General features: G+C 41.2%; 2 protein-coding genes and 1 long non-coding RNA gene across 6 annotated transcripts; 2 read left to right on the forward strand and 1 right to left on the reverse strand.

Annotated features, from left to right (window-relative positions):
• Positions 1–223: 223 nt before the first annotated feature.
• KAT2B (lysine acetyltransferase 2B) lies at positions 224–88,327 on the forward strand. Of its 3 annotated transcripts, none has more exons than XM_036431590.2 (18): positions 224–848; positions 26,995–27,121; positions 44,005–44,150; positions 47,882–47,974; positions 49,342–49,523; positions 55,744–55,935; positions 61,007–61,113; positions 65,898–66,023; positions 68,426–68,562; positions 69,123–69,331; positions 70,557–70,683; positions 75,758–75,868; positions 78,379–78,522; positions 81,644–81,758; positions 83,475–83,511; positions 83,772–83,835; positions 83,934–84,018; positions 88,007–88,327. In XM_036431590.2, the coding sequence occupies exons 1-18, from the start codon at positions 555–557 to the stop codon at positions 88,198–88,200; spliced, it is 2,490 nt and encodes an 829-aa protein (XP_036287483.1). In that variant the 5' UTR covers positions 224–554; the 3' UTR covers positions 88,201–88,327. The 3 variants fall into 3 exon arrangements, with proteins under 3 accessions (XP_036287483.1, XP_045435276.1, XP_045435275.1); XM_045579319.1 differs by lacking the exon at positions 224–848 and adding an exon at positions 23,048–23,200; XM_045579320.1 differs by lacking the exon at positions 55,744–55,935 and having other exon boundaries at positions 459–848.
• On the forward strand, positions 55,947–58,439 carry LOC118715394. Its single transcript, XR_004986877.1, has 2 exons — positions 55,947–57,068; positions 57,315–58,439. It is a non-coding gene; the product is annotated as an uncharacterized LOC118715394 (long non-coding RNA).
• A 6,507-nt stretch (positions 88,328–94,834) lies between the features above and the next one.
• Positions 94,835–110,887, reverse strand: SGO1 (shugoshin 1). 2 transcript variants are annotated; one of them, XM_036431592.2, is made up of 8 exons: positions 110,721–110,887; positions 107,843–107,991; positions 107,567–107,763; positions 104,072–104,145; positions 100,624–100,682; positions 98,373–99,188; positions 96,092–96,281; positions 94,835–95,887 (listed from the first exon to the last, which is right to left on the reverse strand). In XM_036431592.2, exons 2-8 carry the CDS (start codon positions 107,982–107,984, stop codon positions 95,782–95,784), a joined length of 1,584 nt encoding a protein of 527 aa, XP_036287485.1. In that variant the 5' UTR covers positions 107,985–107,991; positions 110,721–110,887; the 3' UTR covers positions 94,835–95,781. The 2 variants fall into 2 exon arrangements, with proteins under 2 accessions (XP_036287485.1, XP_045435277.1); XM_045579321.1 differs by lacking the exon at positions 110,721–110,887 and having other exon boundaries at positions 107,843–107,993.
• Between the last annotated feature and the right edge of the window lie 33,292 nt (positions 110,888–144,179).

Below are 144,179 nucleotides of genomic sequence, written 5' to 3' on the forward strand. Positions count from 1 at the left end.
GCTGCAGGGGGGCGGCCCTGGGGGGCCCGCAGCCAGAGGCCGGCAGCAGGTGCCTGGGCTCCAGCCCCCGATCCCCGCCCCCCACCCCTCCACCCCACCCGGGCTTGGCCTCGCCCCCTGGCGGGGGAGCGCTAGGTGCAGAGGTGCGGGGGGCGGGGGCGCCAAGCGAGAGGCCGACGGGGTGCTCTCGGCCCCAGCGATCCCGGCGAGGTCCGTCCGAGCCTCCGGGGCCATGCCCGCAGCCGGCGCCCCGGGGAGCGGAGCCCGGGGAGGGCGTGTGCAGCGGCGGCGGCGGCGGCCGCGGAGCCGCTAGTCCCCTCCCTCCGGGGGGAGCAGCCGCCGCCGCCACCAGCGCGGGCCGCGGCCGGAGCGAGCGCGGGGCGAGCGGCGCGCGGGCGGCGGGGGCGGGGAGGGGGGTGGGCGCAGGGCGGGAGGGCGCGGGGGGAGGGTCTCGCTCTCCCTGAGCCCGGAGCCCGGGAGGGAGACCCTGGCGGCGGCGGCGGCGGCGGCGGCGCCTGACACTCGGCGGCACCTCCTGCGGGGCTGCGGGCGGCATGTCCGAGGCTGGCGGAGCGGGAGCCGGGGCGGGGGCCGGGGCCGGGGCGCCGCCGCCCCCGCAGCCCCCCGCGCCGCCGCCGCTGCCGCCGCAGGGCTCCCCGGGCGCCGCTGCCGCCGCCGGCGCGGGGGGCTCGGGCGCCTGCGGACCCGCCACGGCGGTGGCGGCGGCGGGCACGGCCGAAGGACCCGGAGGCGGCGGCTCGGCCCGGATCGCCTTGAAGAAGGCGCAGCTGCGCTCCGCCCCGCGGGCCAAGAAACTGGAGAAACTCGGCGTGTACTCCGCCTGCAAGGTACGCGCCCGCCGCGCCCGGCCCCCCGCGCCCAGCGCCCCGCGCGCCCGGGGGGCTCGGGCCCGGCCCGGGGACCCCCGCCCCCTCCCCCCTCCCTCCCGCCCCGCGCGCCCCGCCCCCGCCGCCCGCCCGCCCGGGGCCGCCGCACCGCGGAAGTGCTGTTGTCCTCCGCGCCCAACGAGCTGCTCCCCGGACGCGGGTGCTGGCTGCTCAGTTGCAAGAAGAGGCGCGGGGGGTGGCGGGTGGGAGAGGGGGTCGGGGGGTCCCCTTGCATTCCTTCCCCTTGGAAGGAGCCGCCTCTGTGCCCGCGCTCCGGGGTGCCCTGGGGCTTTGTTGCTCTGTAGGAGCTCGCCGGGGGCGCCCGAGAGTGGCACAGGGCTCTCTCCAGGGCCCAGGGCACATCTTTGGGGAAAACGGGGGAAGGGGAGGGGGGTCATCGGAGCGTCCCTTCTTCGCTCGTCCTCTTCCCGGTGTCCCATTGGGAGGCTCTGCGGGGAGGGAGTGAGGGTGGCAGAGGCTATGGGGCGTTTTGGGGAGATGGAAGGGGCGGGACGCGCCCGGAGGGAGGGTGGGGACAGCCGGAGGCGAGGGTCCCGGAGGAGCCCGAGGCGCTCTCCGGGGAGGCCGGAGGCGGGGCGGCCTCGTTATTATTGTGTTGTTAGTTGTTTAGTTCTCGGGGGTGTCAGCAGGCTTTGGCCAGGTGACGGCCCCGCGTGGCGGGCGCTGCTGCTGCTTGGTTTGGGGGCACAGGTTTCTCTCCCCGGCCCGGCCCCTGGCGCCCCGCGGCCCCAGACGCGGCGCCCCGCTCCCGGCGGGAGGAGGGCGGCCGGGCCGCGGGGCCGGGCGCTGTCAGCGGCGGCGGCTTTGTTTTGACAGGGTGACAGCTGAGCGGGGCGGGGACTGGGCCTGGCCGCTCCCGGGCCTGTGGCTGAGTCCGGGAGGGAAGACACCCTCCTCGCACACCTCCCACGGACTCTCTCTCTCGCTCGCTGCACACACGGGGTCAAGTTCCCAGATCCCAGATTCCCGCAGCCGCTGCTGGCGTTGGGTGTGAAGAGAATGAACCCTGCTAGCACCTCTCTCTCTCCCCCCCAGGTCCTGCTGTTTTCAGGTTTAGACAGGAGCTCTGAACCATGGTGGAATGTCTGTTTTACCTTTTTCCAACCCCACACCTTTCACATCCTCAGGTATGGGCTGGCCACTGACTGTGTGCCCTGCACTGGGTCCATAAATGTTTGTCGAGTGAATGTAAGCCCAGTGCTTCTCAAACTTTCATGTGCCTAGGTGTCACCTGAGGAGCTGGTGAGAAGGTTGATTCTAAATCAGTATGTCTGGCCCTAACCGGTTTGGCTCAGTGGACTCAAGGGTCCCAGGTTCCATGCTGGTCAAGGCACATATCTCGGTTGCGGGCACATCCCCAGTAGGAAGTGTGCAGGAGGCAGCTGGTTGATGTTTCTCTCTCATCGATGTTTCTAACTCTCTCTCTCTCTCTCTTCCTCTCTGTAAAAAGTCATAAATCAGTAGGTCTGGGGGATGAGGGGCAGAGATTTCTGACCAACTCTCAGTTGATGTGATGCTAGTTCATTGGCCACACTCCAAGAAGCAAGACCCTAGTTCAGGCCTGGGTAATATATTAGTCATTCTTTTTTAAATTTATCCAAGGAAACTGAAACTGCGAAATAATCATGCCTCATGGTTGGCATTTCTGAAGAAGGAAGGGGAAAATATATATATATAAGGTGGGGGGTGTGCTTCTAAGAAAGGTGAAGGGCCAGGAGTTGATTATGAAGGGCATTCGTCTAACCAAGAGCAAAGTCAAGAGCAAGGTCAGTGACTTGGTGAACTTGCTGTTTAGCGGCCAGAGTGGGCTCATGTAGGAACTTGGTCAGCTCATTGTTTCTGTCCTGGCTTTTTATTGGCTTCTCATCATGAGCACCTTCTCTCCCTGCTGCCTGCTACTGCCTTGATATCTGAAAACTTCCCCGACGTTTTGGTGTTTTCTGAAGCTATGTATGAGCATATATGTGCCCTTCAGATTTCCAAGAGTGAGATGTAGCACCTTTTCTAAGATTTGTGATTTGAGTGTTTCATGTTCACGTCTATAAGCGCATTTATAGGAAGGGAAAAGCCTCTCTTGATAAAGGCTCTCGGGAGACTCAGAAAGCGTCCGTGTGTGTGTGTGTGTGTGTGTGTGTGTGTGTGTGTGCTCATTCATTCAATAAGCACTTGACAGGGGTCTCACCTGGGTGGCCAGGCATTGTGCGAGATGCCTGGCTGTGACACCCAGACCCTGCAGGTCTGTGAATGTGCCCATGTGTCTGGGGCCTGGGGAAGTGGGCAGGGAACTAATCACAATGACATCACAAAACAAAACTGCTTTCTTAAGGTGATGCTGGAAGTCAGAGCGGGGCAGTTCACGAGCTGGAGCATGCGTATGGCTTCCTGGAGGAAGTGTCAGTGGGGTGACGTGAGGCTTCTCATAGTGGAGAAACTGAAAGCAGTTGTCGCTTGGAACCCTGCCTGCAGGAGCTGGCACTCCATTGCCTGGGGCCTCCAGGGTGCAGGGTGTGTGTGTGTGTGAGTGTGGCCAAGAGGGCATAGGAGGAATCCAGGAATCTTAACACCTCGGGAGTGACATGGTCTCAGATTTGCTTTTATTTATTACTTTATTTAAACTGCTTAATTGAAAAAAAAAACCCACAAAAAAACTGCTTCACTGGGTGTGAGAGGATGCAAAGTGAGCTCTTTGGCTCTTTCTCAGCTTGTCTCTACATTTCACAAAAAGCCCCACAGGACAGATTTTTACCCTACCTCTTGTTATTGATTAGCCCCTTGGAAGGTCCGAGAGGGTACAGAGGTTAGGGAGTGAGGAGGGGCCTGGAAAGAGATGAGGAACTTGACTGAGGGCTATTGAAAGAGAAACAGGTCCCAGACCTCATAAAAGATCTGGCCTTTAAACTCCACAAGTGAAACAGAAAAAGAAGTGAGCCAGTTCACAGCCAGGGCGGTGTGCCACACCCCGGGGAGGGTGGGGCGGGGGGGAGAAACAGAAAAAAAAGAAAAAGAAAAAGAAAAAGAAACTTGTTTTTCAGGATCCAGGGGAGAGTATTTTGAACTGTCTTCTGGCAAAGGCTGCTTCAGAGCCACTGGGCTGGCCTAGGTAGGACACTGCCAGAGTGATCGTTAATAATGTAGATCTGTCCCTTTAATTTCTCTTTATTGGAGTCCACCGTGCCTTGCGGGGCCTGGCTGTTGCTGTCTCTGGTCCCTTGTTAGGGTCATTCGAGTGTGGTTTCCCTTCTTGCTCAGGGCCTTTGCACATATTATTCGCCGGGGCCGAAGGTCTTCCCCATCACTTAAATGAAATCCCAACGTTTCTGGCAAATCTCAGATTCCATTTCCTTTATCTCCTTGTCCTGCCTTCTCCTTGTACACATTTTCTGACCCCGCTTTTCCTTCCTGGTGCTTTTATCGTGAATTTTAATTGGATTAAATGGTTTGATATGTTTGAATAGATTTTAAGTGAGGTCCTTATTGAATGAATGAATGAATGAATGAACTGGAGAAGGAAAAACTGGAGACATGATCAGCTGTTAGGGTAGCAGTAGTGATGTTTTTAGCTTGACTGCTTCTTGACAGTTGGGTGGAGGGACTTTTTCACACAGGGCAGTTCTAGGAAGCTCACAGGTGTCCCCGGGACGAGGTGTAGGGTGTTATAAAAGAAACCCTACGTGAAGGTATGGGCCCAGCTACAAAGCTCCTTGAATTAAAGTGCAATTTATTTATAAAAGTGGATTGACTGATTCTTTTTTTTTTTTTTTAATATATATTTTATTGATTTTTTACAGAGAGGAAGAGAGAGAGATAGAGGTATGGGCCCAGCTACAAAGCTCCTTGAATTAAAGTGCAATTTATTTATAAAAGTGGATTGACTGATTCTTTTTTTTTTTAATATATATTTTATTGATTTTGTACAGAGAGGAAGAGAGAGAGATAGAGAGTTAGAAACATCAATGAGAGAGAGTCATCGATCAGCATGCCTCTTGTACAACCCCTACTGGGGATATGCCCGCAACCAAGGTACATGCCCTTGACTGGAATCGAACCGAACCCGGGACCCTTCAGTTCCTAAGCCGACCCTCTATCCATTGAGCCAAACCGGTTTCGGCGGATTGACTGATTCTTAAGGAAATGGGCCATTTGTGCTTGAGGAGAGGCAGTAGGGTGTAGCGGCTGGACGACACAGAGTTCAAAGTAATTGGAATTCCCATTTCGGGCTATCCGGCTGTGTGACCTCCGTCAGGACCTCACCTCAGCCTCCGTTTCTTTGTAAAGTAGGAGTAATAAATGCCCCCTCATGGCTCAACAGTGAGGATTTAAAATGGGCTAACAGTGGTCGGCAAACTCATTAGTCAACAGAGCCAAATATTAACAGTACAACGATTGAAATTTCTTTTGAGAGCCAACATTAAAAAAAAAATTTTTTTTATTGATTTTTTTTTTTTTTTTTTTTTTTTTTTACACAGAGAGTAAGGGAAAGGGATAGAGAGCTAGAAACATCAATGAGAGAGAAACATTGATCAGCTGCTTGACCGGAATGGAACCTGGGACCCTTGAGTCCGCAGGCTGACGGAGAGCCACATTTTTTAAACTTAAACTTCTTCTAACGCCATTTCTTCAAAATAGACTCGCCCAGGCCGTGGTATTTTGTGGAAGAGCCACACTCAAGGGGCCAAAGAGCCGTATGTGGCTCACGAGCCGCAGTTTGCTGACAACAGGGCTATTATGTATGAGGCAACCAGCCATCAGGGTGTCTGGCCCAAGCTGAGCCCTTAAAGCTCGGAGTAGGGGATAGGACATTTTTAACTCGGAAGTCAACAAAAATTTCAACTCTGCCACTTGTGTGATCTTGGGCACAACTCACTCAGTTTTTCTCCGAGCCTTGAATAGCTCATCTATAAAATGGGAACGTCCCTCTTGAAATGAAAAGAGAGAAGGTTCCCCAAGTTCCTGGGACCTGAAGCTGCTGGGTTAATGGCGGCTAAATGGAATTGTCTGGTGCTTTACTCATTGTCTCAGAACCAGTGGCCACAAAGCATTTATGGAAAACCCAGTGACTTTGTTTCTTGGCTGAGTGCCCTACCTCGAGAGTCACCCGGGCAGGCGCAGGGCTATACAATTAGCCTTAATTTAAAAAGTAATGCTGTATAGTCTAGATATAACGCTGACTGTATAATTTGCGGAGTGGGGGCAGCAGCGCCACGAGGAGAGAAGAAGTGTCTTATGTTGTCCGGGGGCGGGTGAATGGGGCACCTGAACAAGCTTTGTAGCTGGGCGGGGGAGGGGGAGGGACCGGCCAACACTTTGTATTTATTTGTCAGCCACTCCTTCAGAGAGCAGACTTCTTCAGCTTGTCAACATCTAGAGCAGTGAGTCTCCCCCAGGAGCTGTTCTGTCTCCCCCTCCCCCCCAGGGATATTGGGAGACATTTTTGGCCATTGTAATTGGGGTGGGGGGGGGGGCAGGTGTGCTTCTGTCAACTAGTGATTCTAAACATCCCATGATGCTTGGGGCAGCCCTCCACAACAAAGAGTTGTCTGGCCCGGATGCCAGCAGCCCCGGAGTGGAGAGAGATGCTCTGGAGCAGGGGTCTTCAAACTACGGCCCGCGGGCCACATGCGGCCCTCAGAGGAGTCTGATCCCGCCCGCCAGGTTTTTTGGGCAGTGAGCGCAGCCGAGGTGTTACAGTAGGAATTAGTAGTTCATATAGTCCGGCCCTCCAGCTCTCTGAGGGACCGTGATCTGGCCCCCACTTTAAAAAGTTTGAGGACGCCTGCTCTGGAGGAACGCTGTGCTGTCCCATAGTGCCACAAACGCATTGGCAGCCTGGGAAAATCAATGCTTCCAACGCTCGCTTGAATCACAGTCAAACTCTGAAACCTCTCACTTTGTGAAGCAGCATGGGCATACTTTCCAACAGCTTTACTGCCGTGTATGTTATAGGCCATAAAGCTCACGCCCTCAAGTGTGCGGTCAGTTGCTTTTGAGTAAAAAGCATACAGTTGTGCATCCCTCACTGCAGTCCAGTAATAACTCTTCCATCTCATGTCGTGGTTTTTTTTTTTTTTTTTTTAAGGAGATATTTTATATCTGTTGATTGTGGGTTTGCAAATACAAACAATTAAAAATACCTCTTTGGCTCAGTGATGGAGCATTGGCCTGCGGACTGAAGGGTCCCAGGTTCAAGGGCACATGACCGAGTTGCGGGCTTGATCCCTGGTGTGGGGCGTGCAGGAGGCAGCTGATCCATGATTTTCTTTCATCATTGATGTTTCTCTCTCCTTCTCTCTCTCCCTTCCTCTCTGAAATCAATAAAACAATTTTTTTAAAAAATCACCTTTTTGGATCAGAGAACTTGTATACATATAAGCATAACCCATGGACACAGACTAGCAGGGGTCCTCAAACTTTTTAAAGTGGGGGCCAGATCACGGTCCCTCAGAGAGCTGGAGGGCCGGACTATATGAACTACTAATTCCTACTGTAACACCTCGGCTGCGCTCACTGCCCAAAAACCCTGGCGGGCCGGATCAGACTCCTCTGCGGGGCGCATGTGGCCCGCGGGCCGCAGTTTGAAGACGCCTGGACTATAGGGTGGTGAAGGGCTGGGTCCGGCAGTGGGGAGGCGGGCTAGAAGAGGTCAGTGGAGGGAAGAGGGGGGGGGGGTGTAGTAATACTTTCAACGGTAAAGACTTAATAAAAAAAATAAATAACTCTGGAGATTCTTTAGATAAGTAGTATTGCTACAGCAAAGCACAAACCACGGAGGGGGTAAAGAAAATGGCTTTTTTAAAAGTCGGTCTTCAGCCACATGAACCCCACAGCACTCAGTTATTTCGTGTGCGGCGGCTCCTCTAAAAGGCGGGACCACGGAGCCAGCACACAGAGGGAAAATGTTTCCTTTGGCAGGCGCAGCACAGAAAGCCTGAGAGAAAGAGGACCAAATTTAATTCTGTTTGCTCATAAACTTTCAGGGAAGATGGAAATCCAGGCCTGCAAAGCCCTCAGATGGCAATTTGCAGTTTTATGTAACCGAGAAAGTAGTTTATAGGGCAAAACAGCCCCCAAACTGCGGAGGGCTGTTTTGTTTTAGGAAGCATATGCTCCCAAATAACGTTTTGTGATGCAGCGCTGGTGGGGTTTTTTGGGTGGTGGTTAGTTTCTTGTTTTGTTTTTTTTTTGTTTTTGTTTTTTTCTACTAAGAAATCTAGTTACCTGTCTGCCAGGCCAGAATTTCCTTCTGTGTCAATCAGGTAGATCCACAGCGTTAGAGCCATCCTAGGGAGTCTTGAGGGTAAGATGTAGTTTCATGGGAGGTACCTTGAAACAGAACATCTGCTTCTCAGATGAAAGTTCTGGATCCTCCGTACAGTGCCAATGAAGCACGCGTTTCCAAGGCTCAGCGGCTTCCGACTTGGTTCATTTGTCTCTAAATGAGAGAAAGCTTGCTATTTAGGAACAGTTGTCTGTGGTCTCTTATTCTTAACCGTTTCCTACTCTTTTTTTTTTTTCTTCTAACATTGAGAGGTATGTTTTTCTTTTCTTTTTAATGTATTTTATTGATTTTTTTACAGAGAGGAAGGGAGAAGGATAGAGAGTCAGAAACATCAATGAGAGAGAGAGAGAGACATCGATCAGCTGCCTCTTGCACACCCCCTACTGGGTACTTGCCCGCAACCAAGGTACATGCGCTTGACCGGAATCGAACCTGGAACCTTCCAGTTCGCAGGCTGACGCTCTATCCACTGAGCCAAACTGGTTTCGGCTTTCCTACTCTTGAGAGCTTGTTTGGAGGTTCTAGCAGGGAAGCGCAGCTACTCGTATACCCTTGACCGAAGACCGGTCCTCTCCTCTTGGGGGAAAGTCGTCCTCTTTGGGAGGGAGGAGGGGGACACCCGCCTAGCCAGCCAGATCAGCCGAATCAACCCTGGCGATCAATGGGGTGACAGATGTCGCAGCCAGATCGCCCTCACATCCTCTGCTTTACTATCACACTCTTCATGGGTTTCAAACCCGGAGGCACCTGTGGCACGGAAGCGCAGGCCCGCCGCCCACCTGCTGCTGGGTGAAAACCCAGGGGACCTGCCCCCCTCTCTCCCTCCGCACGGGGAGCGCCCTGGGGCACCCACCGAGCTGCCTGTGCCTCAGCTTCCTCTTGGGTGAAGCGGGAGTCAAGGTGCCATCCCCTCGACTTGTTGTGAGGGTGGAGTCGTTCAGCAGATGTGAAAGTGCTCATGGATCAGAGAGAGGCATTTCACAGGCCGTCTCTTTTATTTCAGCCTTAAAAACTTTTTCCGTCGGTCTCAGCTGTTTGCATTTTGCCAAAGGGTAGGTAGGCCTCATGTCAGTTGATTCTTCTCCCTGGGATTAGGAGCGATGTAAGGAAGGTCATCTTACTAGCAGAGAACGGAGACCTAGGGAGGCTTACTACAGTAGCAACTTTCTCAAGCTGGCCCATGGGGGGAGGGGGGATGGAGGGGGGGACGGGGTGGTGGTGGTCTCTTCCCAGTGCACCATTCTGCATTCTCTTCCCAAACTTCCTCCTTGAGTTTGGATCAAAGAACTTGTACGCGTGTATGCACAGCCCACTGGAGGGGCTGCCGTCCCTCCAAATGGTTCACAGAGAGGAGTTCACGTGTTTTCCGCATTCTCCTGCCCTCGCTTGATGTTTATTGTCCCCCTGTGGAGAGGGACGTTCAAAGGCTTTGCCAGTTCGTGGAAGCCTTAAAGCAAAATAAGCTTCTTTATGACTGGCCCAGGGCAGACGGACACACTCATGCCCTTGATTGTTTTAAAGCTGGCCATCGGGAAGGGCCCAGGAGAATTTCCTGCAGGAAGGAAGGAAGGAAGGAAGATGAAAGAGATTCCCCCACTCAGGTTGTAGAAGGTGCCAGAAATGCCAGAGAGGTAAGGAAACGCCTGTCAGGATGTGTTTGAAGTCCCCAGACAACTCTTCATAAGACTGCGCTTAAGAAAAAAAAAAAAAAAAAAGTGTGTGTGTGTGTGTGTGTGTATATATATATATATATATATATATATATATATATATATAATTGATCTTTTTACAGAGAGGAGGGGGAGGGATAGAGAGTTAGAAACATCGATGAGAGAGAATCATCAATCAGCCGCCTCTTGCACACCCTTTACTGGGGATGTACCTGCAACCAAGATACATGTCCTTGACCGGAATCCAACCTGGGACCTTTCAGTCCGCAGGCCGACGACGCTCTATCCACTGAGCCAAACCGGTTTTGGCAGCTTTTTCACTTTTAATGTTACTATCACACAGTAAAGTGCTGAAATGGTAAGTACTGTACGTTTTTACAGGTGCATGCATCCATGGCACTGCCACCGGGGAAAAGCTACAGAGCACTGCTAGCACCGCAGAGGGCTTTCTTGCTGCCCTCTCCCCATCCCTGGGCACCCCTATTCTGATGTCATTACCAAGGAGTAGCTAGCCTTTCTTAAACGTCCTATACATGGAATCACACGGCATGAATTCTTTTGTATCTGGCTTCTGTCAGTCCACGCGATCATGTCTGTGAACTGCATCTGTGTCGTGGCGTCCAGCAGTTCTGTGTAAAGACACATTTTAAAGACGGAAAAACAAGTTCAAGCCTTCCCCTGCCCCAGGATGGAAAGCATTGGATAGGGACAACTTGATAAGATGAATTTTAATGAGGCTTTTGAAAGAAAAGATGGGAATCGGAGATTCAGGTGCACTGGGAAGAACCCACGAGGCCAGGACAAGAAATCAGGGAGGTGTGTCTGCTCAAGCAGGGGGAGAGGCAGAAGGTGGTGGGTGCAGGGGCCTGTGATGTCACAGCCGGGGGCATGCTCAGACTGCAGAGTTCTTGTCCCCTGATGTCTGTAACCGTGAGTCCTTTGCCGGTAAATATCCATGTGCAGTTCCGCTGTCACCATCCTGATTCTGGAAGGTGACGGCAGTTATCCACGGTGTCCTGCTGGGCCGGCAGAACCGCACGTGTGGGGACGTAGGGCAAGGCTTCTGGAAGACCGGGCAGAACCTAGTACATAAAACCCCAGTGGACACGAACACCTCTGTGATAGTGACGGTTTATCCGAGAAAACTTGTATAAAAAATATGAGATAAACTTACTAGTTAGTGGAATCACAGGGACCATCCACTTATCAATGTTTCCATAATCGATAGATTTAACACAGTTGAATTTTCATCTTTTTTTTTTTTTTTACTTGAGCGTGCACGTACACAGGGGCATTATACCTATTGCCATTCATTTGTTCATTTGGTATTTATTCCCACCGGCTGCTTCAGAAGATTTCTGCTCAGGTAGCTCCTGCCCAAGCTCCTTACGACAGTTCATCCCCTGGTGATAATTGAAATGGAATAGAATCCTGTGTGACATTGAATGGCGTTCATCTCTGGCATGTAATTGTGCATGCCGGTACCCCCTGTGCCGCACACTCTTCTTCTCCAGGTATTTGCGCGGCTTGTCACATTTCAGTCTGTTCCCAAGGGCCAGTGTCTCAGAGAAGCCTTCCTGACTAGCCTACCCCCTGCCCTGGATCCAAAATAGCATCTCATCTCTATGATCTCACCTTGCTTTGTTTTTCCTTTACTGCGCTTATCAATTCTTGGAAATCACACATATGTTTTATTTTCCCATTTTAGTATATGTGCTGCTAAAGCAAGCACTCACATGTACATTTTAAATCATTTCTTGTCTGTTTCTCTTATGGCAACAGAAGCTCCATGAGACAGGGACTTTGGTTCGTTCCATATCCCAGGTCCTCAATACTTATTTATTCGTTGAATGTGTCGCTTCACACTCACAGCGAATTTCATATTTGCCCATGAGATTGGAGGGAGGAAAATCTTCTTTTTTAAAAAAATATATTTTATTGATTTTTTACAGAGAGGAAGGGAGAGGGATAGAAAGTTAGAAACATCGATGAGAGAGAAACATCCATCATCAGCTGCTTCCTGGACACCTCCTACTGGAGATGTGCCCGCAGCCAAAGGTACATGCCCTTGACCGGAATCAAACCTGGGATCTTTCAGTCTGCAGGCCGACGCTCTATCCACTGAGCCAAACCGGTTAGGGCATGGAAAATCTTGTCTTAAAGAGGATTTTCAGAGAGGTTGAGTAACTTGCCCAAGGCCATGTGGTCAGAAGCAGGGTAGCACTGAGTAGCTGAGTGGGATTCCCGTGAACTGTGGACTGGATGACCTGTAGTGCTTGTCTGAAGGCTTGGACTTCTGCTGTAAGATGGAACACAGAGACGTCCCACCCACTTTGTTCCTTTGGATCCTCCTCTGAGAAAATGAGGCCACCTTCTCTGACCACCGCTTCCTTTTCCTCAAATGAGAAATTCTCACAAGGAGATCAGGAGTATTGTGAGACCAGCGAGTTAAAACCTGTGAGGTTAAATGTATGCCATATTCTAAAAGTCCACATTATAGTAGTGAACCAGAAAGAAAAAAAAAATCAATTGCCTACAAAGTCTTGTTTTCTAACTGCATTTCTTGTTGCTTTGCTTCCTGCTTTAACAAAAGGTTTGCATAGGCTTTCTTTAATTGGTTCTTCTGTTTGCATTCAGAGGCCCAGACACAGGGCTTACTATGTTGTCAATCAGGAGATGAATGCGTTTACTTTGGGGGGGAAAAAGTGTGAATACTATCTCTAAGGATCGACTTGGAATAAGAACACCACCTAACCTTAGGAGAAAGCTTTGAGTAATCCCTTAAGTGACCTCAGGGGAAGACGTGAGGATGCGTCCATTAATCCCACCCCATCCTCCTCAGTCCCCAGGCATTGAGCGCTCGGCTTTCTGCGAGAGGCCTCTGCATAGGTATGCAGGAGAGTCCAGAAGCACAGCCGGGAGACCTGAGTAATATCATCGCGCCTGATGGTGGCAGCTCTAATTTGCATCAGCCTTAACAAGCTGGTGTTGAAACGGAATGGCCGGATGCCAAGGAAGCTAAGGTCAGCGTACTTTGAAATAGCAGAGTGAGTCATGTAACCCAGGATTTGCACATACCCACAGGGCTCCCTGACTCACCCCACATCTCCAAGGGATCACGTTCATGAGGATTGGTGAGGTGCCTGTGCCCCAGCTCTGTCCTAGGTGTGTGGTGGGTGACCAAAGGAAGGGAAAGTCACTAGGAGCCCCCCCTCATCTTGCTGGGGAGACAGACACAGGAGGAAAGAAAAATAGGAAGAGGATAATCAAGCATGAAGTTCGTGGAGAGAGAAGCCATCCTGAGCTTGGCTTCTCCAGGCAGGTGGAAGTGTAGGGGTGAGGCCCAGCCCAGGGTGAGCGAGCAGTACCCAACGAAGAAGCAGAAACGGAAGACCTCAGCATGGCAGAGGTGTGGGCCCGCAGGACAGATGGCCTGGGTGTGAATCCCGGTGTGGTGAGACCCCGGAGGAGGGATTACTTACCCTTTGCAAGCCTCAGATTCCAAGGCTGTCACATGGAGGTTGTGACAGTTGTCAACTTTTTCCCCATTCATGCAACAAACTGTTATGTAACGTGCCAGGCGTTGGCTTGGATGTGGGGGATACAGTGACAGATGGGCCCTCACTCTTGCAGAGCTTGCTTTCTGGGAGCAGCAGCAGCAGCAGACAGTAAATAAGAAAATAACAGAGAGTGGTAAGTGCCACCCACAGGATGAAAACAGAGGAGTAAATGAGAGCTCCTGGGGAGGGCCTTCAGATGAGTGCCAGAGAGGCCCCTCTGCGAAGGGGGCAGGGTCTGGGGGCCCGAAGGAAGCTCGCAGGGAGGATGCCAGGTGAGGCATGCGAAGACTCAGGGCCAGAAAGGGCTTGGTATGTTCTGGAGCTGCCAGGCAGCCATTGTGGCTAGATGGGTCGGGAAGGGGGTGGGAGGGCAAGTGTAGGAGAAGAATGGGCAGAGGCCGGTGGGGGCCAGGTTGCCCAAGTGTAACTTTCACACCGTGAAGTCATCCTATCTTTACTTCTGACCCATTCTGACACATGCGTAGCGAGACAAAAAAAAATACGTTCATTGCCCTAGGCCAGTGGTCGGCAAACTGCGGCTCGCGAGCCACATGTGGCTCTCTGGCCCCTTGAGTGTGGCTCTTCCATAGAACACCACGTGCGGGCACGCACGTACAGTGCGATTGAAACCTTGTGGCCCATGCGCAGAAGTCGGTTTTCAGCTCTCAAAGGAAATTTCAGTCGTTGTACTGATGAGTTTGCCAACCATTGCCCTAGAAAGTTCCTTCCTGCTCCTTTTTATTCAAATTCCTCTCTCCCAGAGGCAACCGCCGAGCTAATTTGTGTCATCCTACGATAGTTTTGATATTCTATAATTGCGTATAAATGATATCACATGGTACATTATTCTTCACTCAGCATAGTGCTTTTGAGATTCATCCATGCTGTTGCATGTACTTAATTTTTTAGATTTTTGTTGCTGAGGAGCATTTCAGTTAGTTTACCCGTTCACCTGTGAGGGACATCCAGGCTGTTTTCAGTGGATTCAGATTAAATCTGCATTTTTAAAGCATCCCCGTTGGCCGCGTTGGGAAGAATAAAGCCTACAAGAGGAAGAGGAGAAGCAGGGCCAGTCGGCGTCACTGCGGTCGAGGTGTACATGGATAGCGGTGCTTGGCTGAGGGTGGCAGGCGTGGAGGGGTGAGAAGCACACAGTTTGGAGCTCTGTTGTAAGTGTAGTGGTGACAGGGTTCGATTTGCAGTTAGAGGGTGACGTGTGAATACAAGACAGACATGAACTGATGTCTAGGTTGCTGGCCTGAGCAACAGAAAGAGGATGATAGTTCCTTTTACCAAGATGAGCAAGACCATGGGGGAAGCGAGTTTAGTGTGGATGGGGGTCAAGAGTTCTATTTGGGATGTGTTAAATTAGGTAGGTCTCTTAGTAGTCAACTGTTGTTTTGATGATAAAATGAGATTACTTAGCAGATTGGTCCAGTATCTAGAACATTCTAAATGCTCAAGACATGGTAGCTATTACTAGAGTTAAAAGCAGTGCCATATATATATATATATATATATATATATATATATATATATATATATATATATATATATATATGCAGTGCCAAATCATAATTATTGAGCTTACAAAAGAGACTAACCAAGTTAAAGAAAAATGGGGGGGGGGGGGAAATGAGCAAATAGGAATAGTGAGAAACGGGATCCACAATAGTGAGAAATAGGTAAGGAAGAAATAAATCAGTTGATAGAAGGTTTTGAATCTCAGGCAGAAAACTTTGAGCCGAATCCACTTGAGAATAATGTGCCTTTGCCCTTTAAGAAGGAGGAGATACGAGATATTTAGAGTGCCACTGAGGAGTTCTAGGTTTTGGCTCCTTGCTCCTTTGCCAGCTGGGTGAACTCAGGCAAGCCACACCCCTTCTCCAGGCGTTGAATTACTTGTCCTATGGGCTTGCAGGGAGGAGAAAATAAGATGATGCAGGCCAAAATTTTCTTGGAAAATATCAAACAGAAGTGCGCAATATTCCCCCTCCACAGCCCCCCCCCCCCACCCAGTTGAGTGATGTGTTAGACAGCGGGTGCTAGAAAGAGGGCTGGGCGTGGCAATGCATTGCAAGTGGGGAGGAAGCTGTGTCTTTGAAGGGGCTGTTAGGGCCTAACCTGGGTCCCTGTGAGAATGGGAGACACCCTGAAAGAAGAATCAGGATGAGGGTCCTGAATGCAGATGGATGGAGGCTCAGGAGCTGGGAGAACAGTGATGCCAGTGAAGAGAACAAGATGGTTGCGAAGGAGGTGTTGGAGTTGAGGGCAAGCAAGCGTCAATGTAAAACGTCCTGGGCAGACATGCCTGAGGCAGGCAGTTGGGAATGTGGATGGGAGGTTCTGTTTTTCAGGTTGGACTGGTTATGTGTAGTTGCGAGTCATCAGCCCAGATAAATGACTGATACCATGAGATGGTGAGCTGCCCCAGGAAGTGGCCTAAATGGTGTTTATTTTGCTCATCCCGGTTGGTGCCAGGCTGAAGAGTGAAAAATCCTGTCCGTCAGCTGGTTGTCTGGGCTGCTCAGTGTCAGCCAAATAGTTTGACAAATCTTTCCAGTGTGTCAGGCTGAGCTGAATGCTTTGGCAAGTTCACCGATAACATCTTGAGTTTAGATGTGTGTGTGTTTAAAGAGATTCCAGGGCCCTAGCTGGTTTGGCTCAGTGGATAGAGCATCGGCCTGTGGACTCAAGGGTCCCGGGTTCGATTTCGGTCAAGGACATGTACATTGGTTGCAGGCACATCCTCAGTGGAGGGTGTACAGGAGGCAGCTGATCGATGTTTCTCTCTCATCGATGTTGCCAACTCTCTATCCCTCTCCCTTTCTCTCTGTAAAAAAATCAATAAAACATTAAAAAAAAAAAAAAGAGATTCCAGGAATTCTTTTTTTTATTGTTTATAATTTTCACCCAAGGACACTTTTTTTCCATTGACTTTTAGAGAGAGTGGAAGGAAGGGAGGGAGAAAGAGAGAAACTTGATGTGAGAGACACATCGATTGGTTGCCTTCCACTTGTGCCCCAACCAGGGCTGGGGATTGAACCTGCAACCCAGCTACATGCCCTTGACTGGGAATCGAACCCGCAATCCTTGGGTGCGAGGGCCGATGCTCTAACCCACATGTGTCAAACACAAGGCCCACGGGGCAAATCCGTCCTGCCAGGCCTTGCAATGTGGCCCGAACCGCGCTGTCATCACTGCACTCCGCTGCGTTTCCATCACAATGACAGTTTATGACTGTTCAGTAAACCATTCGGCCCGCGATTTAGGCTGGATTTTAGATTTTGGCCCCTTCTCTGATTGAGTTCGACACCCCTACTCTAACCAGTGAGAAATCCTGCCAGGGCCCAGGAAATTATCTTGGACTTAGAGTTCTGGGTCGCGGGTGTCTTGGCCCTGCTGTCACTCAGGACCTCCTCAGACCCTTTTGGGGGTAGTGCATGTTTGGGTTTGATCCTAGAGAGGCAACTCAGATATAATGAAGGATCTGGCCTCCCCTAAGATATTGAGTAGCACTGGAGTCATTCTAGCACCTTCTCAGATAATGCCTGAGGGTCCTGGGTCATTGATTCAGTCTGACCTGATTTTCCTACATAATAAAAGGCTAACATGCAATTCGACAGAAAGGTGGAACAACCAGTCGCTATGGTGCGCACTGGCCACCAGGGGGCAGATGCTCATCACAAGAGCAACCTCCTGGTGGTCAGTGCACTCCCACAGAGGGAGTGCTGGTGAGTGCAGCGGTGGTGGCGGGAGCCTCTCCTGTCCCCACAGCAGCGCTAAGGATGTCCAACTGCTGGTGTAGGCCTGCTTCCCTCAAGGCTCCCAGACTACAAGAGGATACAGGCCAGGCTGAGGGATCCCCCACCCCCCAGTGCACAAGTTTTGTGCACCGGGCTTCTAGTTTAGCATAAAAAGGACAGCTCCTTATTCACCTCCAGTCCAGGCACTAGGACTTTGTCTAGGCAGGGCTGTCCCCAGAGTGTTCTGTTGCTTTGCTGTTGGACCTCTCAAGTGGGGTGTTTGGTTTGCCCCAGGTCATTTCTTCAAAACTCCATTCTCTTTCTGTATCCTTGACCACTCTCTTCAATTATTTTTGTCTCTTGTGGCTTTCCAGACCCAAATGGCACTCATAATTAAGGTGTTCAGAAATAAATCTGCTACCAAGTTAGAAAAGGGTGATCTTTTCTTCCCTTGGAGTCTGTTTTCACTTTCAGTACTGGGCATATCTAATCTCCTGAGGTCAGACCTCCTCCCCCACTCCCACTTCCTTCTTTCCACTTGTGCCAAAAGTCCCCGGATTTCTTTTTTTTTTTTTCTTCCCCCTCATTTTTTAATTAATGTATTATATGTGTACATATCTTACAATTGCCCCCACCTCCCACCCCACTCCCATGCATGCCAGTCCCTGGATTTCTAAAATCCCAGTTTCAAATCATAGTTGGATGGTGTCTGCTGGCCTTCCGTGTACATCTGGGTGACTGGAAGGATTGTCACCCAGGGGAGAAAGAAATGGGGTGATGTCTCGGAAAGGATGACTTCTCCTTTTCAGCTGAAGGATGTGGAAGGATAACATGGGGGAGAGGGGAGCAGTAGTGATACTTGCATCCTCCAGACCCTTTTCTTCCCCTTCACATCTTGGCTCCTCAGTGTTTCCTCATTTGGGAACGCGTTAGAAATGCAGAACCTCAGGCCCCACCCGAACCTGCTGAACCTGAGTCTGCATTCCACACGGTTTCCTAGGGCATTTCCTGAGTGGGTTCCAGTTCGAGCAGCAGGGTTGCACATCGCAAGAGCCTTACTCACACGGCTTCCAAAGCAGTTCACTCGCAAAGAGAACATTCATTGCCATCACAGCCGCATAGGACAGACTGCTGGTGGTGGTGTGCTTTTAACATAGGATTAAAAGATTTTTATCTGAGATATAATATATGCACTCCACTAAGAGGGAAATTCAGGCAGCTCACGCACGGTGGTAGCGAATGAAAACGTAAACCCTCTTTCCCCCAGCCCTCCCCATCCCAGTCTCACTCCTCACCCCCTCTTAGTCATTCCCAGAAATTATTAGTCTCCCCTCCCTCACCCTGAGCTGTAGCATGAGGGTAAAGAATTTCTATTAGAAGTTTCTTGTTTTTTCTTTTCTTTCTCCCCCCCTCCCCCCCATTTCTTTAATTGATTTTTCACAGAGAGGAAAGGAGAGGGATAGAGAGCTAGATGCATCGATGAGAGAGAAACATCGACCAGCTGCCTCTTGTACACCCCCCACCGGGGATGTGCTCGCAACCAACGTATGTGCCCTTGACCGGAATCGAACCTGGGACCTTTCAGTCTGCAGACCCACGCTTTATTCGTTGAGCCGAACCGGTTTCGGCTGTAGCTTATATTTTATACTGCAATTCAAGGAGGGGAATTGGATTCACTGTAATTCACTGTAATCCACGTTAGATTTCAACTGAGCGCGAGTGAATTTTCGAACATGCCAGAAAGTTGGATGTCAGCAAGTCAAAGGTGTTGAGGGAGGGAGCCCAAAAGCAACACCAGCCACTTGGTCTTATTCTTAGCAAGTTTTGGTTGTTTCAGACTCTCCACTAATTGTCAAAACAGGGCAACCTATTATACTTTATGACTCCCTTATTCCTCTTATTTGCTGTTGCTCTCTGGCCCGGGCAAATGTTGACAGCAGAGGTATGGCCACCTAGACACTGGAACTTATGCTAGTTTTTTTGTTTGTTTGTTTGTTTGTTTGTTTGTTTTTAAAATATATTTTTATTGATTTTTTACAGAGAGGAAGGTAGAGGGATAGAGAGTTAGAAACATCGATGAGAGAGAGAGACATCAATCGCAGGCCAACGCTCTATCCACTGAGCCAAACCAGTTTCGGCTGATAGTTTTTTTTAGATCAGAAAAGGACCACATTGGGACCACATTGGGACCACTTTGGGACCACATTGCAGAAGATCCGTATTTGAAGTGCTGATTCAGTTGCTTGTAATTCTTACATTTTTATAATTTTTTAAATTGATTTTTACAGGGGAACGGAGAGGGATAGAGAGTTAGAAACATCAATGAGAGAGAAACATTGATCAGGTGCCTCCTGCACACCCCCTACTGGGGATTGAGCCCCCAACCAAGGTACATGTCCTTGACTGGAATCGAACCTGGGACCCTTCAGTCCACAGGCTGACACTCTATCCACTGGTTAGGGCAATTCTTGCCTTTTTATTTATTTTTATTTCTTTAAAAAATATACTTTTATTGATTTCAGAAAGGAAGGGAGAGAGTTAGAAACATCAATGGTGAGAGAGAATCATTGATCAGCTGCCTCCTGCACATCCCTCTCTGGGGATTGAGTCTGTAACCTGGGCATGTGCCCTGACCAGAAACTGGACCATGATCAGTGGATGCTCAACCACTGAGCCATGCCTGGCCGGGCAGTTCTTGCCTTTTTGAAAGACAGTTTCACTAAGGTGTAATTTATATGCCGTAAAATTCTCCGATTTTAAGTGTCCAGTTCAGTGGTTTTAAGGAAATTGACCGAGTTGTATAATTATCATAATCCAGCTTTAGAAAGTTTCTATCACCCCCAAAATACCTTTGCATTCATTCGTGGTCAACCCCATTTGTGGCCTAGCTCCAGCCTGCTAATCTACTTTCTTATCTCTATAAATTAACCTCTTCTGGACATTCATATGAATGCAGTTATACAGTATGTGGTCTTTTGTGATTGGCTTCTTACACTTAGCATGATGTTTTTTGAGATTCACCCATGTTGCAGCATGTATCAGCATGTCATTCTTTTTTTTAGTGCCAAGTGATATTCTAGTGTGTGGATGTGCCACATTTTGTGTATGCACTCACCCGTTGATGGACAGTCAGGTTCTTTCCATTAGCTCTCTGCTCCGGGTTGGACACGATGTGTATCTTACAACTAAAATGAAATGTTTTTAAATGTGAAACATTAACTTTACCACGTGACCCGGCAAACCCACTCCTACCCGTTTCTAACCCAAGAGAAATGAAAACATGCATCCACACCATGATTACACACGAGATGTGCACAGCAGCATCGTTCATCAGTGTGAAGTTGGGCCTCACTGTTGATCTGGTCCTTGACTTGAAGGGTTCTGTCATTGTGTAGCCTGGATCAGAGAGAGAGCAAAATAGAGTGAGGACCCTACACCACCCCAGGCCCAGTTATCTGCCTGCACTCAGTTCTCCTGCAGGGTGCACTGAATAAAGCTCAGGCAAGCCTCTTAGATCCTCAGAACCTTAGGTCTTCCGAATAATGGGAATAATTAATACCTTCCTCACACAAACACTCAAGCACATGTCTTATTTTAGGTGCTTGCTACATGTTGAGCTCACAGTTCTACTGCATAAAGTTTCCTGCCGGCGAATTCTTGCTGTGGGACATCCCTGTCACTTAAGTATTCCAGTAAATAATGACTTCCCAGTGTGTGAAGCATGGCAGAATCTTACTAGACAGCTTGGCTGTCTTTCTTTTGTTCTGGATGTTACCCAAATAGCTTCACACCCATCTTACTCATTCACACCGAGTGAACTGTGGGCGCCCTGCTCCCCAGTCTGTCATCTGGGTCACGATCACTCGTTTATCCGGTTTGGCTGCCTTCTCGCCATCTGTCCTGGCTTCTGCCTTGTCCCATGACAAAGCCTTGACCCCTAACCCTGGATCCTGTGGTGGCACAAACATTTTAATCCTAGCCCCACCGAAAGCAGTGCGGTGGCCTTTTCTTGTGTGGCTCTGTCCTGTCTACAGGGAGGGGCTTGCTCTGGGGGTAGTAGGTGGAGTCATCCGGGCAGCCTTCCCCTCCTCGAGCCTGGGTTGCTCGCTGCTGCAGTAATTGGCTTGGCAGCACACTCCCTGAAAGGCTGTCCTGCAGCTGGTACTCTGTTAAAGCAGCAAGGCCGTTCCCCTTGGGAGTTCTCTGAGACGGCAGCTGTCTTGCCTCATTAAGCAGAGATCCGGGCGAGGTGTTTGGAGGGGAGACCTCTTATCTCAAAGAACGGAGGCTGGGCCTGAACATACGGACGGGAGATAGGGAGGCCAAGGCCAAGGGCTTGGTGGCAGCGATGTGGAACATCTGGCGGGCAATGCTTCGCTGGCAGTTAAAGGATAACGCTTGAATGCTTCCTGAGGGACTAAGTGTGTCCTCTTTAGTAAATTGGGCAATAAGTCCCACATGCATTAAGAATGTCAGGCACTTGGGCTTCAAAGTGTTGCACTTGTAGGAAGTGCTTTTCACATCCTACCTCAAAAACATTCTTAAAACAAGTGAGCCAAGCTATCTCAATGGGGAAGATCTTGAACCACTTAGAACCACTTAGGAACTGTGGGACTGTTTTGTATCTAAGTTCTGTTGGGGTCTGTAGTGAAGACTTGGGTTTGGGGCGTGGATTCCTCTTAAACTCTAGTAGAGTGGCGTCCAATAGGAATATAATAACAAGCCACGTGTAACTGAACATTTTCAAGTCGCCAGATAATATTAGTTTTCTGGGGCCACCATGACGAATGATCACAAACAGGGTGGGTGAAGCAACAGAAAGTTCCTTAATTCACAGATTTGGAGGCCAGCGGTCTGAGTCAGGGTGCCTGCTGCCCCTGAAGGCTCTGGGGAGAATCCTTCCTTGCGTTATCGTAGTATCTGGTGGCTCCAGGATAATGTCATCTCAAGAACCCTAAGTAGCCTTCATCAGTTTGGCTCAGCTCAGCGGATAGTGCGCTGGTGTGCAGACTGATTCTGGTTAAGGGCACATGGCCAGGTTGTGACTCGACCCCCCCAGTGGGGAGTGTGCAGGAGGCAGCCGATCAATGATTCTCTCTCATCATTGATGTTTCCATTTCTCGCTCCTTTTCCCTTCCTCTCTGAAGTCATTAAAAATATATTTAAAAAGAAAAAGAACCCTAAATCTGTTTCCAAATCAAGTCCCCTCCTAAGGTTCCAGATGGACATGAACTTTGGGGGACACTGTTGAACCCATTACACATTAAAAAAAAAATGAGAAAAACCAACAGTTAAATTTAATTAATTTCATCCTTTATTTAACCCAATACCAAAATAGCAGTATAACATGTAATGGCTGTAAAAGAATTTTTAATGAGATATTTTAGTATTTTTTGGGGGGAGGGGAGGGGGAGTACTAACTCTTTGAAATCCAATATTTTATACTTACAAGTGCAGCTGACCTTGGGCCTACCACCCTTCAAAGACTTGGTATCCATGTGTGGCTGGCTGCCATGTATTGGCCTGTCTGGAGTGCTGTGTGTTTGACAAAGCTTCTGTACGCCTCAGTATTTGCCCTGTGTTTGCTCCCTCCCTCTTTTCCTCTCTTGCTCCCTTCATCCTCCTCCTTTTTTTTTTTTTTTTTTTTTTTTTTAGGGGAATTTTCTATTCATTTGGGAAAAAGTCTCCATTGTACTGAACTGAACAAAAGAAATAAAAATCTACTTGGTAAAAGCTACTGGGGTCCCAAGACTCAGTGGAGGAAGCAAAGTGAGCCAGCTTTGAAAGAAAGCATTCAGTTACATTTTTAAGCCTAAGTGCTTATTGTTTGCAAAATTCATCAAACACATCAATAAGTATGGCTGATGTTCGGGATGTAGCATTTCTATGTTGAACAGGGGAGATGCGAGGTTTTATTATGACAAGTCTCCCTGCCAGGAGATGCGTGACCCACCATTTATCTGCCCCCACGAAGGCTGCCATTGTTCTCTGCCAAGTTAAGACAAAAAAATGGCATAAATTTCTTTCTGGGCTGATTGCTGTAAGCCTGTTGCAATAATGAAATTAAAATTTATAAATCTTTTAAAAATCTGTGTTGTCTCTCCAAGAATTGCAAGCTTGTTATTTTTTTGGCTTGGATCTCAGTGAGAGAATAGAGGCTTTATAAGCAACTCCACAGGGAGAAATGTTTTGGATCCTTGAATTCTTAAATGTGGTTTGTGATAAGGATGTGGTTTCTACCATCCCTCGTACCAACTGGTTTATGCTGAGCTGTTAGTGTCATCGGAATTTTTTTCCTCAGATGGATCAATGTTAAAGAAAATTAGCAAGCAGCCTGTGAATATGAATATCGTAGAGAAGAATACATAGTACAATGTGAATGTCCCTTCCCCTACCCCACTATTGCCCCCTACATAAGTATGTATCTATCTATAGTTCCTCTATATATTCACATACATATATATTTAAATTGTTTACTCACGTATATTTTAAAAAATATATTTTATTGATTTTTTACAGAGAGGAAGGGAAAAAGATAGAGAGCTAGGAACATCGATGAGAGAGAGACATTGACTAGCTGCCTCCTGCACACCCTCTACTGGGGATGTGCCCACAACCGATGTACATGCCCTTGACCGGAATTGAACCTGGGACCCCTCAATCCATAGACCAACGCTCCACCACTGTGCCAAACCGGTTTCGGCTACTTACGTATTTTTAAAAAATATGTTTTTATTTCAGAGAGGAAGGGAGAAGGAGAGAGAGATAGAAACATCAGTGATGAAAGAGAATCATTGATAAGCTGCCTCCTGCATGCCCCCTACTGGGGATCTAGGCCACAACCTGGGCATGTTCCCTTGGCTGGAATCGAACCCAGGATCTTTCAGTCTGCAGGCCAATACTCTATCCCCTGAGCCAAACCAGCTAGGGAAACTCATGTATTTTTAAAAAACATAATTACTTTATGCTATGTATTGTTCTATAGCTTGTTTTTTTTTTGTTGTTTTTTTTTTCCATACACAAGAACTTAAGACATTTTCCATGTCAGTACAAACAGCCTTCTTCTCCATAAAGGTGGCATAATAGTCTGTGGTACTAATCTATGTAATTTCTTAAAAGAATATATTTTTATTGATTTCAGAGAGGAAGGGACAGAGAGGGGGAGAGAGAAACATCAATGGTGAGAGAGAATCACAGATCGGCTGCCTCCTGCATGCCCCCTACTTGGGATTGAGCCCGCCCGCAATCTGGGCATGTGCCCTGACCTGAAATTGAACCATGACTTCCTGGTTCATAGGTCAAAGCTCAACCACTGAGCCACACTAGCTGGGCTAGGTTGAATTTTTAAGATAAATATCATAAATAAAAAAGGAAGGGTAATTTTATTTATAATATATTTGTTTAAAACGACAATTTAGGAATTTTAAACTACATATGTTCTGTCCTCTTTACAAAAATCCTAGAAAATGCTAACACAAAGGAGTTATCTCTCCCCCCCCCCCCCCCCCCCCCCCCCCCGCCCCCTTCCCCTCGGTCACACTGCTTCTGGTGAGCCTCACTGGTCTCCTATCTCATAACGCAGCAGGCACAGTAGTTCCCAGGCTTAGACTGCTGTTCTCCACACTCCAAGTCTCTGGCTATTACAGTTTTTTTTTTTTTTTTTCCTTTGAGGTTTGACCTGCTGTACTTAATTGATTTGCTGGGACTGTTTTGTCATCATTTTTCTTTCTCTAACCAGCGGCCTTTTGGGAAAGGGCACTCAGATCAAACCAGCAGCTCTGAAACGCTGGAGACTTTGGGAGGCCCCGGACGTAGTTATTCCACTCTTACGGAAGGCGTGGTCCCCAGCGGGGCTGGTCCCCTCTACTTCTGCAAACACTGTGGGGCTTCTCTCTTGGGTGCAAGTTCTCACCAGAGTCTTCCTTGAGAACACAGCCTCTGAGATCCTTCCAATCGCAGGAGAGGTGGGGGGCTCTTGGCAGAGAATTTCAAAAGCAATGGGGGGAACAGCCAGGTCCTGCTCGATGCCTGGTCACACAGAAGAGGGTGAGTTGCGCATCAGAGGTGGTGCTGCTGTGGCTGCTGATGGAGGTCCTCCTTTCGGTCCAGCCTCTCCTTGTTCGCGGTGATGAACTGTGAAAAGCAATCAGGTTAGGCTGCCTAGATTCCCAGGGCCCGCTGGGAAGGGTTTTCCTTCTTCCACCTTGACCCTTCTTGCCTTGCCAATTATTTATTCTTGTTGCGCTTCACACACTTACACACGTCAGAAACTGTCCCTGTTTTGGGAGAACTTTCTGTAGGAGGTCAAGGCAGCAGCCGTTCTGTAATTTTCTACAAGTCAGACTTCCGCTAACTTCAGCAGTCTGGAGCATGGCAGGGCGTGGGGTGGGGAACCATTGCAGGGAGAAAAGACCTCGGAGGGTACAATGATCTAACACAAAGCCCAAGCACAAGAATCTATGCAATTTGTTTTACAGGCCAGTGCTGTCCAGTAGAAGCAGAATGCGAACCATATGCATCATTTTCAATGTTCCGGTAGCCACATTAAAAAAGCAAAAACAAACGGGTCAAATGAACTTTTAATGTCGTTGTGTAACGCCATGTATCTAAAATACCGATGTTTCAACATACAATTAATGTGAAGATTACTAATGAGGCATTTTATTTCATTTTTGCACTAGTCTCCTGAGCCTGGTTTGTATTTTACATCTACAGTACAATTTCAGTTTGGGCTAGCCACATTTTTCAAGTACTCAGTGGCCATCTGCGGGGCTAGTGGCTACCATGTTGGACAGTGTGCCTAGAAGGCTCTCACCCAGAATGAATCAGCACCTGTTACATGTTTATTCTAACGTTTCCTGGTTTCCCAACCACAGCAGAGTTGAAGTAGTAAGTAAATGGGAGACCCGTGGAGTGGTAATGCGTAAAAGAATCATAATTGGCTAGAATCATTCAGTGCAAGCACACTAGCCTGTCAATCCTTATGACCCCGGTCTACCAGTGTCTTGGCTAATTTACCAACGTGGCAGCTTGGTAGAGCAATTGAAGATAACTGCTCTCTTCCCATGCTTGTCCTCCACTTCCTAACCCAAGTCACCACATAAAGGCTCAATCCCATTCACTGTTCTCCAAGAAGGTAGGGGCGCGTGTGAAGGCGTTTGTGGAAAAGGTGAAGGAATGTTTCCACCAGGTGTTGCTAAAATAAGAGGGTTGTATACGGGAGACCTAGAAAATGGACACAGGTAGAAACCCCAGACTGCATAACGAGGCCCTCTCCATTCCTAAAGCGAGGCGCCCACAAAGGACTTGGAAGAGCCTGCAAGTGTGGCTTCTGCTGAGTGTGTCCCTCTTCATGTCCCTTGGCTCCCTAATTTCATTTCCACGGGGTTCTCTTCTTGTTCATGGGACAGACCTGCCGCTGGAGCCTTGGAGTCAGCAAGGCTACCCCCTGGCCTGCCTGTGTTCAGGGACCTCAGGAATCTGGCTAGTCGCTTTCGGAAGCTTTTCGGATGGATGCCCTGGGAACGGACCACTCCATGGGTATTTGCTTGGGGCATTGGTGCCAATGTGTCCGGGTTTGCTGTCTGAGCTGTGGTACTCAGATTCCAGCCAGCAGAAAACCCACAAGATGACAACAAATCCCAAAATGCTCGACTTGGACACCCTTCTTTGTGTTTGCTCTCTATTTGTTGCTTGTGCTTGTTTAGAAAATTATAAAGTCAGGTGTGGAGAGGGTAGGTGTCATAGAGCCAGTGTGTATCGTTCTCGCGTAAAACGTCCAGTGTGTTCCTGCCTGTAGCATAATATGGTCTCTCTCTTTTACTCTTTTCTTAGGCCGAGGAGTCATGTAAATGCAATGGCTGGAAAAACCCCAACCCTTCTCCCACTCCCCCCAGAGCCGATCTGCAGCAGATGATTGTCAGCCTCACAGAATCCTGCCGGAGTTGTAGCCATGCCCTAGGTGAGTTCCTCCAGCTTCCAGGACACTCGACCGATGTCACTGAGACCAGAAAGTCCTAACTTCCTTGAGTTCCGTGGGTTAGCCAAACTTACTCTGTGTGAGGCAACGACAAAAGAGTCTCTTGAGTCCCATGGATTCGCCGGGGAGGGAGGGCTTCGTGTGAGAGACAAGCCCTGCACCGTTTGCCTGCCTCTTCCCGCCCCCTCCAGAGCTGCACTGGGCTTGGGGATTATCGCCAGATAAGATGAACGATGGGAGACCGAGGTAGAGTGATGTGTCAGGCGTCCTGATTCATTCCGATGGGGACCTGAGAGTTTTTGACCCCTTAGGTTGAAACCTCAACCAACTGGTTTGTTGACTTCTTATTGTTCCTATTTTTCTGATTCCCTGGACTTTTCTGGAAATGCTTCACTTTATCTCCATATTCTGTAGTTTCCTGCTTCTGGTAGCTCTTTCTTCATAGGGCTTGTGTTCTGTAAATGTTTACTCGTGTTTTCCCTTTCAACTCTGTCTGTCCCTGCGAGATAGTCATTGTCCCCGTGGCAAGAGAGTCTCTGCCAGGGTTACTCAACTGGACTGTGCTAATATGTTCTTGTCCTGTAAATAGTTTTAAGATAAATATTTTTTAAGAAACTGTATTTTGTTTGAGTAGAACAAAGTTAATGGATAGTTTTCCCTATGAGATATTAAAATTACGGTTCATAAAGGATCTTGGAAGATTATACTTGTGCTTTTGCCTCTGTTATCCAGTGCCCCAAAGAATGTCTTTATGTTCAGTTTACTGTCCACTCTTGCAAGGACATACCGGGCAGAGTGTTCTCACTAAAGGGGCATTTTCCGCCTGACCATTTATAAGCAGGAGGCTTCTTTATGACATCATCTTTCCCACAAGCTTCCAGCTGATATCAAATGGTACAGCATCGGCCCTCAAGGTCAGCGTGGTCTGAGGTTTTATTTTGTTCTCAGCTGGAGCGTATCTCAGTACTCAACAGAGCAAAACAGTAGGTAGCGTGATCTTCCCAGGAACTTACTGTACTGGAGAAATCTGAAAAAGGAAGCTGAGAAGGTGGATCTCACAAAAGAAGTGAACACACACATAATTACATCATTGTGTTGATTTAATTGGTGTCTGACATAATGCAAGTTCTGATTTTTTTTTTCAAGTTCTGATTTTTTATGCAGCCCAGTGCAAAGGAAAGATTTCAGAAATTACAGAAACAACTTTGCTTATCGCTAACTTTTTTTCACAATTGATCCCTGAGTGAGTGCCCTTTAGACTTGCCTCAGAAAATATGATGCAACTAGTGGCCTGGTGCATGAAATTCATGCACATTAAAAGGGAATTAATTAGAGATAATATTTTAATGCTGCTGTTTGCCCTTTCTCTATAATAGAAGTGCCAGAGATTAAAGAAAATTAGTAAAATATATATGAAAATCTCCCTCCTGTCAGAGTCTGGGGCATGCTGTGGGACCTAGAGTCAAGTCCCTGCCACCACCCGCAGGCACTTTGAAAACACAGACCTGGCTGGCCCCACCCTCATTGGGTGAGACCCAGACCAGCCCGGCCCCACCCCCATCAAGCCCTGCCAAGTGGTGGGTGCAGCCTGAGGTTCCTTGCCCCAGCCTGGCACCATGCAGCCTCAGGTCCCTGCTGTTCTGTCATGACTTTACAGTGTCTTGGCTAATTTGCATATCTTCTATTATTTAGATAGATATATCTAAATATATCTAAATAAGCTGGGCTCAGGAGCTCCTTAAGCACTGGGTTTGAACTGTATTTGGTGTGATTGGGAAAATTCAATTGTCCTATACCAGTTAACATTGAAAAACAGTCTTTTTCCTTTCTTTTTTGGTCTTTTAGAGACTCTTGGCTGAACAGATTGTCTCCATTCTGAGCATGTAAAGACACATGAACACTCAAAGGCAGAAATAGTCTTTTACAAAGAAAAGCCAACTTTGTCCCTTTCATATATATATATATATATATATTTATTGATTTCAGAGAGGGAGCGAGAGATGGAAACATCAATGATGAGAGAGACTCATTGGTTGGCTGCCTCCTGCATGTCCCCCACTGGGGATTGAGCCGTGCAACACAGTCATGTGCCCTGACCGAGGATCAAACTGTGACCTCCTGGTTCATAGGTGGACGCTCAAACACTGAGCCATGCCGTCTGGGCCTCCTTTCGTGTTTCTTATCAGGCTTTGACAATATATAATAGAATGGGGGGGAGGGGAAAGGTATAGATCCTTTTACCTTGAAAATCCATGCCAAAAATTTAACCTACTTGTAAGTTAAGATGTACCTTCAAATTTAACCAAGGGGACAATTATTATGTACTTATTTGTGATATTAAAAACCTGGAAACAACTTAAACTTCCCAATGTCGGAGGTAATTGGTTAAATTAGGAAAATCTATGTTATGAAATTTAATATGGCCTTTAGAAAAAGATGTATTTGTCTACATAGAAAGATATTCTTATTATAACATATTCTTCACCAAAAAAAGCAGGTCATAAGCCAGCTTAATTGGAGGCTTTATAATTTAGGAATTAGAGGGTCAGCCAGCCCGAATTCAGTACCTGGCTGTACAACCAATAGCTGTGAGTTGGAGCATTTTAATCTGTCTGGACCTCAGTTTTCTCTGTTCAAAAATGGAGTATCTACTGCATAAGTTTGTTTTGAGGATTAAATGAGATAACACAATGCAAAGATTTTAGAACAGTGCCTGGCAAATTAATGTATTATTATGAGCTCTTCTTCCACTTAAAGCAACCGATACGAATTCTGTGCAGTTTAAATAAGAAAAGTGTTTGTAAGATGGGTACTGGGAGCTCTCAGAAGCTGAAAACAAAAGGAAATGGGGTTTCAGTAGAGGATCTCAGTGGCAGAGATTTATGGGCTTTCTGTCCTGCTGGATGATTTTCTTCTGGCTGCTTCCATCCCTATGGCTATTGGTTCAGGACTCAAATCCCCAAAGAAGGGGATCTGACTGTTGTGGTGCCTGCCACATGCCTGCTTCTCAGGGTGGCATTCCGAAATGCATGGATATTGACTCAAGAACAGCATCATGAGTATAATCTTATTTTATTAGCCTAGGAAAATACAAAATATTATAATATATATATAAACAGGAAAAGATCTGGAAGGATGTATATTGAGTTGCTGACAGTGATTTACTCGGGGTTTTGGGGTTATTATAGAATAGAGGCCTGGTGCACGAATTCGTTCACGAGTGGGATCTGGCTGGCCTGCCCTGGTGGGAGCTGATTGGGGCCAGGCCAGTGGGGGAAGGGAATGTAGGAAGTTGGCTGGCTGGCCCCACCCTCGATCGGGGTGGGGCAATCAGGGGCAGGAGTGGTGGCCACTGTAGTGCATAGCAACTGGTTGTTTGGGTTGCTTGGCTTTTATATATATAGATGCTTTCAAAATAATTTCCCTTCTTCCTTTCTTCTCTTTCCCCCACTTCAGTCTGATTTCTTAGGATTAAAATATCTTTATCTTTTCAAGTACTTTTGGAATTACTTCCAAAATGCTATTGTATCTTAGTATCAAGGCTGTAGAAAACCTTTTTCTGAGATTATGCTTCCTTCAACCCACCTCTTCCCTTTTAAAAACTTTTTATTATGGGAAGTTTCAAACATATATAAAAAGGTAGAAAGAATAGTATCAAGACTATATAAAAACCTTTTTCCTGAGATGAAAAAGCTTAAAAAGCTTTTTATTATGGAAAGTTTCAATATGTAAAGTAGAAAGAACAGTTTAATAAACTACTTTCTACCTATCACTTCATTTACTTTTGCCATTTACCTACCTCTTTTATTGTCAGGGTATTTTAAGCAAGTTCTAGACATCTTTTATTATTCATTCAAATTACTTCTTTTTTAAAGATGGATATTTTATTTATACATTTATTTATTTTTATATACTTTGCAAAGTGTTCACACACCCCCCCCCCCCCCCGCAATTTCCAGTACCCATCAGGCACCATACATATTATTGGCTATGTTATCTTTGCTATACTTTACATCTGTGACTATTTTGTAACTACAAATTTGGCCTTCTCAATCAATCCCTTTACCTTTTTTGCACCCAGTCCTCAAACTCCCTTCCTTCTTCCAATCATCAGTCTGTCCTGTGTATTAATAAATGTGTATCTGTTGTGTTTGTTTGTTTATACTGTTCTTTAGATGCTACATATAAGTGAAATCATGTGGTATTTGCCTTCCTATGACTGACTTGTTTTACTTACATGCAGATTACTTCTCAGGGATTACCTACAGAGTACAAGTTGGGATCTAGGGAATTCTGTTAAGCATCATGCAAGCTTTGATTCTCAAATACCTTTCTGTTTGTGTATGCTGTTCTGTTTTCACTGGCACTATTCTGAGCGTGGTTAATTTAGTCCCCAGTAATACACACGTGTCAGTGTGTAATGCTGCTGGACTTGTCAAAACAAAACATTCAGGCTCATCGATTGAGATGATGTCTAGTCTATTGATTTGCTGTCGGGCATCTCTTGGCTCAGCTGTACATGTTCTTTTGACAGTGAGATCTGGTTTCATGTGGTCTCCCGACAGTCACTTCCATCCCAGGCATCCTTGGCCTGCTGTAATGTGATGCTCGCCATTGTCTCCTGGGTATGAAACACAGGACTGACAACAGTCCGATCACGTGGAAAGAACATTCAACTGGGAGTTAGGAAGTAAGGATTCTAGGCCTGGCTCAGCAGTTTACCAAGTCCCTTAACCTCTTTGTAATTCTATATCTTTTATCCACATATTGAAAGGGTTAGTCTAGACCTACCTACTGTCTGATATTGTAGCCTCTTGATAAATGGGGCTAATGATCACAGGAAATGTAGCTACTCCAATTTGAAATGTGCTATAAGTGTAGCATACGTGCAAGATTTTTTCCCTTTCTCACCCAAGGATATGCTTTTTTAACTGTTTAAAAAAGATGTTTATTGAGCCCTAACCGGTTTGACTCAGTGGATAGAGCGTCGGCCTGTGGACTGCAGGGTCCCAAGTTTGATTCTGGTCAAGGGCATTTACCTTGATTGTGGGCACATCCCCAGTAGGATGTGTGCAGGAGGCAGCTGAATCAGTGTTTCTCTCTCATTGATGTTTCTAACTCTTTATCCCTCTCCTTCTCCCTTCCTCACTGTTAAAAAATAAAATATATTAAGAAAAAGATTTTTATTGATCAAGAGAGAGAGAGAGACAGACAGAAACATCCATCAGCTGCTTCTTTTTTTTTTTTTTTTTTTTTTAACATTTTTTTTTATTTTATTTATTTATTTATTTATTTATTTTTACATATTTTAATGATTTTTTTTTTGCCCCCTCCCTCCCTCCCCCATATCCCCTCCCTCCCCATAGTTTTATGTCCATTGGTTGTACTTATATGCATGTATACAAGTCCTTCGGTTGATCTGTTATCTCCCCCAGATCCTCCTCCCCTCCCCGCTGTAATTTGACAATCTGCTTGTTGCTTTACTGTCTCTATATCTATCTTTTGGTTCATCAGTTTATAATGCTCTTTATTATCCACAAATGAGTGAGGTCATATGGTGTTTCTCTTTCATTGATTGGCTTATTTCACTCAGCATGATGTTCTCCAATTCCATCCAGGTTGCTGCAAATGATGAGAATTCCTTCTTCTTTATGGCAGCATAGTATTCCATTGTGTAGATGTACCATAGTTTTTGGATCCAATCATCTGCTGACGGGCACCTAGGCTGTTTCCAAATTCTGGCTATTGTAGATTGTGCTGCTATGAACATAGGGGTGCATATATCCTTTCTGATTGGTGTTTCTAGTTTCTTGGGATATATTCCTAGGAGTGGGATTACTGGATCAAATGGGAGTTCCATTTTCAGTTTTTTGAGGAAACTCCACACTGTTCTCCACAGTGGTTGCACCAGTCTGCATTCCCACCAGCAGTGCACGAGGGTTCCTTTTTCTCCGCAACCTCGCCAACACTTGTCGTTTGTCGATTTGTTGATGTTGGCCATTCTGACAGGTCATCAGCTGCTTCTTGCACTCCTCCTGCCAAGGATGGAGCCTGTAACCCGGGCTGTGCCCTGATCTGGAATCAAACTGGTAACCTCTTGGTGCATGGGAAAATGCTCAACCAACTGAGCAACACTGGCCAGGGTCCAAAGATATGCTTTTACTGACCTTAGAGAGAGAGGAAGGGAAGTAGAAAGAGAAAAACATCTATGTGAGAATGAAACTTCGATTGGCTGCTTCTTGCATGTGCCCAGGGGATTGAACCTGCAACATACGTATGTGCCCTGACTGGGTTATGTGCCAAAAACCTTTTGGTATACAAGATGATGCTCCAACCCCCCATGTAGCCAAGGCTACATGGGGGATTTTGAAAGGTTATTATGAAAAAAAAAAAGTGAGCTATTTGATTAATATCAATGACATACTAAAACGATATTTTGGAGATATGCTAATAACATTTATTATTATAATTAATTTCACTTGTTTTTTTTAACTTAAAAATATGTGTATAGCTCACATTATATTTCTATTGCATAGTGCTGGCTTAGAATATTCTAGTCCATTTTTTGAAATTTTGATTTTTGGCATTAGGACAATCAAAAGCATTTATAAAAACTTGACAAAGGGTCCTAACAAAGCACTTCAGTTGGCCCAAACATGTCTCCTTGTATTATCAATAGTAGCAATAAAAATTCCTGATTTTGAGCCTCCTTGTTTCAATAGCAACCTGCTTCTCTGACCAGGAGAAGAGGAAACACTGTTGTAATCAAAACATGATGGGAATGTTTGTTGACATTTTGGGGTCTATTGTTCTGAACGGTGCCAGAACAAGCTGATTATGAAATTTGACTAGTCATGATTTTTTTGGTAGTTTTATGTAGAGGGTTTTGATTATTTTTCAATGCCATCAGTCCCCCCCCCCCCCCTGATTTATATTTAACATATATTCTAGGTATATATGACACGCGCACACAATATCTAGTCAAACATTCCAGCAGGGGAAAGTGGCCATTGTGTATTACTATAGTTACCTCTGCTTACCTGCTTATTCACAATAGAAACTTTCCAAGAAAAAGTCAAGAGCGAGCATCAGTGATTACACTAGAACTTGCTTCTTGAGTAGTATGATGTCTGAAGGGACTGCCGGTTTTCTTTTCACAGACTATTTCAGACATTTAGAACATAGGCAAGTCATTTGACCCAGCCCATTTTCTTTGGCCTTACCACATTCGCATGGACCCCGGCCACTTGATCACCCCCCTCGCTCCCATTTACACGTTGTAACCATGCAGATGCCAAATGGCACGGTGCTCAGCCAGCACACTTGACACGGCCACCTGAGTCAGCGTATTTCTCTTGGCTGAGTCAGCGTATTTCACAGGTCCTCTGCGTTCCTAATGCCGCCTCTCACACACAGGCTTCAGCGTTGTCGGGACCTGTGAGTCCGGAACAGCAGGAGTGAAGGACGCACACTGATAATATTTGTCCTGCCTGATAGAAGTTACTTTTCTCTACTTTCCTCTGGTCATGAAGTCATGTTGAGCTTCTCTCCCTGCACCCTCCCCTCCCCCGCCCCCACCCTGCACTGCCCGAATTCAGGCTTGTTCTCTGTATTCTTTGGTTGTTCCTGCACTGACGCTGGGAGTACTTACCTCCATTCTTGGGCACCATCTTCCCAAGGAGGTCTTGATCTTCTCTGGTCACATCCCCCAGCTTAGCCCCTTTGAGCTTCCCATGATCCTCAGGAGGATGTCTCACTTTAGCTGAGCCTGGCCAGATTGTTCAGGCTTCTACTCTCTGGCCCTCCCCCGACCACCTGGGTTGCATTTTGGCCATCAGGCTGTTCTCTGAAGGTTTTTTTTTTTTTTTTTTTTTTTTTTTAATATATTTTATTGATTTTACACAGAGAGGAATTGAGAGGGATAGAGAGTTAGAAACTTCGATGAGAGAGAAACATCGACCAGTTGCCTCTTGCACATCCCCTACTGGGGATGTGCCCGCAACCAAGGTATGTGCCCTTGACCGGAATAGAACCCGGGACCTTTCAGTCTGAAGTCTGACGCTCTATTATCCACTGAGCCAAACCAGTTTCGGCCTCTGAAGGTTCTTCTCACTTTTTCCCACTTCGGCCTTAGATGTAGAGGCCGCACCACTGCAATGCCTTTCCTTCATTTTCTGCCAGGGGATCCCTACTCGCCTTCAAGGTTTCACTACTAGAGAAGTTGCTATAGCACATAAAGACCTTCTTGAAGCTCAATGGCAATGTACCTTCGTGGGTAACTGTGATTATCTATCTCCTTGTTGGTTTTCTAGACCAGACAGATGAAGGGCTGACTTTGGCTCTAGTTCCTAATATATTTAGTTCCTTGGGCATAATTGGGTTTATTCCTTCATTAATAAATATTCATTAAGTTCAGCAATAGTAAGTAACAAGGTGACTGGTTGTTTTTATTTGCAGAGGTTTTTATAGTTTGTCATCTGTACCTGCACAGGCCAACACCAAAGCCACTAGACATGTGTGGCCACTGAGCGCTGGAAATGAGGCAAGACTAGAATTGAAATGTATTGCAAATGTTAAATGCACACAGATTTAAAAAAAATATATATATATATTGTATTGATTTTTTACAGAGAGGAAGGGAGAAGGAGAGAGAGTGAGAAACATCAATCAGCTGCCTCCTGCTCACCCCCTACTGGGGATGTGACCGCAACCAAGGTTCCTTGACTGGAATCGAACCTGGGACCCTTGAGTCCGCAGGCCAATGCTCTATCCACTGAGCCAAACCGGTTAGGGCAAATGCACACAGATTCTAAAGGCTTTGTGTGACGAAAGAATGTGAAAAGTTAATAATTTTTTTAATATTGACTACTTGTCGAAATGAATAATCTGGCATGCATTAGGTTAAATGTGACATACTATTAAAATTAATTTCAACAAGTTAATTATTTTAAAAAGTGGCTACTAGAATATTTGAATGGACATATGTGGTTTGCACTATATTTTTACTGGACTGAACTCACCGAAAGGGCTCTTAGTCGTAAACACCTCTTGTTCTCCATTTCAGAGCTGAGATTACAATAGATGAAACCACTTTTAAAAGGTGGCCATTCAGAAGGTTTCATTGAGGGAATTTGTTTGACCTCTTTTCGCCATGACCTCCAATGGCCACGAACCAAAAAATGTACTTGAGCAGCTTGCAGATCCTACGGTGGCCACGCGTTTGCTGTGGCTCCAGTGAAAAGAGCCAGAGACATGTTAGCTGCCTGCGCAGCTGCCGCCCGCTCACCCCACCGGGCCTGTGGGAACTGGCAGGCTGTCCTCCAGCGACACGCAGGCCAGGGGTACATGGAACCAGAGCTCAGTGAGGTCACAGCACACGGTGACAGCGTGCTTCCTGTTCCCGGCCAGGCAACAGCTGCGCCCGATTCCTAGCAGCAGGCGTTTGGCGGCTCACTCGGTGGCACCCTGGGTATTGGCAAGTCGGGCACAGCACTGAGCAGGGGCCACCTTACACCCCCCTGCAGAGGTGGCAGGACAGCAGAGCCTCCCCCAGTCCTCAGACCCCACCTCCCCTCCCCGCTGCCCTCCACACACGCCTGGGAGGGAGCTTTCCCCAAGAGTCTTGGGAAATGGTGTTGATGCTTTGTAGCGGCCTCTCGAAAGACTGAAATGAAAGCGAGATTGTTTCCAATGGATGGTCCAATTCCAGGCGGAGGAAAGATTTTTTTTTCAAAAAGGTTTTTATTTGGGAAGAATGTCAGATTTCAGAAAAGCCGTGAGAATAAGGAAGGAAGAACATCCTCTGTATCTTTTGCCCATGCTAACCTGCTGTTGTCGGACGTGGATTGGGACCAAGGCAGGTCGCCAGACCCGTCTGGAAATAGGCTTCCTGCAGAGCCTTAGAAAAGGGTTCCAGGAGTGCGTGCAGAGGAGGAATTGAGGTATGGTGGTAAGACTTACCGGAAGTGGAAGGGTGTTCAGGGCACAGATGCCCCCGACGAGGCTGCCACACGGCCTCAGCCATGACCAGGTGGCTTAGCTCCTCTCACTGTGGAAGAAGTCCAGCCTCTGGGGCCACGCCAGGCCCAGGAGGAGGGCCAGGGGCCCCGAGATGCTGTGCCATCCCCCGCATTGGCACCCACAGCTTCAGCAGTCTAGCTTAGTCCCTGTTCTCCTCTAGCCCGCTTTCCATGCTGTGCTTCATCCCGTGCAGCTGCCACGGTGCACCTCAGGCCTTTGCTAAACGTTGGTTAGAACGCCTTGGTTTTGGGAAGGGGTAAGCTTTCTTTCAAACTATCCAATGTCTTTCCTGGTTCTTCCTGGGGCTGTGTTGGTGCCTCCCCCTAGCCAGCCCTTTCCCTGAATCTTTTGCGTTTTGTGCTCTTAACCTATCCGATCCTTTTCACAGATTTTCCCGCGAGTTTTACCAACCCTTTCAGTTAGAGTGTTAATGGAGGCCTCATTATGCAGGCATGATTGATGAAACCATTGGCTGTTTCAGTGATGGACTCAACCTCCAGACCCTCTTCCCTCCTGGAGGTGGAGGGCATGGCCTGAAAATTCCAACTCCCTCATCACTCTTTTGGTTCCCCTGGCAACAAAGCCCCCTCTCCCCTAATCCTTAGGGGTTTCCCAAAAGTCATTTTAATGAACATAAACTCTGGTTTGATTGAAAGGGATTTGTTGTGAATAACAGAAAACACTCATTTCACCTTTATTGCTCCCATTACTTAAGAAGTTGCAGTGGTTTTAGAAGCACCGGGCCATGAAGAAAGACCAAATATATATATTATAGCAGGTCTCTTTAGTCTCCTATAACCTGAAACAGTTCCTCGGCCTTTTTCTTTTATGACTTTGACAGTTTATCATACATGGAGGGATGTTTTACATTAAACAAACCTGTTAAAGAGCTGGGAGAAAATACATGTTGTTACCTTTTGTTTATGTAAGAAAGACTTTTGCAAAAGAGATCTTAAAGAAATTCCAGCCATAGATTTGACTTTCTAAAAAATTTAAAATTCTTATATGATCAAAACAACCAACCAACCAACCAACCAAATGAATCCCAACCAAATCCAGGAACATTTGTCATGAATAGGACAGACATAAAGCTTTTTCCAGGCAAGCAAACAACAAAAAAACCAACATTTTATCAAAGCAGGCATAGGGCACAAATAGGCATTACACAAAAGAACAAATACAAATAGCCCATAACATGAAAAACAAACAACTCTAAGGCCATTTGAATGAATGCAGATCAAGACAGTGGGGGACCTGCATTCACTTTTTTTTTTTTAATTGATTAAATTATTGGGAATGATTCTCCACTGTCTGCAAGGGTGGGGAAAAGGGTATTCTCTCACACTGAAGATTTAGTGTTACGAGTTCAGTGGCAGATTAACTGCTCTAGATTTGTGCATTGTAGTTTACCAGTTTTTATTTCACTTTATTTTATTTTAATAATGACCCCAAACTTGTGTAGAAGAGGAAGAAACTTTAGCCTCCTAGGTTCTTTTGGCTGGTCTAATACTTAAATTGATGTGAGACAAATTAACAAGAGAAGATAACCAAATTTAATTACATACATACACATGGGAATCCCACATACATGAGAGGTTCCAAGACAGAGTTGAAATGAGGTACTAGTTTATGTGATGTTTTGGGCTAAGGATGAGGTAAGGCACTTTGGGGCTTCAGAGGGGAGGAAAGTCACTGCGGTTGTTAACAGATGTTCAGTAATAAGTAGTTTGTCCTGCCATATAGATTGGTCAACACAGTTATTTCTGGTGATAATTCTTATTATGGGCAAGGCCCCTAATTGAAATTCTTTCAGGGAGAGGTAACATTTTCTCATGAGTCTCAGGTTCTTGACTCCCTTCAGTTCAAAATAATTAACATGCCAGAGGAACATTTTGAGGAGGCATTTTCTAAACATGCTTTTAGATCATTGAAGGGAACCTATTTGCATCCAAAAGGATTCTTTAGAAAAGATTAAGAGAAGGATTTCTTTCACTAATGAGTGACTTGTTTGTTTGTTTGTTTGTTAAATATGAGTTGATTTTTCAGGAAAATAAATAGTAGTTTACAGGTAGAGTGAAGTGCACCTGGGTGTTGGCATGGGTTGAGGTTGGTTGTGGGCTCCTGAGTAAGTCCTATCTTAATTCTGGTCAGCACCCTCAAAGAGTCAGGGGCAGTCTTCAGCTTTGGGAAAGATGGGGTTGTTTTGAGGGATATGATAGCAGAGAGGACAGTCTGGAGACTATTTTGCTTCTGTGAACTTGAGGTCCCAATGACCACAGAGGTAGGAGTGGGGAAAAGTGATGACTCTGAGAGAACGAGGAAGCTCAGCTGAATCTGGTGACTGGTAGATCATATGTGGGAGGTGAAGGACCATGAAGGAAGGAATGAATGACAGGCTCCTTGGCAGAAACATGGCTGGCAAGAGGGAGTCCCCATTTAGAGGAGGGCCATGAAGCTTTTACTCCTCGGGCCAGGTTTGCCACGATGGCGGTCCACTCATTATGTTAGGATGAGAAGACTATGAGGTGAGGCGTGTTGAAGATCTGAGCTTGAGGAGAAGTTAACTGGTGATGCGACTTTCCTCGGGGAGAGGAAAACGCTGAGAGTTAGATGCTCAGAGACTGAGAAGGAGTCTTGGTCAAAGGAATCCAAGAACGAGAATCTGGGAGTGTGACAGCCAGAAGACTTAAGTGTTTACAGTGTGGTCATAACTGGCCTTATCTGGCTTTCTTAGCAGAGGGAAGCTTCTCTTTCAGAGGGAACTTGTCCACCTTATTTTTTTTCCTTCTCAAGCAGATGGTTTGCTCCCTCTACTTTCCTCTGATCTGACCCCATCATTCATCCTAGGAAGCTTAACCCTTTCCATACAGTGTTATCCTTCTGCCTCAGGACATCCCCTGCCAGCCCAGCCTACCTTTCCTTCATTCTCAGAGGAAGAGATACCATTAAAGTTGCCCTCATTTGTCCAATCGAGCCTTCCTCCTGGGAAACTTGCTGTTTCCTTTTCACTTCCTCCCCCTCAGAGATGTGAGGAGCGGTCCTGGAGTTCCTCCTCAGCAGAGTCAGAGGGGAACGAACCTCCGCAGGTCTCACTTCAGCATTTTAACTTTTCTCTCCTCTCCTCTTCAAAATATGTAAGAAGGTGGTTCTGAACTGGTTTTTCAAACCATAGAATCCAACAAGGAATGGGGATGCTCTTCCTCTCCACATCCCCAGCCTTCTGAAAATAGGAGTGTCTAGCTCTTTAAAATTCTAAGAATTCATTTGGAAAAGTGTTCTGTGAGCCACTGGTTTTAACAAAGAGTCATGGCACATTCTTCCATGAGTTAAACCCACTATGTGTTAGCACCTTCGAGTGTCTTATAACACGGAGAACCTGAAGGAATTTATGTTACATTGCAGACTGTTTGCTTTTATAGCTTATCACTGGAAAGAGATGAAAACATTGCAAGGTAAAAAATTAGTTTCCAATAAAGTTATTTCTGTAAATAACTGACATAGAAATCTTGACCTACTTGTCTTCAGAATGAGGCCTGTGTCCCAGAAGCTTCAGGCTGACCTCAAGGGAAATTTTGCAGTCTTCAGAAAAGAATGACCTGGCAAATGCACTACTTAAAAATGAAGTCTAGCCGAAACCGGTTTGGCTCAGTGGTAGAGCATCGGTCTGCGGACTGAAAGGTCCCAGGTTCGATTCCGGTCAAGGGCATGTACCTGGGTTGCGGGCACATCCCCAGTAGGGGGTGTGCAAGAGGCAGCTGATCCATGTTTCTCTCTCATCGATGTTTCTAGCTCTCTATCCCTCTCCCTTCCTCTCTGTAAAAAATCAATAAGATATATTAAAAAAAAAAAAAAATGAAGTCTAATTTTGGGCCTCCCTTAGAAAGCGAGGAAGCCACATATTGCATAGCCAAGTGTAAACAAATAGATTTTAATAGTAGTTTTTGTGTTTGCATACATATGTACTTGTAATTTTTCCATGATGTAAATTATTTATGTTTTTAGAAACTCGTCAGTTTGTTATTCCTGTTCTGTTTGATGATGTATTGATACGTTGTTGGGATTTTCAGGTTTAGATGTATTATTAGAGTTTCTCTGCAATATCCTAGGCAGACAGATCACCAACATTTCCCTCCTCCCTCTTCCCTTCAAAAAATGCTCTATGCAGATGCATATCCATGTATACGAAGGTGTGTGCGCATGCACACTCATTAGCAATGGCTGTGACCTTGGGCCCATCACTCTGCCTTCCCATTACCTTTCCCCATTAGGAAGGAATTTAAGTTGGGTGGCCTCGGCCCGTGTCATTTTAACTTCATTAATTTTCACGGACCTTTGAAAAGCCCCACTCTCTTGGTTATTTAATCCTCCTCACTCTCTAAAGTTGCTTTTGATCAGATATCTTAGTTTGAGTTCTTGCAGAAGTAGACTGCAAGACAAGAGTTTGAGTGCAAATAGTTTATTTGGGATGAAGTTAGGGAGTGGAAAAGTGAGGCGGGGGAAAGGAGGGGATGAGGTGGCCACAAAAGGGTGAGTTATTAAGCCAGCGCTCACTGTGGGCTCAGAGTGCTTAAATCTGGGGGGAAATGTGGAAGCCAGTGTAGAATGGTTACCTCACAGTGATTCCATCTGAGGGGTGAGGGAGGGCAGTTTATACTCTTAACTTTTCTAGTCTTGGTTGAACGCTGCTCTCGAGGGGCAAGGGGGTGGCAGAGCTGATTACTAGTACAGGGACAGGAAGGCAGGAGGTGTGCTCTGGAGTAGTAGGGAAGGGATTATGGGTAGGGCACTCCAGGCATTTTTCTGTCCCAGGCTCCTGATTGAGATTGTGGTTTAATGAAAGGTTTCTGGAGTAGACTGACCTTGAAATATTCCTCAATAACCTTCAGTTCCATCTTCCTTTAAAAAGTCAAGGAAAAGCCTATCACTCTTGTCCATATTTAGATTTTTTAGATCATCTCAAGCACTTCTATGTCTAAGCTTTTTTTTTGTTGTTGTTAATCCTCACCTGAGGACGTTTTCTCCCATTGAGTTTTAGAGTGAGAGGAAAGGGAAGGGAAATGAGTGGGGGGGGGGAGGAGGAGGGGAGAGAGAAAAAGAGAGAGAGAGAGAGAGAGAGAGAGAGAGAGAGAGAGAGAGAGAGGAACATCAATGTGAGAGATACATTGATTGGTTGCTTCTTGCACATGCCCCATTGGGGGCCGAGAATGAACCTGCAACCAAGGTACATGCTCTTGACCTGGAATAAAACCAGAGACTCTTTGGTGCTTGGGCTGATGCTCTAACCATTAGAAACACTCACTAGCCAGGGCGTATGTCTAAGCATTTTAAACCAGCACACCGAGAGCAGCAGCTGAGAGGACCATGCCCATTAAGGGACAAGCATAGTGATAGGTATTGGGGTCACAGAAATGAGAGACATGATCCTGGACCACAGGAACTGGAAGTGGGTGAGTATTGGATGGCTTACCTAGATGGCCTTTTCAAGTGTAAAAGGACTTAAAGTGAATCAACTAATCATAAAAAATTTGTGGGTGCTTTAGAATTTGGGTTCAACATTCTTCCCTTTTAGACCCTGGTTCTTCCTTATTGGCTGAGTGACATTGGATGAAACACCTTCAAGCTCTCTGAGCCTCAGTTTTCTCAGCTGTAAAATGGGATTATTGATAACCTACTTTATGAGATTGAGGATTAAATAAGATAACCTTGAAAAATGGGTTACCTTTGGGTAGACAAGAGGATGGGCATGGGAGAGAGGAAGGTCAATGAACAGATCACTTAACTCTAGTAAGATGACACAACGGAGGTAGGAAAAGTGGTTTTGGAGTCTTGATCATGGAGGACGTTGAATCTCAAGCTCCATTAGGAACTTTGCTGCAGAGACTGAGGTTTCAGTGTGTCTCAGAAAGGCTAAGGGAAAAGGCTTTCTTTCTTTTTTTTTTTTTTTAAATATATTTTATTGACTTTTTACAGAGAGGAAGGAAGAGGGATAGAGAGCTAGAAACATTGATGAAACATCGACCAGCTGTCTCTTGCACGCCCCCTACTGGGGATGTGCCCGCAACCAAGGTACATGCTCTTGACTGGAATCGAACCTGGGACCTTTCAGTCCTCAGACCAACGCTCTACCACTGAGCCAAACCGGTTTCAGCGGGAAAAAGCTTTCATTCAGTCTTTACACTAATATGATATTCTTGTCCCACTGAACTATTCACAGAATCTAGAATTAAAATTTCAGGGAGTTTAGTTTTTTGTTTTTAAATATATTTTATTGATTTTTTACAGAGAGGAAGGGAGGAGAGGGATAAAGAGCCAGAAACATCAATGAGAGAGAAATATCGATCAGCTACCTCCTGTGCACCCCTTCCCTACTAGGGATGTGCCTGCAACCAAGGTACATGCCCTTAACTTGTATAGAATTTGGGACCTTTCAGTCCGCAGGCCGATGCTCTATCCACTGAGCCAATCTGGTTTTGGCTCCGGGAGTTTAGTTTTAATCACCTTCAACTATAGACCCCCAAATCCTGGATCCACTTCTAGGACCACAGAACCCTCTTGATATGGTGGGTAATTTGCTTATATGGAAATACATTAAGAATTTAGTATCATCATGACCAGACTTATAAAACAGCCAGGCTCAACAAGGTGGGCAGTCTCTTAATTACAAGTCAGTTTTGTGAGAAGACTTAGGTCTTACGGGGATCAGAAATATCTTCCCCTCACCATGCAGTCCAATGGTCTGGTGTCCTGAAAGGTTCGTGGGACACAGGACCTTTCGTTGTGAAGTCAAGATTGTTTGCAATTTCCAACTAACTTCTCACAAATGTCCCTTTGATCTTTGTCTTAAGCTGCTCACGTTTCCCACCTGGAGAATGTGTCAGAGGAAGAAATGAACAGACTCCTGGGAATAGTGTTGGATGTGGAGTATCTCTTTACCTGTGTGCATAAGGAAGAGGATGCAGACACCAAACAAGTTTATTTCTACCTGTTCAAGGTGCGATTTCAACATCTTAAAAGGCTTTTCTTCTTTCTCTCCTGGTTCGAAGGTGCATAGTTTCTGTACCCCACCCAGGTCACGGGTGGGAAGGCTCTCAGCTCATGATACATTTTGCCCTCAGGGTTTGCTGAAGCATGTGTTTCTTCGTGACACATCATACGATGGACATATGACTCTGCTTGAGAACCTTTATACGTGTATGCCTTTATTTGCTCATGCTTATAGATTTCTTTCCATCCATCCATCCATCCATCCATCCATCCATTCAACAAGTGTTCACTGCACACCTGCTCTGTGCATGGCACTCATGTAGGCATGAGAGATAGATCAGTGGGCAAAACAAAGCCTTTGCCCCCGTGGAGTTGACATTTCCGTAGAAGAGGCAGACAACCAACAAGCAAATAATATATTTGCAGGTGGTGCTAAGTGCTGTGAAGAGAAACAAAGTAGGGTAAGTGGAATCAGAATGGCAGGGATGGTAGTGGGTGAGGGGATACAGTCGTGAGGAAGAAGGGCAGTTAGCGAAGGCCTGTCTGAGATGGCGGTTGAGCGGAAACACAGATGGGGCGATAGGAGCCATCCTGTCCAGGATGGGAGAGAACAGGACGTAGACTGTGCACCCAGTGAGCTCGATGTGATGTGGGAGCAGCAAGGAGGCCAGTGTGTGGAGCCCGGTGGGCAAGGGGAGGCTGGGAGAGGATGGGGTGAGAGGGTGGCCCGAGCGCCTTGGCTCTCATGCTTCAAGGGGAGCAATCGAGTTCCCACTGTTCAGGCATCTTACCACGGTGCGCTGGGTCTTGTTGGCACGCCACCGATTATCACTACCACTTCCCGTGGCTGCGTCTTCGTGGCTCTGCCGTGGCTCCACAGATACACGTCCCCAGGTTTCTGATTGTACTCAGGACTGACAGATGTGGGAGGGAAACTCATGGTGGGAACATAGAAAAACATCAGGTTGCTAAACATAGATTCAGAAAGAAGGCTGACAGAGGAAGAAATTTTTAAAAGCGCCGGTTATTGAAGGCACGGTTAACGATGTCAGCGGTCGCCAGCCTTTCGGACCTCACGGACCACCGGTTGGCGACTGCTGAATTACGTTGTGAGTGTGTAACCTTTCTAAGGATCTTTAAAAAGAAGTACAAAAACCAAAACACGCCACTCTGAGCTTACAGCCAGGATACACCCTTGCTTCTTCTAATGAGTGGTGGGCTTCATTGTATGTGAGAAGGACAGGTACGTTTTCCATTGAGTTCCCTCTTTTGCTTTGGTTGCTAGGAATTTTGTGTCCAATTTTTATAGCTTTTTTTTTGTTGTTGTCTGAATTTACTTGATATGTCATTTTCCCTTCTCCCTTTTTATTACCTAATAGTGTGTTTGGGGTAGATAGGGGATAGTGGGAGGGAGAATTATATTTTTAAATTTTGGTGTCATTTGGGGATATTAACTATAAAAGGGTTAATTGGGAGGAGAAAGAGAGAAGATGAGGAGGGAGGAAGGGAGGGAGGGAGGAAAGAAGGGAGGGAGGATATGAATGAATAGCTGAATTCCCCACAGCCTTTAGCAGGCACTGGGCTACTCCAGGTGGCAGCTTGTTGACATGGCTGTGGGGCCTGAGTCATCAGATTGAACCCTGGCAGGTTCATACTGTTTAGAGCTTCTTTGGAAAAAGATCTTCGTTGAAGAAAAACAACGCCTGCTTGACTGCAGCTATTATTTGCCTTGGAACTAAGCTCCCTGGCAGTCCCCCGCTGCCCTGTTGGAAGTGAAGGTGGTATCAATGTTTCCATCCTGTCAGCCTCCTCTCGGTTCTGTTTATAACCAACCAAATAGGCCGGGAAGCACTGCTCTGCCTGAAAGTACATTTTCTATCTTTCTCATCTCTCTCATCTCCAACAGTGCCAATAGATTTGCTTGAGGAGCCAAATCCAAAATATTCAGTATTATCCCCCATCTTCTCCCCCCCCCCCCCAAAAAAAAAAAATCATTCTTTGGGCAAAGTAAGTTCTAAATCACCCTTCCTTAGCTTTTGAAAGGCAGTTCCTGTGTCTTACATGTCTTAATAATGAAATTAAAATGCATTATGTATTATGGTAGCATTAGAAAATCTTCAGTCTTAGATGTGGAAAATAAACTCAGTGAAAAGCTGCTTTCTAAAGCTCAGTGTATCCTAGCGCCTGTGAATGGGGCTCTGGAGCCCAGCTATCTGGGTTCAAATCCAGCCCCCATCACTTACTTAAATGTGACCTTGGGCAAGTCATTCCCCCTCAGTTTCCTTATCTGTAAAATAAAAACAATAATAGCACCTACATCAAAAGATTGCTATTACTATTAAGTTAGGAAATATATACAAAGAACTACAAAGAGTGCCTGGCAAAATTAAGGATGCAAATGCTTGCTGCTATTCTTAAATGTCGTTTATATGCCCATTTATTCCAGCTTCATTTTTTTTTGTAGGGAATGAGATTCAACATCTCCCCAATCCATCAGCTTATTTCTCAATTGAAACCCCCAATGGGCCAAGTTCCCAAATGGTCTTATTTTCACTGGGCAAAAAAAAAAAAAGGCAACCAGAATGATTTGTATTTAAAGTTCATGGTCAATTTATATATATTGTTAAAATCACTTACTGCACATTTTTTCTTGGTAAAGATGGACATAATACACCCTCAGGATCAACAAATGATGTACCCTAATAGTTTACAGGGCCCTTGTAGGACACACCCAGTGGGAACACATGATGACCTTCAACCTTGGGGGTTCATTTTCATGAACCCCTGGGAGAATGATTGCCTTGGTTTGTTTCTGTTGAAAAGACAGTAAGTGGAGAAAGGAGGGCAAAAAGTAACTTAAATAGATTCAGGGTCTTTTATCGTAACAGACCCACATGTAAAGGTTACAGAAGATTCAAGCAAAGGTGGAAGTTAAGAATTTCAGTGTTACATTTATTTTTAAATCAGGTCTTGATTAGCATGGCTCTCTGTTCTCTTTCACTCTGCTGTTTGCTCTTGGACGGCTTGACATTCCAGGGGCAGGGATTAAGAGCAGTGTTTTGTTTAGTGGGTATTGAGATGCCAGATTGCTTGGCCTGCATTCTGTGGATCCAGAGGAAATGAAAAGAGACCGCAACAGTGAGTTGCCAGTTGAGAGCCCTGCAGAATTCCTTCCCAAAGAGGCTGGGCCCCATAGATTATGCCTATGACGTACAGCTGCTACAGCCAGCCTCCACCCCACCTTACCCCCACCCCACCCCACCCCCACCTCCTTTGTGCAAAATGGACGTCAGCCTTCCAGGGGCTTAAAGGAGACACTCTGGAGTGGCAGCCCTCCTGCGGTGTTCTAGATGGGCAAAGTTTGCATGGTGTACACAGGCCTCTGGTACAGAGTGGGGAAAGGGGGAAGGGAGTGGATAGAGGGGTCTGGTGGCCACTGCCGGGAGCTCTAGGATGCTCAGAAGGTGAAATGTGTCCAGTTCCTCACAGCTCTGGCCATGAGTGGGAAGGTGAACTTGGGTTACCTGGTGGTCACCCAATTCATTGATTTAAGGATTTATTTGCCTGTTGATGAGATAAATAGAATATGGTGGCTTCCCTTCAAAGGCTGTGTGTGTGTGTGTGTGTGTGTGTGTGTGTGTGTGTGAGAGAGAGAGAGAGAGAGAAAGAGAGAGAGAGAGAGAGAGAGAGAGAGGCAGAGAGGCTTTGATTAATTTTTTAAAAATTGTTTCTTTGCAGCTCTTGAGAAAGTCTATTTTACAAAGAGGAAAACCTGTGGTTGAAGGCTCTCTGGAGAAGAAGCCCCCATTTGAAAAACCTAGCATCGAACAGGTAAAAAGAAAAATGAGAAGCCCCTTTCCTATCGCTTTAAGGTTGAACAAACCTTTCCATCTTCCTCTCATGTCCTTTTTCCGCCCTCCACACCTGATCCAGAGATGTTCACCAAGGCTGCAGAAACTGTCTCGGACCCTTTGGCTCAGAAGTGAATACTTAATCTAATAACTGAGCTGGCTTTTGTCTCTTAGGGTTGCTCTGTACTCAGAATTCACTGAGTGCTGGGGGAAGAAAACAACAAAGTAGAACATGTTGTTCGTGAAAACACATGAAATGTGCTTTTCCCTGCTGTTGACGTTTAAAAATTGAGCCTTTGTCCTTTCGCTCGGCACTGTCTGAAAAAGACTATTGAGGTGAAGGAATTCAGTAGCAATGTGAAAAACATTGTAAAGTCCAGCAAAGAATGCAATAAAGAGATGAGATTTTTTTTATGTCCAGAAATTGACTCCCTGCTGCATTGTGATTCCTGGAAGGAAGCCGATGTACTCAGAGAATCTGTTGACATACGTGGACTTTTTGTGTTAGGTATTGTCAGTATTTTTCATCAGCATCATTTTTTTTAGCCTATCATTGATCAGCTGACTAAATCTCATCCTGGACTGAGTTTCTTGATGAGGATGATTACAGAAGATCATGGTGCTATCAGAGTCCTTACAAATAGATGTATTTTTATCAGTCAGTTTTCAGTAGGAGAAATTTTGCCTCCAAACTGTATTAAATAAGAATCCATTGTCCTTTTATTTGACATTAGAGTAAATGGGAGTGTTCTACAAAAAGATTAAATTAATCCACAGATTTTTTTTAAAAAGCTCATAACTTTGAATTAGTTTTTTGTTTGTTTGTTTGTTTGTTTGTTTGTTTTAGCTTTCTGAAACTGAGAGTGATAATAAAGAGTTTAAATTCAAATGGAGTGTATATTCAATGGAAGGTGTACTAGTAGCCTTTTCATTAAAATTTTGCTAAGGCAAAAACATTATATCTGTCCAAGATCATCATTATAGGTGAGCCACTGTGTTGAGAGTACAGCAAGAATTATTCTGCAAAAACAGTCCCATTCTATTGTTGGAGGGGTTTTGACCTTTTCCGCCTGCGATTTCGTTTTTCTTTTTAACCTGTCAGGATTGCAGCAGGCGGAGAATTGCAGCTCACAGCCTCCCTGTCTTGTCACTTTGCACTCGCTGTGATCTCAGGCATGATTCCCTCTGGGCATTCCTTTTTTTTCTAATAGGGGGAAAGGAAGATTTTTGTGACTAGAGAAATGTCTTCGTTTGCCAAGACACCACCCATGGTGCTGACTCTGTGGGTGTTCAGAATTAGCGTGATTGCACAGTGACATGAATAAATTGCCTTCCTTCCTTTTTAAGGGCGTGAATAACTTTGTACAGTACAAGTTCAGTCACCTGCCATCCAAAGAAAGGCAGACCATAGTAGAGTTGGCAAAAATGTTCCTGAACCGCATCAACTATTGGCATCTGGAGGCACCATCGCAACGAAGGCTACGCTCTCCCAATGATGACATCTCCGGATACAAGGAGAACTACACAAGGTAAGCAGGTGACCAGCTCCTTTCCTGCGGGCCCTGGAGAGCACACTGGACACATAAAATGGCTACTTGTCTCTGCTAGCGAGGGCTGTCCAGTCATTATGGTGACACCAACTCAGAGAGCATGTCTCCAGATTCCTACTTTTCTTTTAATGTTTTTATTTTATTTTATTATTATTATTTTTTATGGTGACTCCAACTCAGAGAGAGGAAGGAAGAGGGAGAGAAGGATAGAAACATCAATGATGATGTTTTAGGGCACATTCCTAGCTTGTGGGTTGGGGACATGCAGGAGGCAGCCAATCAGTGATTCTCTCTCATTGTCAATGTTTCTATCTCTCCCTCCCCCTTTTTCTCTCTGAAATCAATTGGGGGGGACCTGGGGGAGGGGGAGACAGTGAATATAATAGAGCTAAAGAACTTTTTTAAAGAAAGAAAGATCACCCTAGTCCCAGCATCATGACAGAACTCATATCATTAAATATATTGTCTTCCAGTCTTTGCCCCTTTAAGTGAATATTTCATATTCGTTAGAATGAAAGAAAGTCCAGAGTTTTCATCCTTTTGTCTCCCCACTTAACATCATCTCACAGGTTACTTACAGTCTGTTGAGTTGATGTACCATAATTTACCTAACCATTTTCCTATTTTTTTTTTTTTTTGCATCAAACTCTGCAAGTATTCTTTTGCACATTTTTTTAAAAGTGGGAATTTATTTTTATTGCTTATGATCTGCAAAACAATAAAATTGCCTTTAAAAATCTTAAACATGGGCCATACAAAATAGAATGACCTACATTTGTTTTCATTAAAGTAAGAAGGTGACTTGGATTATCCATTCTATTCACCTTGTTACACCTTTTGCCATCGATTTTTGTAGGCACAGCAAGCTTGCTTTAGAGGGTATTATGGAGCATATAAGTGTTTCTAATTTAAAGTACGGAGTGTTTTTTGATTGCCTGTAAAGACCCCTTGTCCCAGGTTATTCTCTGTAACAGCAGATGACATGCAGGGTTGGATATAATTTAAGATAAGCCTTCTTTTCTAATAACTGGCCTGATTTCAAGATAAATACATCTTTTCCCTCTTTCTTCCCTCCTTTTACAGTATATGCAGTTTGAATTATAAAGTATTTTCTCCTAATTATTGACTTTTAGAGGGATTACAGATTTCATCAAAATCAGTTTTTAAATTAAATCTTCTTATCTGTACCTCCATTTCAGAATTTTACATTAACAACAATTCCTCTATTTGTTGTAATTGCTGTTTAAAGTAAGAGTTGAGATAATAAAATACATTTCTAAAACATAAATATCTTCTGACCTCATCTGTAGACGATTGACAAAGCTGAATGTTTGTCAGCGCCGAATCCCTGAAAGTATTTGCCACTCTTAACAGAGGAAAGATTGTTTTATCAAGGAGAATTACCTAACCGGTTTGGCTCAGTGGATAGAGCATCAGCCTGTGGACTGGAAGGTCCCAGATTCGATTTCGTTCAAAGACATGTACCTTGGTTGCGGGCACATCCCCAGTAGGAGGTGTGCAGGAGGCAGCTGATCCATATTTCTCTCTCATCGATGTTTCTAACTATCACCTTCTCTTCCTCTCTGTAAAAAATCAATAAAATATATATTAAAAAAAGGAGAATTAAAAGTGAAGTAGCATGGAAGATATTACAGTTTTTTAGAAAGCAGACTATAAACACTATTAGCACTTAGGATTTACCAAGAAATGGGTAGAGTTTAGGAATACTTAAGCAGTAGTAAAAATAGAAATTAAGCTTGGAGTGAGGGCTGGGTTTGAATCATAGCTCCATTTCTTCCTGGTTTTGGGTGCTTTAGACCAGTCACTTCACCTCCTTGACCTTCAGCTGCTTCCTCTGTCCAAGTGTCAGACGCGCTGTGAGTGCTCCAGGGGGCGGTTTGTGCGTTGTTTCTGGCACTCAGAACAGTGGCTGGAAAGATGCTAGTCATCAGTTTCCTCCCACACATGCTGGTGCCTAAAACCCAGTCAGTCCCCGCCAACATGGGGTTCTTGTACAGTGGGATGAGTGTGCCTATTGAAGTATCACTTCAGAAACGAAGGTGAGAAGGAGAAAGACAGCAGCAGGGTCCTCTCCAGCCCAGCATCCTGGGCCAACAGCTGAGGCAGAGGAGCCGAGTCCAGGAGCGAGGAAGAGAAACTGCCGAGAGACTGAAATGAATACGCCCCGATGAGTTCTGAAACCTGCTGATTTCTAGGTAGAAGGTAGACCAAGAGTCTCTGTTAATAATAAATAAGGAAATGAAGGCAGATCACACCTCCCCCGCCTCCCCACCATCACGCCACGCTGACGAAGAAAGGGAAGTGGAGACAACCTGCGAAATGTATGAGAACGGTCGCCTCAGGGTAAACCTCACTGTCATGACTGCTTGGGGATTGAAAAAACCACACACCACTGCGACAGGGTGTCTCACTGATACCAATCTCCTAAAAAAAATGGGTAATATTACAGGCTGCAGGCACCACTAGACTTTATCTTGATGTGCAAGCGAGCCTTAGGATGTGTACCGCTGGCTCAGCGAATAATTTACAGCAATTGCTGCGATTCAAACAAAAGGGGCTGAAAACTTCTGGAGCTCACAGCAGCATGAAAATGGGTGAACTAGGATTCCCCGTGGAAAAGACTGGGCTTAGAAAATGATTCCAGTCATTACAGGGCTAATCCTTGACATTTTATCCAGATGAAATTTATGTGTAGATTGAAGTGGCTTATATTTTCTGTTCTAAATAAAAGAAAACTATATTTTGTGTTAAAACTACTTTATATTGATATTAAGTTATATCTAATAATGAATATAGGTACATATCAAATATACATTATACATATTCCCCCCCAAATCACTTTGGTTTTAGAAAGAAAAAAAAAATCTGGGCAAAAATTTGAAATCCCCTGAATTTCATGATGGTGCACTCATATAATTCCAAGAAGAAATAACTGGAAATATAACTGGCAGAAAAATATGATGTATTGAAATACATCTGACCAACAGAATCTGCTGAAGGAAAGTGGGAAATAGTTTGTCTTCGATTCTGAGTTGTGCAGAACTTTGGAAAGTTAATGTTACTTCTAGAGATGTTTCGTGAGACTACAGGGCAAGTTAGATAGAACTTAAGTTGATTTTGTGAAACTGTTTCAGGTAATCGTTGCTCTATGAAGTATAGCCAGCCACCACGCTTACGGAGTATTCGTAATTAGGCATGTAAGTCTATTTATCAAGAGGCATGGAAAGAACAGGGGACTAGTGAATAGGAGACCTAGCTTCTAGTCTGAACGCAAATAGTAACCAGCCCAGAGTTCTGATGAACTGGGAGAGGCCACTTAAACCCTGAAAACCTTAGGGCTTTCAGTCAGCAAGTAAGTTGGGTCTCCTGCCCTCAAACTCTCCACGTCTAGTCATGCGTTAAAGAAAGCAAGGTGGTTGCAAAGCATCATGATGTTGTAAAAAAAACAAACACAAAACTTAGTTATCTGAAGTATTAATAATAGGATACATTGGGCGAAACCGGTTTGGCTCAGTGGATAGAGCGTCGGCCTGCGGATTGAGGGGTCTCAGGTTTGATTCCGGTCAAGGGCATGTACATTGGTTGCGGACACATCCCCAGTGGTGGGTGGGCAGGAGACAGCTGATCGATGTTTCTCTCTCATCGATGTTTCTGACTCTTTATCCCTCTCTGTAAAAAATCAATAAAATATATTTAAAAAAATAATAGGATACACATACCTTTTACTTCTGTTTAGAAGACCCAAAAGCAGTCATTTGGGCAAAATAGTTTTCTCTAGTGAAGTCTCTGGAGGAATGTGTGTGCGGAGACTAGACACACAAACTCCCATTTTCTTCTTTCCATCTCACTACAGGCAACCCCCATGTCATTTTTTAAAAAAAGTTATTGTTTAAAGTATTACAAGTAGTTGTACATATGTTTCCTTTTTTCCCCCCATTGACCTTCCCCCGGCCTCCCCTACCCCTCGCTACAGGCCCTCCGTCCCCCCTCCCCATCATTTATTAGAACGCCACACTCGGACTCAGTCTCTTTGTCTAATCATACTGTGCACTTTACAGGTTTATAAGATAAGACCCATCTTGGAAGTAAAAAACAAAGCTAAAGTAAACTAACATGTATAAACTGAGGTGTGTAATGCATACTCAAGGAAATGAATGGAAACTTACTATTGGAAAAATGTTTCTAGATAATAACAATCTATGCTCTCTTCCTCCACCCTGGGAAGATGAAATGACTTGTAAGTTCTGGATAACATGTTAGGATTTTATGACAGATGTGCTTTTTTTCTACTACACCCACCAAGATCACTGTTTCTGACGTGGCAAAATGCAACACAACACTTAAGATCCCCATTTTGGCATTGCAATTGTAAAATGGCATTTGAGTACAAATTATTAAGACAGAAAAGTTGAGTGGAGATTATAAAAGATAGCAGGGGTTTTAAGGTTAATTTAATTTAATTTTTAAAATATATCTTCTTGATTTTTTTACAGAGAGGAAGGAATAGAGAGAGATAGAGAGATAGAAACATCAATGAGAGAGCAGCATCGATCAGCTGCCTCCGGCACACACCCTACTGGGGATGTGCGTGCAACCAAAGTTCAGCTCTTGACCGGAATCGAACCTGGGACCTTTCAGTCCCCAGACAGACGCTCTATCCAGTGAGCCAAACCGGTTTTGGCTTAAGGTTAAGGTTAATTTTAAATATAAGCAGACAGACTAACCCTAATGAAAGTTCTCTTTTCCAAAGATGAAAAACCTCCCTCCCTCTCTCTTTCTCTCTGTCTCTCTCTGTCTCTCTCTGTCTCTGTCTCTGTCTCTCTGTCTCTCTCTCTGTCTTTCTCTGTCTCTATCTCTCTCTGTCTCTCTCTCTCTCTCTCTCACACACACACACACACACACACACACACACACACACACAATGTGAAGCAATACAGAGTAAGAAAAAAACAACAAAAATAAGTCAGTAAATACAAGTAAATTAATAATCCACTTTTTAGTAAGGGGCTGAGAGTTCCTGGGGAGCTTCCCGGAGCTGCTCGGGGCCCATTTGAGATCTTCCCCCCTCACTTTAAAGAGATCAGGGAGACATGGCAGGGGGGCTAGATTTTAATGGTTAGAAAGCAGGCCTGCCCTGGGAGAGGATGTTTAGATCTGCTGCCAAGGAATAAGGATCTGCAGTGAAGTTTCTGACACTCCTCTGGTCTGGGGCAGCCCGCCCCCTGTGACCCCCTGACTGTCCACGAATGTTGCTGGTCCTGGGAATGAGCTTTTGCAGCTCTGGGAGATCAACAAGAAAGAGGGTTGGTTGTGAATAGCTTCCCCGTGCTGAATGTGCTTTCCGCAGCGTACGCCCTACATAGCCAGCGAACCCCAGAGCTGCCGTCAGAGCTGGAGAAAGCCCCTGGCTCCCCCTCTGGGCCTGGGCACTCCTCCAGCCTCGTGCGGTGCTCCCCCAGTGTGATTCTGACCTTGAGTCTGAGTCATTGAACATGTACCTAAGCAACAGATGGTGGAAGCTGATTACTTCCTGCATTTTGACTTGAGTTGTGAACAGTCTTGAAGATCTTTATCTTCCCACCAAAGCTTCTGGAGGCGGTGGGGGTGAGGGGTAGGGTTATGTTGCATGCTATGTAGGCATTTTAAAGAAACCCGAAATTTTATTCAAGGGACTAGATATTGGAAATCTGATTTTTTCACAAAAGCTTCCCCTGTCATTTCTTCTTTTATCTAAACTGCTATTTAGGTGCCAGAAATTCTTAATTGCACTTTCCACACAGTAGCCTATATAATGCTCCTAGCAGCCCAGGGCAGTAGGCATTGCTGTTCCCCATTTTTACAGGAAAGGACATGGAGACTTCAGAGCGTAATTAAATCTCCAAAGTCATGCAACCAGTGAAGTGACAAAGCAGGGAGCTGATTCTGCGCTGTCTGACCGCAGGACTCGCTGCAGAGTACTACAGAATGGAACACTTTTCCTAGAATTGGACCCAAGTGATGGTTTAAGGGCAAGCTAATCTTATTCGCAGGTTTCATTCTGGTGGTGGTGCCATTGCTTATCATGGCAGCCCCAGTGTCTCCTGCTGCGGTGAAGGGTTTGAGAGGAACCGTAATTGAGTATCTCCACTGATCTGGGGGTTTAAGAGACATTGATGGTGCTTGTCCCCTCTCGTCACAGGTGGCTGTGTTATTGCAACGTACCCCAGTTCTGCGACAGTCTACCTCGGTATGAAACCACCCAGGTGTTTGGGAGAACACTGCTTCGCTCTGTCTTCACCGTGATGCGACGCCAGCTCCTGGAACAAGCAAGACAGGAGAAAGACAAACTGCCCCTGGAGAAACGGACTCTAATCCTCACCCATTTCCCAAAGTAAGGGGGCACACTAGCAAGCCTCCGTCTCGTCTGGGGGCCTGAAGCTGATAGATGCCTGCCAAAGCCTGCATCAGTAACGAGATGGGGAATGATGGGAAAAGCTTCCGGGGAGCAGGGACCAAGGGGCCCTCTCCTCTGCCCCCTCCCCACATCCTCTTGGGGCATTGTGCATCATCAGCTTGAGTTTGTGTTGGCCCCAGTCACACCTCTCTTTGCCCCACCTCATCCCACCTGGTGTCCTTGTCTCTGAGCTTCATAGAATCGGGTGGTGCTCTGTTTTGTGAAGTCAGCTGCCAGGAAGCCAGAGGGGGATGGTGGTGGTGGGGGCGGGGGGGGAGTGTATAGAAGCAGTTTCCATCTACTCAAGTGGTGCAAGAGAGCTCAAGCGGCTGTTTTGTTTTTTTTTTGTTTTGTTTGTTTTCCATTCTAGCTCCCCAACCCTTTCTAAGACTGTCAAATGCCTCTTGCCTCCACTACAGGGGACCTGTCCCCTCGCCCTTTGTAAACTAGACCCTAAGGTTGGGGCTGGACTGGAAAAGAGGGGCCTCCTTCACAATGATCTTTGTGCCTCCATGCTCAGTGTCATGGAGAATACACACATGCTCTTGTGCACCTTGCTTCCCTCACCCGCCAGAGCTGCGACATAGGAATAATCACTTAAATATTTTTTCAAACGAAGGCAGTGCGTTAAAGACCTGGGAAGTGCATTTTCCAGTCTGAGGACCAGATATGTCAGCTCAGAGACTGGCTGCTGGTGAGAAGGGCTGGGTGTGCAGCAGACGGCTTGTCATGGAGCAATGACAGCAGACAGGAGCAGACGGGTTTTGTGGGCCTCAGTCTGCCTGCAGCAGCGCCTGGAGGGAGGGAAGTTATCATTGGAGAGGCTTTCTAGGTCTGATAGAGCTTCCTTCTCCACACTGTCGAGAACTGCTGGCGTAGAGTTCGGCCAGTGTTGTGAAACCGGTTTTATTTATTTATTATTAAAGTTACTATTACTGGATTACCCAGTGTGCACCTTAGGAAAGATAATTTTAAACAATAAGTGAGGCCCAAAACAACAACAAAAATGATTTCCCGGTAGAAATGGATGGGAAATTCCTTTGTTGCTTAAGACAATTCCTAAGCCCTAGGTCAGTGGTTGGCAAACCGCGGCTCGCGAGCCACATGCGGCTCTTTGGCCCCTTGAGTGTTTTAAGGCCACTTTTTCAAAATAGACTTACCCAGGCCGAAAACCGGCTTCTGCGCGTGGACCACGAAGTTTCAATCGCATTGTACGTGCTCGCCCGCACTTGGTATTTTGCGGAAGAGTCACACTCAAGGGTCCAAAGAGCCGCATGTGGCTCTCGTGAGCCGCGGTTTGCCGACCACTGCCCTAGGTAAAGGCTGCCTTGGGTGAATCGATGAGATTTTGCTGAACATCCAATATTTTCACAGAGCTCCTGGCACCCTGATTTTCAGTATTTTTTTCTTTTCTTTTTGAGGAAACTGGCAGCTGAGAATGAGGCATGACATGAGCAATCTGGCTTCCTCCAGAGGGGAAGATTCAGAAGCATTTAATCTGCAGTGTGGATGTTGTCCCTCAGTGGTTTATGAACTCTGGGCATGCTCATCTCTGCTGGTGGCTGCCTTTGAGCTAGTCTAAGCGCCTCTCCTTAGCTTAAAGCAGTTGTCTTACCAACGCCTCTATTACATTTGCTACAGAAGCAGCATGTTGTGTCTTCAAATTATAGTTGTCATTCGGTCTCTAAGCTAGGGGACAAAGGAACAGAGAGGACCCTCCCCCCACCCCCACCGTGGATGGTGCTTAAAGAGAAATTTTGATTACCTTGCTTAGTAACAATCCCCCTCCCCCCTTCTCCCATAGTACATGCATTTTGCTTCTTGCAGATATTTGCTAATTATAGGGTGTTTTGTTCCTTCAGCCCAAAGTTCTGGCATGCTCGTGCTATTGAGCTAATCAATGCGGCTTTTTCTTTCTCTCACTAATGGTAGGGTAGAACTACCACCCTCTTCTCCTTTGAAATCTCTATTCATGGACTAGGACAACATGGGAGGCTGTTAGGCATTTATTCCTACAGGTTTGGCAGCGGAATCACGCACGTGCTGAAGCCCGAGGTGCTGGTTGAGTCTTGGGGACCATCGCCCAGTGAGAGCTTCAGTCCTTCCACACCACCCCGGGAGGTCACATGGTTCTCAGAGGCATTTTCAGGGTCTTCTGCCTTGCCTGCCTCCTCTTCATACGCTGTCCTTTCTCCCACTTGGCCTTAACTTGTGCCTTTCCCCCAATCGACCTGCTAACAAGGTTGTTGTTAAAAAGGTTTAGTATCTATATTTCATTCAAGGGATATTAATGAAAACTCGGTTAAGAAGCAAAACATCAGCCACAGCCCTATCATCAGGGCTTTTAGATATTTCTATATATTGACTGTGTATGGTGTTCTTTTACTCTCCATACAATTTTGTGTTCCTGTGTTTATAAAACAAGCACTTTTCCGTGTCATCATACAAAACTGTTTTTTATTATAATGAAATAACCACGTATGTGTGTATATATATATATATAAAACACACCTGTAATTATTCCCAAAGTTAATGGCATTTTTTTTTTTTTTTTTGGTGGGGTCTGTGCCCAGCTCTGTGAAGAGCGTGCTGATCGTATAATTACTGAACAAAGAGTGAGAAAGGAGATTTACTTCTGTGACAGGGCAGTGGGGAAATCTTGAGGGTGGTATAAGAGAAAGGCAGGTCTGCTTAGGAAAAGGGGAAAAGAATCAGGAACCTCCTCTCCTCTGCGAGATCACAAGTGATCTTAGGAAGGAATTTAGCTCCTGTTGCTATCTGTCTGAATGTGTGTGGTAAGAAATATACTGAAGTGTGTGTGTTTTAAAAAAAAATTTTTTTTGTTGACTAAGATCTCACATATTTGTCCTCAACTCCCCATGCCAATCCCCCACCCCTCCCAACTCATGCCCCCACCCCCCTATTGTCCCTGACCACTGGTTAGGCTCATATATGTTCTCACAAATCCTTTGGTTGATCTCTCCCTTTTATCCCCACCCTCCCTCTGAGGTCCAACAGGCTGACCCATGGCTCCTTATCTCTGGGTCTTGAAGTGTTTTAAAACATGCCTTCACCATGGCTTACTAAGCAAGGAGAAGTGACTCATGAATTACATCATGGAGTGAGGCTAGGCATTCACTCAGATGGTACCTCCTTGTTTGTAAATCTTCTATGAGCAGCAAGTCAGAAAACACTTCCTCCCACCCTCCCACCCTTCCCCTCCCCCTCCTCCCAGGACCTTTTCCTATCTGCTTTCACTTCCAAAAAACCAACGTCCCTCCTGAAACGGTCTAAAATCTTGCAGGCATTGATACATGATAAGAATACAGGTACTTTTAGTATTAGTGATGATGTTGATGATGATGATGATGACCAGAACAGGTCTTTGATCAGTTATCTAAAATCGTAGTACTAGGTAAGTTTTACAACTCAAAAGCTTAAACATTTTATAAAGGCAATTAATATAACACATGTGCTGTATGCCACAGCTCTAGGGCTGAGGTGAATTCCCTCAAATTAAATCGTTTATAATTATGAAGACTATAAATAGTCTTATGTATGGTAAGGTCAGGTTTTGCTGCCAAATGGGTCATGGAAAACCTTTTTTAAGGGCTTTTGGATTTTACAATTTCAGCAGAGGGATGCAGATGGCTTATAGGAGCTAACCTTTAGTACACCATCGTGCTTCCTGAGGGCGCGTGGTTGTTTTGTTCACCCTGTCCTTCTCGCATCTAACCCATTGCTTGGCACATAAAAGGGGGCAGTTGATATTTGTTGAATGAATGGAACACTTACTAGGGTCATTAGCTTATCCCTCATGACCGCCCTGTGCAGGAACTATTGTTGGTATTTCCATTTTATAAAAGAGAAAACTAGGAAAGGTGAGAGTTAAGAACTTGTTTTCAAGATCCTACCAATTGTAAGTGCTGAGCTTCGTCAATGGATTCTAGAACCCAAGCCCTCAGCCAGTATCCTTGTTCTTCGACTCGAAGGCATGTGCTTTAAAAGTGGTCTGCAGGGGGACATTCCAGTGCCAGGAGTGTAGATTTGTGTTAGCGTTTTAACTGCAGTTCTTCCGTTTTGATGTATGTAAGAATTGTCTGAGGCAGCGGTCGGCAAACTGCGGTTTGCGAGCCGCATGCAGCTCTTTGGCCTCTTGAGTTTTTAGCCAAGGCCAGTTTAGGAGTACCCTAATTCAGCTAATATAGTTTAAGTTTAAAAAGTTTGGCTCTCCAAAGAAATTTCAATCGTTGCACTGTTGATATTTGGCTCTGCTGACTTACGAGTTTGCCAACCACTGATCTAAGGTACTTAACCAGAATGTAGTTCCCCAAGGCCCATTCTCACAGTCTCGGATTCAGTAAGTCAAGGTGGGGTTTGGGTAGCTGTGTTTCAGACAAGGTCTCCAGGTAATTTCTGTGGGCCCCCAAAACTTGAGATCCACTTGGTTCATACTGTGATAGGAAGTATAAGTTGGTAATGAATCACTGGTTCACTCTTGGTCCTGCATTGACTAGCTGTGGGACTTTGTACCAGTGACTTACCCTCTCTCTGCTGTACGTTTTTTCATCTGTAAGGTTATGAGAATCTGGTGAATGAGAGCTATACGTGTGTGGGATAAATAAAAGTAAAGTATTTTACTCGTGGAGTCCACATTGGGGATTCAAGAAGTTAGAACAATACAGGCACAGAGCAAGCACTCTATAAATGTTAGCAACTTTTGTCACGGTTATGACTGATAATGACAACTGCTGCGGGACTGAGGCCTTACTGAGACTCAGTCTATGCATAGTCCAAGAAAATAAATTTGTAGAAACGGATTTCTGTGTTTAACTATGCCAGCCCTGTCCAACTAACAATCATCATTTGAGTTGTAATTGACCAGCCTGTCTCTGAGTTGATGGTGTCATGATGCTGATGTTCAGTGATGGCCATAGAGGGCTAGCTGCTGTCCCTCTGGCGGTATATTTGTTTTTGATTTTGCTGCTGTTCTTACCCTTGTGTCTAGGTTTCTGTCCATGTTAGAAGAAGAAGTTTATAGTCAAAACTCTCCTATCTGGGATCAGGACTTTCTGTCGGCCTCTTCCAGAACCAGCCAGCTAGGGATCCAAACAGGTAAAAAAAAATAATTTTTCTTTTCTTTTCAGCATTCAGAGAACAACCAGGAAGTGTTGCTTTTCAGCTCACGCTGCATTTATTTGTGTTTTTCATCGAGAAATTGAAGACAGGAGCCAGCAGATTTTGCATCTGCATCTCTATTAATGAGGAGAGCAGGTGCAAATCAATGAAAACTACTGCTCCTACTACTGGGTTTGCTTAGCGTGCACATTACCATTTTAGGGGGGGTGTAAACTGCCAGCAGCTTGGCCCTGTAGGCCACTGCTGGCTCTTTCTAAAGACATTTAGAGTCTCTGTCAACGGCCTGATATGCCCAGGAATCAAGTTTCAGCCTGGTTTCTGAGTCTGTGATGTCTGCTTTATGTATCAAGTTACTGTCAGGATGCGTGGAAGACAGTGGTCTTGAGCCTCAGGACATGAAGAACTTCCCAGTGGGGCCAGGACATCCTTGGCATTGCCTTGGGTCAGCCAGTGGCATTACCTGGCATGTTGTGAGGATGGAAGACATGTGACTTGGGGAGTCAGGCTGATTCCAGAGAGAGGAGCTGAATCCCTGCCTTCGATACTAGGAGGATTCGGAGAAAAGTTTGGCAGGAGGTGCCAAAGCAGTCAATGATATGTGGCCATGGGGAAAGGCAGAATGCAGAATTTTGACGTTAAAGAGATTTTAGCAGCTCTAGCTCAGTGTGTAGTGTGGGAACTGGTGAGTATCGCTTCCAGGAAAGTCAATTTTATTCTTGCTGTTTAAAAAAAAAAAAAAAAAAAATATATATATATATATATTATTGATTTTTTTACAGAGAGGAAGAGAGAGGGATAGAGAGCTAGAAACATCGATGAGAGAAACACTGACCAGCTGCCTCTTGCACACCCCCTACTGGGGATGTTCCTGCAACCAGGGTACATGCCCTTGACCCGAATTGAACCTGGGACCTTTTAGTTCACAAGGCCAATGCTCTATCTACTGAGCCAAATCGGTATCGGCTCTTGCTGGTTTAAAAAAAAAGTAATGTTATGCGCAATAAAAGCCACCTTTTTTTTTTTTTTTTTTTTTCCCCAGCCGAGTGGTTCAGTTGGTTGAGTGTCATCCTGGGCACCCAAAGATCGCCAATTTGATTCCCAATCAGGGCACAGACCTTGGTTGTAGGTTCGATCCCTGGTCAGGGCGCCTACGAAAGGCAACTGATCTATGTTTCTCTCTTACACAGATGACTGTCTGTCTGTCTGTCTGTCTGTCTCTCTCTCTCTCTTACCCACCCTGTTCCTCTTTCTAAGCATGTCCTTGGGTGAGGATTAAAAAAAAAGTAAATAAGTCACCCTTTTTAGTAAATGGTTCTATGAATTTTGACAAATACATATCGTCGTGTAGTCATCAGGTTATAAAAGTTGCATCACCCAGAAAATTCTGTTGCGCTCTATGTAGTCCATTCATTGCCCTACCCCCAGCACTGGCTACCACAGACTTTTCTTTTTCTATCGTTTTTTTTGTGTGTGTGTGTCTTTTCTAGAAGGTCAGATGAATGGTCACCTAGTACATAACTTTTTGAGTCTGGCTTCTTTTACTCAGATTCACACATTTGAGAAGGTGGTTAAAAGTGGATGTGTGTGTGTATGTGTGTGTGTGTGTGTTTTCACCTAGAGCCCAAGTTTGAGTATAAATATAATTAAATTCAAAGCAGAATACTTATGAATGAGGTATTTTGTTTTGGCTCAAACCCGTCCTGTTTTGCATTCTTGTTACCAAACACATCTTTGCCTTTTTTTTTTTTTTTAAAATATATTTTATTGATTTTACACAGAGAGGAATTGAGAGGGACAGAGAGTTAGAAACGTCGATGAGAGAGAAACATTGACCAGCTGCCTCTTGCACACTCCCCACTGGGGATGTGCCCGCAACCAAGGTACATGTCCTTGACCGGAATCGAACCCGGGACCTTTCAATCCACAGGCCGACGCTCCATCCACTGAGCCAAACCGGTCCCGGCCATCTTTGCCTTTTAAAAAATTTTTCATTTTACCTTAGGTCATAGAATGTGGTCTCACCTCTCTCTGGTCCAAAGACTGTAGAGCTTTGGGGCCCATTACATGCTCCCTCCGGACCTGCATTTTCTGGCAGCGTTTTCTGTGGTGACTGGGCATGTCCTCGGGATCGCCCTGTGCTGTCCACTTTATCTGCCTCTGCTAGCTTGCAAATGGCATCTCTCCGCAAACGCCTTCCTAATGCTTCCTGTGCCTTCTAGCCAGGACTGGATCTCCTTTCCTCCCCACTGTCACAGAGCCTTGAGTATATCCCATCCTTGGTTCTCACACTTGTCTGCACAAGGCATCACCCATGGTGATTTAAAGTAATTCTAACTCCTGAGTCCCTTCCCAAGAGAGTGCCGTGTAATTTGCCTAGGGTGTGGCCTGGGCATTGTAAAAGCTCCCCAGGTGATTCTGGTGTGCAGCAATATTCGAGAATAACGGTGTCATACATGCTCGTACATGCTTACCGCATGCTCTCGGAGGCCCACTTTTTTTCTGTAGGTCTTTTCTATGAGCGTGACCCTGGATGGTCAGAGACCCAGTGTTGCCACAGTAATAACAACCAATAATTCCATAAAGTGCTTGCCGTAACCAATATTTCCATAAAGGCAAGACATGAGGTTTGCTTCATGACTTTAAGCCTTAGCACAAAGCCTTGGGAGGTCGCTATTATTATCCCCTTTATGTAGATGAGAGTTGCCCAAGATCAGATGTCGTTAAGTGATAGAACTGGGTTTTTCCCCTCGGGTCTGGCTAATTCCTAAACACCAGACTGCATTATGAGCCACTGCTCTGACCACGATATCCCGCCACTTGGCTGTGCGTTGCGAATGTGCAGGCCCAGGCTTGTGGGAGGAATGAGTGAAGAACAGTCTCCTCCTTCCGGCAGGGGGGCACCAAAGCTATTCAGCAGCATCAACGTGGCTCCTTCGTGGAGGGCCTTCCAGAGAGACCCTCCCCGCTCAAAAGTCCCCCTCACCCTTGCCTGCTCAAAACACTACCTGGTCTGTTCCATTTCCAGAAAATTATCTATCATAGCACAGGATGGAAAAGGCAGAGGTTGTCTCTCTCCCTCTGGGAATCACGTGTCTGTTCCTGTGGCTAAGGTTGTAACCCAGTTAAGCTGGATTGTACTCTTCAGCATTACCCGGAGCCGTCAGAACCAGGCTGTCTCCTCCTGTTCTGCTTTAATTGCAGTGTGTTCCCTTTGGGGAAAGAAGAGTGCAGTCATCGACGTAATTGGCACGTCTGCACCTCTATGCAAGCGTGATAAATGCCATTCATAACGATGGCTCTGAAGGTTTGCGAGGCACTCAGACGTCTGCAGAATCATCCAAGTTTCCTCTCGGTGCAGCGCCACTCCAGTGTACTCTGGAAGCCAGGAGGCCTGTGTGCTGGAAGGAACATTGTGTGGCCTGGCGCTTCAGTGTATTCTGAGTCTTTGCGTACGCACTGCTGTTCAGTGGAGAGGGCTGTGGCCCATTGTCTCTCTGTTGCTTGGGTTACTCATTCCATCACTGTCTTGGCTGCGGGGAGTGTACTCTGCACACTGAGCTGGGGCTGCCTTGAAACTTAGGTGAACGTTCTCTCTGGACATCTGCCTGCATTGTCCATGCTCGGTCCTCTATGGGACCAGAGTCACTGAAAATGTCTGTATCCCTCATCAGCGCCAATCAGCAGAGCAACATCCTACTCCTTACAAAGGCTTTAAAAATAAGGTTGTCTTTGGAAATAGGCTCAAGAATAGAACAAAAATTTTGTATGTTGTGTATACTTTACCCAGATGCATCAATCGTTAAAATTATGCCACATTTGCTTTATCATCCCTTCGCACGCGCTCGCTTCTCTCTCTCTCTCTCTCTCTCTCTCTCTCTCTCTCTCTCTCTCCTTTCCCCTCCCCCCTCTCTCTCTGTGTCTGTCTATATGTCTGTCTGTCTGTGTATCTATCTATCTATCAATCATCTAACTATCTGTGATTTTTCTAAACTATCTGAAAGTTGCAAACACCGTGCCTTCTTACTGATTTCAGTGGGCATCTTCTAAGAACAAGGCCATTCTCTTACTTAATATAGTTTAGTATAGTTACTTAATTTAGTATAGTTATCAAAGTAAGGAGCTTTAACCTCGATGCAAGGTTACACCTTAATGTTTAATCGACAGGCTATTGTCCATTTTTGGCTCTTACCTCAGTGATGTGGTTTATGGCAGTTTTGCCTCATATCAGGAGGTACGTAATATTCTCTCTCATTACTGTTGGCATTCAGGTTTGTAGGTGATATTTATAAGGTTTCTCCACTGCAATGCTACCATTTTTCTTTTGTAGTAAAAAAAAAAAAAAAAAAAAGGGTACTTTTGAGGGGGAAATACTTAGAAACTATCTTGTCTTCATCAGAATTGTACTCATGAGGTTTAGCCTGCACAGATGATTCTCCCTGAGTCAATTATATGCTGGCTGCCATCGTCCCTTTCTTATTTATTTGTTGGCATTTGTCTGTAAGGAAGAGCTTTACCTTCTCCCCGCTTATTTGTCTGTTCATTTAGGATTTTATCAGTATGGACTCAGATATTTCTATTCTATTCAGTGGGTTATAATCCATTACTGTCTTTATTATCATGCTCACATTGACCCTATTGCTTTTATTTTAAAGATGACTTCTTTGTGGTATTGGGCAGGAATAGGATGGTCTCATGTGCACTTGGTTCCTCATTGCCCAAGAAAAGAGCCATCTAATACTTTCTTTTCCTTTTCTTGGCAGTCATCAATCCACCTCCTGTGGCTGGGACGATTTCATACGCTTCAAACTCATCTTCCCTTGAGCAGCCGAATGGAGGGAGCAGCAGTCCTTCCGGAAAAGGCGCTTCTGGGCTTGAGGCAAACCCAGGTAGGCACTTAGGGGCCACAATACAGGGCTGTGATTTGCCCTACAAGTTCTTTGGTAATATGAGAAGTTCCAGAGGTAGACTTAGACCAACTACAGATTGTTCATGTCCAGGATTTTGATGGCTGGAAATGACTTTGAGCTGTATTGGGTAGTTATTGCTGTGTAACACATCAACCCAAAATGAAGAGCCTTAAAACAAAACTATAATCATCTACACTAATAAAAGAGTAATATGCTAATTAGACCGGACATCTTGCGGACGTCCTTCGGACAAAGTCACAGTGGCGGGGCTGAGGCAGAGGTAGTTAGAGGTGATCAGGCCGGCAGGAGAGGGCAGTTGGACATCCTTCAAGGGGTCCTGGATTGGAGAGGGTGCAGACCGGGCTAAGGGACCCCCACCTCCTGCACAAATTTTGTGCACTGGGCTTCTAGTGTATTATAATAGCTCACTTATTCTGTGTGTTACCTGGTTGGTGGCTGAGCTCCTTTGGACAAGATATTAGACATTGCTCTTTTCCTGTTTAATTAAAGATAGTGAGATTACTAGAAGGAGACATGCTTAGTGGGATTTACTCCTGACAAATCAATTAGATTAGAACATAAATGTTAATAATACTTTAATACTTATGAATATTACATCACAGGAAAATTTTAATTTGTATATAAAAAATAAAGAACATCATGCTGAGTGAAACAAGCCAGTCAATGAAAGAGAGAGACACCACATGACCTCACTTATTTATGGATGTTAAAGAACATTATAAACTGAAGAACCAAAAGATAGATATAGAGACAGTAAAGCAACAAGCAGACTGTCAAATTACAGCGGGGAGGTTGGGGAGATCTTGGGGAGATAAGAGATCAACCAAAGGACTTGTATACATGCATATAAGTACAACCAATGGACACAAAACTCTGGGAGGGAGGGTATGTATGGGGGGGAGGGCCAGGGTATATGTACAAAAATAATAATTTAATAAAAAAAATATTAAAAAAATAATAAAAAAAAATGATGGAGAAGTATTTTCTCACTGTAGGTTACTAGATTTAAAAGTTACTAATAAGTCAAATGTAATATTAAGAGACACGTTTAAAATAAAAATGTTGCTATGGGGAAAAAAAATTAAAAAAATAAAAATAAATACAGACTATGATATAAAAAACCCCCCTGCACATATGCTAGTAGAAAAAAACAAAACAAAAAGACACCATACGCTCTAAATGGGAGAACGTTTTCCTTGTCTCTGCCTGGCCTTTCCCAGCATGTGACCCGTTGAGAATGGCCCTGCTCATGTTGTCAGCCATCATTTTAAGGCAAAAAAGCATTGTGAGAGATAAAGAATGAAAAAATTAATTTCACAACCAAAAAAAACTACACCATTTCACTAGTATATTTCAAATATATACAGGCATAATATACATACACACACATATACAAATACATTTATACATACATATAAGAGAGAATTAACAGAACTACAAGGAGAAATAAATCAACCAATAGTTGAAAGCAAAAGAACATCTCTGAATAATTCATAGATCAATCAGACAAAGTTGTCAGTAACAATGTAGGAGTCCTGAAAACATGATCAACAAACTTAATCTAATGGACATGTAGAGATCATTGCTCTTAAAAATTGGAAAATACACATTTATTTCAAGAAGACACTATGCATTTATAAATAATTGGTTATCCTTTAGGCCATAAAGCAAGTTTCAACTTTTTTTGCTATTTTGTTATTACATGGACTATGTATGTTCTCTGACCACAAAGGGACTAAATTAGAGGTTAATTATGAATGATAACTAGCGTAATTCCTTGCATTTACAAATGAAATAATGTATGCTTTAATAATTCATATATCAAGTTAAAATTATCATATAAAATAGTAAGTGTTCAGAATGGGTCTATGGATGGCAGTAATTGTGACATTCTTCCTGTTTTTTTTTTTTTTTAAATGATAGAATAACACATCTTATTTTAAGATACAATTAAAGCTTATAGTTTTTTTGTTTGTTTTTTAATATATTTTATTCATTTTGTACAGAGAGGAAGGGAGAGAGATAGAGAGTCAGAAACATCGATGAGAGAGAGTCATCGATCAGCTGCCTCTTGCACACCCCCTACTGGGGATATTCCCGCAACCGAGATACATGCCCTTGACCGGAATGGAACCTAGGACCTTTCAGTCCCCAAGCCGACGCTCTATCCATTGAGCCAAACCGGTCCCAGCTCTTCCTGCTTTTTCCACCTCCTATTGCCACCTCTTCTCTAGGTAAATGGAGATATGACTTTCATACCTATTAGTGTTATTAGAAAATTGGTTGGATTGGTCAACATGTGTTATCTGCTTTGTGTTTAAAACAACCCATTGTTTCCCCTTTTATTTTGATCATCACAGGAGAAAAGAGGAAAATGAATGACTCTCATGTTTTGGAGGAGGCCAAGAAACCCCGAGTAATGGGAGATATTCCAATGGAATTAATCCATGAAGTCATGTCTACCATCACGGACCCTGCAGTGATGGTTGGACCAGAGGTCAGCGGGGTAAACCTGGCAGCCAGCTGGTAGACCTCTTCTGCTCTCCTAGCCGCTCCAGCTGTCCGAAATGGGGATAGAATCACTGAGAATTAGCATGCTACGCTACACTGGTTTGCATTTAACTTGGCGGTCAGGGTAGGGAAGGGCAGGAAAGGCTAGGTGGAGAGGTGATTTTCCCCTTGATGAATATCACATCATAGGGAAACTTACTAATAATCTCACACAGTTCAAGTCATTTCTCTTCCCTCAACTTTCTATCTTGAAAAATTTAAACTATAAATGTTGTCTTGTCTTCCCCCCACTTCGTCCCTCTTGATTTTTTAAAAAAAGATAGAAACATCAATGATGAGAGAGAGTCATTGATTGGCTGCCTCCTGCACGACCCCCACTGGGGATCGAGCCCACAACTGGGGAATATGCCCTTGACTGGAATCGAACCTGGGACCCTTCAGTCTGTAGGCAGATGTGCTATCCACTGAGCAAAACTGGATAGGGCCTGTCTCCATTCTCTTAAGAGAAGAGCTCTGTGTAATTTTTTCCTGTCTCCCGCACCCCAGAACAATCTTCTGTCAGCACATTCGGCCAGGGATGAGGCAGCAAGGATGGAGGAGCGCAGGGGTGTGATTGAATTTCACGTGGTCGGCAACTCCCTGAACCAGAAACCCAACAAGAAGATCCTGATGTGGCTGGTGGGTCTGCAGAACGTGTTCTCCCATCAGCTGCCCCGAATGCCCAAAGAGTACATCACACGGCTTGTCTTCGACCCGTAAGTGGTGCTTCGCTCTTCCTTCTCTTCTTACTCCCTTTTTAAACAAAAGAGGAACTACTCAGAAAGTGAAAGTCAGCCATAGGCAACCAGTGAATCCTGCTGCCTCTCGTCACGCTGTGGATTCAGGGATCCATGAAGTTAATTTCCTCGTCTAAGGCATTAAAATTAATTTTTCAACAATTCACAATTTTTTGTTGTTGTTAATAATAATGAAGCTTTGTGTTTTAAGTTGCTGGTGACTATCCATGCTTCATTCCTTGTAGCAATGAAAGAACATAAACACTAAGAAGATGCCCCAATTTCTTAAGAGTCAAAACATTTTTTTAAAAATATATTTTATTGATTTTTTACAGAGAGGAGGAGAGAGGGACAGAGAGCTAGAAACGTCAATGAGAGAGAAACATCGATCAGCTGCCTCTTGTACACCCCCTACCGGGGATGTACCCTCAACCAAGGTACATGCCCTTGACCGGAATCGAACCTGGGACCTTTCAGTCAGCAGACTGACGCTCTACCTCTGAGCCAAACCGGTTTTGGCAAGAGTCAAAACATTCTTGATTTGGGTGCCTTACCTAGGTATCATGGTTGCCTGGGTCTGGGAAAATTATTGGGATATCAGACAAGTTTACTTTGAAAATTCATTCCTTTTTTAAAAAAAAAACCTCAGCACCTAAACTTCTCAATTGTGAATGTACTTTCACTTATATACCCAATAGCCTGTGTGGACTATGATTTATGCATATGACAATTAGAATGACATTTTAGTCAGAGAGGAGGTCAGACAGGGTTCTATAATGTAAGGTTTGCAAGTTGTACATTTTGTACAAGTTGTATTATTTTCTTTAATGTATCCGTAATATTTCTGAATAAGACTAATCTTCAGAAACAGATGCCACTTTGGTCATGACTTTGTGCTCTCTCCCTAGCCCCCAACCCTGGGCCCCTGTTCCCGTACTGAAACATGCACTCTGTTCTTTATTTGTAAACCTCAGAGCATTTTGTTCTGGTGGAATCTCTGATGAAGACTTGTACAGGAAAGCTTGCTCTAAAAGTCCACATTTAAGAATGGCCTGATGTGATGGTGACTAGATAAAGGAGGTTTCCATAGAAACGCAAGGAAAACACTGCCCCCTCCTTCCTGGTTGGTTAATAAGGAACACCCCCTCAAAAGTATGTTTATATAACCAAGATAGGTAAAACTGATACAATCTTATTTTTTCAGGAAACACAAAACCCTTGCTTTAATTAAAGATGGCCGTGTTATTGGTGGTATCTGTTTCCGGATGTTTCCATCCCAAGGATTCACAGAGATTGTTTTCTGTGCCGTAACATCAAATGAGCAAGTCAAGGTAAGGGTCACCCAAGGTCTTAGAAGAAAAACAGAACGTGGTATTTCTCACGAAAACTGCAGTGATTGGAAAGGGCTCTGGACCCTGTCCAGATTAGGTTCAAAGTGGAGTTCAGGACTCTCTGAGAAGCATCCTACCCCATGAGTGCACGGGTATGTGCCTGAGGTGAATAAGTGTTCCACATACCAACAGGTGTGCTTCTATCAAGGCTCTGTTGGACCTTAGGACAAAGTACAGGGCCACTGCACAGCCCCAAATGCAACTCAGGTATAGTCTGTGGCAAGTGAAGGATGACTGAAAATATATCATAGTATTCATGGTTAATTTACTCATGGATTCATCACACACACACACACACACACACACACACACACACACACAATTGGAGTCAGGGAACCATCAGCAAGGATATGGTGTGATGTGGATTAGGAATATGATTTAGGTGGCTTACACTTCAGAGAGATTTCTTATGACTTTGTCCCTCACCAGGAGCAGGAACTAAAGAAATTCCACAAGGGAAGCTGTGAAAATGTTGAAATTCATGGCTACGTTTCAGAAGTATTCATGCTGGGTTTGGAATATAGTGTTTTTAGGGGGTGGTGTGTGTGTGTGACTAATGCGCTTTCCCGATTATTCTTGGCCTAGGTCCCTTTCTCCCCAGGAACTCTGGCTGTTTTACTGATATCACGGTTGGTATCTCAGCCTGACTGGAATAAACTAGACTCTCCATGGGCAGTAAGAGCTCTGATCTAGGTTAGATTGTATTCTATTCTGCTGCCCTTAGGGAAATGGAGGCAGGAAATGTGTCTTTAGAAGATTATTCACTTGGTATTTGGGGGGCCCTAGAGAATATCATGCAAATGTTTGGCGGGTGGTGGAAAGATAAGCAGCTCAGGATTAGATGGCTGCTGAGAAAAATCAGCCAAGGTCTGAGGCAATGTTGTCCAGTGAAATATAGCGTGCTGGGCAAATGTGAGGCATACCTGTGATTTTACGTATTCTAGCAGCCACATTGAAAAGGAAGTCAAGTTAATTTTTAAAATATATTTCATCTTACCCAGTATATCCAAAGCATTGTTATTGCAAAGCTACTCAATGCTATGAAGAATTATGAGTGAGACAGTCTTCATGCTTTGTTTTGTACTAAGGCTCCTTGATCAAGTGTGTATTTTACACTAATAGCTTGTCTTGGCTCAGACTATAGCCACATTTCAGATGCTACCTGGGCACAGGTGGACTGCGGTTCCTGTATTGGACAGTGCAGCTATAAAGAAACAATGCCATTGGCAGAAAACAAAAAGAAGTCTCTAGAAGCAATCATGCTCTGCTTGAAGGCTACGGCTAGTACTCTGGGTACCTTTGCTTTCATTAGCAGCCTTACTCTGCTCACAGTGCCAATTATAGCCACTGAGGTTATTTCTACTCACAAAGCACAAATGGGGCTTTTTGCTTTTAGCCCAGGGTATTAAGCATCAAAGGGCAAAATGCATTAGTCTTATATTTGTCATTTTGATCGGAAAAGTGAGGGCTCAGATTTGCTTGAAAATGATCTCTGGTTCTTTTTCAAGAAGTTCTGACTGTGTGTCTTTAGATGGTGCTGTTGTTGTTTCCATTCCTTTTTTAAAGTTTTTTATTTATTTACCTCTAGCCAAAGGGAGAAACAATTTCCAAATGTCCAGAGTTTAGGAACTTACTTAAAAAGAAAAATTTGTTGGCTTTTTGTAGGGAGAGGAGCTGGCAAATGAGTCCCTGATTTATAATGCCAGAAAAAAAAGATTGCATAATTTTTGTTTTCAAAGAAAGCTACACCAACTACCTTGTTTGGAAAGGTTGATTAAGGTTGACTTGGACACTTTTAGGGATACCAGAGGGAAACTAAAGGTATTTAATATGAATTGGATGCTTTGTCTTACTACTTTCCAGAAGGGCACTTTATTTTTTTCTCTCAAACCATGTAATTTTCTAAAAACATGAAGGAAGATGGCCAAACATCACAAACTCGTAGGAAGAACTAGAAAATAAAATCACTTTTTGTGACTTCTAACGATAGTTTTAGGAAAGAAGAAAAAAGGTTATTCTCTTAAAACTGGATAGAAAGGACGAGTGTGGTAGAAGCCAGTGCTTTTGTGAAAACAGAGTGTTCATAAGTGGTTTTAAATGTTTCTTTAATACATTAAAAATCTTGGCTAAATGATACTTTTTAGAATTTGTGTCCACTCATTTTGGAGTATTATGCTTACCACCAAATTCCTGCGGATGCTCGAAGTAGGATTTGCATGTGAATTTATCTTGCTCAAAGCACACACAAGATAATTTTTGAGACATTCCTCACCTGGTTTGAGGCTGTCTCCTCAACTGAGAATTATTTGGATTTGATATCATGTGCAATTGGAAAGTTACATGCCTAATACTTGTTTACTATAATAAGTATTTAAATAAACACTGAAGTTACCAGGCAGATTTGGAAAAGAATCCTTTTGGTGGCAACTCAAAATAAAGGCATTCAAACAAGGGAAATAGTTGTGGGGTGGAAATCTAAACATTTGCTTCTAATAGCTTAGTGTTGGCAATGCTTCTTTAACCAAATAAATGTCTGAGCTACCACTAATGCCAGTCACAGTGCTAGAGAGGATTCGAGTTCAAAGACACTGCCCATGCTCCCAAGCAACTTGGATTATGGAAAATTTCTTTGGAGAGGTGACCACTGATGAAACATATCTTATGCAGGTTTTGAGAAGCTGTTTACAAAAGAAAAATTACTGCTGTTCTTGTGCAAATCATTGGATTATGGGTGAAGGAGGGGGGGGACATTTATAGCTCTGTTAATTCCTTACAAGATAGATGGTATATACAACAAAAGCCTAGCTCTCTTTCATCAACCACATCTATGTTAAAGTGAATTTTACCAGAAAACATATTTTCTAATCTCTAGACATTACTCTGTATCAATGCTGTGCAATCTATATATATATATATAATCTATATATAAAAGCCTAATATGCAAAGTTGGACCCCCTGGAGTTTGACCAACTGGAAGTTCGATCGCTTGCTATGATGTGTGCTAACCACAAGGGTGGCATGGAGTGAAGGAAGGCCCCAGTCGGCAGCTGGCAGCCACTAGGGACCCTATCCAGGCACGACTTTCTGCACCGAGCCTCCAGTAGAAATATATTGTGAGCTTCAAATGCAAGCCACACATGTAATTTTAAAATTTCTGGTATCTATATGTTTATTTTTATTAAATCCTCACCCAAGGATCTTTTTTTCATTGGTATTTAGGGAGAGGGAAAAGACAGAAATATTGATGTGAGAGAAACACATCAATTGGTTGCCTCCTGCATATTCCCCAACCAGAGCCTGGGCTGGGGAGGAGCTGGGAACCTGGGCATGTGCCTTTGACGGGAATCGAACCCTTCGGTCCTAAGGTCGACACTCTACACTGAGCCAAACTGGTTGGGGGCTCTATATTTTTAAAAAGTAAAATTAAACAGGTAAAACTAATTTTCATATTTTCCATTTAACGTGCTATGTCCATAATAATGTCATTTCAACATATGATAGGTGCCGAGACCGGTTTGGCTCAATGGATAGAGCGTCGGCTTGGGGACTGAAAGGTCCCGGGTTCGATTCCGGTCAAGGGCATGTACCTTGGTTGCGGGCATATCCCCAGTAGGGGGTGTGCAAGAGGCAGCTGATCGATGACTCTCTCTCTCATTGATGTTTCTAACTCTCTATCTCTCTCCCTTCCTCTCTGTACAAAATCAATAAAATATGTTTAAAAAAATAAATAAAAAAAATAAAATCCACTAAGATAACACTTTAAAAACAAACAAACAAACAAAAAAACATGATAGGTATACATCGCTATTAACGAGAATTTTTTTCCTGATGCGTCTTTTACACTCCGGTACATCTCAACTTGGACTGGCCAGGTTTCAGTTGCTCAGAAGCTGTTTGTGGCTAGTAGCTGCCATATTGAACAGTACAGCTCTATGCTCTGATTGTGTGTTTATATATTCATCTTTCCCATTTAACTCTTGCCCTCAAGGAGAGAGGGATTTCATTCATCCTTTTAGTTGCATTTTATTTGGACTCACAGTGTGCCAGTAATGTGATCTTTTTGTAAAATGTAAAATGTAAAATGTCCTTGGGTAATGTCAGTAGGAGAATAATTACCAGGAGACTTAGCCTAACATTGGTAGAGGTAGACCAGATGGCTGCCAGAGGTCCTTCTCGCCTGGGGCAGTTGCATGAGATCATACCTATTAGCACATTTGAGGGTTTTTTTTAATTTATAAAAGTGTGTCACTGAGTTCTAAAATGCTCATGTGAACATATTTGTGTCTAGATGCTGGGATTTAATCTCTTTTTCTTTTTATTAGGTTCTGAAACATTCATCTTAAATTTATAGATTTCCTGTACGTTTTATTCAGCACTGAGAAACCTAGCAATTGCATTTTGTTTTTCATATTTTAATCATTCATTTTTTTTTTTTTTTAACATTGTTCACTCGCTTTAGTTACTTTCTAATATCTTCTGGCTCTCTCAGAAGATTCTGGGCTTCTAGGACCTTGTTTGGATAGACCAAGCTGCCATCCAGTGTCTAAGATGATGCAGTTGAAGAACTGCTGATTTGCACTACACAGGAAACGCTCGGATTAGTTAACATTCCAGCAAAGATTAGCGCTGCTTGTTTACATTGCTCCTTTCCTTTGAGGTCCGCAAGTACTTTGAGGATAAGCAGAAATGCCGAATCCTTATTTACTCCTCAAACTTCTGTATTAATATTCAGCAAGTAACTTTAGCGTTGAACTTGAAGCTTATAGCCTTTGTGTGTTATTTCTCAAAGGACCAGAAACTTGTATTTCTAAGTAATGACTATATCTCATTTTAAGGATTTTGAATGTTTTGGTTCAATATGCAGAAATGCAAGAAAATATGTTAGTATTATATTGGTAAAATATATCAAAGTACAGATTCCTAAACTGACCAGTATTTCCTGATGAATTTGTAGGACTTATTTTTTCTTCAGAACCTGATATATTTGTCTGTATACTAACTTCCTTCCACACAGGGCTATGGAACACACCTGATGAATCATTTGAAAGAATTTCACATAAAACACGACATCCTGAACTTCCTCACATATGCAGACGAATATGCAATCGGATATTTCAAGAAACAGGTACGTTTTTCACTGTGCAACACTGCTTTGTCATTCCTTTTTAAAATATGCGCTCAGGTAGCCTTCATTCCAATTAAATCTTTCCTTTGCCCCATTCAATGTGTTCTGCTTATAAGGACATACATTTATTTTATAAGCCTTAAGTAAGGTTCAAACTGGATTCGGAGGGTATGACCAGCATGTAGTACATACTAGATAAATACTTGTAGAGTGAATGAATGTCATCTCTGAGTGAAATATAATATTGCATCCTGTCCTTCTAAATTATGGTATCTTATCCCAGGGTAGGCAAGTCGAGATATCCTGATATTGAGAGACATGGATTCAGTCTGTGGAAAGCTTCTCTTAATAGCAGAGAGGACATTCTCATGCATAGGAAGAGCTCCAGATAATTCTGGTTCCATTGTGCATGGCAGGCTGGGAGATGGGTTGCCCTCAGTCCTTATCAGAGGTTTTAGATTGGCTTTTTAAGAATTATTCTTTGGCTGCACACTTATTTTCACAGTGCTTTATAATCCCTGTACATTTAAAAAATGTATATATTTTATTGCCCAATCTGGTTTGGCTCAGTGGATAGAGCATCGGCCCTCGGACTGAAAGGTCCCAGGTTCGATTCCGGTCAAGGGCATGTACCTTGGTTGTGGGCACATCCCCAGTGGGGGGATGTGCAAGAGGCAGCTGATTGATGTTGCTAACTCTCTATCCTGCTCCCTTCCTCTCTGTAAAAAAATAAATAAAAAATAATTGATTTTTTTAAATTATTGATTTTTACAGAGAGGAAGGGAAAGGAATAGAGAGTTAGCAATATCATTCAGCTGCCTCTTGCACACCCCCCACTGGGGATGTGCCCGAAACCAAGGTATATGCCCTTGACCGGAATCGAGTCAGGAAGTTTAACCTTCTATTTTGATTTCCTCTTGCATGTCATGTTTTAACATTGTTCTAGCTTTTTCTTTACCCAATTTTAAAGACTTTAAAACATGTCTATTAACTTCTTTAAAATATATTATATGAATAGAAAGCATCCCCTCTTCCAACGTCAGGTAATTAATGGCCTGTATATCTATTTTTCTCATTTTGGGGGATGCGTTTGTGGCTTTTGTAATTAAATTTACCTGACAGACTCAGTGGGATTGTTTCATGGAGGGCTTAAGAGTCCGCTTTCCTAGGTTGTAAGTACATTGCACAGCATGAGATCTCAGCCATGATCCTTAAATGACTTGCCTGGAGCCCCCTTTGAAGACGGTGGCAATAATTGTTTGGAAAATAAGTTTTTGCTGGAAGAGAAGGCAGGAAACTGCCAGTGATAGTTCTGAAGCCCAAGTAATTTTCTGCAGGAAAACTGAAATAGGCACTGTAAGGAAAATTATGCTTATATTATAAATATATGAATACATACACTGTGGCACTATGTTATTACAGCTTAAGGCATGTAAATGAATATGTTGCAAAGCATTAATGTCACTGACACAACTGCACATTGTGATGGTCTGAAAGTTTTTTGCCTGAAAAGTCGGGGTATCATTTTTTTAACTTCAGAATCTTAATGGCTATATTTTTTTGATAAGCTTTTCTTTCAGACTTTGGGTCAATGCTAGTTGTTGATTTGTTAAGATCGTAGAGGCCCTCACCCCCACTTTGGGAGAATTTGTGCAATTTAATGCAAAATTAGACATTATTATTATTATTATTATTATTATTATTATTTAATATTTTATTGATTTATTACAGAGAGGAAGGGAGACAGATAGAGAGCTAGAAACATCGGTCAGCTGCCTCCTGCACACCCCCTACTGGGGATGTGCCCACAACCAAGGTACGTGCCCTTAACTGGAATCAAACCTGGGACCTTTCAGTCCGCAGGCTGATGCTCTGTCCACTGAGCCAAACCGGTTTCAGCTAAACCTTATTTTTACTTAATACTCATTTCTATTAAAAACACACACACACACACACACACACACACACACACACACACACAAAAACAAAAAAACACACCACTTGTTAGTATGATTGTGTTTTACTAGAATTATTTTTTAATGTCTTGTTTTCTATTTGCATGTTTGATTTTTGTGTTCGTTTTTGTTGATAATCCTCAAACAAGGATATTTTTCCATTGACTTTTTTTGAGAGAGTGGAAGAGAGAGGGAAAGACAGAGAGAAACATTGATGTGAGAGAAACACATTGATTGGTTGCCTCCTGCTCCTACCCTGACCAGGGCCCGGGCAGGGGAGCAGCCTGCAACCAACGTATGTGCCCTTGACTGGAATCAAACCTGGATCCCCTCAGTTTGCAGGCTGACGCTCTATCCACTGAGTCAAACCAGCTAGGGCTGCATGTTTGATTTTTTGATCTTCCTGAAAGGGTTTCATGCTCTTCCTTTCCATAATAATATGATGAGAACTTGAAAGAAACATATATTAATGCCAACACAGTTCCCAGCAGTTAGCACTCAATATATACTTGGTGCACAATGCCCACTTGAATGAATTTATTATTTGCTTTGCAGGGTTTCTCCAAAGAAATTAAAATACCTAAAGCCAAATATGTCGGCTACATCAAGGACTATGAAGGAGCCACTTTAATGGGATGTGAGCTAAATCCCCAGATCCCATACACAGAATTTTCTGTCATCATTAAGAAGCAGAAGGAGGTAAGCACAGACTGACTCGTGTTCCTCTGTACAGGCAGGTCTCAGTGGGGTGAGTTGCATATCACTGGGCTCAGTGTAAACGGGTTTACTGGCCATCATCACCTCAGTTTGCTGTGGCTTGTCTAGATCCTTGGTCTGTCTCCTCTAGGTTACCGTTCCTGAGAGCATCAGCTGTTGTTCAATTGTTATAAAAACACAAAACTTGTTAAACATGATGAGTCATCTTCACTTCACCTTCAAGGTTTTTTACGTTCTGGTCTCAAGCATTTCCCCCAAACTTACGTCGTTGTTTTCTTCTCTAAACTACTCTCCAGAGCCCGTTACTGATGCTTTAACCCTCTTGCTTGAGGTCTTCGTCCTTTGCCCCCCTCCCTCTCCTGACCTAAATGGAACCACTTCAGCCTTCGCTCTAATTCCTTCCTTGAATGTCTCCAGCACTAGTCTGATCCATTCATTGCAATTATTCGTCGTCTTACACAGTCATTTACTTTAGCATGCTTTCATCTCTCCTCTCACATTGCAAATTCTGAAGGCTACATTTCCAGGTATTAACTAACTTGTTATCTAATATTGGGGTGAAGTCTTTTTTGCATATGAACTGAAAGAGAAGCAGTAAAGGGAAAGATTGATAATTTGACTCCGTAGCAATTTTATATCTCTAAGACAGCAAAAGGAATGCAAAAAGAGCATACTTTGGGAGAGCACAGAGGCCATTTAATAAATGAATGAACTTGGTGTGGTAAGGCCAGGATCGGCTCTTTGCTCCTCTAGTTTGTTGGATTCAAAAACTCGGAGTTTGCAGCTGTGTCATTCTGTTGAATTCCACTTTATGCTTCTCCCCCCCACACCCCAGCCTTTATTGTTGAAAGTATTACATAGGTCCTCCTTTTCCTCCTATTACTTCTTCTGACCCATTCCCGCCTCCCCACCCCCACTTTACACTTCCGTTATTCATTTTTAGTGCTCTTTTCTCCAGACGTAACTTTTAGAAGTTCTTCTGTCTTCAGTCTATCTTTTTCTTCTGGTTTCTACTAATTTCCTTTAATCTCAGTTATTAATTATTATATCACCAATTACACAGTGTCCGGTGCATAGTAGCTGCTCCATAAATATTTTCCTTTTATTTAAAGTGGCTCAGATGTGTTCTTATGCTTCTTAGGGAAGTGAGCAAACAGTGTTTTCTTGTTTTGTTTTCGTCTTTTACTAAGCTAGAAAAGAAAAACAACCTTTGTTGTTGTTGTTTTTTGTTGTTGTTTTTTTTTGTCAAAATGTCAGCCTAAGGGAGAATTCCACATAGGCTACTGGGAGAGTTAATAAAATCACAGCAGGCTCCTCTCTCTGTCTCTGAAGAGCTGGCTTTCTTCATTGTTCTCTTTGGGGCTTAGTGAGCAGGTCTGAATTCAGCAGCTCATTGTTCAGCATTGGAGGCTGCTGGCCAAGGAAAGCCATCAGACTGCTGTTAGCTGCTCATTCCTCATGCCTCCCAGCAGCCCAATTCATCTCCCAGGTCCCTCTAAGCTGAGAGCAGGATTCCCCTGGCTGGGTCTCCAAATTCACATCGTCTAGACTGCTGGCTCTTCCTCCAGGAAGGGGAAAGCCATAAGCACAGAGCTAACAAAAGCAGTCAGCGTGTTAGAAGATAAAACTCCTTCATCCTTCCTCTTTCACTTCTCTTGGACCTTTTATCCTTCTCTGCTCACCTTCCTTCTCTGCTGCCAGCCTTGTCTAACACACACTGTTGAGTGGATGGATGATGAAGCGTGGAGTTGTTAACCTAGTTCTTTTAAAAGAAGAGATCTGAGGTCACCATAGTAAAATATTTGGATTCACAGGTACCTTCTTCCACTGAAATAAAATGATTTTTTTTTTTTAGTCATCAATCAGCTGCCTCTTGCAGATCCCCCACTGGGGATGTGCCTGCAACCAAGGTACATGCCCTTGACCAGAATCGAACCCAGGACCTTTCAGTCCGCAGGCTGACACTCTATCCACTGAGCCAAACCGGTTTTGGCTGAAATCAAATGATTTTTACACGTGTCTTTTATTCCAACTTTGAAATTCCCCTGTGGAGGATAGGGACTAATGGTGGGAGCCATGCAAACCAGAAATATAGGGTGGTCTTTTCTAGCTGGTCAAATTGTAGGTGTGGTTAGAGAAATCCAGTACTGTTGGACAGGTGGCACAAAGTGGAGAGAGGCGTACTGCTTCTTTATTTTATTTTATTTTATTGATTTTTTTACAGAGAGGAAGAGAAAGGGATAGAAAGTTAGAAACATTGATGATGAGAGAGAAACATCAATCAGCTGCCTCCTGCATACACCCCACTGGGAATGTGCCTGCAACCAAGGTACATGCCCTTGACCGGAGTTGAACCTGGGACCTTCCAGTTCGCAGGCTGACACTCTATCCACTGAGCCAAACCAGTTTCGGCATGTACTGCTTCTTGAATGTGGACTCCAGGGGAATGGTGGCATCCATAGGGGCCCTGTGTCATCAGAGATGGCTTTGTGGGATTTTTTTTTTTTTTAATGTTTTCTTCTTTTGGGAATTATTTTAGAACTAATTACTACCTCAGTACCTTAGGAACTATTTATAAAACAAACACCTCTCTCAAAATCGTCCCATCCTGGTTGTGATGCCTTAAACAGACTTTAGAGCTGCTTTTTTTCATGCAAACAGCATAGGTTGAGGCTCAAGCCTTGAAAAATTCGGGTAGTAAGGACACCCTCCCAGGTTTTGGGAACTTTAGTCCGAAGGAACAGTTCCTAGTCATGGATATGAAGAGGTTCGCACGCTGGTGTGGGTAGCGGATCTCAGCTGCTTTGTGAAGGACTTGGCTCTGATGCGAAAGAGGACGGTGGGCACTGGGGTTAGTGTGTTCTCTCAATTCGACTTTCCCGAGGGGTCGACTACTGAAGAGATTGTGTGAGTGATACTACATGGACATGATATTATAGACTGTTTTCATGACTTTCCTACTGAATAGAATCCACCTTCTTCTCCTCTTTTGTTTCCTAAAGACTTGATTTTGCTAGGGGAATGGCTCCGGAGGTTGGCTGACTTGGCCCCCAGGAGCCATGGACTTCTGCCACTGACCACGTTTCCTTCCTGTGCTTTTCAGATCATCAAAAAGCTGATAGAAAGAAAGCAAGCCCAGATTCGAAAAGTCTACCCTGGACTTTCATGTTTTAAAGACGGAGTTCGGCAGATTCCGATAGAAAGCATTCCTGGAATTAGTATGTATATAGATCTTCTTTTAAAAGCAAAATCTTTTGGAAATGCCACCAGGAGGGTTGGAAAGTATTACCAGAGTGTAGTCCTTTAAAAAGCTTTTTGCCCTGCCCTTCTCCATCTATGCTATTTCTAGTATTTTAAGAAGGCAGCCGATGCTTTCCTTTGATATCTTTTCTCTACTTCAAATTGCAAACAAACCAAAGAGAGCTTAGATGACCCCTTGTTGTAGCTGTTAATGGCCATCCTGTACCGAGAGCCTGCTCTTTGTGGCGCAGTGCTAGGCACTACCCACAGGTGACCTTGAAAGTAGGGGCTTCTGCTTTTTCATAAATGGAGAAATTCAGCCTCAGGCTGGTTAAGTCCTTTGACCTTATATGGCGCATGGCCGGTAACTGGCAGACTGAGGAGCAGCCCATTTCCTGTCTCCTCCAAACAGCTTGCTGTTCTCACCATATCTCATTGCCATCAATGGTTGCAATCTTCATAGATCTGTGCTTGGGTAGATGAGTGTTTGCAAACTTCTAGAAAGGATGATTAGAAATCACATATTTTGATTCCCGTTCCCTATTTTACAACAGTTTTTCTGAAGGTTCTTATTGGAGAGTATGTTAGCAGTGAGTTGTAGTGAGTTAAAATATACAAAGTAGTTCTTTTGGTAGATCAAATATTAGCACTTTCATGTAGTTCAAGTCCAGGGACTTCTGGTCTATTGAAGATTTATAAAGCAAAACAAAATCATGCAAACTAAAAAAAGCCACATTATTTGTTTTTTTCACGATGTGATTCATATATATTTCTTCGTTACAAAACCTACTCTACAGCACATCTTGCTTTCCCTGCCAGACCCAGAAATTGTACTTCCCCATCTTATCCTAATTAATAATAGCAACCATATCACTGAATGCCAATGTGTGCCAGGCATTCTTCTATGGGATAATATCACCTAATTTTTAGAGTTCTGTTTTATAGATTGATACATTGAGAGCCCAAAGGTTAAATAACTTATCTAGGGTAAGTCAGCTTTCAAGGAGGAACGAAGAAATCAACTCCAGACCAGCTGGTGTGGCTTAGTGGTTGAGTGTTGACCCATGAACCAGGAGGTCACTGTTTGATTCCCAGTTAGGGTACATGCTCGCATTGTGGGCTCGATCCACAGTGTGGGGCTTGCAGGAGTCAGCCAATCAATAAATCTCTCTCATCATTGATGTTTCTCCTCCAAACCAATAAAACTATATTAGGAAGAAAAAAAAAAAGAAAGAAATCAACTCCAGGCCTACTGGTCTCTAGACTATGTTTTCTTTCTGCTACACTAAACTGTCTTGCTTTATAAGCAGGTGCCAAGTAAAACAGAGACCAGGACAGACTTTGTTCTGACCTAAAATAACAGCCTCACTCTTTCACACGGTGATGGCAAAAATTGAGTTAGAGTTTAAAAAAATACACATACCCACAGTACTGGGTATTTGTAATTTCTATGATTTTCTTTGAAAGGTTGGAGTTCCCTCTTTACAAAACGTATTGAGCAGTGTTGTTAATCTTGGAAATGTTTTGCACAGCGAGCCATATTAGAAAGTAACGAACTGCAGTTAATTTCAATGTCTTCCCAGGAACAGATTTCTTAAGGCATGGCTGTAATTTATTGCATTTTTGTTAAGTGTTAACTGATATTCTCTTGCCAAAAGCAGTTCTCATTCAGTGTTTATTTCGTTGACATACAGGAGAGACAGGCTGGAAACAGAGTGGAAAAGAAAAAAGGTAAGTGTGATGGGTGAGAAGATAATAATGGAAGTGATTCCCCCCCATTCCCCCTCACTTCATCCCCCCGGCAACTTAGAGAAAATGGGCACCAATACAATTGTTAGGTTTCAGTTTTCATTAAAAAAAAAAAAAAAAAATCAGGAATGAATCCAGTTTTTGTTTGTTTGTTTTTGTAAAAACGAGCTGAATAGGAATCACCTGGCAAGAGGGTAAGAAACTAATTGTTGTTCCCTGTTGTTCACTCTTTTCCTTTCAAGTAAAGAGCCCAAAGACTCTGACCAGCTCTACAGCACACTCAAGAGCATCCTCCAGCAGGTGAAGGTGGGCGTTTTCATTCACCTCATGCCAATATTTTGATTTCTCACATGACATTTCTGTATTAGATACTTTACTTTTCTTTTTTTTTTTCTTTCCCCAAGAGCCATCAAAGCGCTTGGCCCTTCATGGAACCCGTGAAGAGAACAGAAGCTCCGGGATATTATGAAGTTATAAGGTTCCCCATGGGTAATGCCATTAACATTTTCTAAGAATAGATGTAAAGCTCTCTGGATGGTGGTGTGGGGGACACATGCTTACTGAGGTTAATTTGTACTCTTCTGTCTTAGGGTAGGGTGTGTGTGGTGGGCGGTGGGTTCCCCATGTACCCGGGGAGGGCAGCGATGTCAGAACACAATGGCAAAGGAGGAGTGGGTGGCTGTGTTCATGAGAGACGTTGTGCAGCTGTCTGAGGGCCCACACACCAACACTGTAGACGCAGAAGCCCAGGTGGGGGCTGTGGATGGCACTAGATACAAAGCTGGCTATTTGGACATAACCTCACTGATCTTCTACCCGTTGCAAATGGATAAACATCAGATTGTCCTCTTGATAACGTTTGAGTCTGAGAATTTTTGAAGACAGTACAAGAGAAGTTAGGTGAAGCTGTTTGCTCTTCTTTCAGAGGGAGAAATCCTAGTTAGTACAGTCCTTGATTTTTCATGCTCTTGATGGGTACTATTAATGTCCCTCTTTATACTTCTATTTTAAGCTTTGTCCCACATCCAAAACCAAACAAACAAAAAACACCACTAGAAATGTAGACCCGTGGAAATTGCTACTGTGCCTGCAGCCTACTAAAAGGAATGATTGAGAACCCCCAAATTAAACCAATTTGGTGTCATGCAGATGACAGACAGCCAGCTGAAATGTTCTCTTTTCAGCCGGTTGTGTGGCCATTTTTTTTTGGAGAGAGCCTGGGCCTTCTGTCCCTTTTCTACCTGTCATCTATTTCTGGTGCTAAGAAAGGATTGAAATGTGAAAGGAAGAGTTAAAGGGACCCAGTAGCTCCCTGATAACAGAGTTATTTATAGATGTTTTCTGTAGCATTCGTTTTCACATGCGTATTTTAAATAATGCTGGCAATGATTTCAGTAGTCTCTACTCCTTAAAGTAGACGTGAACCCATATGCTTTTCTTTCTTTCTTTCTTTTTTTTTTTTTTTTTTTTTTTATATCTCTCTCTGCCTTGCTTCTGTGTATTCCTGTACATGAAAAACCAAAGTGAGGGTTGACTGAGTCTTGAGTTCCGAATGAAAAGGTGATTTGGGAATTAATATTTTTCCATGACGTAAAATAATACGTTAAACCCCTTTGTGTACATTTCAAAAAAATTTTTAAAAAAATATATTTTATTGATTTTTTACAGAGAAGAAGGGAGAGAGATAGAGAGTCAGAAACGTCGATGAGAGAGAAACATCGACCAGCTGCCTCTTGCACACCCCCTACCGGGGATGTGCCCGCAACCAAGGTACATGCCCTTGACCGGAATCGAACCCGGGATCCTTCAGTCCGCAGACCGATGCTCTACCACTGAGCCAAACCGGTTTCAGCTACATTTCAAAATTTAACTGACCTTTGCACCCCCATCTTCGGGATGGGGAACCTTCTTTTGGGAAACCTTCATGGGAGGCTGTATGCATTTGCAGAGAATAGTTTTCTTCCAGCCCATCCATGTGTGCTCTGCAGACCGTTAGTGGTAGGTCTAGCAGGCTTGCCTGTCATCAGTCTGCTCACAGCCCGCTTTCTGGGATGGCTTTTGCTTGGCCAAGTCTGAGAAGGATGCGAGACCCTCCAAATTGATCACTACTTGTGTGTATAGCTGAATGCTCAGGAGGAGGAAACTGACCACATTGAGTAAGACCAGGGGTGGGCTAAAGTGTGTGCTGGACAAAGTCAATGAAAAGAGCAAACGGTCTCTTTAGTGGAGCCACAGTAATTTTGTTGGGATGCATTTAGATGGTGGGCAAAATATGCAGTCTTTTCCTCTAAGATGGTCATGTGTTTAAGACCAAGTCAGTAATTTTACTTTTCCTCATTACCTTCTCGGCTATTCCCTAAAACATTTCTTCTCTTTCCTCTGTTCCCTAAAAAACTCTTTTCTTCCGTGTGAAGGAGATCTAACCTGTTTTATTGAAGGACCATTGGCAGAATAGTCTGACCCAAGCATATCTTCTTATCACACATGGGTTGTTAGGCAGAGTTTTTGGATTTATCAAGAATGCCCAAGTTGGTGGGGGAAATGAATGGTATCTCCATGTTTGGAATTACTAAGGTTTAACTATCTTCTTCTTTTTAAAAAAAATATATTTTATTGATATTTTACAAAGAGGAAGAGAGAGGGATAGAGAGTTAGAAACATCGATGAGAGAGAATCATCGATTAGCTGCCTCTTGCACACCCCCTATTGGGGATGTGCCCACAACCAAAGGTACATGCCCTTGACTGGAATCGAACCTGGGACCTTTCAGTCTGCAGGCCGACGCTCTATCCACTGAGCCAAACCGGTCTCGGCTATCTACCTTCTTTTTTAACTTATGCTGTTTGGTCAACTGAAATAATCTAAAAAGGCTAGAGAAAGATGCTATCGTCACTTTGGAATAGAAGGGAAATGTGGAAATATGCAGAATTGGTTATAATTATTCAGAAAGGCCCAACACTTCTGTGGTTCTTGTTTTGTTTCTTTTATATTTTAGGCTCTTTTCATCTCTTCTTATCTACCCTATCCCTCCCAAAAAATAATTTGAAAAGCTTTTAGATAAATTTGTTTCTGTGAGGTTTCATTGTCTTTCCTCCCTTTTATTCTTTTGGTTAAACATCTCTTGTAAAACATTATGTCTGGCAGCATAACTTAAGTGGTAGGTATTTAGTTGGAAGAAAGGTAAACATCTAATTTTATCTAGCGAGGCACAATTTAACTGCTCTTTCTTTCTTAAACCAGAAGATATCTTTATCTGTTCGATCACACTAAGATGACATTTAGTGGGATGTTTGCTGAACCTTTGTGTGTCTTAATACTTTTTTTCCCCCTCATTCTCCAAACTGTTTCCATCAGAGAAGAAAGAAAATTGAAAATTGAACTCTGATGCGATAACATCGAGTCAAAAGAAATAAGCAAAAGCAGATATTTCCCATTTTTTCTTTGTGGTAGATTTAGGATTTTGATGAAAATGAACTTCTCTCAGTTTGGTGATGTTGCACATAAATTTATCTATCTTATTAAATGATCAGCATAGTGTATTTGATTATAAGCTTCTTTCCCTCTGGAAAATTTGATAATATAATGGGAACTTGGATGATTGATATTCAGAAGTATTTCTTCAGTGAATTTGTCTTATTTTTCTGTGTTAATATAAATTTTAATGATAGAACCACACTTAGAGACAACTAGGAACCTACAAGTGAGCGATGTTAGTAAGTTCACGTTATTAAGTGGAAGATATTAGCATCTTCTAATCTGCATGGAATTCTCTAAATCAGTCCTGAGATCAGGGATTAATGAAGCCCCATTGTATTTTTGTAAGTTTAGATGAAGCACCGTGTTCATTTATGCCATAGTCTTAGGAGACCTGTTTGCTTTAGAAAGTAGATGATTATGTTTGCCATTCTTATGCCATTGATGGAGCATGAAACTAAATTCATTTGAGCCATTTTACCTGAAAGGTCACTGGTGTATTTATTTGCAGATGTATTTATGATCAGTTTCTCTTAGTTCTGTCTCTGCAACACCAAGACAACTGTGACTTTCGTGAGACAAGCTCACTCTGTTTTGCGCAATGAAAGGTTCAATACACATGTTCCGCCTGTCTTACTCCATGTAGATAAAGCCTCTTCTGTATAAAGCTGAATGAATAGCTGACAGTAGTCAGTTCATCATGCTTATTGCTGCTAATCTACTTAGCTTCTTGTGCTGAATAGGGGAGTGGGCCAGATGACTAATAATGGTCCCTTCCATGTTAAAATGCTGTGATTTTATTCAAGAAACTCTCACAGAAGAAAGAACGTAGGTTTAAGAACTGTTTTCCCTGATCATATGGATTCCTCTTCAAGGCATCAGGCTGGTAAAAATGTAATCAAAGTGATGAAAGATATGAGAGATTTCCTTCCCAGTCTCACTTCTGTCAGCTAGTGTTCAAAAGGGGTCACAGATTGCTAATCTGTTTTCTTTTCCTGTGCAGATCTGAAAACCATGAGTGAACGCCTCAAGAATAGGTACTACGTGTCTAAGAAATTATTCATGGCAGATTTACAGCGAGTCTTCACCAACTGCAAAGAGTACAACCCTCCTGAGAGTGAATACTACAAATGTGCCAATATCCTGGAGAAATTCTTCTTCAGTAAGATTAAGGAAGCCGGGTTAATTGACAAGTGATTTCCCCCCCCCCCCCCCTTCTTAGAAATTCATCAAGCAGAGTGCCTAAAGCAAGGTGGTTTAGTTTTACAGAAAATTGGACATAATGTGTTGAAGATACTTGTAAATGTATTATTTAGCACTTTGGGGGGAAAAAACAAAAACAAAAACATCCTCTTAGCTTTTCAGATATATATTTAAATGGGAAGTCATAGAACATTGTTATTTTATGAAATAGACTTTAATCTATTTACTACTATTAATGTCAATTTTCTATGGCATGTCCATTAGCTGAATATTCAGTAGTAGATGATCAGGGATTTCCTCAAAACCTGTATATGAGGAAATTGCACATCGTACCAAAATTTGGGGGAATCCAGAAAATTCAGACCATGAATGTTTCCATTTTTTTTCTAATGGAATGTGAGAGTTTATTTTTATTTTTTTTTTGAAGGATTCTTAAGGAAGGGATATGTGATGAAAAAAACCCGTAAAAGGTGAAATATGTGATGTTTGAAGTCTCTTTGTAGACTTTATAAATATATTTTTAAAAAACACTCATCTAGATGAGGTGCTTTGGGCAGTTCTGAAAGATGCAGTTCCAGAAAAGCAACTACTTTGATTCCTAAGGAAGAAATTCTAAATAATGCAAACTTTTTAATAAGCATCTGGGATTTTGATAATTCTGTCTACCTACAAAAAAACTTGTGAGTGCATAACCACTATTTTAATAATTATTTTCTCTACGCAAACGTATACTATTATATTTGACATTGCTTATGCAGGCCATAAGTTCCAAAAGGCAATTTCCTGGGCCACAAGCATACATTTGAAAACACTTTAAATTGAACCAACATGCTTTAATAAGAAAAGAGGTATAATCTATATAAGTATCAAAAATGGTGAATTCTTGTTCTAATAAATAAGGATTTCTTTTCTACACAACAACCCCACTGATAATGTATGTATGGACATATTCCCTTTGCATCTTCAGATTGTGTATATTCATTATTTAAGGTGAATTAAATTACCACCAAGATTTGATGTCTGGATTTTAACACCTACATTGGTTTATAGACCCAGGGTAACATCCCACTAAAGCCCATCATACAACCTTATTTTCTGTCTTGGGGTTCCAGCCTAGTGCTTGGATTTAGTTCCCGATTAACACTACATAGATAAGTGGGACATCTGCCATCCTAACTCTGGGAGGACCAACTAACATAAAACAATTGAAGTCCATCTTGATGGTCTCGACACTAATTTTTGTGACACAAATTTATAAACTGATTTTTGTAAAGAACTGGGTTTTAAAAAATGTATTTAACTTGATGTTTTCTATCAGCATAAATGAAGTAGGACGATCAGTTAACAGTCATTAAAGACAATTGCCAGAGATAATCTGCATAAAGGGGAAAAACTTGCAAATGGCTATTAAGTTGGAAGTATTATTTTTAATAGGCGAGAGAAGTTCAGAATGCTCACAATGAAAAAAATTGCCTCAACTTTTCTTAAGTATAAGAAACCACCTTGAGTGGCATCTAGATTTCTAATGAAGAATGGAGATACAATTTGGATCAAGTATCCTGGATTGGTTTTACACCGTGTTTTGTACTGGATCTGATGAAACATCTGTCCAGCTTTGTATCCTGTGAAAAAGTTTGTTATTTTCTGGGTAGAAATTCTTATAGAGTATTGTCTTTAAAATCAGATGGTCTCTTCTATATTGAAAGCATTTTTATGTTTTCTAATTTAAAAATTAATATTTTCTTATAGATACTGTGCAATACAGCTGAAGTAGGATGTGTGGTTTTTGCAAATGCTTTAACAAGCTGATAAAAATTTTACATTTGTAAAATTAATATATTGTACTGGTACAAAATAGTTTTAAATTATATTTTAAAAAGCTCTCAAGTCTCGTGGTGTGTTTTCTTCTTCTAGCAGATTGATTTTAACAGGGAAAAAGCAACCTGGTTGATGACCAGGGATTGTATCCTTCATTCTTAGTTCTTAAGCATTTTGTGAAGATGTTTAGAAGCATTGCATTCGTGGGAAGTTTCATGCAAATCTCCAGCCCATTAGTGAGAGCTTTACCTGTGTCTCTTGAGTTGTCCACTGCATTCTGCTCACCATCACTCATTAAACAAGGAAAAACACAACCGGCTAAAGAAGACAGTTACTGGTTCAGAAATAAAACATTTCCCACAGCTCTTCTACTTTGCATCAGTGAAACAGATGAATGAGCAGAGAGACCAAATACAGCTGAGTTTTCAGTTTCTCCCGTATGAGCTTCTGTTCCAAAAAATGCTGACTGTAGGAAATAACGCTGTGTCCTGTTGGGGTGTATGAGGATCCACCCAGGAGCAACCCTCTTCCCTTCTGAATTCTGAAATGAGAAGTCAAGAGCATAGGCCTATATGATTGCCAAAGTATCTTTATTCATAACAAAGTGTATGTTGGGGAATAAGGCTTATGTATTTGGATACTGGACTTTCTAATAGTGAACCCTAGAAAGAGAGAGATAGACACTCAGAGTGCTCACAATGAAATAAATGCCTTGACTGGCATCTAGATTTCTAATGAAGAAGGATGTCACAAGTACCTTGGACTGGCGTTAGAGGGCAGCAACTTTGTACTGAAGCATTGTTTAGTATCCTGTAGACGTTTATTTCTTACAAAATATTGCCAACAGCTCTGCACCACTACCAACTTCCCCATCCAAGGGCATTGCCTTTATCACTAAGCCCAGTACACGGCCAAGAGCAATGGTACTGTCTGAAGGCAGAACAGTTCTGAAGAGGCGCAGGTGAGGGAGGAACAGAACCACCCAGCCCAGTTACTCACTCTGGCTCACCAGTTAGGTCAGACTCTCCTGAGGAGGAATGAATGAGGAGCAGAGGAAGCCAGGGGATGAAGGATGTCCTACACTGCAGGAAAGGAAACATCTGCAATGAAGGTAAGTTTCTCACCCCACCCCATATATTCATGGTCAAAAATCGCTCTATTTTTTTTTTAATTCAATACACAATTAAAAACTGGTTGTATTCATTAGAAGAAAGTAGTGAAAAGAAGACTTTGAGGTCTTCATATTACCTGGAAGCAAAATTTGTAGTTACGGAGCCTAAAAAGTAGAAATAGGATCAGACTGAGGTACAATGGGCAGGTTAATAATGTGTCATCTGTTCCCTTTAAGCTGATACTCTTCAGACCAACCCTCAGTGTTTACTTGAGTCTAAGAACTGCACAAGGAAGGGTTACTAGTGGCAACCTTTGGCATTTTCCATAATGTTCTGAGCTGTTCTGCTCTGCCCCTTAACTAGCATTCTCCTTTTAGCAAAGTAAAAGCTCCAAAGAAAAGAGGGCAGCTACTTTGGAATATCAAGTCATGATGGCAAGAGGTAGTAATTAAGTTGGCTTCTCCCCCATAACCCCCAGCAAATTGAAACATATTTTTAGATTTCTTGACTAAACATTTTCTTTTCTGGCAGAAAAAGGTGTGTGTAGAGGGTGGTGGTTGGGGGTAAGGACAGTGGTGGCAGGGACTGAAATCAATGGCTCTGCTTGAGTCTTAAGGCTCTTGGTGGTATGGTGCTATTGACCTTCTCCTTTGGGTGTATCAGTGCTGTTAGTACAAGTTAAGATGGAGATTGGCAGAGCATACATAGTGTTAGTAATGTCACAGGTAAAGAGATAAAAAATGAACTTAAAGAGAAAACAACAAAAGCAAGCAGGTTTTCATTTATATTTAGAGGAACAAGCTTTAAGAAAGAAACAGAAGTTGCTGAGGAGGTGAGGACACTCTGCATCATGAAAAGTTCATCGCATTTTATGGATATTTATGCCGTGGATTCTTCATGGGGGCATCTTTTTGTTTGGTGAAAAAAGGAAGTTGTAGATTTTCTTTGGGTTTATTAAAGAGCAGTATAATTTCAATAGAGCAGATAAAAGCAAACAAAACAAGTTAACTTTCCTGCTCCCTCTCATTATTGGGAAGTGCAATATAATCTTGGCAGTTAGTTATTTTCTGAGCTAAACCAAAGGTTGCCAGTTTTAGCTTATCTAGGTTTAAAGTTCTTTCAAAGAAATCCCTTGGACAACTTGGAAGCTAAGGACCTTCTTAAAATAATGCATGTTCACTTACGTGCACTTTTTCATTACATTTTACCCTGGTTCTTGGACTCTTCCTAAAATTCATTTGTTCTGTTAATATCTCATTTTCTAAAGATAATAGATGGACATCTAATATATGCTTTAAAATCTGTAAGGACAGAAATCTGCTTTTTTGTGTGCAATAGGCTGTCCCAACAACCGAATAGGCAAAGGCTATGGGAAAGTCCTTGGGTTTGGTTGCTGTTGGCTATTTCAGAGTTGGATAGAATACACACTTGGTTTATAATAAATTTGTTATCAAGCTCTAACTTAAATCTTTTTTTGCACAGACTGCTTTTAAGTAAGTGTGCCAGCACTGCTCCTATTTTTAATAATTATGAATACCTTGTGATAGATTAGCAAAACTGACTAAAGAAATATAAAACCTAACCATCCCTGTATTAAACTAAATTTATAATGAAAAACCTTTTTTTCCCCCCCAAACAAAACTCAAAGCACAAATGGCTTCACTAGTTTTTTGAATATTTAAGGAAAAAGTATCATCCTACACAAACACAGAAAATAGGTTCTTTTTCAGAAAACATTTTATGAGGATAGTATAATAATCTAAATATCCTAAATCTAAAGCCAGAAAAAATATTACAAGAAAATTATAAACCAATAACTGGAGTAACCCATGTAAATAAAGACAAAGAATGATACCTAGGATATATAAAGAGACTGTTACTAGAAAAAGATGTTCTAGTAGGAAAGTGGGCCAACGATATAAGCAATTCAAAGGAAGAATGAGAATGGCCAATTAACACATGTTCTCACAAAATAAAATACTTTAAGTAATTAAAACAGACACCATTTCACATTTATTAGTCTGGCCCATTTTTCAATGTTCAGTAACAACAAGTGATAGTGATGGGGAAACTGGAAACTTAAACTGCTATTAGGAGAGAGATCCACTTCTGAGGTGAGGAGAATGGTTATAACCACTTTAGAAAGCAGTGCCACTTCTAGATATCAACTACATGGAAACTTACACGTGTACAGGATGTAGACCATTCCCTGAAGCAATAATGTGTAGTAAAGAAAAAATGGAAGCCAGTTGTATCTCAGAAGAATGTTTGATTTATTCATGTAACAAAATACTGTACAACAATGAAAATAACCTACATTTGCCAACATGGATAAATCTCAAACACACAGTTGAATTACAAGTCAGTTGCAAAGAGGTATATACAATATAACATTCATGTAAAATGTTAAAACAATCCTTAACAGTCTATGGATAAACACTATAGCAAGAACGCAGAAATAGTAAAAGAACAAAACCACCAAATTTAGAATAATGATTTTGAAGATGAAGGGAAGGATCAGAACTAGATCAGAAAATGTCAACAGAGAAAGATCAAAGTAAAGGCAGTAAATATCTTGAGCAGGAGTTGGCAAACTTTCTCAGTAAAGGGCTAGAAAATAAATATTTTAGGTTGTGGGCCAAAAAGGTGAAATCAAAGATTTTATGTACTTCATTGGGGTTCAAATTTAGTGTTTTTATCACCAAAATCAATAGCCAGGATTTCATTCCCGCCCCCCAACCATTTAAAAAATCATTTTTTAGCTTGCAGCTCATACAAAAGCAGGCAGAGGGCTGTATTCGGTTCAAAGGCTACTGTTTGCCCACTGCTGGCCCAGAGCATTGCCCTATACAACTTTCTATGGTGGTGGAAATCTTCTGTCTGTATTGTCCCACTTAGCATTTGAAATGTGGCTACTGTGTCTGGAAAAATTAAAGAGTTTTTATGAATTTAAAGAAAGGGTGTAAAGGACTAGTTGAACAAATAAAGAGGGGTGGGAGAAGAGATTGTGATGGGAAAGTAGGACATACAAATCAGTGAGCACTGGTATTTGAGAACAGGGTCATTAATTTGAAGTAGAAAGAAGCGCATGGCTTTCGAGGTCAGAAATAAAAGAAATTTTGGCTGATAAAAAGGATTTGGGTGTGCCTGATACAGAATGCAGAGAGGTATGGAGATAGTCATGAAAATTGGAGGTCAGGATTGGAAAAATCCTCCATTAAAAAAGAATTTGTTGATCAATCCACAGTGAAAAGTTGAGAGAAATATTGAGTATGGTGGGGGAGCTAAGAATTTCATGGTAGAGGCTACAGAAAAAAATCAAAGTGGGAAGAGAAGTGTCAAAGGAAGATGAGAACAGTGAAGCTATAAAGTAAGATGACCACATGCATACTCTTTGATATTTAAAGAAGAAAAACAGCCATACCTAGTTTGGCTCAGTGGCTAGAACATGAGCCCTAGGACTGGGTTTGATTCTGTTTAAGGGAACGTACTTTAGTTGTAGGCTTGATCGCTGGCCCTGGTCAGGGCACATACAGGAGGCAACCAAATGATGTGTCTCTCACAATGATATTTCTCTGTCTCTCCCTCTCCTTTCCACTCTCTCTAAAAATCAATAGAAAAATATCCTCAGGTAAGGATTAACACCCCCCCCCCAAAAAAAAAAAAATCTTACAAAAATGTAAAGAAAAATACAAAAACTATATTATACAAATTTTATTGCTCTTTAAAAAATTGATAATCTACAACACTCTAGTTTAAAGAGGTATATACAAGCAGTGGCTTCAAACTTTCAGAACTGAACTAGGTAATTTCCTCTCATTGATTAATAAAAAATACAAACAAATCCTTGGCATTCAGACATTAAACATCAGAGTTGACTAAATAAGTAACTGCAAGTCCATGACATAATAATTTGTGATTTTGTTGAGGTACCACTTTGAAAAATATATATCCAGAGCTTAGCTTGGGGTTCAATTAGTTACTTAACTAGTCCCTCACCCTAATAACAATTTTCTCCAAAGCTATGTATTTCTTTCTATTTTTAAATTAATGTCATGAGGTCATGCAAATTTTACCTGAAAAATTAAATACAACAATGGTATAAAGGAGACACAAACAATAGAGTATGCCCTACTGTGAATATCAAGAATTTATTTTATTCAAATATTATATAAGGGGTTTCAAAAGATCCTCAGCCTGTTTTCAAAAGTCATTCTAATAATCCCCACTAAAGGGAAAAGTAAAAGGGCCAGAAGCTTATAATAACAATATCTTATTTGAATAATCATTATTCCCAAAATGTTGGCATTAAGATACATTTTTGACTAAAATTATGGGTGTTAGGCAGTATAAGAAATCTAACTATAATAGTGCTTCAGTCCAGTTATTTATATTTAAAATAAAAAAATAAACCAAATCTATTAAAGGCGTAAGAAAAAAGATCACATTTGAAGTAGAGTTTTTAAAAAACATTTGTGATCTAGAGTCCCATCCAGAGAATATTCTATGGCACAGACCACCTCACTTGTGTGCTATCTTATGGATTCTCTCTTGGAGCAATAGGAAGGGCTGCGGGATGAATTTATTTTTCTATTCTCTTTGGTGTATTTAAACCACATCCAACAAATGCTTCACTGTATTTGCTTCATACTTTTTTTTTTTTGGAACTGCGTCTGGAATCCTTTTTTTGCTTAAAAACAGGCGAATTCAAGAAACACAAATCTGTAAAAGGGTCTCCTCTTCTTAGTTTCCTATAAAGATTAAAAAGAGCTCTTTAGCAACCCAATACTAACTTACTCTTCAGGATAAAGTTACTGTAAAATAGGCCAGAGTTAACATTCCCATCTCAGTTTTTTTAATCAAAATTTTATATATCTAGATTCACTCTTGTACAAAATTCTATTACCCCCCCAACTGTATCTTTAAACGTGAGTTCCCACATATTAAATACTTACGAAGCGAGTGTGGGTTCCTTATAATTCACACTGACTGTGCACCTACGCTTAGGCAGAGACCCTACTGGGCTTTCTTTCTTCTGTTGTGGAGACAGAGAAAGTTTTCTCATGTTCACTTCAGTTTGCAAGGGGACATTGGTGATATCCTTCAGGCTAAAATGAGGTGACTGGTAAGTTTCAGGTACTGTACCTACAAAAACAACTTTTACTGAATATGAGTCCAAAAAAACCAACAAAACAAAACAAAACACACCCACTCCCCATAGGAAATAAAATTGAATTGCAATTACATATCTGAAATATATATAGAAGCCAGCATTTTATAATACAGATTTTTAAACCTGTTTATCAGGTTTTCATCCCAGATGACATAAAAATGCTAAGTATTGTAGATGTGAAGAGTTGATGTAGTTTTATTAAAAGTTAGAATTCTTGAAAATTAACTATGGAACTTCATTTTAGTCACACCTTGCTCTTTAGAGTCATCAAGGCCTCTATCTCTTTCAGTGCCAAAGCTTATCATCAGGTGGCTTCCTATATTCCATTTAAACTCATTCTCAAATAAATGAGAACTCGAAATCATAGCCTCTGTGTAAACCAGGAGAAATGGAGTTTCCTCTAGTAAAGCTAGTAAGTTAAAGTGTTACCCAGTGTTTTTCCTATCATAAGTACCCAAATTATTCTACTTTGGAACTATATTGGGGTACAGATACCCAGCACACAGCAAAACAAACAATCTCTTCAAATAGCTTTAAAAAGCAAATCATTTTCCAAGAAAGACTAACTACATTGTGCCTTAGTAACCCTGTTCTCCAGGGTTATCTGGGTTTCAAATATCCTTTTTTTTGGTCCTCACATGAGCATACTGTACTACAGTAATTATTCTAATTTTCAGTTTGAAAAATATGGTTAAGTAACAACATCAGATAAACTGTTATATTCTGGAAAGTTTAATGTATACACAAATTCCCCAGGGAACTTTTTAAAAAAGATGCAGATTCTGATTCAAGATTAAGGAGTATGGCCTGAGATTCTGCAATTATAAGAAATTTCCAGTTAACCCTCATGCTGAAGGTCCAGGGACCACACCCTGAGTAACACTATTTAGAATATACATGTTTTCTTTTAAAAACTTAGGGAAATTTGTACATGTATACAAAGATGGAGACAATAGTATAATGAAGCAACAGTTATCCAGCTTCAATAATTATCAACATTTTGCCAAAATTATTTGATTGGCTCTAGCATCATCACACGGTATTTTAAAAAAAAGATATTCATATGCTATCCCACCTAACTGGTTGGCCTTGGAAAGTCACTGAACTCTTACGCTTTGGTTTCCTTACAAACAAACATGATTACACCTTTACTTTACAGAGTTGTTCTTAGGATCAAATTTGAGAATGATAAAACCTGTGTATGTTATTTTTTCCAAACTTACTAAAATTCCCAGATGAGAATCTTTATGGGTAGGTGCTGGCTATATCCTCAACCTCTGAATCATGCTGACTTTTGATCTAACAAAAGCAAGATCTTCTAAACCAGTTTTTAGATGTCTTACAAGTATCTTACAAAAGAATACTAGGCCCGTCAATTGAGGGAAGAGTTTTTTTGTCTTAATGGGCCATATTCACTAACTAGAAAATTATTTAAAATCATAGTTACTGTCAAATTGAATATAAAGTACAGCCATTAACATGACAGGTCATTGGATTTAAGTTGATTTCATTTTCAAGGGGTGTTTCAGGTAAGTTTATGAAAGATATTTTAATTCAACCTAACTCCACAAGAAGTTTTTCCTGTCTTGAAAAGCTTCATTTACTAAAAGTAAAAATGCTTCCTTCCCAACAAGAAGTATTTGATCTTTTAATTAAAAATTTTTAAATTTAATTTATTGGGGTGTCATTGGTTAATAAAATTATATAGGTTTTAAGTGTTTAATTGTATGGTACATCATCTGCATATTATATTGTGTGTTCACCACCCAAAATCTCCTTTGGTCACCATTTATTCCCCATTTTACCCTCTTCTGCTCCCCCTTCCTCCCATATTTTGTTCTTAGAGAGGACCTAAATTACCTTAAAGCAGTTCAGAGCAATATTACTGTGATTTCCACCCTAGACCCTTCATTATTTGATCAGACTGTTATTTCTCCCAAAAGGACAGATGGCAAGTCTCTAACCTCCCCCAGAGAAACAGATGGTAAGTATAGTATGTAAGCATCAGGAGTGATCATTTATCATAAACATTAAAAATGCAGGCAAACAAGTAGATCACTTACTGATAGGAGTTTTTGTTGGCTGAGAACTCTTCATCTCTTTTTCATCCCTACATCTTAGTGCTCTTTTAGATGGAGGCCTGGTGATTGGGCTCCCATCTGATTGGCTGGTGAGATTTGGACTGTCTTTGCAAGTGGGCAAATAGAGGTCATCAGAATCATCTTCTGAAGTACTTGATTCATAGCTGCTCACTTCGGATATATTGGTATCTTCTTCTCTTTTAGAATCATCGCTTGCTTTTTGTCGGAAAGGAGAAGGATGAACACCTTCTTCCAAATTAAAATTGTAAGCATCGTTGGAAGTCATAAAATCATCCACCTTTTTCTTGGAAACAGGTTTTTTATTTTTACTGATAGTTCCTTTATACTTATATACATATTTTGATCTTCTCCTTCTAATAGCTTTTCTTTTCTCTCCTCGGTTTCTTCTTTGTGCATCTCTATGCTTATTTTTAGTTTGCTCAGATTTATACTCTAAAATATTTTCTTTTGTTTTAGGCGATCCTCCGGGGTGAGTCAGTTCTGGTGATATGTCAATTTGATCCTTGTTCCACTGACAAATATTTTGTTCTACATTTTCAGATAAGTGCAGATTTACTAGAGGATCTACAAATCTAATTGTTTCCAAACCAGATGACTTTTCTGACATATGACTGATTTCAAAATTATCCAAGGTGTTGAATTGGCATAAATTGTTAAAATGGTTCTTGAAATTGCGACGGAGAGATACAGTTCTGGGTAAGATATTATCAGTAGATGTATCTTCACCTGAATCCAAATCAAATCCCAGCCTGTCTTGAGGAATAGTAGGTATTTGCTCTGAGAATTTAAAAAACAAATGAGAAAAATAGTTTTACTTTATGGAAATTTTAATTCCAAGGATCTTAGAATTCAAAGTTAAAAATGAAGTGAAATTATTCTATAGTTTCTCCACATTTACTATCTATAATAATAAAAATATAATATGCTAATTAGACCGGACAACCAAATGATCTTCTGGACAATGCTGGGGCTATGAGGGTGGAGCCTCTTACATGGATTTTGTGCATCAAGCCACTAATGCTATATAATAACGAGGTAATAAGCAAATTGACCGTCATGCCCTCACAATATGGCAGCCTATGACCAGACTGGCAGAGGGGTTAGTGAGGGATGACCAAATGACTGAACAAGCAGGCTGCGTGGGGCAACCAGGTTGGTGGGGGGAGGGTGCGGGGAGACTTAGGGGTGACCAGAAAGGCAGGCAGGTAAGTGATTAGGAGCCAGCCATCTAGGATTGTGAGAGGGATGTCCAACTGCTGGTTTAGGCCCCATCCCCATGAATGGGCCTAAACTGGCAATCAGACAATCCCCTGAGGGGTCCCGAATTGGAGAGGGTACAGTCTGGTCTGAGGGAACCCACCCCATGCATGAATTTCATGCACCAGGCCTCTAGTAAGTAAAAAAAAAATGTAGAGAACTTAGTATTACCATCCATTTATTTGGTAGTGATCAATTGATATATCTCATCTGTGGAAGAATCTTATATAATCTTCAAAAATATTCTAACTTGGTTTTATGTGCTCCTCATTTAAAGAATAACTAGTAGTTTACATGTATCTATGTGTATAGGATTGAGAGAAAAGGAATCTCATATTCCAAAGTAGGACAAATACACCAAGAAAGTGAAAACTAAGTTATTAGTTGAAAAATGAGAAAAATTGGAATAACTGGAAAGCATTTCAGGTAGGAAATATAATTTGTATTTTAAAGTGGAAAAATTTAGAGCTGCTTATTCAAATGCTTTCCCTTCTTCAGAACTTAGTTCAGTATAGCATAGGAACACATTGATTTAAAAGTAGAAAAATGGGCATGGCTTTGGAGGTTAGCTTTGAGTTTAAAGCTTGATTCTGACCATCTAGGTTACTTTGTTGAGTTTATATAATATGGGACTGAGTGCACCTATATTGCAAGGTTGTTGTGAGGGTTAATTGAGTCAATATATATAAAATGCTAACACAGATCTTAACATGTTGTTAGGTTCAGGAAATTGCAGCCATAGTTATAGCTAAGGTTTCTAATTACAGATTTGGAAAAATAAATGGATATATTTTAAAACTTTGTAAAATAAACAGATATGCTTTAAGCAGAAGAATATCAAGTGAAAAGATTAAAAAGTTAAAAAGGAAAATTAGAGAAATTTAATTATGTTACTTTTTCTCAAAGACCTCATCTTATCCTTTACATCATATTTTCAGATTTTCACTTGAATTACCTTCTATTTGGAATGATTCCCCTTGTTCTGGAAGGTGATCTTCCTGAAGAGGAGCTTGCCTTAGAAATACCATTGAAAAATAGAAATTTAATTAACAATTATGAAATAAAAATAAGCTTAAGATTTTCTGGAAATTAAAATATTATATTTTCTTTAGTATTATTTCATAATTTCATTCTAAGTCAGTACATCTATTCTACATCAAAGGAAACCAAACAACCTTTGTACTGATTACATGGAGGCTGATTTGTAATGACTGAAATTCAATTCTTACTGGATTAACTAACATATTAAATTGGACAATTCTTCCTTAAAACATTTAACTGGAGAAACAGCCAATCAGAATCGACTTATACAATATACCAAAGAAATGCAATTTGATTACTCAACTCTTTAGGAGCCTGCTTTATCATTAGTTGAGTTTTTTGGTAGTACCGGCTTTTATGATGCTTAACTACTGATTATTCTGTAGTTAACACTGTTCATTAAAAAAAAAAATCTTGTCCCTCTTTGATGCATGAAAAAATAATTTTCTTTATGTTCTAATACTATTACTGGTTATTTCATTTTAATTATATATAACTTTTTTATTTACTGTGGAGAATTTTTTTTCACCTCTAGATATAAAAAATTAAATAGTGGTTTAGGCAACAGAGTTATGGTAACAAACTAGTAACAATTTAAAAAATCTTAAAATTATCTTATTTAAGATAATCTTAAATTATCTCATTTTACTTTTTGCCCATTACATGAATATTTTGTCAGATTTAAAGTTCAGCAGTTTTAGGGGGCTGACAGAAGCCAAAGCTGCAGGCTCCACCCTGAAACCCCGTCCCATCTGTAACTGCGAAATGCGACAACAAAATAGATCACAAACGAAAGAAATGGAGGACAAAAAGCGTCTGGATATAGAGTTCAAATCTACGCTTATAAGTTTTTTCAAGAATTTCTTAGAAAAGATGGATAAGGGCTACGAGGATATGAAAAGAGATCAACTAGAATTAATAAGGAGTCAACAAGAAATGATAAGGGATCAACAAGAAATAAAGAATACATTGTCTGAAATAAAAAATATTTTACTGAGTCCTAAAAACAGAAGGGAAGATCGCAAGAATCAAGTCAAAGATTTGGAACATAAAGAGCCAGAAGACACTCCTCCACAGAAGCTAGAAGGCAAGAGAATCCAGAAAATTGAAGATAATGTAAGAAACCTCTGGGACAACTTCAAGCGAACCAACATCAGAATTATGGGGGTCCCAGAAGATGAGAGAGAGCAAGATATGGAAAACATACTGAAAGAAATAGTGACAGAAAACTTCCCCTACCTGGTGAAAGAATTAGACTTACAAGTCCAGGAAGCGCACAGAACTCCAAACAAAAGGAATCCAAAGAGGACCACACCGAGACACATCATTATTAAAATTCCAAGAGCAAAAGACAAAGAGAGAATATTAAAAGAAGCAAGAGCAAAGAAGGTAGTAACCTACAAAGGAGCACCTATACGATTGTCAGCTGACTTCTCAACAGAAACCATGCAGGCCAGAAGGGAATGGCAAGAAATATTCAAGGTGATGAATAGCAAGAACCTACAGCCAAAAATAATCTACCCAGCAAAGCTATCACTCAGAATCGAAGGCCAGATAAAGAGCTTCACTAATAAAAAAAAGCTAAAGGAGTTCATCACCACCAAACCAGAATTATATGAATTGCTGAAGGGGGTTCTTTCAGAAGAGAAAGTAAACAAAGATAAAAATTATGAACAACAAATACATAACTATCAACAAGTGAATCTAAAAACCAAGGAAATTAAAAAAATCTGATGAACAATATTAACTGTTGAATATAATAGAATCAGAGGTATGGAAGGGGAGTGAACTGACGATTCTTGGGGTAAAGGGGAGAGGGGGGCGTGGGAAGAGACTGAACATAAACTGTGCACCTATGGATGAGGACAATGGGGAGAGGGGAAAGGGCAGAGGGTGGGATGGGAACCTGGTGGAGGAGAGCAATGGTGGGTGGGGGGAAAGGAACATTTGTAATAATATGAACAATAAAAACTTATTAAAAAAAATTGCTATTAAAAAAAATAAATAAATAAAGTTCAGCAGTTTTAGAATTATTAAAATTAATATGGGGATAGAAATCATATTAAGTGATGATCTCTTTGAGAACTGGGACACGGATTCAAGAGATATAAGGAAATAAATGGCTTATGGCAGTAGTTCCCACTTGAGGACAATTAATACCCCCTAGGTGATGTTCGGCAATGTCTGTAGACATTTTTGGTTCTCATAACTAAGGAAGAGGAATGCTACTGGCATTTAGTGGATAGAGGCCAAGGAGGTTGTTGAATACCTCTGAATGCTTAGGACAGCTCTCTCAAACAAAGAACGACCTGGCCCAAATGTCAATAGTGCTAAGACTGAGAAACTCCAGGCTGGAGTTACAGCCATGCTCTATCTCTCTCTTCTTTTTTTTTAAATCCTCACCTTGAGGATATTTTTCCATTGATTTTAGAGAAAGTTGAAGAGAGAGAAAAGACAGAGAGAAATATCGATGCGAGAGAAAAACATCGATTGGTTGCCTCCTGCATGAGCCCCAACCAGGGCCTTGGCCAGGAAGGAACCTGCAACCAAGGCACATGCCTTTGACCAGAATCAAACCTGGGACCCTCCAGTCCATAGGCCGACACTCTATCCACTGAGACAAACCGGCTAGAGCTATATCTTAATTGAGATTTTGGTTTGACTATACATTAGTCAAACTCACTGAACTGTACAATTATCAACTGTGCATTTTACTGTACTTATATCTCAATAATTCATAAACAAACAAATAAAGTATACTTGACTCAAGAGAAGGGTAAGAGAGTATATGGGATCTGATTGTATTTAGGAATAAGTTGGTTTAGCAAGGCAATGTGATAGTGGTATTAAATATGTTTTATTATATTACTTTTCAAATACAGACTTATCTGTAGTACTACCGTTTCCCCGAAAATAAGACAGTGTCTTATATTAATTTTTTCTCCAAAAGTTGCGCTAGGTCTTATTTTCAGGGGATGTCTTATCTTTCCATATGCTAGGTCTTATTTTCGGAGGATGTCTTATTTTCGGGGAAACACAGTAGCAAAATACCATCATTTGAATAACCAATCCTTCTTAGAATAAAAATTTGGCACAAGAAAAATACAACTGAAGGGAATAATTTAATAATTCTAGAAAAGCTTCTTATTCTTAGACATAAAAAAAGTAACTATAAGAAAGATTTGGTTTGGCTATTTATAACAGAACTTTAACATATCAACTTTTCTTTAACTATATGCTCAGTGGAGAGTTCATGAGGCTTAAAATAGGGCTCAATATGATGCAAATTTCCTTCCATAAATGGATCACAGAATTACATCTCTTTTGATATCAATAAGCATAACAATGAATTTGATACTAACGGTAAATCCTTCACAAATAAATCCCCAGATTTGTCATCATTGGAGTTCATTCCAGAAGAACTTACTTCATGGTTCTGTGAATGTATTAAAAGAAAGAAAACATTAGTAAAACTCAAATATTCATCACAAAGTATTAATTTATTAAAAAATAAACTTACTGTTCTAGCTGGTTTGGCTCAGTGGATAGAGCATCAGCCTGCGAACTGAAGGGTCCCAGGTTAAATTCTGATCACCAGCACATGCCTGACTGCAGGCTTGATTCTCTCATTGATGTTTATATCTCTCTCCCTCTCCCTTAATCTCTGAAGTCAATAAAAATATATTATCAACAACAACAACCACACACACACACACACACACACACACACACCAAACACTTACTGTCTATCATGATGCCAGGTTCTGTTCCAGAAAATGGGTCTAAACATTTTTTAGTTCTACCCTCTTAAAACTTACATTCTAGTGTAGGGAAAATTTCTTAAAAAGACAGATATATAAATATTTTCAGTGTTTTAAATGCTACAAAGGAAATAGTGAAGTGACAGGGAGTACCGTATTTTTTGGACCATAAGACGCACTTTTTCCCCCCCAGAAGTGGGGGGGAAAAGTCCCTGCATCTTATGGTCCAAATATAGCCTACACATATACTTTAAAAAAAAAGTTTTTTTTACTTGCCCGGCTCTGTGTGGTCTCTGTGTGCTTGCCCAGCTCTAAAATGGTTCTAAATGCTGCTGTTTACTTTACAGGGTTGATTACATGTGTTTATGACTGTGATGTTGGGTTTTAATGCACATAAAATATTTTAGGACACTATTTGTTTCAGAATCTTTTTTTCTTCATTTCTCTTCTCTAAAAACTGGTGCATCTTATGGTCCGGAGCGTCTTATGGTCCGAAAAATACGGTAATTGAGGTAGAGGGCTCTTTTACATAGGGTGACTTTCATCTGAAATCTGAAGAATGCAAAGGAGCCAGCCATTGAAAGAGCAGGGGGAAGAGAAAGCCGTGGAAACAGCAAATACAAAAATCATGACAATACAAAAACAACCTTGTGTTTAGAAAAGAACCATTGTGGCTGGGACACAGACACTGAGAAGAAAAGCAGATGTACACGCAGAGGCCAAATAATACAGGGCTCCGAGAGCCATGAATTTAAATTTTAATCTATGTGTGATGAGAAGTCACTTAAATGTTAAGCTGGGTAAGACTAATCTTTTTAAAACCTGGGTCATTGTACTTCCCTCCTCAGTGGTAGAGCACTGGCCAGAGGACTGAAGGGTTTCAGGTTCAATTCCAGTTAAGGCCATGTACTTCGGTTGCAGGCTCGATCCCAGGCCTTGTTCAGGGCATTCTCTCACATTGATGTTTCTCTCCCTCCCTCCCTCTAAAAATCAATGGAAACATATTCTCAAGTGAGGATTAACAACAACAAAAAGAACAGCCTGGCCACTGTGTGAAACATGGATTGAAATGGGCCAAGGAGTTAAGAAGTCATCGTTGTAAACGAAACAAGATATGATATTGGCTAGTACTGGAATTCTGAAACTATGGAGGTAAAGCCAAGTGGAAGGTTTTGAGGTGAACAAATGGGGAAGGTTGTTTTATTGGGATTCATGACTTATGGAGGGAGGTAGAAGTACAGAATATCTTTGGTAGAGTGGGAAATAAAGAGTTTTGTTTCCTACAAAATGTGTTCAAAATCCTTTATAAATATTTAAGTGGCTATGTTAAATAGTTGTGTTGTGTATGTGTTAAGTCTTGAGCCACAAATTTGAAAGTTATTAACAGATAGGCAGTATTTAAAGCTTTGGGAGTAGTAAGATGGGTCAAGATCAATTGACATTTAAAAGAAGCCAGTGAAAGAGACTGACATGGGACAGTTAGAAAAGCAGAAAGAAAACTAGGAGAATATGATAGTAAGAAAGCTAAGAGATCAAAGTATTTCTAGCAAAGTGTAATCCCTGTTTGTTTGTATGTTACTTCAGGTCAAGAAGAAAAAGTGACTTCTGAATTTGGCAATATGGAGGTTTTAGTAACCTTGACACAGTGACAATAAAATGGCATGGATAAATGTCAGATAAGTGTGAGTTCAAAAGTGAATGGAAGCATTCATTGGTTGCTTCTTTTATGTGCCCTAACCAGAGATGGAACCAAAACCTTGGTGCATTGGGACGATGCTCTAACTAACCAATTACCTAATAAATGTATAAATACATGGAACAACAAATTGATGTTTCTTTCTCTCCCTAAAAGAATAAAAATGGCTAAGATCACTTAAAAAAAAAAGGAAATGGAAGTCGAGGAAATGAAGACATTAAGTGCTCTGTTCTCTTTCGAAAAGTTCTGCTATGAATGGGAGTAGAAAAATAAGCAGATGGAGATGAGATCAGGAAGCTTCATTTATTTTCTTTTCCTTTGAACATAAGAGATTCTAAGGCACATTTGTATGATAGCTAGAATGATTCAGCAGAGAAGGAGATAAATGGCATTTAGTATCCATGCCATTCTATTGTCACTGTGTCAAGGCTACTAAAACCTCCTAGGGGAGATGAGAAGCAAACTAATGCACAGGGGAGGACTTGGACTCTGCTGGGAGCAGCGACACTTGTCACTGCAACAAGAGGGAACATGAGAATAGATACAAGCAGATTTGTAGACTTGTATCGGAAGATGAGAATTCCAGTCTGATACCTTAGAAGTCATTCTAATTGAGCCAGTTTTTTGAAATTTGATGCACATATAATATACTAATGTTATAATGAATAGGTTAAAACTTATCAACTAGAAATTTATTCCTGTTAAAAGTTTTAAAGTTATTATCAATATACTTAATGTCCTAAACCAGTTTTATTACTGGATAAATAAGAATGATAAAATTCAAAAACAAATTATTAAAAAGATCCATTATAAAATGTAGTGAACAAAAAGCTATTAGAAATAAATTTCTGGTTAATTAAAGCATCTTATTAAAGCATTTTAAGCTTCTCTGTCATTGCTAAAAGGAGTTGCTAAGCATGGATGCACGAGTGTAGAGTGATGGTTGAGAACGAGTGACATATGCAACTAGTATATGGCAGAAGACAAACTCTGATGTTTTATTTATTTATTTAAAAATATATTTTATTGATTTTTTTACAGAGAGGAAGAGAGAGGGATAGAGAGTTAGAAACTTCGATGAGAGAGAATCATCGATCAGCTGCCTCTTGCACACCCCACACTGGAGATGTGCCCGCAACCAAGGTACATGCCTTTGACCGGAATCAAACCCGGACCCTTTAGTCCGCAGGCCGACACTCTATCCACTGAGCCAAACCGGTTTTGGCATAACATAGTTTTTATAAAACCCCACTAGATGTAGCAAAACTACAAAGAAAAGCTAAGATTTATAGAACTGATTCACAGTTATCATTAATTAATTTAAATAGCATAAGTGATTTAAACTACTAATTCATAGCTTTACCATTTCCCTAAGAATTCAGCCTTTGTAATGAAAATACCTGAGCAGGTTCTTCTGTTTGTTGTGAAGCAAGTTTTTCTTTCAGTGCGTATAACTGATATGTGAGGAAGTAACATTCTTTTCTCAGCTGTAGGATGATGTCTTGGGCTTCTCTCACTTTGGATTTTTCATTTTCCAAAGCTAAAACTAACATCTTGTTGTTGTCTTGGTAGTTTTTTAGCAGTGTAGAAGTGTTGGCTGAAAGAGATGAATTTTTTTATTAGTTATTAAATTTAAACTTAAAAAGTGATGCAAAAGAACAGCATGAAAAGCTTACTGATTATTTGACACGGTGCAACTACAAAAGACTTTCGTTTGCCAATCTCTGCCAAGTTTTTATTCCTTTTCTCTTTCATTCGTTTCTTTATTTCTTCAAGACTATCTTGAAAGGACTTTTTGAGGTTCCTTTCCTTGGCCATCTTCTGCCTAGGAATTTAAAATAAAAAATATTTCACTTTAAAAAATACATTATCATCAAATATAAAGCAAGCTTGAAAGTAGAGGCTATTCATAAAGAATGTTTAAACAGAGACTTAGTAGCTGAAGAATTAGCTCAAAGTACATAGCTAAACCTGGTAATAACCTAGATTTTGCAGCTTTTTACATCTTGTTGATATGTCTGGCATATTATCCTCTTCGAGTTCTTTTTAGGGAAGATTTAATAAATATGGATTTCCAACCCAAAGACTGTAATAAGCCATTTATTTACTCTTTAACAAATACTCATTGGGGGCTTACCATATTGTAGGCGCTATAGGAAATGCTTAACAATAATAATTTTATATATATATATATATATATATATATATATATATATATATATATATATATATATATATAATTGATTTTTTACAGAGAGAAAGAGAGAGCGAGATAGAGAGTTAGAAACATCCATGAGAGAGAATCATCGATCAGCTGCCTCTTGCACACCCCCTACTGGGGATGTGCCAGCAACCAAGGTACATGCCCTTGACCGGAATCAAACCCGGGACCTTTCAGTCCCCAAGCCAACGCTCTATCCACTGAGCCAAACCGGTTTCGGCTAAAATTGATTTTTTACAGAGAGGAATAAAGAGGGATAGTTAGAAACATCAATTAGCTGCTTCCTGCACACCTCCTACTGGGGATGTGCCTGCAACCAAGGCATGCCCTTGACCGGAATCTAGCCTTGGACCTTTCAGTCCTCAAGCTGATGCTCTATCCACTGAGCCAAACTGGTTAGGGCTTAATATTATATATATATATATATATATATATATATATATATATGGATATAAAATATATATATTATATTGATTTTTATACAGAGAGGAAGGGAGAGGGATAGAGAGTTAGAAACATCGATCAGCTGCCTCCTGCACACCTCCTACTGGGGATGTGCCCGTAACCCAGGTATGTGCCCTTGACCGGAATCAAAGCCGGGACCCTTCAGTCCCCAGGCTGACGAACTATCCACTGAGCTAAACCGGTTTCGGCTAATATTATATTTTGATGCCATTATTATTTATGTCTCCTACAAGCAATACCTATGACCAACTTTTAGTGTTTATTAGGCTTACAGCATTAGATGAGAGGCAATCATATATCTGGGCTTCATTTTCCAGTTTTTTTCCTATTATTTATCAGATTAGGTCACTTGATTAATTCTTTCTTTTCCACATTCTTTTAACTCAGTATTACATTAGATATGTATACACTCTCACTAATGCCAGTGATCTTCTGAGGTTTAAACTATGTACAATTTTAATAGGCTATGATAACAATGATAGAGCTAGAACCAGTAGGAATGGATGCACAGAAACACGTCAGTGTCTTCCAAGTTTTCCAAAAACTCAGGCTTGCTAATTCCCAGTACATCCTGAACATAGCAAACAAGAAATTAGCAAAACATGCATTGACAGTGGAATATGTTATTGAGTATTTTAATACATAAGTATACTTAATGAGGCAAACCAGGTAGGCTTTAGGATTCTGCTACTAAGCTTGTCACACTGCTTTCCATGAACATCTTTTACCTTAGATTGCACCTGTGCAGATCATCAGATTGCAAAAAAAAAAAAAAAAATTCTTTTCTACAACAGTCTATGCAAACAATTTCACTACAAAGGCTACTATCTTCATCTCCTTAGTCAAATTCACTCCTGAAACTTATATTTTTCTGGAGGATTTTTCACCAGGCCTTATTTTCTCCTTTGCATTGTCTGGAGTCCTAGGTGTAAATTTTGTAAAAGTCACTTAAATATTTCCTTTCTGCCGTCATCAATAAAATATACACTGGTATGTCCCCAGTAGAGAAAGCACAACTATTTTAGAAAGCACTTATGCCAAGTAGGTTGTATAACATATGGTACCACAATGTAGTTTTTGAAGTTGGAACTGGAGATGTTTGATTACAGATTAAGTAATCAACCATGTTAGTTTACTTAAGGTATTTTAAAAACCACGTGTTATCTTACCCCCCCCCCCCAAACAACAACAACAACCTTTTATCAAATTTAGTCAACTTAAAATCATAAAACATTGTCGTGTCAGTTTTATTTCCTATCTAGGTTGATGATGGCACTAGCAGGGAGTGTGGTAGAATGAATGAATGAATGAATGAAAACAAACAGGTCACGGCGCGCGCGGATGACAGCTGCGATTGGTGTTGGTAAGGGATCTGGATTCCGAAAAGAACGCAGAACATTGGATCTGCGCCCCAATCCCTCCATCCATCGTTCCTGCCGCCGGGGCAGCAGGCAGGACAGCGGGACAAGCAAAAGCACACATCACAGCGGCCCGGCTCCGTGCTGTATGCTGAGCCCGGCTCTTAACCACTGAAAAGGTTTTGTGTACACATCGCTTAGCTCACACCATTCCGCAGGGCAGGAGGTTCCGACCCCGTTTATTTAACGGGAGAGGGAAGGGGATCCTTTGGAAGCGTGAGTCAGGTGGCAGGACAAAAGCACCCGGTTAGTCACAGCCTCAGATTTTGGACACCGGACTCAGAACGACAGAGAGACCCAACGGGAAAGGTAACGGGTCACGGCGCCTCCGATCCACATCCGAACGGCCTGCGACCTCCTTTCTCCGGAAAGCCAGCGGGCAGGGGGTGGGCGCGCCCGCCAGGAAAGGGCCCGGAGACTCGCCTCCCCCAGGTACGCCCGCAGCCGTACCTTGGCCGCCACTTCAGCCGCGTCCGTCTGCCTCCTCACATCCCAAGGCTCCGCGACAGAACCCGGCGGAGCGTGCCCCGAGCTCCCGGGCCGCCTGCCCCGTCTCCCGCACCCGCCGACGGCCGCAACCACATTCGAAATTCGCATCGGCTCTCACCCATTGGCTGGCTGGCTGGCTGGGGGCGGTCACGTGAGAAGGCGGTGCGTTCCCTGACGCAGGCAGAGCCCCGCCCCTCCGGGCGTCCCCACGTGACGCACTGTTGTCAAGCTTCCACATCCGGGCACCCGCCGTCCCAGTCCCGGGAGGGCGGAGCCGGCTGTCAGGCGGGTGGACCTGCCGCCGGCACTTTTCTGCTCTTGAGTTGTTGGCTTCTGGGGGCGGAGCCGCTCCCAGACCTGTGAAGGGTGGGTATGTTAGGGTTCGGGAGCTTCCGGTTTTAACTTTAGGTTTGCTGTGTCCCCATCTTCGAGGCAGTGCTCTAGGGTTCCCTCTTGTGAGAAGACTCTTCTGGTGTGGTTTGCCCGCACAGGCATCCAACTGCTGCCCGGACGGAGGCAGCTTTTAGGGAGAACAATAGGGAGCACATTTTGGATTCACAAGATATGACTGGGGGAAGTTGCAGATTCCTGAAATATCCAGCTGCGGGTTACCTTTCTCTTTACCCGGCTACCCATGGCTCTTTTTTTTTTTTTTTTAAATCATTTTAAAATTATTTTATTGATTTTTTTACAGCGAGGAAGAGAGAGGGCTAGAGAGTTAGAAACATCGATGAGAGAGAATCATCGATCAGCTGCCTCTTGCACGCCCCCTACTGGGGATGTGCCCGCAACCAAGGTACATGCTCTTGACGGGAATCGAACCTGGGACCTTTCAGTCAGCAGACCGTTGCTTTACCACTGAGCCAAACCGGTTTCGGCAGTCCTGTCAGTTCTATTTTCTAAGTATTTCTCACGTCCAAACATCGCTCTTTTCCCATCCCCTAAGCCAGCCTGCTACCTAATCTCTTTGTATGAGCCGCACAAGTACCTACTCTGACTGCCTGCTCCACTCCTTTATGTTCTTCATAGTGACATTTTGATACACAGCAGGTATGTTTGATTATGAAACTCTTAATTCAAGGCTGCCCTCGGCATCTAAGAACGCCTAAGGAGGTGTTCGGTCCTGAAAGATCCCCATGATTCCTGGTTCCACCTCTTCTGGGCACCAAGAAGGGTGTTTCCTCCCCGGAGTCCCACCTCTCTCTCTCTCTCTCTCTCTCTCTCTCTCTCTCTCTCTCTCTCTCTCTCTCACTAGGTATCTTAAAATTTTTTTATTTTATTAAGGTATTATATGTGTACATATCTTTCCATTGCCCCCCCACCCCTATACATGCCCTCCCACTTATCTCTTATGCATGCTGCAGGTGTCATTGTCGAGGTAAATTCTTCCAGAAGCCTTACCTATCCTCAACGCTTCATTAAGTACCCTGATTCGTGCTTCCTTAGTGCCATGCAAGTTCCCCTGGGTTACCTTGTGGCACTGACTTTTGTCATTCATTGCCTGTTTATTTATTTATTTATTTAAATTTTTTTTTTAAAGACCAGAAATTTATTTTTTTCAAACAGTTATAGAAGCTGGTAGTTCAAGATGAACATGTTGGCAGCATCGGTTTATTCTGAGACCTCACTGTGGCTTGTAGATGGCCATCTTCTCCTTGTGTCTTCATGTGGTCCTTTCTTTGTACCATTGCCTGTTTATTCAAGTTGAGTAAGGGTAGAAACTATATCTACCTGTCCATAGTTAAATCTTTAGCATCTGTTTAGCAATTTGAAGTAAGTAAATTTTCACCAGGACAATAAAGCAATGGATAAACAACCTAAACAAGTGCTTTGAATTTAGGCATTCAGTTTATTAAAGTTGTGCTTTTGTTTTTTGTTTTTAAAAACACACATTTAATTAGTGGGATAATCACATTGTAAGGTATAAAAATGTTAAAGCCTCATATCGCACACCTGGAACTGATATAACCAAAATAAGATTGCACACTTTATTTTTTTAACTAAAAAGAAATTTTAAGAAAGATTACTAACATTTACACCCTCACCCTAGCCTAAGCCTCACCTCATTCCTTTCTGGTTTAAGTGGAAAAGATTAGAACATCCTTTCTAGCCAATTACAACTTCTTCTCCAGTGTCCTCCACCAGACTTCCTCCATTAGTCCTCAGTTTGCTACACCTGGGCAGTGTGACTCCTATGTGCAGAAGAATCAAGAAAGAGGGAGCAAAGAGGTTTTTTAAATTACTCGAGGCCAGAAGGTATGAAGTGGAAGGTGAGCGTGGAAGGTGAGAGCAGGGCTGGATTCATGGGCTTGTGACCTGTTTTCACCCCAAAGGACCTGCAGTTAGTTTAATGCTCTGCTCTTGCCATCTTGAAATGCTTAATAATTTCTCTTTGAATTGGTGACTTGTAAGTGAAGTCTGATGAGACAGTGGAACATGCACATGAATATATGAGTTACATATGTGTGTCTGTAACTGCCTTTTGCTGATTAACTGCCATACAGTGTGCAGGGTGCTCACTAAATGGCTTCCATGATACACTTACTTTGTACTTGGGGCCATGTGTTCAGAAGGGCTTCACACTTGGTTTAATACTCTGTGGCCTTCTTGTAATTCTTAGCAGTTTTATCTTTGAACTGTACACTCACTTTGAATCCTATTGAACTTTCATGCTTTTTAGCCTAAAAAAACTATTAATATCTAATCTGAGATTCTTTATTACCAGACCATTTTAAGAAACTAAAAGCTGACTTTATGGAGCCAATAAAGCCCTTTGGATATTAGCAAAACTTTAAGTGAAATATCATCTTTTAAAATGTGCATAAAATTACTATTCTTGCTATATGTGTTTAAAACTAGGCCAAATTTAATGAGACGAGGACTTATTTTACAAATGAAATAGTGTTACGTGAATATCGATGATAAAAATGGGGTGACTTGTAGAGAGAAAAATTGTATTGCAATAAGAAACTATTATGTACCCATTATCAGATTCTAGTCCTGTTTACTGTCTTTGAGGTTTTGTTATGTACTGGCAACTGGACTGGATCCTGAATTCTTCCAGTTTCCCCTAATATCTGGCTACAACTCTTCCAACCAACATTTCCAAATTTCTCCCACCTTTTAGACTTAGAACCACTAAAACCTAAAGCTATCCTTTCCCCCATACTCTAACTAACTAAAGGGGTACTACTCAATATAAACTTCAGATATATCACCACGATGGATCATATATGTGCCTTTTTCATGCCTATGTCTGTGTAGGCCACTCTCGGAGTTCACCAGAATACCCTGACATCACCAGATGTTCAAACTGCAAACCAGGAAAATTCATCAGATTGAAGCTTTCATCATTCTGCCACCTAAAGATGTTAGATCTGAAAAAAAAAAAGATAATAATAAAGATTAAAAAATCTATAGGCCAAATGTAAAATTAAAAAAAAAGATGCTTTGATCCCAAACCTAGAAAATTTCTTGACTGATTGATCTTGAGACTCAGAAACTAAGTTTATGATTTGCTCCAACTATTAACATTTTTCCTCTTGTTTCCACAGAAATACCTCTTATTAAATACCCGAGTGCTCACACCACATAGTTCTACTTCGATGGAAGCTCATCTGCAATACTACCTCTTGAAGGTATGTTTGTATAGGAGCATACAGGGTTTGGTACTATTTGTGGTTTCAGTCATCCATTGGGGGTCTCCCCCCCTCCACTTAAAAAGCTCTACTATACTTTAAAAAAATCCATAGTGGGAGTACACTTAAAACAATTTGAGACATGTAGTAATTAATCATCACAATAGAAAGTGATTATTCCCCTTACCTCTTTTCTGAAGTTATTCTCTTCAAATATTGTGAATTACTTATTGCTATGGTATGAACGGTGTCCTCCCAGCCCCTAAATTCACATGTTTCCATAAGAGGAAAAGGCATACATAGGACTTAATCTAGTTGAGAAAACAAAATACCAACTTGTTATATAACAAAAAGTTATGTAACTATTATTTAATAACCAAGGAAGTTAATGACCTAAGATAATAAGGAAATGAATATTGCCAAGACAGAATTAGAAAATGAATGTTGCAGGGGACGGAGCTGAGTTAGAAGGGGGTCAATGGGGGAAAAGGGGGAAATCTGTAACACTTTCAACAATAAATATACATTTAAAAAAAATAAAGTTATTTCATAGAACTTAAAAAAGAAAAGAAAATGAATGTTTTGCCCTGGCAGGCATGCTCAGTGGTTAGAGCATTGGCCTTCACACCAGAGGGTTGCAGGTTCATTTCCTGGTCAGTGGCACCTACCTGACTTATGCTTTGATCTCACCCCAATCTGGGTATCTCACACGTCGGTGTTTCTCTTTCTTGCTTCCTCTCTCTCTTCCCTTCCACTCTCTAAAAATTAGTGGGAAAAAAAAAATGTCCTCACTCCTTGGGTGAGGAAAAAGAAGAAGAAAAAAAGAAAATGAATGTTGCTAGTTGAGGAAATTGAAGTGGTGGGAGTGACTTTAATGAAGATTTTATTCATTCACAGAACAAATGCATTTTTAAAAACTAAGAGTCTACTCGTGCCTACCTGATATCTCTTCTTCTCTTTTCCCTTAATAATAGAATTTCTATATTGTTAAGGTAGTAGTATGCTCGGTTATCATGAACATTTCAAACCTCCTTTTCACAGGAATAGTTAATATACATGGAAGGCCTTGTATAGGGAACTATGGAAATTCCAAGACATTTTTTCTTAAGCTTGGAGCTTCAGCAGAGTCTAAGTCCGAAACCAATATAGTAAAAAAGGTTTTATTTTTCATGCCACATTTTATCATGCTGAACTTATTTGTTTCAGTGTCTGTCTTTCCCAGAAGGCATAAGCTCTAGGAGGACAAGACCCATGCCTATTTTGTTTTATATGGGATCCCTGAGAGGCACAAAATAAATATTTGTTGTATGAATGAATGAACAAATGAATGAAGCAATGACTGTTGAATTTTGTGTTGAGAAGGATTCTGACTTAGTACTCTCTCAAGTGAAATAATGTCCTTGTTGAGTTATTGTGACTGTCATAGGTATGCCATAGGGGAGGGAGTACACACATGCCAGAGATGGGTCATCTTCATTAAAGCTTTATGCTATTAACACTGAACATAATGTTATACTATTTTAATGCTGTTTGACTTTATGCGTTAATGTAATGAACGAGTAAACACGTATGAGTAAAACAGTTATGAGCATTGAAGGAATAATAAGAATGTTAAACTTGGAATAAAATTAGTTTGTTTAGCTCAATCACCTTCAAATTATAGATTTTGGAGGTTAAGTGCTTTATTGAAAGTCTCACAGTTTCTTGAAGTGATTTCTCATATTCTCTCCCTACCCCCATCATGTTCCTGCTTCACCTTATTAACCACCTTATCTCACCTAATTTAACTACTCATTACAGAGCTATATGGCTAATTATTCTAGTACAAGGGAGAGATAGAAACAACAGAGTCTGAAATTTCATTTGCTCTCTTCTTCCAATATCTTCTCACATCATTTTTTTTTTTACTAATTCAAATTAATTGTAAGTACACAAAGATCAAAACTCTGATACACCTTTTCACTAAAAAACTTTGTGAATCATACACACTCAATTATACGTTGTGCTTAGAAACATTCTATGTTCATTTCTGTTATACAAAATAAACCTTGTGGTTTGTTCTTTTAATATTATTTTCTAATTTCTTTTGCAAACAACTTTCTTCAAATAAACAGAATTTTTCTTGGCTCTATGACTGCTGAAAGACTAGAATGGAAATGTGCACTGAGAGAAACTAAGTTTTGCCTTAAGATGGCACTGTGTGTTAGAGAAGGAAGCAAATCACTAAGGAAGTATTATACAACAACTGGAATATTATTTCTATTGTAGTCAAGAGGTGCCCATACAGTTGCAAAACCCCAAACTAATTAATTCTTAGATTTTCTATGGCAGTTGTATTGTATTAGCACTAGTGGCCTGGTGTACGAAATTTGTGCATGGGGTGTGTGTGTGGGGGAGGGTCCCTCAGCCTGGCCTGTACCCTCTCCAATCTGGGATCCCTCTCACAATTCAGAACCATTGGCTCCTAAGCACTCATCTGCTTGCCTGATGCCTCTAACTGCTCTCCCTTCATTGTCTGATCCCCCTAACTGCCTATCTGTACTTCCCTCCTGGCTTGGTCCCCCTAATTGCCCATTGGTTCTCTTCTCCTGGCCTAAACCCCCTAACTGCCTATGTGCTCTCCTTTCCTCTCTGTGCCTTTAGACCCTGGTGCAGGAATGCTGAAAGCTCTCTGCCGAGGCCCGACCCCTGTCCTGATGCCCCCACTCTGGGCTAGGTGATGCCACAGCCTGCGTGCACCTCTGCCAGGGGACTGCCACTGCTATAGCCTCATGTCCAGGTGGCACAAGTCCCCGCCCCCGTCCCAGCCCACCAGCTCCTGTGTGCGCACAGCCTGGTCGTGACTGTGACACCATTAGGACCAATTAGCATATTACCTCTTTATTATATAGACTAGAGTCCTGGTACATAAAATTCGTGCATGGGGGAGGGGAGGGTGTCCCTCAGCCCAGCCTGCACCCTCTCCAATCTGGGACTCCTCGGGATGTCCAACTGCCTAGTGGGATTGGGCCTAAACGGGCAGTCGGACATCCCTCTCACAATCCAAGACTGCTGGCTCCAACTGCTCACCTGCCTGCCTGCCTGCCTGCCTGCCTGATTGCCCCTAACCACTCTGCCTGCTGGCCTGCTCACCCCCAAATGCCCTCCTGCCAGCCTGATCACCCCAACTGCCCCCTCCTGTTGGCCTGCTTGCCCCCACCTTCCTCCCCACTGGCCTGCTCACCCTCAACTGCCCCCCTGCTGGCCTGCTCACTCCAAACTGCCCCCCACCGATGTCTTGATCACCTCCAACTGACTCACACTGATAGTCTGCTCACTCCCAACTGGTCCCCTGCTGGTCTGCTTACTCCCAACGGCGCCTGCTGTCCCATCCTGGCCTGATCACCCCCCTGTGACCCAAGGTCCCAGCCCATTCTTTTATTCTTTTTCCCCGCCAGTGCCTCCTTGAGCAGAGGCCAGGGCTGGCTGGAAGCAAGTATCTAGGATTTAGTTATCTTCTATAATTGAAACTTTGTAGCCTTGATGAGAGGCCAGGACAGGCCAGGGTGGGTGGGAAGCTTGGCTTCCTCCATTGCCAGGGGCAACCTAAGCCTCCTGCTTGCTCCAGCTCTGTGGCTGGCCGCCATCTTGGTTGGATTAATTTGCATACCCACTCCTGATTGGCTGGTGGATGTGATTTGGCATAGCAGAGTGATGGTGAATTTGCATGTTTCTCTTTTATTAGTGTAGATTATATAGGATGGCTAGTTTTAAATGAAATGTATCAGCTTCATGTGAAATGCGTAACAATAGGGAAAAAATAATTATTTTCCAGCATTTTGGTGTTTTAAATATTACATTACTCAAATAGAAATGTGTGTTTATTTATTTATATTTATTTATTTATTTAAATATATTTTTATTGATTTCAGAAAGGAAGGGGGACAGAGAGAGATAGAAACATCAATGATGAAAGAGAAACATTGGCCAGCTGCCTCCTACATGCCCCACACTAGGGATCGAGCCTGCAACCTGGGCATGTGCCCTGACCTGGAATCAAACCATAACCTCATGGTTCATGGGTCCATGCTCAATCTCTAAGCCACATTGGCTTGGTGAAATGCAGTGTTTATTAATAGCATCAGCTTTTGGTCATGATATAGTATATTGTTGTAATTAAAATAAAAATAGTTAACTCTAGTTGTAGTTCATACAATTAAATTGACTTGTTGCAGAACATTACATAATAAATTATTCCTATTAACAGCGGTCAGCTAATTCTGACTGGGAGGATGTAAATGTGAGCTGAGGAAGTAAATTTTGCCTTACTGAAGAGACAGATAGGGGTGGTCAGACACTGAAATTTTTCAGTGGGGAACTTGGTAAAGAGCTCTCCATGGGATTGATTGAGGGCATGGTGGTATCTCAGTTCAGTTCTGCCCTCTGCCTAATCCTGCCTACTTCACTTCCCAGATAGTTGATCCTGAGAGCACTCGCCAGTAAAATTTCTATATGCAACTCTCCTCAGCATCTGCTTTCTAGAGAACCTGATCTAAGAAATTTGCCTTCTGTGAAGGACTGCAAAGAGTCCCCTATATTTTTAAATATCTTGTTTTATAAACCTAACCTCACCCATGATCTTCTGGAGCATTTTGCTCTCTTGTGACTTCACCATCTTTGCTGCAATAGCCGTTAAATGACAGGAGTGTATTTCATGTGAGGCCTTTATCTGTATCCTTGCTTGGGATTTTTTTACTCCAATTCAAATAGTTGCCCACAATTTTCCACATATCGTAATTTTTCTAAAAGAAGTTAGTTATTATTAAAGGAAAATATTTGGTACTTTTTTTTTTATAGTGGCTCCCAAAAAATGGTATTTATGTATTTTATTATTGGAAACAGAATCCAGAGAATACCATAAGGTGAGATGTGTTAGAAACATCAGTTCTTCATTCACACATACAGCAAACCTTCAACACTTAGTAATTTGTTTCAACATTTGTTTCTTCATTCTTCTATAATGCTTTCCATATGTCATCCAACAATATTTGCTGTCAAAGATATATATTTTAGGTCTCACCACATGCTTATTGAGGGGTAGTATTTCAGCCATTTTAACTGTGTCAGAGCAACTGTTTCCCCAATGGATGTGGATGTACTTTTTTACCTTTGCCTTAAAATCAGAAACCTCAAAAGAAGCTTCTAAATATTTATTACCACATTTCACGACACTTTGTAAAATCCTATATTTAGTGTTGCATGACTTTATCAATCCCTGAAAAATTGTAATGGCTTTTCTTCAGGTTTGAGATGCTTACTTTTAATGCATCCAACTATTATTTATGGCAGCATGCTAACATTTGCCACTGCTATTTCTGGCAGTATGGCCAACTAGATTACCCAGAAATCTTCCTGTAATAAAATACACCTGCTAGATAAAATGTAAAAGAAATATAATTTTAAAATGTGTAGCTGAGCCAGAAAGCATGTAAGGAAATTCCAAATGGGCTAAAAAGGAAGTACACACTGAAAAACTGAGCCAAACTACACTAGATGGAGTGACAGCTGAGGAGTGGGTTCAGGAGCGGGAGGTGGAATCTTGTCTCAGTCACACAGAGGTTTAGATCTTAGTGCCTACACAGGAATAGGGGGAAATGTTGTGGGGTTCCACAAGTTTAAGATTGCATCTGACATCCCCATAGAAAGCTGGGGCCTTTGAAGAGTCACTCTAGCAAAACTATCTAGTCACCGGTACAGAACAGTGTCTGAAGAATACTTGCATGTCTTCCTTTATATTTTAGATAGAAAAAAACTTTCTTGAAAATCTATAACTATAACCCAATTGAGTTGGGATTACAATATTTGTATCCGTATGGTGTGAGATTGTGAAAACCCTGGGCATTTGGCAAAGTAAATGTAAAAAATTCTCCAAAGGAACTCACTTAATCCAGAGAGTACGAGATTCCCAGCTGTAGAGTTCTGAAAGGTGCCAAAGAGTTCACAATATAAAATTACAAAGCAAAAAGAAAACATGCCACCAGTGAGAGCACACTCAATAAGCAGCAGTGATATACTATCAATAACTTTAGCTAAAAGAACTCTGGGTAGTAAAGATAAAAATAAGTGTGCTTGAAATAGTTAAGGATATAATTGGAATAAAAACCATGAAAAAGAAGCAGACACCATGAAAAAGAACAAGAAGACTTGAAAAAGAGAAACAGATACAACCGAATAGAACTTTTAAAAATGGAAAATATAGCCGCTGACATTAAAAACTCAATGGACAGATTCAAAAGTAGTTTTGACCCAGTTAACGACAGAATTAATACACTGGAAAATAGATCTAATTGAAATTGTGATGCGGTTACTTTCATTTTGCTTTTGGACATCTGTCGGGTTATTTGAAGTGAAAGCCTGTTTTGAGTTATTCCCTCAACTCTTGTTCTGCTTTAGTGCACGAATCTCATGCATTTCTGGCTTCTTCCCCTCTCAGTATGTATTGCTATGAGTGGACCATTTTGCCAGAGATAGTCCTATATGTTGCATACTTTAATAATTTAAATGAATCTACTTTCTTATTTTTTTCTCATTTTTTAAATTAAGGTATTACATGTGTACATACCTTACCAATCCCCACTCTACTTTCTTATTGATAAAAGATAATATTTGATAACATTGAAAGAAGCTGCACTTTAGATCACTGAGACAGTATTGGTTATCCTGCAGGGAAATAAAACTAGAGATAGATAAATTAGTCCCGGGTTTAAAAAAAAGTGGATAAGTCATATTTTATAAAACAGATAACCTAAATTTACTCACTAAAAAGATTCTAAATAAGATAAAGTAATTTTAAACAATTATATTAAGAAGAATTATAGTAACAATTATATTAAGAAACTCAGGAATTAACTTTGATTCAAAAGAGCAAGTTATTCTCTCTACTAACCTATCTATCTGTTTATCATCTATCTAATTTACTGATAGATCAATAGAGTGTTATACATAGAATATACACAAATTCTTTTAGGCAAGTTAGATAAATGTGCATTATGTTAGTTAAGGTGCATGGAATAGAAACTATTTTAGGTATATTAAAGGAAAAATCATTTACCATATTTCATTAAAGCTTTATTAGTACTAACTGGTTTGGCTCAGTGAATGGAGCATTGGCTTGCAGATGCAGGGGATCCCGGGTTCAATTCCAGTCAAGGGCACGTACCTTGTTTTGATTGGTTCAGGCCCTGGTCAGGACATATGCAGTAGGCAACCAATCGATGTGTTTCTCTCATATTGATAGTTCTCTCTGTCTTCCCCTCTCTCTAAAAATCAATGGAAAATATCCTTGGGTGAGGATTAAAAAAAAAACACCCCAAAACATTATCAACTATCAGATGCCTCATTATTTCTAAGAAATTCAGTGTTATCAAACTATTACAAAATACCTTACTGAATCTTGAGTGAATTGCTTACTTTAATGTTTTATTGATTTGAAGTTACTTCATTTATTTTGAGTGATCAATTATTTCTACTGCTTTCGGTTTCATTGTTTGACATGAGATAGGCAATTCTTTTGCTCTAATCTCAGTAACACAACTGGGAAGCTCTGCTACAAGGCGAGGCTAGCACACCACAAACCATGGGCCAGATCTGCAGGTAAAGTTTTACTGGAGCAGAACCATGCTTCTCTATAGTCTATGGTTTCTTTTGTGTTGTAACAGCAGACTTGAGTAGTTATAGCAGAGGTTGTATGACTCTCAAGGAAAGGTTGGCCCTTTATAAAAAAAAATAAAATTGTCAACAGCTACTATAGGGAAATATGTGAGAGCTACCACTTCCTGATACCGTGGCACATTATAACAAGTCTTTATGTGGAGTAAAAAAAAAAAAAAAAAGCAATATTATCCAAAAAAAATCTTATCCAAAAAGCCCAAAGTCTCTCTTATCCAATATGGTCAGGATGAATGTTAGTTGATTAATTGAATCATCCAGCCAGTCAACAAATAAATATAGAGAAACTATCACTGACCAGACAACTTTTTTAAGGGGCTTGGAATCAGGTAGTAAACAAATCACTGTTTTTATGGAGCTTATATTCTATTTGGCTATGGTAGGACAGGCAGGATAGAGGGCAATAGAGGAGATAGAAAGTAACTGAATTAATATGTGCACAGGTATGTCAGCTCATGATAAGTATGTGTGAACAATAAAGCAAGCAAGGAAGTGCTGGAGGCAGGGCTTTAAATGGGAAGCAGGGAAGTCAGGGAAGCCTCCCAAAGGAAATGGCATTGGAGAGAGGACCTGAAGAGGTGAGGACAGGGTTTGCAGGTGGAGGGAACACCCTGTAAAGGAAGTAAGGAGGGGATTTGGAGCATGTTTTGATAAAAAAGTAAGAAGGTGCACGTGTTTACAAGAGAGAAATAAGTAGGAAATAAGACCAAACAGGCAAGAAGAAATGGGGAAGGGATGGTGCAGATGATGGGCCGCAATGCAGTCTTTGGTTTTTCCCATGAGGGGAAAAGCTGTTGGAGAGTTTTGAGCAGAGGAGTGATATGAACCTTCTTAACTGGATGCCTCTGCTGCTTTGTTGAGAATAGATGGAAATGGAGCAATATTAAAAGCCCATTAGATAGGGCTTTAGAAGCAATCAAAGAGCACTTATAATAATCTACATATGAGCTGGTGATCCAGTGTTTCCCAAACTTTTGACATATGTGTACCCCTTCTATAATTTTCGTAACGCCACTGAGAACCCATCGTACTCATGAAAATGTAGAATTAGGTGCAGCTAAGCACGGTGCAGTGCATATCCCCACCAAACTCCGATGCAACGCATACCCTCACCAAACTCTTCCCGTACCCCTGGGGGTACGTGTACCAAACTGTGGGAAACACTAAAATTATTTAGCCTTCTTAGACCATCAAGGTGATGATGAAGATGGTGAAAAGCTATATGCAAACTTTTCATGATGGAAACCTTTGAATATATCAAAAATTGAGAGAATATAATAAATTCTTCCAACTTCAAAACATGATTAACTTAGGTCTAGTTATTTTCCATCTATAACCCACTCAGTTTCCTTCTACCATTTTATTTTGAAGAAATCTCAAACAATTCTGGATCTATTTTGAAGGATAAACAAACCAGATTTTCTGTCAGTTTAGATATAGAATATGAGATTCAAGGGTTATTTCTAGAGTGCCAGGAAGGATGGAGCTGAAACTGAGATGGGAAAGACTAAAAGTGGAATAGAGCTTTTTTTCAGTGGGACTGAGAGTGGAAATCTGGAGTTTGGATTTTTACAGAATAGTTTGAGATGCCTATTAGCTATTCAAGAAATGAGATCTTTATAAGTAGTGGGATATATTATCTATCTATCATCTATCTTTTTCTATATTTATCTATCTCTATATCGAGATATATCCAGACTTTTAGTGTGGAAATTTGGAGGGGGGCATTCTTTATAATTGGCATCTGCTGACCTCTCCCATTAGATTTTGCTCTAATTCTCCATAGGTATTGGGCCCTCTTTTGGCCCTTCGAATGCCAGAAACTTCAAAATGTTGTTGAATATTAGAAACATGTGGGGGAGATTAAAAAAATCCTGATGCTCAGGTTGCATCCCATACTCTTAGGTATATCAGCAGTAGCTGGGGTGGAGCGAGGCATCAGTTCTTTTTTTTAGAATTTCCAGATAATTCCAAAATGCACAGAGTTTGGAAATGAATTGCTGTAGCCCCTGGCTACTCCCAACTGTGGTTCTCTGCCCAGCAAATGTGTTCTCCCATCAGCAGCGTTGGCCTCGCCTGAGAGCTTGTTAAAATTCAGAAGCTCAGGTCTCACCCTGCCCTCCTGAATCTGAACCTGCGTTTTAACAAGCTCTTCCAGGGATTTCTGTGGCTGCTACTTGGAGATGTCAGTGACAGCAGCTGTCCTTTCCCCTCCTAGAGGATAATAAAAACGGCAACCTCTCTTCCACCCAGTCTCTGGCCCAGTTACTGTGGGTGATTGTTCCTTTGGTTGATGACAAGGTGACTCCAGACTAAAATGCACTTTTTATTCTTAGATATAATTTTTGGGTTTGGAGGGGAATTGCATGTCATGGGAAAGACAGAAGCAAAGGCTCTTGTGATTAATGGAAAGAAAGAAGTCTATTTTGCCTTTAGTCCCTTTCTTTGTTCCTTGGTCTGTCTCATTCTCCCTTGTCCTCCCTATCCATTGTCCTGCACTGACCATTGTGCTTGTGTGACCACCTACAGCCTTTTCATCTATTTGTCAGAATGGCTCACACGTCCCAAACGACAGCAGAGACATTAGGAAGTATAACTTAAACAGGGAAGATGACCAGTCTTTCTTATTGTTCTTTGGCATTTGTGTTGTTTTAAATTACTTTTTCTTACTAACTATCCTGGGAGGCAGTGAGTATGAAGGACCTTATATTTGACTACAAATGAAGTCAGAGAAGGCTGGTATCTTCTATTTGCAGAAATGAATTTAAAAAAAAATGAATCTTCTGAAGAACACATTAATCTTTTCATGGGAAAAATTTCTGTGAGGGTGGCATGCTGAATGCCTTAAAGAAAAACTTCAATGGAGATGCCTGACGGAAGCGTAACAAGGATTTCTTGATGCTTATGTAACTGTAGAATAAGAGGCATCTATTGTTACCAGCCTGTTCTGTTTTTCTCTTTCTCTTTTCTATATTGTACATCTATCATCTTTTTTTTTTTTTTTTTAAAAAGCCTGTATTTCAAAAACCCTTCACCTCTTTCAGTCCAAAGAAATTTCTGAGAAGTCCCATTTGTGATGGAAAGATGGATTTGCATAATAAAATATAATTCATAAAGATAATTTGAGCATAAAGTAGACCAGAAGATTATTTTTTCTAGAGCTAGAAGATGAATTTGGCAAGTTTGACATATATGTATAAAAATCATATAGCATATATTTGTGAGAAATGAGCGTGGATATAAATATTCTTTTTGAGTAGTCCAGATAATTAGAAAAGAAGCAGAGGGGGAGGGACCCACTAGAAATAAGAATATTTATGACATTTTATTTTTGTAGTTTGGTAAAAGAGTTTTTAAAAACATTTTAAATATTTATTATTCTTATTTCTAGTGGGTAATCAGAAGAAATGTGCCAAGTAACTCACTAATTCAAATAGTCAAGAAAAATCTAGGAAAAGTCCTCGGAAGTATAATTAGCTATGAAGTTGAAACATAAATGTCACAGTTATAAATTATAATTTTTCCTCCACGAGACCTGAGTGATGCTTACCAACAAATCCCAAAATATTTTCAGGTCTCAACAGGAAATACTTGTACATGATGCAGGTCTTTTCACCTAGAGGGGGAAGTGCTTACTTTGAAAGGTTCATTTCTTATTTTTATTTTAAAATTGAATTTATTGGGGTGACATTGATTAATAAAATGATATAAGTTTCAGGGGTACAATTTTATATTATATCATCTGTATATTGCATTGTATGTTCACAATGCAAGTCAAGTTGTCTTCCTCATTTCTCATTTTTTAAAAGCTTTCTGGAATTCTGCCACTTACACATTCTGGGCTTCATTTCTTCATGAAAAATGGAAGGAACTATGTGTGTCACCCATTTGTCTCCCAAGGTTGTTGTAGAACATCTACAGGAAGTCCATTTATCCACAATGCTGTACTGTGACTGACAGGCCAATGGGCCTCTCTGGCTCAATAATATGTTCTTGGTTTCTTCTGCTTTAGGGAAGGGAATGTCTTATTATCCCCTAACCTCCTATTGATAATATTTACTTGCTGCAGTTCAGACAGCTCTTGATTGAATATGGAACCCAAAAACTTACCTTAGACATGAACCTTGACCAGAGGACTTATAATACCTCTTTACAAAGCTTGCTAGGAATGAATCAAAGATTCCAATCACAGTATCTTCTGGGTGTATTCAGGACTCTTTCGTACTGTCACTGGTTATGTCTGAGACTGAGTAACTGGAGATTTGAAATGGGTAGAGGGTGGAAGAGGTCTAGGACCATGGATGCTTTTTATTTATTAAATTTTCTTTGTGTTGCTTAGAGAGCCACTGGAATCTCATCCCTATGGCTTTGGACAGAGCAACATTAAGAAGAAATAAGTAGTACCATCGTGTTTGGGGTAGAAGTTGGCAACAGTTTTTCCTGAGAAATCATACTGTCAATGATGGTTAGGTTCTGTGGGCCTATTAATAACATAATTCATCTATAGAAGGGGTAAGTGGACTTCTGAGGTCTATTCTACACTGTCTATAACCTTGTTTCTATGAGAATAATGTATCTTGATTTCCAAAGAATGGACTAAAACACATTTGGGAGGCAATCAATTTGTGAGTGAGGGATGGGGTACTGATGTGGTGCAGCTATGATGGAGAATTCAGAAAATGTGGTTCCAGCTGGCGTTCACTAATGCTTGCAGATTTCAGTCTTCTGGCTTTAAGTGTCTTGATATCTCTAGTTGGTTTAGGACAGTGGTCAGCAAACTGCGGCTTGTGAGCCATATGTGGCTCTTTGGCCACTTGAGTGTAGCTCTTCCACAAAATACCAAGTGTGAGAGCACATGTACAGTGCGATTGAAACTTCGTGGCCCATGCACAAAAGTCGGTTTTTGGCTCTCAAAAGAAATTTCAATCGTTGTACTGTTGACATTTGGCTCTGTTGACCAATGAGTTTCCCGACCACTGGTTTAGGAGGTTGAATGTATGCAATTCTCAAGTGAAGAGGCTTATTTTCTATTGATCTGCCATCTGTGATTCCCCCTGAAGCCTTTTTCTTAATGCGATGACATTTTATTTTTGTAGTTTGGTAAAAGAGTTTTTAAAACATTTTAAATTAATAATTAAATGCTGAATTTTCTTTAAAGTTTTTACTGAATTTATTGGGGTGAGATTGTTTAATAAAATTATATAGCTTTTAAATTTACAGTTCTATACAACATCACCTGTATATTGTATTGTGTATTCCCTATCCAAAGTGAAGTTTCTTTCCATCACATTTCTCCTCTCTTTACCCTCTTCCATCTCCCTTCATCCCCCTTCCCTCTTGTAATCACCATGCTGTTTACTTTTTCATTTGAACATTTTTGGGGAAGGTGACTATCTTTTATTCTTGATCAACTTTGCTAGAAGTTTGTCTATTTTATTAGGATTTTTCAAGAGTCAACTTGTAGTTCATTGATATTTTTTCTCTGATTATTTTTTCCCTAGAAAATTAGTTTCTATTTTATGATATTTTTACTCTATTAATTGTTTTTTTTCTAACATGTTAAGTTGCAAGCTCAGTGAATTAATTCTAAGGTTTTCTTCTTTTCTAATTAACTAAATTATAACATTTTAAAAGGTACTATTATTTTTTATAATTCAATTCCATATATTCTCTAATTTTTGTTTTGATGGTTTCTTTTAGTCTGAATATTTAAGAAAATTTCTTAATTTCCAAATGCACATTAAAAATTCTCTTTGTAACATCCTTTTAAAATTGCATTATTGTCCATATAAAAATAATTAATAAAAACTGTTGAATTTTGCTTTTTGTGTAGCAAATTGTCAATTTTTATATACTGTTTGTTCTCAAAAAGGGTAGTTTCCAGAGAGGAAGGAGAGGGAGAGAGATAGAAACATCAATGAGAGAGAATCATTGATTGACTGCCTCCTGCATGCCCCCTACTGGGCATCAAGCCTGCAACCTGGGTATGTGCCCTTGACCACAATCAAACCCAGGACCCTTCAGTCTGCAGACCCATGCTCTATTCACTGAGCCAAACTAGCCAGGGCAAGCATAGGTAGTTTTTAATAGTTGGGTTCATTACCCTTTATGCTTTTTAAACACTTGTTTATGTTGTTCAAATTTTGTATATTCTTACTTTTTTGGGGAGTAAGAATTTAATATAGCAGTAACCAAAAGTGTGTAAAATTCCAAATATAATACATATTACGTATATTGTAAAACTTCTCAGATAAATTCTTTATCTATTGTCAACATATGTATTTTTCTTCTGTCAAGTTTTGTTTTTAAATATAAAACTATGTTTTAGATGTGAACAAATTTAAAATCTTTGTATCATTTTAGTGAAGTGACCCTTTTAAAAAATATGTTTTCATTGATTTTTTTTTAGAGAGAAAGGAAGGGAGAGAAATAGATAAGTATCTATGAGAGAGAAACATCATCAATTGGCTATCTCCTGCATGACGCCTACTGGGGATCAAGCCCATAACCCAGGCATGTCCCCTGACCGGAACTGAACTGTGACCTTTTGGTTCATGAGTTGACGCTCAACCAAAGAGCCACACTGGCTAGGCTGAAATGATCTTTTAATCATGAAGTTGGCATTCTTTTTTTTCCTAATACTTTAAAAATATTCCTTTATTGGATATTAATATAGCTGCACTTAGGTAATTTTATATTTACAGTTGTCTTCTATAGAGAAAAATTGGCAGCAACAGAAATGTTTGATATTCGGATATTGGATATACAAAAGGTAATATATTCACATTTGGAACACTGTGCATCTATATAACATAGTATTATATCTTCTAATCATTAAGAAAAAAGGAAACTAGAAAATAACTTGTATTATAGTGATACTATTTTTGTATTCCCTAGATACATATGTGAATATGTATAGAACAAATAGCCTGATATTATCTACCAGAATGTAAATATTAATTACTTTAGGGTAGAGAAATTATGAATGGTTAACTATTTTTTTGTTCTCTTTTATTTTATTTATTTATTTTAAAATTTATTTTATTGATTTTTTTACAGAGAGGAAGAGAGAGGGATAGAGAGTTAGAAACATCGATAAGAGAGAATCATCGATCAGCTGCCTCTTGCACACCCCCCACTGGGGATGTGCCTGCAACCAAGGTACATGCACTTGACCAGAATCGAATCTGGGACCTTTCAGTCTGCAAGCCAAACTGGTTTCGGCTTTTTGTTCTCTTTAAAAACATATTTCTGTGTCATGAGTTAATGAACCTATGTTACTTTTATTAATAGAAATACAATATAGCTTTTTATTTGACAAAAAGCCTTCCCCATTATACTGTAGTTTATAAATAGAAACTTTGAGCTAAAAAAAAAATTGTTCTTCAAGATTATATTTAAAAAATATCCAGATGTTTTTTTATGTGCTGGGTAGAATTTTTAAAGACTGAAATGACTACTGTTATATAAACTTTAATTTCTAAAACACAGCATGTGAGTAGAATAAGAAATTTTCATCTATTTTATTCTCTCAACAAAAGTAATCATGAACTCAGAGTGGAATAATGAATTTCAGAAAATACTATTACATGATTTTCTATTTCAAACTGATATATTATAGGAAAGATAGAAGTTTAGAAGATTAAATGCCAGTTTCTTTTTTGGAGCCATTAATGAATAGAGAGAAATCTCTTTAAGTTAGATCAGATGGATGAGCATGTTTTATGTACAATATATTATTTTGTTAGTATTCTCCTCACAGGTTAGTAGATGAGTTGCTGCAACATAGCAACAAAATGAAACTGTCACTTGGTGGAGCTAGAATACTGTGCAATTCCAATATACTCTTCCAGCAGATTTCTTGAGAAAAATGATTTTATAGCAAAGTTTAAGACTCATACACCAGCTGCCTTTGAGGAAACAAGTTTTTATGGTTTTCTTTATTATTGTGCCAGAGTTTAAATAAATGTCAAATTTGTTGGGCAGAAAGGTCTTTTACTTATTTTTGTCAAGCTGAATTCAATACTATAAACTCATCCCCCGGAATCATTAAATAGTTTATTCTTTAGTGATTCAATGCTATCTTAGCATATTTTGCATGGTACCTAAAAGCCCACAGTCATTTTACTTGCTAAGTCAAGTACTGTAAAATCAATGTGGGTTTTTATGATGCCTGGAAAGAAACACCCAAATGATGTTACACTAGTACTTATTGGTGGATACCAGCTTTTGGAATTCATTAGCAAGGTTGGAAATTTTAGGGTCACTCCAAATATGGATCAAAACCTTTAAGATAAAATTCTAGGGTGGTCATTAAATAAAGGCTATGATAGCCTTAAGAAAAATTTTCCCAAGAATGAATTGAACTCTTGGAAAATTCTGGATTAGAGCTTTCCTTATATTGATCTACCCAAAATTGAAAATTCAAAGACAGATTATTATTTTTACATTTATGTATGGGTAGGTAGAGTTTTTTGCCCTTTATTAGGTTACATTTCCAACTTTTCCTCTCAAGTAGTAGACATACTTCAAAAGGATCAATTCTAGAATAAGATTAATATTTGTTATACTTAAGAGGTCTTGGCTAAGACACGTGTTTCTTAAATATACAAATAGATAAAATTAATGTAGATATGGACACTTACAATGACATGTAAAAAAGAATAATTGAGGCTTTTAAAGATTTCTTAGTTTAGTTTGGTTATGATACTATTATACCTATATTTTTAAATTTTTTTTCACAATAGGTGAATTAGCCTTCCATGACACATTATTGTCAGGGTAGTCCAGGTTTTGTGGGACTTGACCTTGAAGCCCTATGCAATTTTGGTCTCATGTACGTAAAAGACACAAAATTACAAAAGCAAGATTAGTCACTAACGTCCACATTTATTTAAAATGAGAAAAAAGTAACAAATTAAAAATTTAGAAAAATCTAAAAAGATTCCTAAAACATTACAGAATCCAGAGAAATATAGTTTTAAACTCAATGCCAACACATCTGCATAATAATTTTCCATAGACTAGCTTCTGGTTCCATATATTTGCAATCCTGTTTATTCTCTATGACCCTTATAATTTTAGTGTTGGAGTCCATAGATATGTTCATGTCATTAGAGGACTTCTTTTTTAAAAAGTTATTTTTCAATTACATTTGACGTACAATATTGTGTTAGTTTCAGATATACAAATAGTGATTAGACATCTATATACTTCAGTTTTATCATTATATGACTTCTGTTTCTCACATTAGTAACACAATACTGGATAATCTACAGTGCACAGTGGGAGTATTTTGGAATCCACTTGTATCTCAGGAATGCCAGTAATAACAGGGTAATGACTGCAAACCACATAAATAACTCCCACTAAGCTCAAACTAAATGTATCTCCAGTTCAACATCCTGGGCTCTGGAAAGGCCCTATGCAAATGAGGAGTCCTGAAATGTAAACTTCATGAGCTCCATAATTTACCTTTAAAAAAAAAAAGTCATTCTATCATGATGTACCTCACCTGGTTAAAACTGTCATTGTCTTTAGGGTGACTAAAATTTTGGAAACCACTAACATTAAGGATGCTCACAAATGAAGGGATGGTAAATTTGTGTAAAAATATTTTAAAGAACATTTCTTATATAAATAAGGAGAACATACACATAGGGCATGTTACCTTAAGAAGTTTTCTAAGAATTGTTTCTTTGTTTTAGTAAAGAGTGCTGAAGAAAATAAAGGCATAAAGACTTTAACTTTTTATTCACTATCATTTCCTCATTCCATACCTGGTATACCATTAGAAAATATTATTTAAAAATATAGCTTAAAAGGCATATGTACTTACTTGTTATTTAATATATATTTATTGATTTCAAAGAGGAAGGGAGAGATAGTAACATCAAGAGAGAGAGAAGCATTGATCAGCTGCCTCTTGCATGCCCCATGTTGGTAATCAAACCCTGAATCTGGACATGTGCCCTGACCAGGAATCAAATCGTGACCTCTGGTTCATAGGTCGATGCTCAACCATTGAGCCAAGCCAGCCAGGCTAATTTATGTTCTTAATCTATCAGAAATATTTGTAACTACAGCAGTAAAATTATTTATTTCATGGGGCATATATATGTTATTGAAAGACTTCCCCTTTTAGTGTTCAAGTAAAAAAACCCCAAAAAACTAACACAGCCTTGTTCAAATATGAAATTGTTTTTCGTTGATGATGTAGGCAAATCTCCTGACTCCTGAATAGAGCACCCTATGTATCTCTTTCTTTGTTGAATATTAAAACCATAGTAATAGTGATAGTCAATGTTTATCAAGTGCTTGCTAGGAGTCAGGCACTTAGCTTTATATGCATTTTTTGTTTAATCCTCAAAACAGGATTAAAGTAGGTACTATTTTACAGATGAAGAAACTGAGGCTTCGAGAGTTTAAATGATAAGCCTAGATTCTTGCAGTTTGTTAAGTGGCAGGCCTGGTGACTAAAGATAGACTTAAAAAAAATGTATCTTGCAATATTGTCATAGAAGCAGTGAAGGATGGCAGTGGTGTTTGACATTCACAGATAACACTCGAATGACTACAACTTTGAAGAGGGAGAAGCCTTAAGTTTAGGAGAGAGTATAGCATAGGAAAGAACATTTGAAGTCCAGCACCAAAATCAACTGTGAGTGTTTGTATCACGGCTCCATCATTTACTGGCTGGTTGACTTTTGGAAAGTTATTTAACCTTTCTGTGCCTCAATTCCTCTTCTGTTGAAAGAGGATAAGATAATAAGGTGTTGTGATTTAATGAGATGTAATATTGAATATAAGGAATTTAAACCATTGCCATGCATAGTAAACCCTGAAAATGGTATAAGCCAATATTGTCCACTTATGTTCAAGCTTATTTGTCCTTTGAAATAGAGTACGTGGCATGTGTAATGCTAAGTCAAAGTGTTACTTTTCTAATACAATACATATATTATTTGGTTAAGAACCCTTAGGTATATTGGAAAACGTGTTTGTAGCAATAGTATAATCTATGTATATAAAGAGCCAGGGTGGTAACATCTAAAGTGACTGAAGGCTCCACCGAATGTCCAGCTGTGTGCGGGCTAAACTGTTGACCTCTCGAAGAGAGAGAGACAGGGCTGATCAGCAGTGGCAGCAGCTGCTGGCAAGGCCTGGAGAGAGAAACTTCTCTCTCTCTCCCAGAAGTCACCAGTTCAGTCTGCTCACCAGCAGCCTGGGGCAGTTGCTGATAAGCCCAGCCTCTATGGTCAGGTCTAGAAATAGGCCCGGAGATGCTGACTGCCATAGAAACTGACCAATCAGAACCAAATCTGGGCGAAGTGTAAGGAACCAATGGCTTCTTAGGAGACAGAGCTTTTGAAGCTGACTGGCATAGAAACAGACCAATCAGAACCAAATCTGGGTGAAGTGCAAAGGCAGAACTTAAGGTGGGCTGAGGAGGTGTTTTAGGGGCAACAGCTGTTTGGTTTAAGGTGTAAGAAAGTGGTTCAGTTTTTTAATGACTGGTTTGGCAGTATACTGCATATGGCTGGCTATCAGTCCAGATATAGGAATTATGTGTTTTTGTCTGTCAAGAGCATCTCTTCCTGCTGAAAAAGGCTTTCTCCCCCATTTAAGCAATCCTATTTTACATAATTTATCTATACTAATAAAAGTTTTTAGACCAGTTGACTGGCCATCTTCCAGACATCTGACTTCCTTCTGGACAAAGCCATGGTGGTGGAGGTTGAGGCAGAGGCAGTTAGGAGCAATCAGGCTGGCAGGGGAGCACAGTTGGAGGTGACCAGGCTGGCAGAGCAATTGGGAGTGAGATCAGACCAGCAGAGGAGGGCAGTTAGGGGCGATCAGGCAGGCAGGCAGGCAGAGAGGTTAGGGGTGACCAGGCTGGCAGGCATGCTAGCAGTTAGGAGCCAGTGGTCCCAGAATGCGAGAGAGATGTTCGGGACTAAACCAGCAGCTGGACATCCCCTAAAGGGTCCCAGATTGGAGAGGGTGCAGGCCAGTCTGAGGAACCCCTTTCTATGCATGAATTTCATGCACTGGGCCTCTAATATCAATATAAAAATCCTTTTTAATTTTAAAAATATGAAAACATTTCCCAGGAAAATAAAATTTAAAAAGTTTGTATCATATTTATAATTTTACTCTGACTTAACGGATAATGCCACTAGTGAAAAAATTTCTAGTCCAGGTATGTTCCTATAGATGTTATGACTTTCCAAAGCCTAATCTGTTTATGTTATAAAATTATTAATATCTTGTAGCTCAGCAGAAACAGTAATATAACATAATGAGAAAAGTGCATCTCTGCTCCCGATACTCTTAATAAACACATTATTCATTTTTTATTCAATTTAACTGCAAATAGCTATATTGAAAACATTGCCACAGGGTACATTTCTATTTTAGGGTGACAGGAAAATAACTCCTGAAGAGTCTCAGAAGTGAGAAACAAAATATAAATTGTATGGTAGATGGAAAGACATAAAAAGATTCTGATATCTATGAATAACTTTATTTCCCAGAGGAGTAAACATTAATGGCTTTAATTAGATTATAATTGCTCATGAGAGCCAGCTCTTGCATGAAATACAACTGACAATGCATTATGACTGAGCTTTTCTGTCAGCAACATAGGATGTATTAATAGAAATGCCATTCAAAGGCGGGCATTCCCCAAATGTAAACTAAGTCCTTAATCAGTGCCAACCTGATAAAGAGCCACTCGCATAATTAGGTCAAATCCTATTCACTCTTGGCAGTTTTACATCATGTTGAGGTTTCATAAGCATTGTATTTACCAAAGACTCCAGAAAGTTATTTCCTATGAATATTTCTTACTTCACAAATGCTACAAAAATAAACACACGAAAATATTTTTCTTTATTAAGAGTTTCTTTTTATATTGTTCCTCTCATTTGCTTGGAGAAACTCTCTGGACATAATCTGGTTTGGGATTAGAGTTAGGGATTTTCTTCTAATTCTTGGGGAGAGTATTAGAGCCTGTATTTACTCTATCAGTCACCCTTGGTTCAGGGGACTCTGTTAAGAATAGATGCATTATGCCGAAACCAGTTTGGCTCAGTGGTAGAGCGTCGGTCTGCAGACTGAAAGGTCCCGGGTTCGATTCCGGTCAAGGGCATGTACATTGGTTGAGGGCACATCCCCGGTGGGGGGTGTGCAGGAGGCAGCTGGTCAATGTTTCTCTCTCATCGATATTTCTAGCTCTCTATCTCTCTCCCTTCCTCTCTGTAAAAAATCAATAAAATATATTTTAAAAAATCAGTGGAAAAATATCCTTGGGTGAGGATTAAAAAATGATAATAATTAAAATAAATATATGTGTCACTAAGGATAATTGCAAATTGTCAATTGAAATATAAAAATACTTTATTAAAAAAAAGAATAGATGCATTTTGTATTAAATGACCCTAGGTATTAAAATGACTCAGTTTTGTAGGCTGATAAAATAGTGAAGATTTTCAGACCTTATTGGAAAACAGGTAAAATTTATTGGAAAACAGGTAAAATTTATTGACATGCTAAATAACTAAGTTCTCTATGATTTCTCAAATTATCTTTTAAAAAATACTTTTAAAGGGGAAAAAGCCTGTTTTGGGTCAGACAAATCTTGTTCTTTTAGAACTTCCATGGATTATGTTTTTAGATCCATCTAGTAGTCTGGGCATAGGCTAAATATTTTGCCTAATATTTTGGACTTTATTGAGATTTTATAATTAGTCCATGCATCACCAGGCTCACCATATTTCACTGTGTTGATTCAAATTTCTGTAATTCATTTTTTGAAGCCCATTAAATTCTTCTAAAGCAACAAATTCTATTTTTGACATAAATTAGTAGCATAAATTAGTGAACAGGTGAGGGAAAACTCTAAATTGGAAATGTTAGCAACAAATTAAAAGAAGAACATAATAAACCAATGATGCCAATGCCTCCTTCCCTTTTACAACATCTATATAAGGTCTTGAAAAAAAAAACAAACACAAACCTGTCAATATTTATTTACTATACTCCTTTTTCACACTGCAGACCAAAAAAATGCTAAAAATTCATTTAAAGAAAAGCTATCCACACTAAAATATTGTTTTAGCATCATAATCTACTATGCATTTCACTTCCAGGTATTTTCTAAAATCAATGCAGTTGTATTTTAGTTTCATATGTTTTTATATGACTAACAGTACAATGCATCAATAATGTGCCATATTCAAAGAGGAAAGTTAAGGGAGAAATTTACCCCTTTGATGACTAACTGGTTCTCTTGTTTATTTACCTTTGGGCATCCATGCTGCTGGGTGGATTAAGGAACAGATGGGGGAGTTGTGATTTAATAGCGCCGGATTTCACTGCCAATTCTGCTTCTAACTCCAGTTGCCCCTTGGCAAAAAAATAAAATAAAATAATAAAATAAAATAAAATAAAATAAATAAAAAAATCACCATGTACTGTGTATTACCTTGTTTTAAAAAGCCACTCAAAAACAATTAAAATACTCTGCAAGTATGCAATGGTACCAAAAAGCTTTTAAATTATAAAAAAGATGGTTCTGGCTAAACCATTTTAAACAAAAACAACATAATTTTAGATACAGCTAATATGATTATGTGTACATAGAGAAAAGCAAACCTGGTCATAAAACATCTAAATATCTGTCTCCATTTGAAATGAAATTCTACATTACTCTTCCCTGAGTGACTCATATTGACTTAAGAGTGCAAAAAAGAAAAGAATATAGAGGTCACAGTGAAGCACAAAATTGAAAATGAATCAGCAAGCAGTGGAATTGAATGAAGAATAAATTAATTTAGGATAAAAGTCTAAGATACTGGCCAGTTGTTAGTAAGATATATTTTAGTTCTTTCCAGTATTAAGGGGTAAATTGTTCATCAAAAGCAGTTATCTCCTTTTAAATCAATAACGTCTATCTGTAGTTTACTGATTGATTTAATATTAATTTTGTAACGTGTGCTTGGAATAAAGTATTTTTCTCACCTCCTGTGAGGTCAAATATAAATCAGACATGAAACCCAACTTAATTAGCTTGGCAGTGAATAAGCATGGCATTTAAGGGTTTGGCCTCACAGCTCTGGGCTTGAATCCCAGCTCTGCTTAATATGAAGCATGTATAATTGTGAAAATACTTTACTTTTCCAACCTCTGTTTTCTTAGCCACAACTGGAGACAATATTATTTACATCATGGGGTCATTGCAATGTTTATAGAAAATAGTCTATGCTTCCATGTTTATAATAGCACGAGACACATAACAAGTACTCAGTAAGTGGTGGCTACAATAACTATTATAAACTGAGAATCCTACTAGTCCAGATCCATTCTAAAAAATACAGTGAGAGGAATTTGATTCCCTCAGTAAAAACTCAGTGAGCAATAATAGGAGCAAGGTAAAGAACTGACAACACTATCGAAGAGATGCATTATTTAGCAAGGAAGAGAAAGCCTGTTAAGTGTCCTGATATTTTAAATAATATTAAAAAGGACTTGAAGAATTATTGAAAGGACACTTCTCTTTATTTGCAGAACAATTGTAAAGAAAAGATTGACATGCACTTAGATTGCATTAAGAGATATATGGAATAAAATTGAAACTTGATATGACATAATGACATAAATTATGTGATACAGACCTCGAGGGTTGAAATTAACCAAGGTTAATACAATAATATATTATTTTTGTTCAAATAAGTTTAAATAAAAATAGGGATGCTCTTGAAAAATAACTTGTGGATTAAAATGAACAACTAGCAGTGGCACTTTGCACTTGAAATAATGTGAATCCAATTTTTGGATTCCTATAAAATTTTAAACTTTAGTCTATATTGGAACATGAAAAAACAAAAACAAAACAAAGGCCACTTGGCAGTAGTGTGGCTATAATGTTAGAGAGCATGGCATGTGTAACTAAATGCTTTCAACTTGGGATTTGGCAGGAGTGAATGTAGTATACCAGAGTTGAGGTTGGCCATTGATAAAAGTTGGACTATTCATCTGGAGCCAACAGAGTTCATGGACATACATGTTTGTCAGTGGGCAAATGTGGTGGGAGTAGTTTATGGAAGTTCTCTTATGATTCCTTCTATTTTTTTTTTTCATTTGACTAAGAATGAGGACCAGTGATGATGATGTTGTAGAATTTGAAGAAAGAACAGAAACATGATGAAGTAGTTAGCTAGGAAAGTAGGAGAGTGGGTGAACATGAATATGATGTGTTGTGAGTAAACTCCATGGAAGGGCCCCTTAGGAAGGGATTTAAGTTGGGTCTGGCCACTTTGGTTGAGGGATTTTCTACATTAACTTTCAGGTGCAGAAGACAGTTACAGCATTAGTGTATTTAACCAAGGTTGGGGATTTGCCAGACAATAAAATAAAACAAAAGGACAATTGAGTGATTATAGAGATTGACAGTGTAACTTAAGGTAAGGAGCTAAGTGAGAACATGAGAGGGTTGAGAATGAAAAGGATTGATAGATTCTCAATTGATCACCTGGTCAAATAATCAACTATGTCTTTGATTTTTGTTCTGTTTGGAATAGATGTTGAAATATGGAGGCAAGCAGAGTTCTCAGACGACTGCTTAGAGAGAATATCAGTCAAATAATAAAAGACCTCTGTCCAGTTTTCTGTCTGATGAGACCTTGGATCTATGAACCAGGCTCAGACAATGTAATCTCCAAGTTTAACATCCCAGTCTATATAACTAATAGTTCACAAGGGAAATAACTCTGCAAGTTCATTCTTGAATGATAATCTATTTAAAAAAAGGTTTCAGAATAATTTATTAAGAAACAACTCTCAGATATGATCAATAAATGGTACAGGCATTTTAGCTGTCCAAGGTGAAAGTGAGACTTTGAATGCAGAAAGTCAGAAACGAAAAGAAATGTAGAAAATTAGAGAGAAAGGAAAAATCAGACTAGAAAATAAGAAAGGAATTATGCCATATATATTTGTATTTGGGTCTTTATCTCCTTCTGTTAGGTAAGAAGAAGTTGACGAGGGGTATGTGTAGGGTGGTAAGAAGATCAGCTAGGGCAGTGGTTGGCAGACTGTGATTTGTGTGCCACATGCGGCTCTCAAGCCGTGGTTTGCCGCTCTGTTGACTAATGAGTTTGCCTACCACTGAGCTAGGGTAATTGGACTGAGCAGAAAATACATATTTCAGGGGGACTTTTAAGAAGTAGGGCAGGCTATCTTCTTATGAAGTTAGATTTACCTTTGGGAAAGGTGGAGGTAACAGAGTGAAAGGGGGGACAAATTTTGATAGGATGTTACCCCCGTATATATTGTGCATATCTTATCTACAATATATATATCAAAGACTCATATGCAAAGTGTCCTCTCAGGAGTTCAACCAGGAGACCAGGAGTTTGGTTGCTCACTATGACGTGCGGTGCGCTAACCACCAGGGCGTGGCGTGGAACGAAGGAAGGCTCCTGCTGGCAGCAGGCAGCTGGGGAAGGAGGCCCCAGCTGGCAGCCAGAAGGCCCCCATTGGCCCTGATTGGCAGCTCGGCCTAGGGACCCTACCCGTACATGAATTTCATGCACCGGGCCTTTAGTCCTCTTATAAAAAGAGACTTTGCAATTATGAACTAGTCAGGAGATGAAATTATATCTTTTTTCATCAGCTCCCTAGCTTTGTCATGTTTCCTGGACTTTTAATTTAGATTCCTGACATTCCAGCCGTAATTTGTAGATGCTTCTGTTACCAATATCAATCTATATGTTTAGCTCAATGTAATCAAACCCATTTCTTTTAAAGTAATGCCTGTTTATTCCCAGTGCTTATATTACAGACATGATCAATAATTATGATAAAATACTTTAATTTTAAATGCTACTAGCTCTACTGAATAATAGAAAAGTTATCTAATTGTTGTACTTACTTCCAAGGAGTTTCCCTCCTTCCTGCCTTTTCTACTATATGTATTCTGTTGAGTTTTCTAGAATGCATGTAAAACATGCTGCTAGTTGCTTGTTTTTAGTCTTGATGGGGTATTGCATGTGGAATCTAATTAGCAAGCTATATTTTATTTTATGGCTTTTACTTTAAACTTTTCTTTTAACTTTTTTGGGTAATTTTAAGTAAAAATCACTTAAAAAATCCTCAATTATCTATACACGATTAACATTTTAAGGGGAAAATTGATATATAAAACAAGACAGATGTAATGTTTTTTTCAAGAAAAGTTATGTCTCCTATATATTATAAATTATGAAATGTATACCAAGGTAAAATAATGAAAAATTATAGTTAAATAATGGGAAATTACACTTAAAATATAGATACATATTTAAGGGTGTGATTGATTACAATTTTAGGTAAAGGCCAAATACTATTTAGAAAAATCTCCATGAAAGTTTTTGTAATATGCTTATTTGACATCTTATTCATCTGTCTTCAACACAAGGAGAGAAATATAACTCAAGCTATCTCTAAATATATGACACTACAGTAGCAACAAATACAATTGTAGAAAAGTGACAATAAACAAACTTATTACAACATTTCAGGAGAAATTTGTGGGCAGCCAAGTTATGGGCAGAGTTTAAAAATGCTGTGGATGTTTTTGGGCACATTGTAAAATATTGCTGAGTCAAATGTACTTTCATTACACTTTTTCTTTCTGTTCATTCCCCTCTCTCCAATTTATAAATTATAATCATTAGAATGAGGAATAAATGCTATAAGAATGCCTTGAAAACTAGATATTGTGATAATAGTGTCTAAAAGTGAATGGAATTAGAATTTTCTCACTTTTTTTTCCTATGTTCAATGATGCCTAAATCTGACCCAGGCAAGATCTGGGAATCCTGAGCTTCTTCAAGCTGGGCTTATTCCTGAGTTGGAATGAGAACATATGCTTGTTAAAATGTTTTCACAACTTATGTGGCTCTGATTTCAGTGGAAAAGTCTTGGCTGATTTATTTAAATAATATTTTATTTTATTTTAAGAATCTCCAAATATTTATTTAAATTAGTCATTGCTATACACCCCAAAGACCTTACATTAAAAAGTCATTTTCAGAATAATCACCTTGGAAGATTCTATGTTCATGTTAGTGTTGCTCAAATCATTTTTAGAATTGCACATATATGTGCATGTATATAATTATGTTTTGAGTAAATTCAGTGGTGTCAAATATTTATTCTGAGGATAGACATTTTTGTTTTTAAATATAACCTTTTCTTTGATTATAAAAATAGAAGTTTATCATAAAAATATTGGAAAGTGATAATATTTTATATTGTGTCAAAGAATCTTTGAAGCCCAAAGAGAGCCACACCAAAACCCAAAATAATTAAAATGTCAAAAGTTAAAGAAGAGCCGAGACCGGTTTGGCTCAATGAATAAAGTGTCGGCTTGGGGACTGAAGGGTCCCGGGTTTGATTCCGGTCAAGGGCATGTACCTTGTTTGCAGGCATATCCCCAGTAGGGGGTGTGCAAGTGGCAGCTGATTGATGACTCTCTCTTATCGATGTTTCTAACTCTCTACCTCTCTCCCTTCCTCTCTGTACAAAATCAATAAAATATATTAAAAATAAATAAATAAATAAATAAATAAATAAATAAATAAAACATCAATAATTTAAAAAAATTAAAGGAGAGAATATTAAAAGCAGCAATAGAAAAATTAGTTATGCATAAGGGATATTAGCAGATTTTTTAGCAGAAATTTTGCAGGCCAGAATGGATTAAAAAAATGTGTATGGCGTCTATAAAAGACTCATGTTAGATATAAAGACACAAACACTGAAAGTGAAGAGATAGTAAAAGACATTTCATGCAAATTAAAACCAAAAGAAATCTGGAGTTACATAACACAAAACAGAGTTTAAAATAAAGACTATAATAAGAAACAAAAAAGGGTGTTACATTATGATAAAGAGATCAATCCAATAAGAAGATATAATAATAATAATAACTTATGTATCTAAAATAGGATCACCTAAATATATAAAGCAAATTTAACAGACCTAAAAGGAGAAATAGACAACAATAATAGTAGGGGATTTTAATATCTTATGTACATCAATGGATAGATGATCCAGACAGAAAATAATTCTATACAATAGTTGCCCAGGTTACATCAGAGATATGTTCCTACAACACAATGTAGATATGTATATACATGATCACATATTAGAAGACTCAGGATTTTAAACCTATTAGAAGCAGTTAAGGAAAGACCAAAAGGATGTCATTCATGGAAGCTTATTAGTGCATGAAAGAAAGATATAAAGCAGTGGTTTTGCCTCCTCTCAAGGCATGCCATTGAAGGCCATATGCTTGAAGGTGCTGATTCTCAGATTGCTAAGTGAGTGTAGCTTCAGATTCTGGGTGTGTGTGAGAACATGGTTCCCAGACAACATGCTGTCTTTGAACTCTATTCTTCAAGGCTATCTTCTTATACCCTGCCAGCCTCATCTCTTCAGGACATAATTAAATACCTTTCGCCGTAAGTGAGAACCCACCTACATAAGCACCTACATCACTCACATGGAGCACATGCACAGCAGTAATGAAGTGAAACAATAAAAAATATTAAAAGAAAGATAAAAATTTCTGACCTTTACTTATGGTAAATAAAAAATAAAAAACATAAAGCACATATGTATATATGTTGAAATGATGGAACTTTTTTTTTTTTTAAATACTGTAAATGGGAGATGGCGACGTGACCACAAAATTATGTGAGTCGGTCTGATGTAACCCAAGGACTGCCTGTATAATAAAAGCCCAATATGCTAAGTGTCCAGTTGTCTGTTCAACCAATCAAAGCATAATATTCTAGTGATATGCTAAAGCTACTCAACCGCTGGTTATGATGTGCACTGACCATCAGGGAGTAGATGCTCCGATGAGTAGGTTAGCTAGCTTCTGGGGTCTGGCCAATCAGGACTGAGTAAGATGGGCCAGACACTCCCTGGAGCCCTCCCGCTATTATTCCCCAGCTGGCCAACCTCCCGCTTCCCTCCCCAGCCCTGATTGTGCATTGGTGGGGTCCCTTAGCCTTCCCTTCCCTCTTGCAATCCAGGACCCTTCAGGGGATATCAGAGAGCAGGTTTTGACCCTGATCCCACAGGCCAGGCTGAGGGATACCACTGGTGTACAAATTCATGCACCCGGCCTCTAGTAATAAAATATTGGCCTTAATACATTAGAAATGGTGGTCTTATCAGATAGTTATGGAACATTTCATGCAAAATCAACAAAATACACATTCTTCTCAAGTACACATGGAACATTTTCTAATGCAGATCATATGTCAGGCTATAAAATAAGTCTTTATAAATGTAAGAGGATTGAAATCATATCAAACATCTTTTCCAACCACAATGGTATGAAACTTGAAATTAATTACACAAAGAAAACTGGAAAATTCACAAGTATATGGAGATTAAACAACATGCTACTGAACAATCAATGGGTTAAAGGAGAAATAAAAAAAATATCTAGAGACAAGTGAAATGGAAATGCATCATACAATTTATGGAATGCAGCAAAAGCAATTTTAAAAGGAAAGTTTATAGCATTAAGAGCCTACCTCAAGAAACAAAAAAGTTTCAAATAAACAACCTAACTTTATACTTAAAGGAACTAGAAATAAAGAACAAACAAAATTCAAAGTTAGTAGAAGGAAGGAAATAAAAAGAGCAGAAATAAATGGATACTAAATAGAAAAGATCACTGAAACTAACAGCAGGTTCTTTGAAAAGATAAATAAAATTGACAAACCTTTAGATAGTCTTACCAAGAAAAAAAAAAGACTCTATTAAAAGAAATAAAAGAAGTGTGGCCTGGCCAGTGTTGCTCAGTTGTTAGAGTGTGGGCCTGCACACAAAAGTCTTGGATTCAATTCCCAGTCAGGCACATATCTGGGTTGCAGGTTCGATCTCTGACCCCATTTAGGGCACTTGTCGGAGACAACCAATTGATGTATCTTTCTCACATTGATGTCTCTCTCTTGCTTTCTCTCATCAATGGGGAAAATATCTTGAGGTGAGGATTAACAGCATTTAA

This window comes from Pipistrellus kuhlii, unplaced genomic scaffold (genome assembly GCF_014108245.1).
Source record: "Pipistrellus kuhlii isolate mPipKuh1 unplaced genomic scaffold, mPipKuh1.p scaffold_m20_p_11, whole genome shotgun sequence".
Lineage (NCBI taxonomy): Eukaryota > Metazoa > Chordata > Mammalia > Chiroptera > Vespertilionidae > Pipistrellus > Pipistrellus kuhlii.

Excerpts from the sequence above, each read along its gene's own strand:
- KAT2B (XM_036431590.2), top strand. The coding sequence starts at position 555 with ATGTCCGAGGCTGGCGGAGCGGGAGCCGGGGCGGGGGCCGGGGCCGGG. Across the intron at positions 47,975-49,341 it reads AAAAACCTAGCATCGAACAG|GGCGTGAATAACTTTGTACA; the intron begins GTAAAAAGAAAA and ends TTCCTTTTTAAG. Across the intron at positions 81,759-83,474 it reads AGAAAGCATTCCTGGAATTA|GAGAGACAGGCTGGAAACAG; the intron begins GTATGTATATAG and ends GTTGACATACAG.
- SGO1 (XM_036431592.2), bottom strand. The coding sequence starts at position 107,984 with ATGGCCAAGGAAAGGAACCTCAAAAAGTCCTTTCAAGATAGTCTTGAA. Across the intron at positions 104,146-107,566 it reads AAACAGAAGAACCTGCTCAG|AACCATGAAGTAAGTTCTTC; the intron begins GTATTTTCATTA and ends ATACATTCACAG. Across the intron at positions 95,888-96,091 it reads AAGGAACCCACACTCGCTTC|GAAACTAAGAAGAGGAGACC; the intron begins GTAAGTATTTAA and ends TAATCTTTATAG.